The 141,088-nt window shown below is 48.0% G+C and overlaps 8 protein-coding genes and 2 pseudogenes across 12 annotated transcripts in view; 6 read left to right on the top strand and 4 right to left on the bottom strand.

Annotated features, from left to right (window-relative positions):
* Positions 1-9,524: 9,524 nt before the first annotated feature.
* Positions 9,525-13,534, top strand: LOC148834102 (E3 ubiquitin/ISG15 ligase TRIM25-like; annotated as a pseudogene). The gene is made up of 5 exons (XR_016091069.1): positions 9,525-10,100; positions 10,303-10,407; positions 10,746-10,967; positions 11,135-11,279; positions 13,292-13,534. The product of XR_016091069.1 is annotated as an E3 ubiquitin/ISG15 ligase TRIM25-like (transcript).
* Positions 13,535-18,566: 5,032 nt separating this feature from the next.
* On the top strand, positions 18,567-30,134 carry LOC148834103 (E3 ubiquitin-protein ligase TRIM39-like). Its single transcript, XM_088916572.1, has 6 exons — positions 18,567-19,169; positions 19,541-19,636; positions 20,376-20,627; positions 21,199-21,346; positions 22,048-22,074; positions 28,560-30,134. The coding sequence occupies exons 1-6, from the start codon at positions 18,594-18,596 to the stop codon at positions 29,087-29,089; spliced, it is 1,629 nt and encodes a 542-aa protein (XP_088772698.1). The 5' UTR covers positions 18,567-18,593; the 3' UTR covers positions 29,090-30,134.
* A 1,653-nt stretch (positions 30,135-31,787) lies between these two features.
* On the top strand, positions 31,788-45,804 carry LOC148834104 (E3 ubiquitin-protein ligase TRIM21-like). Of its 3 annotated transcripts, none has more exons than XM_088916575.1 (8): positions 31,788-31,977; positions 32,225-32,328; positions 35,737-36,314; positions 36,592-36,687; positions 38,062-38,295; positions 39,099-39,246; positions 39,840-39,866; positions 44,755-45,804. In XM_088916575.1, exons 3-8 carry the CDS (start codon positions 35,739-35,741, stop codon positions 45,297-45,299), a joined length of 1,626 nt encoding a protein of 541 aa, XP_088772701.1. In that variant the 5' UTR covers positions 31,788-31,977; positions 32,225-32,328; positions 35,737-35,738; the 3' UTR covers positions 45,300-45,804. The 3 variants fall into 3 exon arrangements, with proteins under 3 accessions (XP_088772701.1, XP_088772700.1, XP_088772699.1); XM_088916574.1 differs by having other exon boundaries at positions 31,792-31,977; positions 32,225-32,406; XM_088916573.1 differs by lacking the exons at positions 31,788-31,977; positions 32,225-32,328 and adding an exon at positions 35,514-35,627.
* Positions 45,805-58,084: 12,280 nt separating this feature from the next.
* Positions 58,085-72,199, bottom strand: LOC148834105 (uncharacterized). The gene is made up of 4 exons (XM_088917221.1): positions 72,137-72,199; positions 62,072-62,149; positions 60,651-60,985; positions 58,085-59,431 (listed from the first exon to the last, which is right to left on the bottom strand). The coding sequence occupies exons 3-4, from the start codon at positions 60,975-60,977 to the stop codon at positions 58,085-58,087; spliced, it is 1,674 nt and encodes a 557-aa protein (XP_088773347.1). The 5' UTR covers positions 60,978-60,985; positions 62,072-62,149; positions 72,137-72,199.
* Positions 67,585-72,197, bottom strand: LOC148834106 (uncharacterized). The gene is made up of 3 exons (XM_088917219.1): positions 72,137-72,197; positions 70,156-70,496; positions 67,585-69,592 (listed from the first exon to the last, which is right to left on the bottom strand). The coding sequence occupies exons 2-3, from the start codon at positions 70,486-70,488 to the stop codon at positions 68,255-68,257; spliced, it is 1,671 nt and encodes a 556-aa protein (XP_088773345.1). The 5' UTR covers positions 70,489-70,496; positions 72,137-72,197; the 3' UTR covers positions 67,585-68,254.
* Positions 72,200-78,303: 6,104 nt separating the features above from the next.
* On the bottom strand, positions 78,304-81,621 carry LOC148834107 (uncharacterized; annotated as a pseudogene).
* An 8,869-nt stretch (positions 81,622-90,490) lies between these two features.
* Positions 90,491-114,438, top strand: LOC148834108 (uncharacterized). Its single transcript, XM_088915744.1, is given in 31 exon segments — positions 90,491-90,714; positions 92,789-93,972; positions 94,036-94,556; positions 94,559-94,639; positions 94,642-94,808; positions 94,891-95,097; positions 95,373-95,513; positions 95,558-95,799; positions 96,417-96,762; positions 97,287-97,378; positions 97,498-97,843; positions 98,202-98,377; positions 98,580-98,876; positions 98,951-99,092; positions 99,137-99,294; positions 99,379-99,627; positions 99,712-99,925; positions 99,970-100,428; positions 100,538-100,713; positions 100,916-101,177; positions 101,287-101,427; positions 101,537-101,677; positions 101,787-101,927; positions 101,972-102,131; positions 102,134-102,295; positions 102,298-102,468; positions 102,471-102,568; positions 103,219-103,225; positions 106,046-106,146; positions 106,398-106,517; positions 108,241-114,438. Coding segments are annotated over 30 exon segments (8,358 nt in total). The 5' UTR covers positions 90,491-90,714; positions 92,789-92,974; the 3' UTR covers positions 110,083-114,438.
* Positions 114,439-118,327: 3,889 nt separating this feature from the next.
* LOC148834109 (uncharacterized) lies at positions 118,328-120,681 on the top strand. Its single transcript, XM_088916699.1, has 2 exons — positions 118,328-118,657; positions 119,221-120,681. The coding sequence occupies exons 1-2, from the start codon at positions 118,328-118,330 to the stop codon at positions 120,556-120,558; spliced, it is 1,668 nt and encodes a 555-aa protein (XP_088772825.1). The 3' UTR covers positions 120,559-120,681.
* Positions 120,682-124,479: 3,798 nt separating this feature from the next.
* Positions 124,480-135,414, top strand: nop9 (NOP9 nucleolar protein). Of its 2 annotated transcripts, none has more exons than XM_088916693.1 (12): positions 124,480-124,594; positions 126,098-126,415; positions 127,048-127,284; positions 127,509-127,733; positions 127,997-128,104; positions 128,325-128,466; positions 129,050-129,242; positions 129,729-129,869; positions 131,475-131,597; positions 131,872-132,081; positions 134,496-134,601; positions 135,073-135,414. In XM_088916693.1, the coding sequence occupies exons 2-12, from the start codon at positions 126,199-126,201 to the stop codon at positions 135,231-135,233; spliced, it is 1,863 nt and encodes a 620-aa protein (XP_088772819.1). In that variant the 5' UTR covers positions 124,480-124,594; positions 126,098-126,198; the 3' UTR covers positions 135,234-135,414. The 2 variants fall into 2 exon arrangements, with proteins under 2 accessions (XP_088772819.1, XP_088772820.1); XM_088916694.1 differs by having other exon boundaries at positions 124,500-124,594; positions 126,101-126,415.
* Positions 135,415-136,877: 1,463 nt separating this feature from the next.
* The window catches only part of emc9 (ER membrane protein complex subunit 9), a 6,532-nt gene continuing 2,321 nt past the window's right edge, over positions 136,878-141,088 (bottom strand). The window contains exons 3-6 of the mRNA XM_088916734.1: positions 140,597-140,673; positions 139,504-139,573; positions 137,823-137,917; positions 136,878-137,504 (exon numbers count right to left, since the gene is read on the bottom strand). Of these exons, the coding sequence (XP_088772860.1) occupies positions 137,324-137,504; positions 137,823-137,917; positions 139,504-139,573; positions 140,597-140,673 (423 nt within the window). The 3' untranslated portion in view covers positions 136,878-137,323. The remainder of the gene's footprint in view (positions 137,505-137,822; positions 137,918-139,503; positions 139,574-140,596; positions 140,674-141,088) is intronic.

Genomic DNA, 141,088 nt, shown 5'->3' on the forward strand with positions numbered 1-141,088 from the left:
CAGAGATCACCTGATGAATCCGCCAAAATAAATTTGAACTGCAAACCCATTACATCTAACCGATCATGAGTTCATTTCCTCACGAACCGAGAGTCCGTCCTTTGTGAACTGTAGAGGGGACTGACGACCAGCAGGCTGGGAGTTGTAGCCGGGGGGGAGTCCGAGGGACCGTAAGGTAACCAGCAGCTGACCCTGCTCATGAAAATAGACCTGTGTTCGTTTGGAGTGTTCTTTGAAGCTTAGCTGTTAATGGGCTACCACATTAACAGCTTTTTTTTAAAAAAAACGCACAATTGTATCTCGGAATTGTGACTTTAGATCTCAGAATTGTGACTTAAAATCTCGTATTTCCGAGTTCATATCTCACAAGCTTGACATCGCTTCTGGCACCAGCAATAAACGTAGCCGGGCCAGGTTGCTCATCTGGCAAAAGACCGTGTACCTGAAAACGGGGAGATTCCCGTCACTCGCCGGGAGTATGCTTCTGTCTCTGACGCTCTGCCCGAGAGGGGCGGGGCTGTGTAAAGACCGCTAGAGTTTCTTCTTATTTCTCTGATCACTTCTTTCTGGATGGAGTAGATATAAAAGATAAAAATGCAATAAGAATTATATTAGGAACGTGTGCAATTCATATTGTATGCCTTCTGGTGTCTCCTTTTCGAATACAATGTTGAGGAGTATAAACTGGAGATTAGTTTGGACGATTGCTGATATTTATTGTCTTACAAATAAAGTTAAAGAAATTTCATTTCAGATCAGTCATAGATTTTATCCTGTTAAACTGACCACTTTCTAGATTTCAACACGAACGCGATGTGTATTGTGTAATAATGAGGAGGAAACTCTGTTACATTTGTTTGTTGACTGCATATATACAAAACTGGTTTGGATAGATTTGCCAAATGTGATGTTAAAAACTTTAAGGGTAAACGTTAAATTGAAAGATTGTGATGTTTTATATTTTGTTAGACCTGATTTGGATAAAGGATATGTTCTTATTATTTTGACGAAATGCTTAATCCACAAAAGTAAATGGTCTAATACTGTCTAATATGTGATACTGCTCCCTCTCTTCACGCTTTTAAAGTCCAATTCCTTTTTTTAACTTTAAATTCTATTAGAAATTTAAAGAATCAAAAGGCAAGACACAATGGAAATATGTAAAAAATATAAGTTTCAGCTTTTATAATTGTAAATTCCTCTGGGTGTGATGTGTCTATTTCTGTATCTTTTTTTCATATTCTGTCTTTTTTTTGTATTTTTGGTGTTTAAATAAAAACCCTTTTAAAAAGCCCATCGTCCACTATTCCATCTGGGTGTTATGGAAGCCTCACTGGCGGAAATGGGATTCTATAAAAATTAGTGTAACGCAGTGGTTCTCAAACTGTGATATGCGTACCGGCAGTGGTACGTTGAGTGCCGCCAGGTGGTACGCCAAATGACCCTGGAACTGTGTCGTGTGCGCTGAAAAATCAGGACGGGTTTTCATATTTTGTATTTTAATACGTGTCGAATACGCAGCCTACGTGCTACGATAGAGCGTGCGCTAATAGTTCAGTGGACACAAGAGATACTCTGTAATTCTATACCACTCTATAGGAATGTGTGCTACGGACGCAAGTGACCAATTGTATTTTAAAAAAAGCTACTGTATCTCCAGCAAATAGGGAGAAAGGAGAATGTGCGTGATTTTGGAACAATGCCAATGTTGTAAACACAGGAATGCGTAGAAATACGTGCTACGAACGCAGGTAATCTTGTGAGCACAGGAAAGCGTGATAAAAGAAAAATATTTAAGAACTGTTCTAATTTGAGAAAAATACACCGAGCGTCTCTGTGTTTCGCTCCCATGCGCATGAAATAAAAACTTTAAATACGGAAATAAAAACGGAAACGCGGAAAAATGCAAGCTTGCGTACTGCTAAAGCAGGTAAGCTACACTATTTTTGAAGAACCTTATTTCCCGTTGGCAAAAGAGCCGACACGTATTATGTGTGGAGAAAAAGCTGCTAAACAGCTCGACCTGCTGCCCCCCTCCCCCTGAAAGACACAGTCATTCATAGAATTATTGATATGAAGGATTATATCAAAAGTACGCTGACAGAGCGCGTTAAGATGAGCAGATGTTTTTCACTGCAATTAGATGAGTCTGTAGTCGATTTGGCCAATTTGCTCGTTTACGTTAGATACGAGTTTGAGGGCGTGTCCCGTGAGGACTTTCTGTTCTGTAAACCGCTACCAACAGGAACTACAGGAGAGCACATATTTCAGCTTCTGAATGAATTTATCGAAGAGAATGGCATCGACTTGGCATCGAGTTTGTACAGACGGTGCTAGAGCAATGACAAGCCGACATAACGGTGTAGTTGCACGAATTAGAGAGGTTGCTCCAGAAATTAATGTACGCATTACAACATCCACCGTGAGACCTTTGCCGTCAAGAAAATGCCCAACGATTTAATATCTGTTAGACTCTGTTGTGAATTGTATCAAGGCTCGAAAAATTAATTCACATCTGCTTTGCTCGACTAAACAGGCTCACCCCTCTCACTGAAATGGTGCTTTTTTTTATTAGTTGTTGTTAATGTTTTTTTTTTCTGTAAAACACTTTGAGAAGCCACCTTTAAAGGCGCTATATCAGAAACTTTATTATAATATTTATTATATGTATGTGTGAGTGTGTGCATTCGCGCTCATGTTGGTCATTGAGAATTTCTGGGGTTCCTATGAGAAGATGACTTGTAGGTGGTACTTGGATGCTTCGGTTGGATTAGGGGTGGTACTTGGTCCGAAAAGTTTGAGAACCACTGGTGTAATTAATTTGATTTTTATCAGGGCACTGTACAAGACAAGTCTTCAGGCCTATAGATCCTATGATCCTGTACGATTCAAAAATATAGTGTAACAGAGCGGCCAACATGCAGGTTGTACGATCTTGTTGCAGTGTGGTGACGGCACCGCCCTCCCCTGCGCAGAACAGGGCTGCTGGCCGCCGGGGTTAAAGAAAGTGTTCTTTAGCTCAGCTGGCAGGACCTGGGTTCGAGCCAATGCAGTGAGGCCCGAAGTAGGGTGGGAGCGGCGAGGGCACAAGCCCTAGAGCCCGAATCCGTTACAATAAAAGGACAGACCATGAAATGTGGGCTATTTCGAAGTCGCAATTGTGAGATATAAACTCATATTTGAGCGATAAAGTTGTAATTCTGAGATTCTATGTCGCAATTGCGAGATATTAATTCGTAATTACGAGAATAAAGTCGTAATTCTGAGATTTTAAGTCGCAATTGCAAGATATAAACTCAGAATTCTGAGATCCAAAGTCGCAATTTGCGAGATACCATAGCTCGTTTTTTTTTTACTCCCTAGCGGAAACGGGCCTCTATAGGAAGCTGTCTCACATAAAACTGACAAAGTATTTCCCTACAATATACCAGTGTAATGGAGTCACTTAATGCTTACAGTACTCAACTGAACATAAAAAAACTGCACAGTAGAATGTTGATATGATTCTATTGGTTATTCATCATTTTTTTTTTCTCAGAGCAACTAAAATATCACTCTCCTCCACAGTTCACAAAGTACGGACTGAGAGGTTCGCGATGACGACATCACCAACTCGCGAAGTCTCTTAAAGTGACAGAACAGTCATCAACACAGTTCTCCAGCGTGTATGCAACATAACATACAGTACATGAACAATGCAACACAAATAAAACTATTTACATAGAGTGAGTCAGGATTTGGTAAAGGTTCATTTTTTTTTTACTTGGTTACACGGGCAAGATAATAAGATAATTTCAGTTTTTTTCCCCAGGTAGGATAAGAGTTACTTAAATACTTTACATCATCAGTTGTCTGCTGTAATGTCAAAGTTCAATCGGAGTACTTATTCGAATTGCTAAGGGTGGGCATGCAATTTCAAATTTTGAACATGTACTAATTACGTAAATTCTGTTGATTTCTTTATCTATTTCCGATGCGATAGAGCACAGGCAGTAGACCACTTCTGTTATTACGTATTATGTATCTCCTACTGTATTACTTTATATAAAGGTATGAAACTTACACATTCAAGGAGTTCTAGTGTTTTTTGATACTTTATTTTTAATGCAGATTTGAATGAAGGCAATCAAATTCAACATATCAACGTCGAGTCTATTTAATCGATAAATACTGCTTCCTTGTTAACTCATCTTGCAGATCACGTTGAACGTGAAATGCCTGCTGCGCAGCCTGTAATTATTTGCTTGTACATCGCGCTGAATCTTGTGGAGAGACATGTCGATCGCACTGACATCAGAGCCCAATGTTATTACCCATCTCTGGGATAGTTGACAATCCCTTGGAAAAGGAACGGTCCGGCTTCCCGTTGTTCCGATCCTCCGTTGTGTTCTACACGGCCAAATGCCTGAGATCGGAGTGTGGTTTAAAATATAAACCTGAGCTGAGAAAGCCCAAAAATGCTCAAAGTGGTTCTAGACCTAGTTTTCCTTTGCATGTTCAGGGGCCAGTGAGCAGGCAGGGCCGCACAGCATCACAATTCACGGGATCTCGCGCTCTCGTGTGTGGCGCGCGAGAGCAGCATTTCACAAAAACATGGTGGCATTACTGTATTGTCACAAAGTTCATAACGCGGTGCTTAATTTGAAATTTGTAACATGTATCTATGCTGTCAATTGTTTTATTTTGGCACTGACATCTAATGACAGGTCTGTGACATTGGTACTGGAGGTCCCCTTTAACAGCTTCCTGAAAGTAAAGACCCGAGCAAAAAAAAAACAAACCAATTCCGAGCTCATGTTTGTGTTCCGCTGTCATTTTTCATAAGATCACTGGATCCACCAAATTTAAAATTAACATTATTACATCTACTGTATGTCTGCCTTTCACCAGCCAGATTGTGCCTCATGAATGATGTGATTCAGGTCTTTCTTCAGCCTGTCTGCAAGTATTAAGACAACAGCGTCACATCGCAGTTCAGTATTGTCTCCGGTGGTCTAATATTAAACAGGTGGGCAGCTGCGTCAGCGTGCGCAGGCTGCAAAGGAACAAGTCACAGGTTTATTCCTGTGACACCTGAAGAAGGCTCCACGGCCGAAACGTTGTGTTCTCTTTCTTCTTTTTTTCAGCCTGGAATAAACCTAATATGAAACGGTCCTTGTTGGGTTTGGGTGTAAGAGAGATCACTCCGTGTTTTAAGGAGAGGGCATTTCTGTCGTTTGTATAGATTTCTTCAAGATACCAAATAGGAGGTCCATCAACACATCTTGGAAGACGTTGTAAAATACGCTCATCAGGACTTCATTCTCAGGAGATGTATCGTCTTTCAGATGAAAAATGTTTGTCTTGATTTCACTCTGTGTGATCTGTTGGTCACATTGCTATTGAAATGACTCATCCACACATCCAGCGCATATCCTTGTGGAGCCAATGTCTGAATTCTCCTGCCCTGCTGAACACAGGTTTTATAGAAGTCAGCAACTTGAGAAGATATTGCTCTAGGACTGTCCATAATTACACCATTTAACTTACTGATCAATTTAAATTCTAATTTCTTTTTCCAAAATTGTATAAGTAATGAGCATGTTTTTCCTCCTTCTTCCATCTGTTCTCTTCTCAATCTCATAAACACTCCTTCTGCTTTTCCTCCTGATCTCTTCTGGCTGCAGTTGCAGTGGGTTCAGTCTTTCCTTCTCTTCTAGAGTAGGGTTAGTGGCTTGAGGAAGATCAGTTACAGCTTTCATATCGGCATCTTCTCTGTCAAAACAATGGAACTCTTTTTTTTTAATGTATTTGCTTTTAAGTACAACATTTTTAAAGCACTATTTATAACATGTTTTTCAATCAAAGCCTAAATTAAAATAAATAAACATAAAATTAAAACCTAATAAGTCTGCAAACTGCATTTAATGGGAGAAAATGAAAATGTGTTAGTGATACTGAACATCATGAGAAGCTCATGAAAGCACTAATGGATAAATACAGATTTAAATGATTACAATTAGATTTACTGTACAGTATGTTAAACACACGCCACATTAAACAGTTTTACAGAGTAATGCAGTCAGATTATCTGTGTTGGGCATTACCTTGCTTATAACACGGTACGTTCTTGGCAGTACAGCTCAAAACCCCTTGAGCATTCCTAACATAATTGCTCCCCATTGGCCAAATCCCTGCATAAGGAATACAACCCGAGCCCAGGATATAGTGATACTATAGCTTTCCGGATTTTTAACCCTTATTCTCGCCAGTCACTTCTTCTGAGCTCTTATAAGACTGGTTGAAGCAGTCTTATCCAGAAGTCAAATACATTCTTCTAAAAAGCATTAAATGGACGATTGCTGTTGTAGGGAAAAATAACCGGTTCAGGGACGCCAAATATGTAATCATAGTGGCTCTCTGAAGGCACCAGTTCTGTAGGGTTTGGGCATTTACTGAGACAATTATTAATTGTAGCAGTAAATCACAAAGTTGATTCTTTTGATGGCTTTAGAATCCAACCATGCGACATAACTCAAACAACTCACACACACAGGTACTAATACACGAGGATACATTTATTAATACACAGAATATGCATATAAACCTAACAGATCTTATCGAGAGGGTTATCAGAATACAAAAGGTATATATTCAATCAGTTTCGAAGTGTTACACATCTCAAGAGGACATACGTTCAGTATATCATTCATTTAGACCGTTTCGTAAATGAACTTGGTTATAACTTCTACATTAGATACTCAAAACAAGTACATAACTCTTAGGAATTAAATTGATATCAACTGGTTGGGATAACAATTGAATTCTCGAGCAGTAATGCAGTGAAGTTGAATACTCATCCAATCTCTGGGGATTCAGATCTCCTGCGGGCACAAAGAAACAGTTGCAGGCTTGTTGCTGTCCAATCCGCGCTCTCTGGCTCCGTGCCAGGCTGTGCTGTGCGGCTTGCGACGGTGCGCTGCTGATGCTCACTGAAGACCGGCTAGTTAGTGTTGGCTTTAACTAGCACAGTTTGTGCACAGGAGAAAAGATGACTGTGGGTCCCAGCAAGTCAGGAAGAGGACCAGTTCGTTCCTGATGAAGCGCTAGTTCTGAATAGTGATTCAGCTGTCCACAGTTCCGACCTGTTCACGAGGCTTGCTGCTGTTGCTAACCTCGGGTGGATCCTCTGGTTACTCTCTGGCAACCTCCGCTCTAGACTCTTAGAACAAAGGAAAGTTCTGGCACTCGGACACACTGGCCGTTCCGTGGTTGTCCGGGCTGAGTCTCAGGATGGTCAGGAGGCGCGCTGCGAGAATGTCCTGCCCTTGGGAGCCTTCTGCTCCTGGGCCGTCCTGCCCTGGAATTCTCCTTTGAATTCCCTTTAGAACAGTCCACAGAATCCTCTCCAGAATCTTACTGAATCTCTCCTTCTGAATCTCACTGAATCTCCCAGGCTCTCTGTGTTGCCTGTTTTTACCTGGAGGAACTTCAGCTCGTCGATTGGCTGAAAGTTCCATGGGCATCAGAGTCCCACGTGGGTTACTCGGCCCTACCAGTCCCTGATTGGTTGATTAAGGTGAGATATGAGTCACTTAGTCCTGACACTTAGTAATGCAGTCCAGATGTCCAACTGGCACTCCCTAGACAGATAGGCGCCAATGGATGACCATTGATCATGATAGCCAGGCTTAGCTAAGTGCATCCCCCTTTGGGAGCTGTCCTAGGAAACCTTAAATCACCCTGCACTAATGGTCTCTCTGTGGCTGCACCACAGAGATGAACAGAGAAATGGGGCCTCATTTGGGAAGCTCAGAAACACTTAATTCTGCCTTATTATTAAGCCTCGCCGCTACACTGTGTAAGATACATTCAGCAAATTAGATGTCCTTTCAATTCAATCACAGCTTTCTACTTCAACTGTATTTGAGGATTGTACTGTGTTCAGCTACCGTGGTTGGTTAAAACTGAAATTAGTGCTAGGGTTACACCTACTGTGAAACGTGAACTGCTGATAATACTATACCCGCATTTTAAACAGAAATAAAAATATAGTATTAATGCTGTTTGGAGTTTTGGAAATGAAGAATAATTGCTTCCTATTGGTGAAACCACTACATTCAGCTGGAATAAAATTTAAAGATGTGCCTAAAACTTTTATCACACTAACTCTTGTAAGCCCTGAGAAATGCAACCATAACCATGATTAAAGTCAAAGCCTTACAGTAAAAATACGGTTAATTCGTGCTTAATTTTCTATTTAATTTGTTGACTAGCTGGGAGTTATCAGTGCAGGCATCTGGGTGATTTTAATTTTAATTAAGTCTGCGTCATCATCATTGTGGGTTATTTTTGTCTGCATTTTGTTGGCTAAAATGGATAAAGATAGTAAACAAACATTTGATTTTGCAAAATTAATGCAGGTGAACACTCAGTCTTGACATAATATAATTTTAATTTATTGTTTTTTATTTTAACTTTAATTATGTTAAGTAATTTTACTTAATTCAACATACTTTAATTCATTTATTTGTGACTTTAACTAATGACTATCACATTTAGGAAACCACCAATACAATTTATTGATATTTACAAATATCAATAACGTATCAATATATACTAGTGATATCAACTATCAATAAACATTAAAGCCCAATGCAGTAATATGAAAGAAAATGTGGACACATCACTCGCACCTCTCTCTCAACTTCTCAATGTTTAGTCTAAGATATTTACTCTTTATCATCGTCTTTATGGATTAAAATTGATGTATACGAAATTAACTCTGGTGAACAGTGTTGACATTTTATCGTTTTAATTTATTCATTTTTCTTTCACTAAATTGCATCACATGTATATAGGAAACCACTATCACTAACACTTCTCTGCACAATCAGATATCTGCAAGAGCCCAATGCAGAATGGAAGAGGAATTGCAGACACATCACTCACAGAGGAGGCTGAGACAGAACGTGATCAGAGCTCTTGGCTTCTCTCTCTCCTCCTCCTGGGAAAAGGACTCTTGCACAACCACACTTCGCAGCTCTCAGATACATCCTCAGCTCTCAGATACATCTCCAGCTCACAGATACTCAAGATTCAGGGGCTGCGCAGGTTAAAGATGTATACAGATAACTGCCTGAGGTCAATTGTGCACAGCAATGGATTACTGTATAAACAGTAGTATGTGATTTAAGGTTTTTGGGTGATTTAGATAATTGTTCATGGACTCATGTCACTGTGTCTGTTCATACATTTTATAACTTCTCTCATACAGCTCCTGGTGTTGCAAATAAATCGAACCCTCCGTGATGCCACACCAAACTGTGTTGTGGTCTTTTAACACCACTAAAACACCAAAGCTAGCATGTATCAGTGTGATGTCTGTGTGTAGATCTGTAAATACAAACTCTTCTGCTGAGCCTCTGTATGAAGCCTCTGTTCATCCAGGTCAGCTCTGAGATATTTGAGATGTTTGTGTTGTATTGAGAAGGTGCAGATCTTCTCCTCTGATCATCTCTGTTTATGCTTCTCTGTGCTCAGGAATGGCCTCACCCAGCAGTGTCCTGTCTGAAGAGCAGTTCCAGTGCTCTATCTGTCTGGACACATTCACCAGCCCCGTGTCCACTCCATGTGGACACAGCTTCTGTCTGGCCTGTATTAGAGGATACTGGGACAGCAGTGATGTGTGTCAGTGTCCAATGTGTAAGAAGACATTTCCTATAAGACCTGATCTCCGTGTGAACAGAAGTCTGGCAGAAATCACTGAGCAGTTCAAGAGGACCAGAGTCAGCAGTGATGAAGGACTTTGTGCTGAACCTGGAGAAGTGTCCTGTGATTCCTGCACTGGGAGAAAACTCAAGGCTGTGAAATCCTGTCTGATGTGTCAGATGTCATACTGTTCAGCTCACATCCAGCCTCACTATGACCTTGTTAAACTGAAGAAGCACAGACTGATTGAGCCTGTGGAGAGCCTTGAGGACAGGCTGTGTGAGAAGCATGAGAGACTCCTGGAGCTGTTCTGCAGGACTGACCAGACCTGTGTTTGTGTGCTGTGTACTGAGAATGACCACAGGACACACAGCACTGTCCCTTTAGAGCAGGAATGCAGAGAGAAAAAGGTGGGTTTAGGACTGAATATTTTATATAAAACTTTCACAAAGTAGATTTATCACTAGGTTATTGATCATGAGCTGGGATATTACTTCACGAACTGATATTCCTATAGCAAAGCTTCAGTTGTGGTTTTATTTGAATTTCAGTCCAGTGTTTGAGTACCAACAGTAGTGAATTCAGTGTCTCTGTTTCCCTGTTTGTCCACAGACTCAGCTGAGGAAGACTGTGGCAGAGGTACAACAGATGATCCAGGACAGACTGAAGAAGGTAGAAGAGATCAAACAGGCAGTGGAGCTCAGCAAAGTGAGTCCTGTCAATCCTTCTGAGGGGGTACTGCAGGGCTCAGTGCTGGGGTCACTGCTCTCTCCTCCACAGAGAGAGGACACTTAGGAAGACTGGGAAGATAAAAAGAATGAGGAAGATAAAACTGAGTCCAGGTAAAGGAAAAGATACGCTGTGTATCACCCAAGTGTGAGAAGATTACAGTGGTGTGTGGAGTGTATCCCTTCCAAGATGTAAAGTATTTTTGTAATGAGATGATTTATTTACTGTACATGCAATTAATTTATTAGCTGTCTCATTTCAGTGTTACTTTACTCCTTCCTGTTACCTCATGAAGTCTCCTGGTGTCTCCTCACAGCTGTGCACAGAGAGAGATTAAGGACAGTTTACAGTTCTTCACTGCTCTCCAGGTCTCCATTGACAGAAGCTTGGCTGAGCTCATTGAGCTGATAGAGGAGAAGCAGAGAGCAGCAGAGAGGAGGGCTGAAGGGATCATTAAAGAGCTGGAGCAGGAAATCACTGAGCTAAAGAGGAGAAACACTGAGCTGGAGTAGCTCTACCACACTGAGGACCACATCCACTTCCTAAAGGTCAGCACACACTGTAAAGAGCAGATACAGTATCTGCAGAGAGCAGAGAGAGCTCACTGTGTGACTCTTAGTGATCTATACTGGGCTCTAGGTTTCAGACTCACAGGTGACTTATTGCCTTAGAAGGCTGTGACCCCCCATGACTCTGAGTCTCTCCTGCTGTAGAGTTTCCCTCCCTGTGCTCCCCTCCACACCCCAAGGACTGGTCTGACATCACTGTTCACCCTGATCTCTGTCTGGGGGCTGTGAGGAGGGCTGTGTGTCAGCTGGAGGACAGACTCAGAGAGGAAGTGGAGAAAGTGCCTGGAGTCAGTGAGTATTACTGAACACAGCTTGTCTATGAGGTTTAAAACACCTGTATCAGTAAATATCAGTAAATCAATCTACTATGAAGAATCAGGTGTGTCTCTTCTTCTCCATCTGTGTTGAGATCAGGTGTGTGAACAGGTGTGTCTCACTGCTGTCTGTGTTGAGATCAGGTGTGCAGCAGGGTGATCTTGTGTGTCAGGGGTGTGTTCAGCTGGAGAAAGTGCTGTGTGATGCTGCTCCTCCCACAGTGGAGTTTGAACTGCTCTCTGTCCCTGAGCCTCAGCTCTGCCTCAGTGCTTCACAGTCAGAAGCTCTGGAACAGAGAAAGGGCTCAGACTCCTGTGAGGAGGCTGCTCAGTCACTCCTGTCCTTGTCTTTGTACTGGAGACAGTGGGAGGTGTGGAGCTGGACTGTGTGATAACAAGCTGGATGAGCTGTCAGTGTCTCTTACAGACCCACAGCTCCACTGGCCAGACAACACACTCCTGTGTGTTACTGTCCTGCCTGAGAGATCAGCACAGCACTACAGCACACAACACTGCACAACTGGAGACCAGACTCCAGCAGGAATGTGCTCTCAGCTCTCTAACATCTTTCTCTCTGTTTGCAGAGTTTGAGGGGCTTCGCAAACATGCAGGTGAGTCTGTTGTCACTGACAGGAACTTGTCATTTACAAAGGTCACAGCAGGGTCACAGGGGTCAATACAGGCTCTTACTCTAACAGGGGGACATGTTGTAACTCCTGCTTTATACACAGCTGATGTGTTTAATGTTGTGGGAAAAATGTCCCACAGATGGGCTTTGTGCTTATCAGGATTGATAAGGAACTGGACCCCAACACTGTGGCACACTGTGGGGACACCAACACTGACCCATATCTTGGGGTCCCCAATACACAGATTGAAGACCCTATCACTGTGTCAGGACTCCATCATTGTGAAACAGAGGATTGTAATCCTGTTAAACCTGTAAACTAGAATCTACACTGACAACTAGGAGCCTGCAGACACACAAGACACTGAACACAACAGTCTGAGACAGGAGCTCGAAATTCACTACCTGTGAGAGACTAAGAGGAGAGGAAGGACTTGTTAAGGGAGGAAGAGGGTGAAAGGAGAGCAGAGAAGAGGGAGAGAGACAGGATGTCTGTCCCTCTGCTCCTCCAGATAGAGGTGTTACAGTGAAGCAGCCGGTCCCACTGAAGGACACCCACTGCTCTCCAGTCCACACTGGACACAGGCACACAGGCTCAGGTACTGGAGGATCAGCTCTGAAACAGACACCTTTACACAGAGAGCTCTCCAGTCCACACTGGACACAGGCACACAGGCTCAGGTACTGGAGGATCAGCTCTGAAACAGACACCTTTACACAGAGAGCTTTTCAGAACTGTGTTTTGTAACTAGATACAGTACATCAGCAGAAAGCAATTGAACCTTTTTCTCGTGTTTAGAGAAGTAAGAATGTAATTTATCGGTTCTCCAGCGAAATGCAAGCACGAAAGCAACAATTCTCTAAAATAAATGAACATTTCACCTGTCTAAATAAGCGCGTTCATGTTACTGTTTTACTGTGAAAACTCACGAGTCCCTGAGCCCTAAACTCCCCGCAGTCGCTCTTCTGTGACGCAGCGCAGGTGCGACTTCAGGGGCGCCTTCACCCACAAGAGTAAATGGTCTAATACTGCTCCCTCTATTCATGCTTTTAAGGTGGAATTCCTTTTTATTTCAATTCTATTCGAAATTTAAGGAATCAAAAGGCAAGACATACAATGGAATAATGTAAAAAGTTTAATTTTTAGCTTTTTGTAATTCCTCTTGCTGTGAAGTGCGTCTGTTTTCGTATCTTTTTTAATATTTTGTCTCCTTTTTTGTATTTCTGATGTTTAAATCACAACTTAATATAATAAAAGAGCTCAGGGTCCAAACGCTTCCTGTCGGTGCTTCTTTCCCAGTGGCTGAGTGCATGTCTGACGATAATTCACTTTAAAAGAATATTTCCTTCTCCGCCCGCAGTTTGATGACGTTGAATTTCATCGCGTCTGTCCCTGCACAGACGTAGCGACATATTGTGATCGTTCAGGTGGAGCTGCTCGGCTCAAAACAGGCGACGTACAGCAAGGAAAGGTAGGCAATATCGCTGTCGTTTTATTCAAAGCTTTGTACTTTTGTACGAAATACTGTAGCGCCCACATGGGGGCTGTGGCCATGCGCACGCAAGGCAGGCTGGGAACGCTGGCTGAGGGGCGGGACTCAGGGACGGAGACGCCCTCTTCCCTCTTGTGTGTCTGTGCAGGTGCGGTGCAGTGCTGTGTCTCCCCTGTCCCCGTGTGTGGAACCCCCCTCAGCGTCTTTAATAAACGTCCTGCCAACCCGTGCCAGAGCCTCCAGACTGTTTCTTTCCGTCGGCGAACCCCGTGAGCGTTACATGTAAATACTGTACGTCAGATAAGTGGGATTCTCATCGCCTCCTCCTGAAGCCAGACCGTGGACGACAGAGCAAACAAATGGAAAGCAGCCTCCTGGCAGCTGGCACATCGAAGGACCGGGACAGCAGTCTCTCACTGACTGGAGAGCAAGGTAGGACTGCGATAGCTGAGGGGGTACAGCAGCCTGATGAAGCAGAGAGGCCGAAACTGGGGAGCTCTTCAGATCGTTCACGACCGAGGTTCAGACTGAACACGCAGTGGAGGAGACAGTAACCGAAGCAGGGTAAGAGGAAGATTGGGCTCTGCCACAGCAGAACTGAATCGCCAGGCCTTACCGAGAGGGCAGGAGGGCTCTGAAGACGGGGCTCTCGAGTGACAGTAGAAGCCGAGCAATGTAGCTTGCGGTTGGGCATTATTCCAGTCAAACTTCATCGGAAGCCTTTAAAGGCAAAGTGTGCTCCTAGACCTATCACCTGAAGAAGTGAAGGACTATCAGTCTTGGTCGCTTTTGACTCGCGGTTTGGAGGTGCAGAGCCTGCGCTGGTGCTCCAGGAGGAACTCAAACTCCAGGATCACCAGGGGAGAGACAAGGGGTTTAAGCAGGTGAACTCAATCACCTCTTCCGCAGAGCTGAGGCGATCTCCATTAGCTCTTCCACAGAGTGTATCCTCATATTCCCAGAGAAGTGCAGGCAATCTCCGTTACCTCTTCCACAGAGTGTATCCTCATATTCCCAGAGAAGTGCAGGCAATCTCCGTTACCTCTTCCACAGAGCGTATCCTCATATTCCCAGAGAAGTGCAGGCAATCTCCGTTACCTCTTCCACAGAGCGTATCCTCATATTCCCAGAGAAGTGCAGGCAATCTCCGTTACCTCTTCCACAGAGTGTATCCTCATATTCCCAGAGAAGTGCAGGCGATCTCCGTTACCTCTTCCACAGAGTGTATCCTCATATTCCCAGAGAAGTGCAGGCAATCTCCGTTACCTCTTCCACAGAGTGTATCCTCATATTCCCAGAGAAGTGCAGGCAATCTCCGTTACCTCTTCCACAGAGTGTATCCTCATATTCCCAGAGAAGTGCAGGCAATCTCCGTTACCTCTTCCACAGAGTGTATCCTCATATTCCCAGAGAAGTGCAGGCAATCTCCGTTACCTCTTCCACAGAGTGTATCCTCATATTCCCAGAGAAGTGCAGGCAATCTCCGTTACCTCTTCCACAGAGCGTATCCTCATATTCCCAGAGAAGTGCAGGCAATCTCCGTTACCTCTTCCACAGAGCGTATCCTCATATTCCCAGAGAAGTGCAGGCAATCTCCGTTACCTCTTCCACAGAGTGTATCCTCATATTCCCAGAGAAGTGCAGGCAATCTCCGTTACCTCTTCCACAGAGTGTATCCTCATATTCCCAGAGAAGTGCAGGCAATGTCCATTAGCTCTTCCACAGAGTGTATCCTCATATTCCCAGAGAAGTGCAGGCAATCTCCGTTACCTCTTCCACAGAGTGTATCCTCATATTCCCAGAGAAGTGCAGGCAATCTCCGTTACCTCTTCCACAGAGCGTATCCTCATATTCCCAGAGAAGTGCAGGCAATCTCCGTTACCTCTTCCACAGAGTGTATCCTCATATTCCCAGAGAAGTGCAGGCAATCTCCGTTACCTCTTCCACAGAGTGTATCCTCATATTCCCAGAGAAGTGCAGGCAATCTCCGTTACCTCTTCCACAGAGTGTATCCTCATATTCCCAGAGAAGTGCAGGCAATCTCCGTTACCTTTTCCACATAGCTTATCCTTATATTCCCAGAGAAGCGCAGGAAAAGTTAGCGACCCATCGGTTCATTTACAGCCTGACTCCCGACCGATGGGCCGCCCCAGTTGTGTCTAGAAGCAGCGCTCCAGAATGCGTGCGAAGTAGAGGGGGTATTTAGTGACACAGCTCTATCACCAGGGGCCAGTCAGCCCTCCTCTCACCAGTACAAACTCCCATGAGGCCCTGACATGGAGGCTTCAGCTGCCGCCCCGTCAGAACAAGGAAGTGGCCGGGGGTCCATGCTGACTGTAGGCGCACCATGGACTCTCCACCCAGTCTCTCCTGGACCACCAACCCAGCTCTGTGTGCACAACATCCTCACTGCTCCTGAAACCCAGCTGTGTTATCATCCATCTGTCGGTACAGGGGAGGCTGTGACAGGCCTTGCTGGACAGGGGCTCCACCGCCACCATCGTACACCTGGATTCCTTCCTGGATCTCCTTCCTGCAGGCAGACAGCTACAGCCCGCAGGCCTCTTCCAGAGACATTTTCATTGTCGATAACGATGTGGGCGTCGTTAAAAGCATTGTGAAAGTACTCCAAAATGTGTTTCAGTTGTACAGACAGAACATAATTTCTTGCTGTAAAAAAACATCCCCAGGCATACTTTGTTGCTATAAATATGTTCCTAAAAAGGAATAAAAAAGCCATTTGATTCAAATACAGTAGCTTTGGCAAAATCTATGGATACATTGCCCTTGAGCTGTGAAGCTTTTAGATTGTGTTATTAATTAGTACTACAGGTCCTTTATGCAGAACTCTCAACTGTAGGTGCCTTATTGAAAAAAATCATTTAAAAAAATGTTAAAAGGTTTCACAACCAAAAGCAAGGCTTGGAAAGGTCAGAGGACCTGCTTAGTGTGTAAAACACTTACTTGCAGCATTGAAGAAAAATACAAGATGTGAAGGAGGGGTTAACTAAGTCCTTTCTGCATGAGGACTGCACTTCTAAGATACAGGCTGGAAAGGGGGTAAGTATTCCAGATGCCAGCTAGGAAACCCCCCAGGGAAGGTAATCTAACTGATCATTTGGCCAGAGTCTGTAAACTGTCCGAACACCGTGACCTCCCCCCATTACCATAGTAATGAGCTACGTCAGAAGTAGCAGGAAAGGGCTATATAAACTAAAAGTTTGTACCGGCACTTTGAACAATACTTCGGTTTTGCTGTTCCTTGCGGGAACAAGACTATGGTTTTATTGTTGCTGCGGTGTGTCTGACTGGCAGAGGAGGGAAAGGACAGAGGGAATAAAGAGCTCAGGGAGGGAAAGGCTGGACCTGGAGCTGGACTCTCTCTCCTGCAGCTTCAGCTCTGACACTGCAGGCTCCTTCACTACGATAGAGAGCAGAGCTGCTGTGCTGAGGACTGGGACAGGTCTGGACAGCAGGCAGCCTGTTCCTCTGTGCTGGAGGAGTGTGCTGAGGATTTAGGGATGGGAGGAACTGTTGAAGAAAAACTGTAAGTGCTGCTCAAACAGGAAATTGTGTTTGGCGGGAGAATTAACTTTCAGTTTTGTTTCTGATTCAGACTTCAGTTTCCTGAGTGATGTTCTCCCACGTTGAAGCTCCCAGTGACTCTCCCAGTCAGTCCAGTCTGGGGTTTCCTGTACTGCAGAATTCTAGTGTCAGTGCAGGTGTGTCTGTGTACCAGTATCTCCGGGTGAGTTTCTGTTGTTTTTCTGCTCTTGTCTGTAGTTTGTGTGTATCGACTGTGTGAGTAAATGCTGGTATATAATTGTGAGGAAGGGCTGTGTTATTGCTCTGGTCACATGGCCTGTGTGGCCCTGCTTTGTGTAACGTGGTGGTGTATTTGTTGAAAATGTTTATATATGTGCTTTGTGTTTAATGTGTTACCTGTTGTGGATCCACAGACTTGTCTGGTCTTATTATGCTGTGTTAGGTTCAGAACTGCAGCCTCACCCTGTTAAATAAGGTTCACCTGGGGGCTCAGAGTATTTACCCTGGTATAGAGGGGAAAAAGTGAGTGATTTGTTGGTTCTGTTGTAATTGTTGGTGTGTTACTGGTGTAGTTACCCTCCCGTATTCCTTTTTTTAACCAGCAAAATCGAACTAGTTAATCGTTATATTTTGATGTCCTGTATTTTTCTATGACCTGACTGGTCATCCTTTCTGGTGGTCAGGTCACAATAATATTTACTGTGCTATCAGGTTTTCATTTTATGTGCTAAAATGTGACTGATTCTTCGCCTTTCACACTGTGTTTATTTGTATTTATACTTTTAATACAGTAATTTCAAATGTGTTACTGTGATTTTCCTTGTGTGTATTGGTATCATGACAGAAATCAAAGTTAATAATAATTAATAATTGCTTACACTTATATAGCGCTTTTCTGGACACGCCACTCAAAGCACTTTACAGGTAATGGGGACTCCCCTCCACCACCACCAATGTGCAGCCCCACCTGGATGATGCGACGGCAGCCATAGTGCACCAGAACGCTCACCACACATCAGCTATCATTGGGGAGGAGAGCAGAGTAATGTAGCCAATTCTTAGATGGGGATTATCAGGAGGCCATGATTGGTAAGGGCCAATGGGAAATTTGGCCAGGATGCCGGGGTTACACCCCTACTTTTTTCGAGAAACGCCCTGGGATTTTTAATGACCACAGAGAGTCAGGACCTCGGTTTTACGTCTCATCCGGAGGACGGCGCCTGTTTACAGTATAGTGTCCCCGTCACTATACTGGGGCATTAGGACCCACACAGACCACAGGGTGAGCGCTCCCTGCTGGTCCCACTAACACTTCTTCCAGCAGCAACCTTGGTTTTTCCCAGGTCTCCCATCCAGGTACTGACCAGGCTCACACCTGCTTAGCTTCAGTGGGCTGATAGTTGTGAGTTACAGGGTGACATGGCTGCTGGCTACAAAGTTAGTGTGTATCAGTGTGATGTTGTGTGTATATCTGACTGTGTTTTGCTGCAGATACAAACTCGTCTATTGAGTCTCTGTATGAAGCCTCTGTCCCTCCAGATCAGCTCTGTGCTATTTGTATTGTATAGGTAAGGGCTGATCTTCTCCTCTGATCATCTCTGTTTATGCTTCTCTGTGCTCAGGAATGGCCTCATCCAGCAGTGTCCTGTCTGAAGAGCAGTTCCAGTGCTCTATCTGTCTGGACACATTCACCAGCCCTGTGTCCACTCCATGTGGACACAGCTTCTGCCTGGCCTGTATTAGAGGATACTGGGACAGCAGTGATGTGTGTCAGTGTCCAGTGTGTAAGAACACATTTCCTATAAGACCTGATCTCAGTGTGAACAGAAGCCTGGCAGAAATCACTGAGCAGTTCAAGAGGACCAGAGTCAGCAGTGATGAAGGACTTTGTGCTAAACCTGGAGAAGTGTCCTGTGATTCCTGCACTGGGAGAAAACTCAAGGCTGTGAAATCCTGTCTGGTCTGTCTGGCCTCTTACTGTGAGACTCACATCCAGCCTCACTATCAAGGAGCTGCTTTCAGGAGACACAGACTGATTGAGCCTGTGGAGAGCCTTGAGGACAGGCTGTGTCAGAAGCATGAGAGACTCCTGGAGCTGTTCTGCAGGACTGACCAGACCTGTATTTGTCAGTTCTGCTCTGAGTCAGACCACAGGACACACAGCACTGTCCCTTTAGAGCAGGAATGCGGAGTGAAAAAGGTGGGTCTTAGGACTATATATGTAATTTATATTTTTGTACGGTAAATTTATCACTAGGTTATTGATCTGGAGGTGTGATATTACTTCATAAACTGACATTACTTATCAAAGCTTTAGCATATACTGTACCTGGTAATCAACAACACCATCTTCAGAAGAGTCTCCTCCCACAGGAACAGATATGTGCAGTAGTCTGGACAGGGACAAACTTTATGAACTTTAACAAATAGTTTCAGATGTGGTTTTACCTGAAGTTCAGTGTGGGAGTCTGTGATCCAGTTCAGTGTCAGTGTGAGAGTCTGTTGTCCAGCCCAGTGTTTGTGCACCAGCAGCAGTGACTTCACTGTTTCTTTTCCCCTGTTTGTCCACAGACTCAGCTGAGGAAGACTGAGGCAGAGGTACAACAGATGATCCAGGACAGACTGAAGAAGGTGGAGGAGATCAAACAGGCAGTGGAGCTCAGCAAAGTGAGTCCTGTCAATCCTTCTGAGTGGGGTACTGCAGGGCTCAGTGCTGGGGTCACTGCTCTCTCCTCCAGGGGACACTTAGAATGACTGAGGAAGGCTAGTCATGGGCCAGGCTAATCAGAATAAACACCGCCAACAATCTAACACATCTCCCGGCAATAATAATCTAGCTCCTGTCAATTCCTGCAAGTGATGGCATCCGGTTTAATTATCCTGCTCCCCAATCACTACCACACCTGAGAATCCCACAATACTTCAGGGCTCCCTACCTGCTTCACAGCGCTCAGTATTGAGTCAACGAGTGGAGCTCCTTCTCTCTCTTTCTGTCTCTCTCTCTGTCTCTTGTGTCTCCTTGCCGCTCAGTGCTTCTTGTTCTCCTGGCTATCGACCGTTCGGATTCGTCCTGAGGCTTTACAACTTATTGACCCCGCATCTCGGATTCATAGGGTCCAATATCTTTACATTCCCTGGTGTTGAAAAGCCAAAGTCTTAGTACAGTTAACACACACAGAGAGAGAACAGAGAGGAAGATCATGAAAATCCTCCTAATTATCATTATAGTTATCCAGTTAACAGACATGATATTGACTGTATCCCCCAGGTGTGGAGTGACTGATACAGTGTTTCCCTTCCTAGTTGTAAAGCTTTTATTATAAGAGCAATATTTTATTAACTATCACATTTAAATAATATTGCACCCATTCCTGTTACCTCATTAAGTCTGCTGGTGTCTCCTCAGAGCTGTGAACAGAGAGAGATGGAGGACAGTTTACAGGTCTTCACTGCTCTCCAGTGCTGCATTGCTCTCCAGTGCTGCATTGAGAGAAGTCAGGCTGAGTTCATCGAGCTGATTGAGGAGAAGCAGAGAGCAGCAGAGAGGAGGGCTGAAGGGATCATTCACGAGCTGGAGCAGGAAATCACTGAGCTAAAGAGGGGAAACACTGAACTGGAACAGCTCTCCCACACTGAGGACCACATCCACTTCCTAAAGGTCAGCACACACTGTAGAGAGCAGATACAGTATCTACAGAGAGAAGAGAGTCCTACAGGTCAGCACACACTGTAGAGAGCAGATACAGTATCTACAGAGAGAAGAGAGTCCTACAGGTCAGCACACACTGTAGAGAGCAGATACAGTATCTACAGAGAGAAGAGAGTCCTACAGGTCGGCACACACTGTAGAAAGCAGATACAGTATCCACAGAGAGCAGAGAGTACTACAGGTCAGCACACACTGTAGAGAGCAGATACAGTGTCTACAGAGAGAAGAGAGTCCTACAGGTCAGAACACACTGTAGAGAGCAGATACAGTATCTACAGAGAGAAGAGAGTCCTACAGGTCAGCACACACTGTAGAGAGCAGATACAGTATCTACAGAGAGAAGAGAGTCCTACAGGTCAGCACCCACTGTAGAGAGCAGATACAGTATCTACAGAGAGCAGAGAGAGCTCACTGTGTGACTCATAGTGATCTATACTGGGCTCTAGGTTTCAGACTCACAGGTGACTTATTGCCTTAGAAGACTGTGACCCCCCATGACTCTGAGTCTCTTCTGCTGTAGAGTTTCCCCTCCCTGTGCTCCCCTCCACACCCCAAGGACTGGTCTGACATCACTGTTCACCCTGATCTCTGTCTGGGGGCTCTGAGCAAGGCTGTGTGTCAGCTGGAGGACAGACTCATTGAAGAAATGGAGAAAGTACCTGGAGTCAGTGAGTATTACTGTGTGAACACAGCTTGTTTCTGAGGTTCTAAACATCTGTCAATGTCAGTAATCAGGTGTGTCTATTCTTCTTTGTGTTATGAAAAACTGTCTCCATAGCTGTCTGTGTGGAGATCAGATGTGTGAACAGTGTGTCTTCACTGCTGTGTGTGTTGAGATCAGGTGTGTGAACAGGCGTGTCTCACTGCTGTCTGTGTTGAGATCAGGTGTGTGAACAGGTGTGTCTCACTGCTGTCTGTGTTGAGATCTAGTGTGCAGGAGGGTGATCTTGTGTGTCAGGGGTGTGTTCAGCTGGAGAAAGTGCTGTGTGATGCTGCTCCTCCCACAGTGGAGTTTGAACTGCTCTCTGTCCCTGAGCCTCAGCTCTGCCTCAGTGCTTCACAGTCAGAAGCTCTGGAACAGAGAAAGGGCTCAGACTCCTGTGAGGAGGCTGCTCAGTCACTCCTGTCCTTGTCTTTGTACTGGTGGCAGTGGGAGGTGTGGAGCTGGACTGTGTGATAACAAGCTGGATGAGCTGTCAGTGTCTCTTACAGACCCACAGCTCCATTTGCCAGACAACACACTCCAGTGTGTTACTGTCCTGCTTGAGAGATCAACACAGCACTACAACACACAACACTGCACACCTGGAGACCAGACTCCAGCAGGAATGTGCTCTCAGCTCTCTAACATCTTTCTCTCTGTTTGCAGAGTTTGAGAAGCTTCACAAACATGCAGGTGAGTCTGTTGTCACTGACAGGAACGTGTCATTTACAAAGGTCACAGCAGGGTCACAGGGGTCAATACAGGCTCTTACTCTAACAGGGGGACATGTTGTAACTCCTGCTTTATACACAGCTGATGTGTTTAACATTGTGAGCAAAGTTCCTCAGATGGGCTTTGTGCTTATCAGGGAGAACATGACGCGCCACACTATACCCTGAGGAACCCCAATACTGTGTCACTCCATAGCGACCACATGCGTGGCTCCCTAATTTAGCTCATGCTGAAAAGCTTTAGTCTGAGTGAATGGGAACATTTGATTGAAGCATTAGAGAGGTCTGGATTTAACGAAGAGTTAAGTGTTTGAGAACTGTACACTCAAACCCCACAGATAGAATACAGGTAAATGTCAACCTCACAGGCAGCAGAGCTTTAGAAAGGGGGACACGTCAGGGATCCCCACTAACCCCCATCCTGTTCACTTTCTATATCGTACCCATTGCCCGAACAATTAGGCAGGACAAGGGCATAAAGGGAACAATAATAAAATATATATGATTATATCTAGTAGAATATAAGAGAAGAAGCTGCGCTGGAGAGGCTGGCGCAGGGGCAGCACAGCCACTCTTCAGCAGGGAGATCTGCAGGCTCCTGTGTGACTGTGGACTGTGGCTCTGTGCCTGTAGTGGGGAATCGATCAGCCTTCCTAATATGGGCAGAGGAATAAATTTCCATATGTGGTATGATGTTTTGGAGATGTACCACCACTTAAGGCTCAAGTCCTTGCGGCATCACATTGGATGGGTGTAGAATATCAGAAGGAATCAGGGGCAGAGCCAGTCTCATAATAAATAATCTGCTGATTAAAACCTCGTGTACAATATTGTGACAGTATGGAAGATCAGTGAAAGTTCAGGGCTTTGGTCACAAAATGAAAAACTATATCTGCTTGTTTCTGGGCTGCTGTCAGCCCCTCGGTTTCTTCAGAAAACAGCTTGCTGTCTGGTCCTCTCTGTTCCTCTTACTCTGAGGTCCTCTCTGTTCCTCTCTGGTTTCCTGCACAGTCTCTCACACTCCCAGCTACCTCACACTCCGGCTGTTTCAATAGGAAGAAGCTCAGCTGTCAGGTATCAGGACCACAAGGACCCACAGCTGACTCCTCTCAGGCAGAGATTAGAGCCGAGTGTCTCTCAGAAACACCTTCTCCCCATTCCAGTCAGACCCCCCGACACAGAGTCTGAACATTTATAGTATCTTATGTGATAACATCAACTAGAACCTTAAATCAGCTACAGATTAATAGTAAAATACTGTAAATATAAAACAGACATAAGCAAAAATTATTACTGTAACTGGAAACACACACTCAGGACAACAGGAAGACAGAACATGTTCAGTTTTATTTCCTGCAGCTGTTTTAGAGACTGTCTCTCACCCTCCACCCTCTCTTCTCTAGGAGAGATCACTGCCCAGTAGACCTGTCTCCAGACCCACACACTTTACAACACTAGAGCCCTGCAGGGCAGAGCTACAGAGTGCAGGTTCTCACTGGCTCGTGTACAAGTGAAGTCATTCTCTTCACGGGGAACAAGGAGATGAGCCAAATATTCAGTCATGTTCCAGCTTCTCTGACCTTGTTCTCTCAATAATGTTTGATACCCAAGATCACTTGTTCCTGTCTGTCTTCTTACAGTTCTTCTTTATTCTTTCTCACAAGCCATTCATTTGTACCATATAGTAAATTTAGCCCTCTGACTGATCTACCTTCCTGAAACCTTTTACTCCCTCTTGTTAACCTCCTGGTAGCAGCTTAGGAAGGTTACCTATGACCCTTCAGCCATCTGCCCAGTTTCACTGCCAGTGTGAGATATATATATTCCCCTCCACCACAGGACCTGTCTGCCCCTCTATTCCTTTATCCCAGCTTCTCTCTTCCTTCCATCTCTTTGACTTTCTCTCCAGCTCCTGCAGGGCCTGTCCAGCCAGTGGAATTGCTCTGGACTGCGGCTTAGTCCACCTGTCCTGCTTCTCTGTGTGCAGTCAGCTCTGCTCTCTACCAGGGCTTCATGACAAGACACCCAACGAGCAGGGCTCTGACAACTCGTGGGCAGACTGTGGACTCTAGTGGCACTGGACAGATAATAAATCAGAGCTCCACTCGGACTTGAAGGTTCAGGATGGTGGCCTGGAGGTCCTCTAGAGTGAGTTTGTCTCAGAGATCAGAGGCCAGATTTCTTTATCAGTCCTCCTCTCACTCCTGCTGGGAGTCTGACTCTGTACTTCAGCTTATTTATACAGTATTGGCCACTGAGGCTACAAGGTACAGTAACTGCTGGAATCTCCAGGGTGAGCTATTACACCACCTGTAATGAAAGAATAGAGACAGGAGCTTCCAGCCTTCCTGGGGGAAAAAACAGAATATAGTTTTATTATACAGTTTCATGCAAAAGTTTGGGCGCCCCTGGCCAGATTACATGTTTTGTTGATTTTCTAAGAGAAACAAAGTTAACACAACCTCTCCAGCGAACAAACTTAAACTTGACATATTTCTGCAAATATTACACAGTTACTGTTTATTTGCTAAATTTAACAGATTGAAAAAAATAAACCATTAAATGTGGCACGTGCAAAAGTTTGGGCACCCTTCCAGTTGATCCACTAGTGTTATTGTTTTGTAAGGTTGACTCGTTAAATTGACTCGTTAGGCCTTAATCTAAGTCAGGTAATGACAATTTCAGAGCTTCAGAAATGATCTGACTCTTCGAACCTCTCAGGGTGTTGTGTTTACACTCAACAACCATGGCCTCCTCTAAGCAGCTGACCGAGGATCAGAAACTCAAGATACCTGTAACTGACTCTTACAAAGCAGGGGAAGGCTATAAAAAAATATCTAAACGCTTCCTGCTTGCAATTTCCACTCTCTGAAATGTCATTAAGAAATGGAAGTTTAGGGACACTGTTTAAGTCAAGACAAGATCTGGAAAACCAAGAAAAATCTCCAGTAGAACTGCTCTTAGACTGGTCAGGAATGCAAAGTGAAACCCCCATATCACTGCGAAGGACCTGCAGGGAGCTTTAGCTGTCACAGGAGTAGTGGTGCACTGATCTACTTTGCAGCGTTGCTTACACAGACATGATCTGCATGGAAGAGTCATCAGAAGGAAACCTCACCTGCCATCTCATCACAGGAGTCAACGTCTGAAGTATGCAACACAACACTTAGATAAGCCAGAGGGGTTTTGGAACCAAAAGCTGTGGTCTGATGAAGTAATAATTGAACCCTTTGGCTACAATCACCAAAGGCTCGTTTGGAGAAAAAAAGGAGAAGCTTTTGAAGAAAAGAACACCTTGCCAACTTGTCAAGCATGGGGGTGGATCTGTTATGCTTTGGGGTTGTGCGGCAGCCACTGGCACAGAAACTATTGTGCAGGTAGAGAGAAGAATGGATTCTACTAAGTATCAATAAATCCTGGAAGCTCATGTCCCACAGTCAGTGCAGAAACTGAAGCTGAGAAGAGGTTAGATATTACAACAAGACTATGATCCAAAACATACCTCAAAATCAACCATGAACTACTTCAAGAAAGGAAAGATTAAGGTTTTGGAATGGCCTTCACAGTCCCCAGACTTGAATGTTTTTGAAAAGCTGTGGGTAGATCTCAAACATGCAGTGCATGCACGACGACCTAAGAATATCTCTGAACTAGAAGCTTTCTGCAAGGAAGAGTGGGGAAAACTTCCTAAAGCAAGAATAGAAAGACTGTTAGCTGGCTACAAGAAGTGTTTGGAGGCTGTGATTTCTGCCAAAGGGGGTGTTACTAAGTACTGACTGATAGGGTGACCAAACGTTTGCACATCCCACATTTACTGTTTAAATGTTTTTTTTGTAAATTCAGCAAATAAATAGTAACCGTGCATTAAAATTTAAAGAAATATGTCATGTTTGTTCGCTGCAGAGGTTGTGTTAACTTCATTTCACTTAGAAAATCCACAAAACATGTAATTTGGCCAGGGCTGCCCAAACCTTTGCACACAACTGTAATTAGAATATAGTTAGCAGTATTTTAGTGTAGTGATGTGGGGGTTTTAATTTACTGGAACAATTGCAAAACTGAGACTGTTAACTGCAAGACTGTTAGGAATCAATAGAGCATCATCATTTGCAGTCAGATCCAGTCAAGAAGAGACTCGCTGGACTGTTTCTCTTCTGCTGTCGGGTGTCTTATCTGTCAGGGTGAGAGGAGGGTGTTGGGGTGAGAGGAGGGTGTTGGGGGTGTTTATGTGTCAGTAAGGAGTCTGTTTCCTGGGCTGGGGAATTAATCTGAGAGCTGTGTTCACTTCTGAGACAGGCTGCAGTGATCTGGGTTTAAGAACAGGCTCAGTGGTGTGTTTGACTCTGAATAGATCAGTCAGTTCAACATCAGTTCATTAATCACCATCATCAGTGAATGTTGGGGTACTTACCTGAGATTCTGGGGTGTCTTCACAAGTAGGAGGATTAAATGTAGCTTCTGTGTTTCCAGATCAGTGCAGTCTTTTTCTCACTCAGTGTGACACAGTGTCTGAGCTCTAAGAATGTGTAAGAATATAATAGTCCCTTAGAATAGCTGAGGGATATTTAAGTTGGAACTGTTCGGCTGTGGAGCCTTCTTCGGGTGTGAGAACGACAGGGCAGACAGCAAATATGACAAAACACAGGAGAACAAAAGCCGGGAGAGGGGAGGAGGTGGGAGCAGGGGGAGGCAGAGTGGGCACTCAGGTGGTGCGAAGTGAGAGAGGTGAAGTGAAGCCTTGCAAATCAGTAGAGAGGATTGGAAGGAAACAAGTCGGTCATTGAGAAAAGAGGGGAGGTGTGAACCAAGTCTCAGGATAATTTTTGTTTCTGATGTCTTTCTGCTATAGGAGTTCAGAAACCCTTCTTTGAGAACACAGACATGGAGATTAGAGTTGTCGTGGCCGTCAGAGGTGAAATGGGAAACAATGGGCTTGGAGAGATCTTTAATCTTCACAGCCCTGACGTGTTCTTTGAAGCGGTCTCGTTCTGGTTTCCCCAACGTAGATGGCTGGGTATTTTTTGCAGGAGACACAGTAAACGAGATTGCTGGAGGTACAGGATGCCATCTGGGTGATCCAGAATTGTCCTGAGGGGCCCTGATTGAGTGTGGTGTGAGATGTGTATTTGCAGGTGATGCAGCGAGCTCTGCTGCAGGGGAAGGTGCCTGGTGTGGGCAGTGGAGGGAGCTGTGGACAAGAAGGTTATGTACAGTAGATGAGGTGGTCGGCGATGTGAGATGATGGGGCGTTCAGATAAGAGGGCCCCAGTGGAGGGATCATCCTGTAGGCTAGGAAAGGTGATGGTCCTGGAGATAAAGAGTGTGTTGGGGTGGAAGGGAAGCACCAAAGGAATGCGGTTGTTAGGCCGGGGGCTCCTGATCGAGGTGATGGTCCGAGGGCTGTTTTTGGCTCGGATGAGGGCCCTGTCAAGGTATCCTCTGCTGATGAAAAAGGAGTGCAGCTCAGACATGTCAGAGTCAGCAGCCCATGGTCAGTGTAGGAGGGGTATTTACTGGGGCTGTAGGGCTCCTCTTCCTGGACAGGGGTAATATCTTTGGGCTCTTTCTCTTCAGCCCAGCTGGTGTTCATATGGTCCTGGTCAGTAAGTGACCAGTGGTGTGTTTAATTAAAGACTGTCACTGGTCTGTCAATATTTCACTGGTTAAGCAGGGTGAGTGTGGGGTGTTTACCTGTGATATCAGACTCCTCATTCCAGGACAGAGGTGATTAAATATAGAGTATCGGTGCTTCACACTGACAGACTCTCCTGTGGAACAAGTCAGTGATGGACACAGTGTCCTGTTCTACACAGAATAAGTGGGAAAGATCAGGGGAAGATGTTGTCTTGTCAGCTTCAGGGCCAGACTGCAGTGTCCATTCTTGTCCAGTAGAGGGCAACAGGAGCTCTTTGTCCAGAAACACAGTCCGGTGTCTTTTATAAATGTTTAAAACCTGGAAGTCTTAAAGACAATTGAACAGGATCAATAAAACAGTGATTCTGTGCCAAACTGAGGCTTGTGTGCTCCAAGAGAAGAAGACAGGATTCTGGACCTCTAGACCTGCTGTTCTGTGAAAATGATTTTGATGTGTCTTTAATGTCTATGTATTGATAGATAGATTGCACTTGTGCATATGACAATAAACTGAACTCTGAACTCTGACCCACACAGAAGGATTTATTGGTAGCAGTGGGGTCATTGATCCTAGCACATACATAGCATATAAATCACTCCTGCTGCTGATTGAATTGTGTTTCTGTCAGCATGTCCTTTTCAATTTTCCAAAGCCTTATCATTAATGGCCATAAATTAATAGGATGTCAATTCAATTATAATCACTTTACTTTTTTCCTGGGTGGGACAAACACATTTCACAAGTACATTTTGACTTTAATTATCATATAATGACAGGAGACTCTTGTGATGTTTCCTGTTTTATTCCCACAGTTGACGTGACTCTGGAACCTGATACAGCTCACTGTGATCTCTCCCTGTCTGAGGATGGGAAAAGAGTGAGATTGGGACAGAGGAAGAGTCTTCCTGACAATCCACACAGATTTAGTTACTGGGAATGTGTCTTGAGCAGGGAGGGCTTCATCGCAGGGAGACACTACTGGGAGGTGGAGGTGAATAACTGGTGGAGAATAGGAGTGAGCAGAGAGTCGGCAGAGAGGAAAGGAGACTTCAGCTTCTCTCCCCAGGAGGGTTACTGGTGTCTGGACTTTGGCTCTTCTGGTTTCTCTGCTCTCACTGACCCTGTGACCCCACTCCCCCTCAGTCTGCGGCCCAGGAGGCTGGGGGTGTGTGTGGATATTGAGGAGAGGAAGGTCTCCTTTTACACAGTGGAGTCCAGGACTCTCATCTACACCTTCACTGACATGGTCTTCAATCAGGGGGAGAAGATCTATCCCGTCTTCTGGACCCTGGATTTAGGTAAAAACCTTGTCCTGCTGCCTGCTGTCAGCTGTCGAGATTAACCATGACTCATGAACACAGGCTGACTCCTCCCTGCTCTCTGTCTCAGTATAATATTACCAGAGTGCCTGACTGGACTGAGAAATCAGTCTGCATCAGGAGCTGTGGGGTATTTAAACCTGTTCAGTCTCTCCTCTGCAGTCCAGCACTGCGTCACCAGTCCCTGTCCTGCCCAGCCACTAGCCAGCATTTCCCAGCCTTCCTTCTGCTCCCAGTCTGCCTGAATGCCCCTGTATCCTGACTGATCCTGTTCCCTCCCTGTCTGCACCCTGACCCACCTGGACTCTGCTTGGGGAAACAGTATTACCTGGATTAATTAGTCATCCATCACTCAGGAGATACTTTACTGAGAGGGTGGCTTTACATCAAGTAGACTCCCCAACACTCCCACATTGGGGTCACAGTGTCACAGGCAGCACAGCCCCCTACCAGAGCTCCAGCATCAACAGGAGGAGAGCTGTGACCTTCACTGCCTGAAGACACCTGGGAGTCTGGCTGAAGGCCTGTAATTTGAGAGTTAATCTTTTATGAGGAATTATATCAAAAGCCTCTTGAAAATCGATATATTGTACATACTGTACATACAGTATCATATATTCTGTGTATCCATTCCTGTTGTTTGTTTAAAGAATGCTGACAAGTCCTCTTCTTTAGTTTCAATAAAAACTTTCCATCAAGTAGAAGCCAGCATTCTGGGTCAATAACTCACCCAGTGTTGTCATTCATTCCTTCTGGGTCAATAACTCACCCAGCGTTGTCACTGACTCTTCTGTGTCAATAACTCATCCAGTGTTGTCATTCATTCCTTCTGGGTCAATAACTCACCCAGTGTTGTCACCCACTCTTCTGGGTCAATAACTCACCCAGTGTTGTCACCCACTCTTATGGGTGCTCACTATATTAGCAGTTCTTCCCCTATCTTGAGCTTCTAAAAGAGTTGTGTCAATAGTTTATGTATAATATATCCTCACGCTATGAATACAATATGATACCATCAGGTATTCATCTGAGTGCTTTTAGTAACCCAAAACACTTCTGTATCCTCTAAGCTGCTTCTGTTTAATAAAGACCTTTTTCCTTCTGCTCTGATCTGTCAGCTGATTGAATAAGTATTCAGACATGTGAGCTCAATATTTGTATCTTGGGCACCACTGGGCCACTCCAGGTCTCTGTCTTATTATGAAGCCCCTCCAGTGGAGCTCTGGCCTTGTGCTTTGGCTCAGTGTGCTGCTGAAGTGTGAGTTCAGCTCCAGCCTCAAGTCTTTAGGAGACAGAAACAGACTTCAGTCCCATATTTTTGTGTACTTTGCTCCGTCTGGTTTTCCTCCAATCCCACACATTCAGACCAACAGGTTCCAGTCTGGTCTGATCCCACAGCAGCCTTCTCCCCTGCCTGCAGGCTCAGGGAGCTGCTGGGCTGCAGGCTGCCTGCAGGGGCTGGATGTGTCTTTCTTCAGCCCCATACGAGCCCCTGGTGGACCCCCAGGACACTGATACCCACCTCCTCCCCTCCCAGCCACTCCGCTCTGTCAAAAGCACCACAGAGGCCCCCACGACCAGTCTAACCAGTCTAACCAGTTTTTTCCTTGTGTGGCTGCCCAGTGTGGAGGGACAGTGGGGTCTGGGTGCTGACAGGACCTATTTAAAGTGGGGAAACGGGGAGCAGGGGGCTCCCAACAGGGCAAATCTGGGGAGTCAGGAAAGCCCTGGGCAGCACTAATAAACATCTGTTATATCTCAGTTCTTACAACATCAGCAATAGAGAGCAAGAGCTCATCAGGAGTCCATCATTACTGAGGAGCTGTGACATTATAGGAGTTACTGGATCACGGCTGGGGAAGGATGAGCTGGATCAGTACAACACTGGAGACATTTCTTCAGAAAGACACGCTGGACAGAAGGGTGTTGGTTGGGCTGTTTATCCAACCGAACCTGTAACAAGACAGAGGACTGGAGCCAGATGACCCAGGAGTTCACAGCCTATATGGGTCAAACTGGACGATAGGAACTGTAAGAGCTCAACACCAGCTGTGTGTTACAGATCACTGACGCACACAGGGACACACAGAGCTCACTGTAGGAGGACATCAGGAAGGAGACGTGATGTTAATGGGGGATCGCACCCCTCTCATGTAAATGTGAGACATTTCTTGTATTTGTAATTTTATATTAAAAAATATTTTTTAATTATTTAATATGAATAAATACTAATTATTAGATTATATTAACTAAATATTAACTTACTGAAATTTAACATTAATTACTTATATGTAACATATTATTTAAATGTATAATAATATGTATTTAGTTAATTTTAGCTAAATATTAACAATAATAAATATTTAATAAATATGAACTTATGTATGGGGATACAGAAGCTGAGACTGTGTTGGTTTAAACAGCAGGTTACTTGTTATTATTTATTATTTATACAAAACTTCAATGAAACTTCAATGCGACCACACAGCCATCTGCCATCTCTTCATCTGAAGCGAACTCATCTTGTCTGTGAGGCTCCTTTCAGGGAGAGAGGAGCTGCCGTCTCACAGTCTGTGGACAAGGAGAGAGGGGCTCCAGGGTGGTATACTGATATGAGTGTTAATATTCGTATCTCCACAGAAATGTCCTTGAACACAGAGCTGTGAGTCACATGACTACAGCACAACCTGCCGCCACAGCCCAGTTTCCTAGAATCCTCTCCTGCACTCCTCTCTGTGTTTCACTGAGAACAGAAAGTGAAAATATTCCGTTACTCTCATTAACGGTGTGAGAGGTGAGGCGAACAGATCCTTTTTCAAACCTAGTTATTAAGAGGCCTCAGATACTCAAATATTTCTTTCAGAACAAGAGAGAGAGGAGCTCAGAGCAGCAGGAGCAGGTTGTTCAGTCTGTAAGTATCCTGTCTGTCTCCGAGCAGTTAACAGCACAGTGTGCTGCAGGGCTAGCTGCTGTCCTGTACACTCAGACAGTTAGTCACTAAACAGACGACTTATTGTTGTGAATCATAATCTGATGGTGTCAAATGTTTGAGTTTTCTCCTTTTTTTCAATGTATCGACTCTGACGGCAGACAAACAGATAAATAAATATATTTCCTGTCTTTCCTGAAGGTTTCTCTTTCACTTCTGTTTCCTGTAGTTGAACGGCATCTCACTCTGTGAGCAACTTCCGTGAAAACTAGAAATATAAAAGTTTTCTCCACGATCTGGACTGTAATTAACATCCTGTCAGGAAAGAGACAGGTAAGTGTGAACCTGCTGTGAGTGTTGCTGTCCAGGAGGCTGTGTATTTCTGGACCTTGTACTGCAGGTTGAATTCAGGTCAGTAGTAAGTGCTGCTGGACAGAGCAGTGTCACAGTGTTTAACACTGCAGCCTCCCAGCACTGGAGCCCTGAGCCCAGCTCCTGGGCTCTGTCTGTGTGCAGCTTGTACAGTATTTGTCAGGGATGTCTGAAGGGACGAACTGTGGAATGGCATGAGGGTGAGGAAGACCCTATGTGTAGCGGTGAGACGGGGGTTAGCCCGGGCTCAGCTGTTCAGGAGAAGCCCTATAGAAACCTAGGCCCTCAGGTAGCGGACGTGGGGCGACCTGGTGCCAGGAGGGTCTCAGGACATCCGAATCTCAACGCTGAGCGAAGAGCAGAGCAGAAACAGGAAGTAAACAGGCTACACAGCAAGACACACCAGAAATACAAGAATAATCACAGGGACTGGGAACAGGAGAGCAGCAGAGCGCCCTCTAGGTGTACTGGGCGTGACAGTGTTGTTGCCAATGGGGGAACAAACTGGTGAAGTGAAGATAAGGAACTGGCTGAGAGGCTGAGTCAGCTTGTAAGTGATTCTCCAGAATCTACCCGAGCGGCTGGGAGAACTACAGGAACATGAATTCTTTGTTCTCTGGAACAGCTGTAGTGAAAAGAATAATAATCCAGGTACACTTGGTTCAACAAATCTTTCTGATCAATGACAATACACACACTACAGCACACACAACAAAACAGAGGTGCTGCCCTGTTTCCTCTTCATGAAGACATGAGCACCTGCTGGACTGGAGCCCTGGCCCTGTGTGAGGAGGACTGAGCTGAGGTGTGTCTGACTGGCAGAGGAGGGAAAGGACAGAGGGAATAAAGAGCTCAGGGAGGGAAAGGCTGGACCTGGAGCTGGACTCTCTCTCCTGCAGCTTCAGCTCTGACACTGCAGGCTCCTTCACTACAATAGAGAGCAGAGCTGCCGTGCTGAGGACTGGGACAGGTCTGGACAGCAGGCAGCCTGTTCCTCTGTGCTGGAGGAGTGTGCTGAGGATTTAGGGATGGGAGGAAGTGCAGGAAGCTGTGTTTGGCGGGAGAATTAACTCAGTTTTGTTTCTGATTCAGACTTCAGTTTTCAGAGTGCTGTTCTCCCCATTTAAAGCTCTCAGTGACTCTCCCAGTCAGTCCAGTCTGGGGTTTCCTGTACGGCAGTATTCTGTCCTGTCAGATGGTCCCTGGGTGTCACGATTGTAATCCCTCCCCATGAAGGGCGCTCTGGCTCTTTTACATTTGAGTTGATTCTGTGCTCCTGCTCCCTGTTCCAGCCCACCTCAAAAGCCAGACGCTCCCTGTGTTCTGGGCTCTGCACTGGATCACGGACGCCCGGAGGCCCGCCTGTCTCCGTGTCGCCCTCCGTCCGCGGCTCGAGGGCAGAGGCCTCCTATCGGCTCCTGAACCAGCCGAGTCCGGGACCTGGAACCCTTTTATCTCTGCCGTGTTGTCATTTGGATTTCCTGGTTTTTGGGTGATCGGACTTCGCCCTGGTTTTCCCTACGGACTCCCTCTAGATTGTCGCGTGGAGCACGCCCCCCGAGCACCTGAGCACCTTCGTCACGCCCCACGAGCACCTGAGCACGTTCGTCACGCCCCACGAGCACCTGCGCACCTTCGTCACGCCACCCCAGCACCTGAGCACCTTCGTCACACCCCCCGAGAACCTGCGCACCTTCGTCACGCCCCCCAAGCACCTGAGTACCTTTGTCACACCCCCCGAGCACCTGAGCACCTTCATCACGCCCCCCGAGCACCTGAGCACCTTCGTCACGCCCCCCGAGCACCTGAGCACCTTCGTCACGACCCCCGAGCACCTGCGCACCTTCATCACGCCCCCGAGCACCTGAGCACCTTCGTCATGTCCCCAAGCACCTGAGCACCGTCGTCACGCCCCCCCGAGCACCTGAGGACCTTCGTCACGCCATCCCAGCACCTGAGCACCTTCATCACGCCCCCCGAGCACCTGAGCACCTTCGTCACGCCCCCCGAGCACCTGAGCACCTTCGTCACGCCCCCGAGCACCTGAGCACCTTCGTCATGTCCCCGAGCACCTGAGCACCGTCGTCACGCCCCCCCGAGCACCTGAGGACCTTCGTCACGCCCCCCGAGCACCTGAGCACCTTCGTCACTCCCCACGAGCACCTGAGCACCTTCGTCACGCCCCACGAGCACCTGAGCACCTTCGTCATGCCCCCCCGAGCACCTGCGCACCTTTGTCACGCCCCCCCCGAGCACCTGAGCACCTTCGTCACGCCCCCCCGAGCACCTGCGCACCTTCGTCACGCCCCCCGAGCACCTGAGCACCTTCGTCACGCCCCCCCGAGCACCTGAGCACCTTCGTCACGCCCCCCCGAGCACCTGAGCACCTTCGTCACGCCCCCCGAGCACCTGCGCACCTTCGTCACGCCCCCCGAGCACCTGAGCACCTTCGTCACGCCCCCCGAGCACCTGCGCACCTTCGGCACGCCCCCCGAGCACCTGAGCACCTTCGTCACGTCCCCGAGCACCTGCGCACCTTTGTCACGCCCCCCGAGCACCTAAGCACCTTCGTCATGCCCCCCCGAGCACCTGCGCACCTTTGTCACGCCCCCCCCGAGCACCTGCGCACCTTCGTCACGCCCCCCGAGCACCTGAGCACCTTCGTCACGCCCCCCCAGCACCTGGGCACCGTCGTCACGCCCCCCGAGCACCTGAGCACCTTCGGCACGCCCCCCGAGCACCTGAGCACCTTCGGCACGCCCCCCGAGCACCTGAGCACCTTCGTATCGCCCCCCGAGCACCTGAGCACCTTCGTCACGCCCCCCGAGCACCTGAGCACCTTCGGCATGCCCCCCGAGCACCTGAGCACCTTCGGCACGCCCCCCGAGCACCTGAGCACCTTCGTATCGCCCCCCGAGCACCTGAGCACCTTCGTCACGCCCCCCGAGCACCTGCGCACCTTCGTCACGCCCCCCGAGCACCTGAGCACCTTCGTATCGCCCCCCGAGCACCTGAGCACCTTCGTCACGCCCCCCGAGCACCTGAGCACCTTCGTCACTCCCCCGAGCACCTGAGCACCTTCGTCACGCCCCCAGTTCGTCTACCAGCCCAGTTCCTCTTCTCCTCCCCCTGTCTGTTCACTCCCCTCCGGATTTTGTAAAGGGTCCTGAAAAACACACCATAACACTGGGGGCTCAGGGGATTTAGGCTGGCCCAGATGGGAGAGAGAGGAAGTTTTCTTTCTTCTGCTGTGTTGTTTGGTGTGTGACTGGAGTTACTCACCTGTATTACTTTTTGCTGTTTGTGTTGTATTGAGAAGGTGCTGATCTTCTCCTCTGATCGTCTCTGTTTCTGCTTCTCTGTGTTCAGGAATGGCCTCACCCAGCAGTGTCCTGTCCGAAGAGCAGTTCTTGTGCTCTATCTGTCTGGACACATTCACCAGCCCAGTGTCCACTCCATGTGGACACAGCTTCTGCCTGGCCTGTATTGGAGGATACTGGGACAGCAGTGATCTTTGTCAGTGTCCACTGTGTAAGAAGAAATTTCCTATAAGACCTGATCTCAGTGTGAACAGAAGTCTGGCAGAAATCACTGAGCAGTTCAAGAGGACCAGAGTCAGCAGTGATGAAGGACTTTGTGCTAAACCTGGAGAAGTGTCCTGTGATTCCTGCACTGGGAGAAAACTCAAGGCTGTGAAATCCTGTCTGACGTGTCAGATATCATACTGTTCAGCTCACATCCAGCCTCACTATGACCTTGTTAAACTGAAGAAGCACAGACTGATTGAGCCTGTGGAGAGCCTTGAGGACAGGCTGTGTGAGAAGCATGAGAGACTCCTGGAGCTGTTCTGCAGGACTGACCAGACCTGTGTTTGTCAGTTCTGCACTGAGTCAGACCACAGGACACACAGCACTGTCCCTTTAGAGCAGGAATGTGGAGTGAAAAAGGTGGGTTTATGGTTATATACAAATTTAAAATTTAAAATAATTTAAAATTATTGTGAATTAAATTAGTATAATCACTAGAATATGGATCAGTGGCTATGATCAATACGTTCAGAAACTGATGGTATCTTAGCACAACTTCCCTGGTGTAAGAGTCTGTTGTCCAGCCCAGCATCAGTGTGAGAGTCTGTTGACCAGTGTCAGTGTGAGAGTCTGTTGTGCAGTGTTAGTGCACCAGCAGCAGTGACTTCAGTGTCTCTGTTCCCCTGTTTGTCCACAGACTCAGCTGAGGAAGACTGTGGCAGAAGTACAACAGATGATCCAGGAGAGACTGAAGAAGGTGGAGGAGATCAAACAGGCAGTGGAGCTCAGCAAAGTGAGTCCTGTCAATCCTTCTGAGGGGGGTACTGCAGGGCTCAGTGCTGGGGTCACTGCTCTCTGCACAGAGAGAGGACACTTAGGAAGACTGAGTGCAAACACTGTTCCATCCTGTCACGCCCCACACTCTTCCTCACAAACACTGTTGCATTCCCAAACCCACAATCTCATTCCCAACTGAACCTGTCACATTCCCACAGGCACCAGATTCCACAAATTCTCACTCCCGGACCAATTATCCAACCACATCCCTTTCCCTTCAGTATTTAGAGTTCCCTCACACACCAACCCTTGCTCACTGTTGAGAAGCCTCCTGCAGAACTCTCTTGTGTGCCTTTCTAAGCTAAAACTAAAAACACAAACCAGGTCAGAACCAGCAGAGCAGGGAATCAGGAACAGGAAACTAAAACCCTGACAGAGCCAGACGCAGCAGGACCCCGGGCTCTCACGAAACGGGATTCAACGAGAAGCGCCGGGCAATCGCCTGCATCTGGCTTTAAAGGTGGAACTAAGGAGGGGCTGGAATAAGGAACAGGTGTGGGGAATGGGACAGAACGAGGAAGGGCTGGAGCGCCCTTAAGAGGGAGAGCAGCAATTGTGACAGTATGCAGGAATACAGGGATGAAGACAGGGGGGCATATCCAAAGTGTGCGGATGGAGGATGGAGGATGGAGGATGGAGGATGGAGGATGGAGGATGGAGGATGGAGGATGGAGGATGGAGGATGGAGGATGGAGGATGGAGGATGGAGGATGGAGGATGGAGGATGGAGGATACTACAAGAGGCTTCTCAATAGTGAGCATGGAAAGGTGTGTGAGGGGAGTTTAAATGCTGAAAGGAAAGGGGTGTGATTGGATGATTGGTTAGGGAGTGAGAATTTGAGGAATCTGTGCCTGTGAGAATGTGAAGGTTCAATCAGGGATGAGATTGTGAAGCAGTGGTTCTGGGAATGCACCGTCGTCTGCGAGGGAGAGTGTGGGGTGTGACAGTGCGCCTTTCTAAGCCTTTTGATTGATCTCCTGGTACCTAATCTTTGCTCCTGCCTTTTGGATTTCCCTCGTTACCGGACTCATTGCCTCCCTAATTGACCAAGCCCCTGGATTACGTCTTTTGGATGCTGTGGGATTCACGGTTACGCATAAGGATCCTCCTATTCTACCGATCGGTTCCCTGACAGAGAGGACAGTTAGGAAGATAATGAAAGTCATTATCCAGTTAACGGATGAGATATTCTGTCACCCAGGAGTGGAGTGACCCACATAGTGTGTAAAGTGTTTCTCTTCTTTATTGAAGCAATTAATTTGTTCACTCTCACATTTCAATAATATTTCTCTTATTCCTGTTAACTCAAGTCTGCTGGTGTCTCCTCAGAGCTCTGCAGAGAGAGAGATTGAGGACAGTGTGCAGGTCTTCACTGCTCTTCGAAACTCCATTGAGAGGAGCCAGGCTGAGCTCATCGAGCTGATTGAGGAGAAGCAGAGAGCAGCAGAGAGGAGGGCTGAAGGGATCATTAAAGAGCTGGAGCAGGAAATCACTGAGCTAAAGAGGAGAAACACTGAGCTGGAGCAGCTCTCCCACACTGAGGACCACATCCACTTCCTAAAGGTCAGCACACACTGTAGAGAGCAGATACAGAATCTACAGAGAGCAGAGAGTCCTACAGGTCAGCACACACTGTAGAGAGCAGATACAGTATCTACAGAGAGCAGAGAGTCCTACAGGTCAGCACACACTGTAGAGAGCAGATACAGTATCTACAGAGAGCAGAGAGTCCTACAGGTCAGCACACACTGTGGAGAGCAGATACAGTATCTACAGAGAGCAGAGAGTCCTACAGGTCAGCACACACTGTGGAGAGCAGATACAGTATCTACAGAGAGCAGAGAGTCCTACAGGTCAGCACACACTGTGGAGAGCAGATACAGTATCTACAGAGAGCAGAGAGTCCTACAGGTCAGCACACACTGTGGAGAGCAGATACGGTATCTACAGAGAGCAGAGAGTCCTACAGGTCAGCACACACTGTAGAGAGCAGATACGGTATCTACAGAGAGCAGAGAGTCCTACAGGTCAGCACACACTGTAGAGAGCAGATACGGTATCTACAGAGAGCAGAGAGTCCTACAGGTCAGCACACACTGTAGAGAGCAGATACGGTATCTACAGAGAGCAGAGACTCCTACAGGTCAGCACACACTGTAGAGAGCAGATACGGTATCTACAGAGAGCAGAGAGTCCTACAGGTCAGCACACACTGTAGAGAGCAGATATGGTATCTACAGAGAGCAGAGAGAGCTCACTGTGTGACTCTTAGTGATCTATACTGGGCTCTAGGTTTCAGACTCACAGGTGACTTATTGCCTTAGAGGGCTGTGGCCCCCCATGACTCTGAGTCTCTCCTGCTGTAGAGTTTCCCCTCCCTGTGCTCCCCTCCACACCCCAAGGACTGGTCTGACATCACTGTTCACCCTAATCTCTGTCTGGGGGTTGTGAGGAGGGCTGTGTGTCAGCTGGAGGACAGACTCATTGAAGAAATGGAGAAAGTACCTGGAGTCAGTGAGTATTACTGTGTGAACACAGCTTGTCTATGAGGTTCTAAACACCTGTCAATGTCAGTAAATCAATCTTCTATGAAGAATCAAGTGTGTCTCTTCTTCTCCATCTGTGTTATGAACAGGTATGTCTCACTGCTGTCTGTGTTCAGATCTGGTGTGCAGCAGGGTGATCTTGTGTGTCAGGGGTGTGTGCAGCTGGAGAAAGTGCTGTGTGATGCTGCTCCTCCCACAGTGGAGTTTGAACTGCTCTCTGTCCCTGAGCCTCAGCTCTGCCTCAGTGCTTCACAGGCAGAAGCTCTGGAACAGAGAAAGGGCTCAGACTCCTGTGAGGAGGCTGCTCAGTCACTCCTGTCCTTGTCTTTGTACTGGAGGCAGTGGGAGGTGTGGAGCTGGACTGTGTGATAACAAGCTGGATGAGCTGTCAGTGTCTCTTACAGACCCACAGCTCCACTGGCCAGACAGCACACTCCTGTGTGTTACTGTCCTGCCTGAGAGATCAGCACAGCACTACAGCACACAACACTGCACACCTGGAGACCAGACTCCAGCAGGAATGTGCTCTCAGCTCTCTAACATCTTTCTCTCTGTTTCCAGAGTTTGAGAGGCTTCGCAAACATGCAGGTGAGTCTGTTGTCACTGACAGGAACTTGTCATTTACAAAGGTCACAGCAGAGTCACAGGGGTCAAAACAGGCTCTTCCTCTAACAGGGGGAGATGTTGTAACTCCTGCTTTATACACAGCTGATGTGTTTAATGTTGTGAGCAAAGTCCCTCAGATGGGCTTTGTGCTTATCAGGACTGATGAGGAATTGGACCCCAACACTGTGGCACACTGTGGGGACACCAACACTGACCCATGTCTTGGGTCCCCAATACACAGATTGAAGACCCCATTGCTGTGTCAGGCCTGCAGTTCTTTATTCCGTCACTGTGAAACAGAGAATTTTGATCCTGTTAAACCTGTAAACTAGAATCTACACTCACAACTAGGAGCCTGCAGACACACAAGACACTGAACACAACAGTCTGAGACAGGAGCTCGAAATTCACTACTGTGAGAGACTAAGAGGAGAGGAAGGACTTGTTAAGGGAGGAAGAGGGTGAAATGAGAGCAGAGAAGAGGGAGACAGGATGTCCGGCCCTCTGCTCCTCCAGATAGAGGTGTTACAGTGAAGCAGCCGGTCCCACTGAAGGACACCCACTGCTCTCCAGTCCACACTGGACACAGGCACACAGGCTCAGGCAATGGAGGATGAGCTCTGGAACAGACACCTTTACACAGAGAGTGGTGGGAGACTGGAACAAGCTGTCTAGAGTGTCTGCCCCAGTCCTTCTGGTGGGCGGCAGTGAGCTGTGTAGCAGGTGTCAGATTGAAGCAGTTACCCATCACTCTGGGGCTGTACTGGAGTCTCCCAGTCTTATAGATCCCTAAACACTGGCACACCTCCCTGAAGACAGCTGACCCTGAGCTCCTCCCCTGGTCAGTATGCAGCTCCTCTTGTGAACATGCAGCAGGGTGTGTGGTTTCTCTCAGCACAGCTGAGGTCCTGAATCAAGAACAGACACCATCACTGCTGGCATCTGTGTCTGGGATGAATGGGCTCTCTGGGTCCAGCTGGGCCAACACTGGAGACTCTGCAAGGACAGCTCTTGTTGTTCAAAAGGACATTGACAGTCTTCACCGCAGAGGGAAGATGCTGCTTTGTATGTGAGAAATATAAGGAGTTCAGCAATATCAGCAAACTAGGGGACAAACCAGCAGTAGAAGGAGGCCGGTCCAATGAAACTCCTCACATCCTGAACTGACCGGGGGGCTGGCCAGGAGTTTACTGTGGCTCCTCTTCAGGGGCTGTGGAGACACTTCTGGCTCAGAAGCTCCCAGGAAACCAGTTTCTTGCTGTAGGAGATTCATGTCTTCAGTGAGTCTAGAGACCTGTCCACCTCATGAGGTCCCTGACCTTTCTTCACTTGTCCAGGACCTGGAGAATGAGGGTCATCCAGGCACACCGGGCACTCTGACCTGGGCACGCCACTGAGCTCCCTTCCCATCAGCAGCTCAGAGCTGGCTGGGCAGGGCACAGTCCAGAAGGCTGGAGTGTGTGTTGCCACAGCCCTGACCTCTGGAGAAGGCAGTCTCTGGCCTGACCTCTGGGCACCTCAACTTGCCGGTAGCTGCTGTACAGGTCCAGAGAGCTGAACCAGCGCTACCCTGAGACATAATCCAGCACCTCGTCAGTGTGGGTCAGGGGACAAGAGTCCTTCTTGGCGATGTTGTTGAGTCCCTGTAGTCTGTACAGACCAGCAGTGAAGCGTCCTTCTGCAGGGGGAGATCAGGGCCTGTCAGAGGGCTCGATCTCCCCTGCTGCAGTCAGACCCCGGACTGCTTCCTCTGCCTCGGCTCTCTTGAGGATGGCCAGGCGGGGGGAGGGATGCAGATGGGTCTTGCTTCACCAGTGTCGATGGTGCACTGAGCTTCGTTTGTACGAGTACAGTCTTCCTCTCTTCCAGCAAACACATCTGCAAACTCTCATAGCAGAGTCCTTGGTTGTCCCTGCTCTGCCTCACTCAGTCCCTCTTTGCTGCGCTGAGAAAGCTCCTCCACCATTTTGTCTGATTTTGTTGTGGTCTTGAAGGCCGAGCCCCTGTCCTCAGTTTCAGGATGCTGCTCCCTCGCACCGTGGGTCAGTGTCTCCTGGCTCAGGGAGAGTCTCTGGGCTCCCTGCTGTATCTCCATGGTAACTCTCGGCTGCTCTGGAGCTGTTGCACTGGTACCCAGGAGGAGGTTTAGCCCCTCGCTGCTATTAGCTTGAGGGCCACTCGGCATTTCCTGCTGGCACTGCTCTCGAGACGCACGGTTCTGCACAGAGGAGTTCAGTAGCAGTGACTCCATCCTCTCTCCTGGCCATCCAGGGAAAGCTCTCTTCACTGGTCTGCAGCAGCACTGCCAGGTTCTCTCCTTCTGTAGTCTGTCTGAGCCAGGCGCTGCCTGTAGGAGTTATACTGTACCTGACCATTGTGATCTTCAGCATGAACACACACCTGCAGACTCACACAGCTGAGCCTTGAAGAGCAGGGTCACCCACACATGGCTCAACAAACACAAACAGTGAAAACAGTGAGATCTGGTGGGAAATTCATTATTAGTCCAGCAAACTGATGTCGAGACGAGTAAGGAAAGTTATTGAGGTTAAATCATTCTGTGCAGTAATATCCACAGATGTCCTTCCATCAGCTCTTACAGCCATTCCTGCAGACTGCCTTCATCTAGAACTGACACAAATCATCACTTTTAAAAAGATGGAGATTTCAGTATTTTTATTTCTTTAACCTTTACATTTGACTACACAAGTTAAATATCTGTACCCCCAATTTCTGAATATCCCTGCTTTCCATTAAGAAATACAATTGTAGAGACTCATCACAACAAATAAATAACAAATCTGTTCAATTCACACCCAGATGTGACAAAACACATTTAAGACTTTCAAACTATTTAAATATTTTCTTAATTTCAGTTCTCTTCACTCCCAGGGATATCTGAAAAAACACTGTCGCATACAAAATATTTTACATACAGCTACTAATAAAGATGTACAATAGATTTCATTGTTAATAAATTACTTGTATTAATAGACATTAAATACATTAATAGATACAATAAAATTAGTTTTTAATAAATTATTCTTATGAATAAACACATCAATAAGGTTCATTATTAATAAATGTGGTTTAACTGGAAAGCAGTCTTAGTTAAACATTACAATCCTTTTCTGAGCGACGGACACATGACTTCGTGCCGTAGTGCCGGTGTTGTTTCCCCTCTATTCTCCTGTGATCCAGAGCTCCGCCTGTCCCACACGGAGCTGTCTCCCCATGTGAAGAGGCGCTGGGAGTCAGTCCTGTACTCCAGTCACCTCTAGAGGGCAGCAGCTCTCACTCTGGGCTCGTTGCAGTGGAGAGCAGCTTCAGCTCGGAGCTGCGGACTGATTTCAGCGGCCAAGTTCGTTGCTCTTGGTCTGAAGTTGGCGCGCTGGTTTAACACGGAGCTGTGTGCTGACCAGGGGCTGAGCTCCAGTTAGTGCGCTGGGTCACTTCGTTACAACTGACCCACAGTGTCTGTTTTTCAGGTTTCCATACGTATTACACTGATTTGTGTGTAACGAACAAGAAAGAAAGACACACACAAGCTTTGTCTGTTCTCTCTCGGGTTCCCCTGTCTTGTGTAAAGACAACTTCAGCCTTAATTCAGGTGACAGAGTTAAATACACTGACAGACAGCTCTTAACACACACAAACAACAGATCCTTTTTACTCAATTCAATTCAAGGTGCTTTATTAGTATGACCAATGGGTACAATAAGGGTTACCAAAGCAGATAAAAATAATGAAATTCACATGACACAAAACAAAAAATCAAAGTAAAATTAAATCTACAGACATATTACAAACATTTACAACAAAGACATCTTATAAAATATTGACATATACTGTAGACAGAAGGAGCATTATTGGGAGACAGACTCACTGTTCCTCAGACTGTGACAGGAGATCACATACTGGGCTGCCAGTTCACCTGAGTTCCTTCCTCCCTCTCCCAGTAGGATTGGGACCCGTCCAAGACAGTGTAGGATGAGACAAGCGTGCAGTTACTGCCTGTGTGACTCAGGGCCCTGTTATTGTTAATGAAGTGGCAGCAATTTCAGCTTCTAAGAATTTTGTCTTAACGAGACTTTTACAATCTAACTGATAGAGAGGAACCAGAATAACCATGAAAAGACAGTTTGCTTATTTTTCTTCTTGAGAAATAATGTATCCATCAGTATAGAGATGCCCTCAGCCGTGTGATCTGCACACAGTGGATCATCAGGTCTCCTTCAGATTTAAAGACACTTTCTCCCACAGGAGCCAGACTCTCGCAGTGTGAGAGCTCTGCACACGCTCACAGCTCATCTCAGCTGGGCTGGGCCTGTCTGTCCTGACCAACCCAGGAGACCCCATTTCAACAGGTCCGCCTGCCCAGTCTCTCCAGTCACATCAGAACACATCCAGAGCATCTGGACCGGTTCTGTCCACACTGTAATGTCCACTTCACTCTGGCCACACAATACTGACACTTTCTGAAGTGTTTTCTTTATTTTTACCTGCTGCACACAAACAAGCGCCAGTGACTGCAGACGAGTTCAACCCAAACCAGTGATGTGAACCTGTGACTGCAGGCATCACGTGCCAACTGCGACAGAACAGTGGAAAAGAGGACAACGGGTTTTGTGTAATTAATTAATCCATCGCTCAGTTTTATCTTTGTCACTGAATGCCCTGGGTGTCTCAGGACAGGCAGGCCCAGTCCAGCTGAAATCAGCAGACTGAACAGAACTGTAGTTTACTGCAGTGAGGTTCCTGCTGGAGTGAATCCTGATACACACTCTAGACACCTGCATCTGTACTTTCATCTGAGAGAGGAGTGAGATACAGATCATTTCATCCTGTCTGTCTGCTCTCTGATCCACAGCTGATGTGACTCTGGACCCCAATACAGCAGCTCCATGGCTCATCCTGTCTGAGGATGGGAAACAAGTGAGAGATGGAGACACACGACAGGATCTCCCTGACAATCCAGAGAGATTTGATACTGCTGTCTGTGTCCTGGGAAAGGATGGGATCACCTCAGGGAGACACTACTGGGAGGTGGAGGTGGGGGAGAAGACTGAGTGGGATTTAGGAGTCGCCAGAGAGTCCATCAACAGGAAGGAGAACAAACCACTGAGCCCTGAGGATGGTTACTGGACTGTGTGGCTGAGGAATGGGAATGAGTACGAGGCTCTTGATGACTCCTCAGTCCTCCTCCCCCTGAGCCAGAAGCCCCAGAAGGTGGGGGTGTATGTGGACTATGAGGGGGGACAGGTCTCCTTTTACAATGTGGACAACAGGTCTCATATCTATACCTTCACTGCCTCCTTCACTGAGAAACTCTTTCCATACTTCAGCCCTGGTCTTCATCAGGGAGGTACAAACTCAGCCCCACTGATCATCTGTCCTGTCAGTCACACAGACTGAATCAGCACATTGTCTGATTCTCTCTCCTGGAATGTAAATCATTTAGTCTTTTTCATTTGAAATTGTTCTTCTGTTTCTTCGGTGTTGTTTTCTCCACCCACTGCTGGGCATGTCCACATCTGCTCTCAACGCTACTCGTTCAGTCACCAGAAACAACATCACCTGTGGGAGGGGCTCTCTTGGAAAATGAAATTATTACTCGCTTGTGTCAAACTGATCTACTTTCTACTTTCAGTCCATGTCATTGCTCTATTCTATTAGCTCTGCATTAATCATGTCTTTCAGTAAATCAGTAAAATTGAGTCACAGGTGTTTTCTTTATCTCTCACCTGTAAATTCTCCAGATTCATGGCTGACTAGCTGGGTCACCATCAGACACAGACTAACACGTCAGCTGAATGCCAGTCGCTTTCTACATGATGGACATTGCTGCTTCACTGTCATGGCCTGGACTCAGATAGAACTATTTCTGTATTAAATAAACTCTGTCATTCTGAATATTTGACATTTGGTCTTCGTCTTCATCTTCATCATGATTTAACGTCAGCAGCTATATCACCCTGAAACTCACCCCTGTCAGCCCCCTGAAGCTCAGCAGGTGTGAGCCTGGTCAGGTCCTGGATGGGAGACTCCTGGGAGAGGTGTTAGTGGAGCCAGTAGGGGGAGCTCATCCTGTGGTCTCTGTAGGCCAGTATAGTGCCCCTAATGCCTATAAATAGGTGCTTATCCTATGTTCTGTGTAGGGCCTAATACCTAATGCCCCAGTATAGTGATGGGGACACTAGACTGTAAAAACTGTTTTATCTGAAAGACTGACTTTCAGATCAGGAGTAAAACTGAGTTCCTGACTCTCTGTGGTCATTAAAAACCCCAGGGTGTTTCTTGAAGAGAGTAGGGGTCCTTCCTTTATCAATCATGGCCTCCTAATAACCCCCCTCTCTGAACTGGCTTCGTCACTCTGCTCTCCTCCCCACTGAGACTGAGAGCTGGTGTGTGTGAGCAGACTGGAGCAACATCCAGGTGGGGCTGCACACTGGGGGGGGGGGGGATGGGGGGTGGTGGAGGGGATCCCCATTACCTGTCAAGAGCTTTGAGTGGAGTGTCCAGAAATGTGCTGTATAACTCTAAGAAATTATGATGATGATGTAGATTCCTGTCATGAATGTGCTTGTGACTTTTGTCATCTATCACAGTGTGGAGAATCCCAGACTCTCTTTGCAGGCTGATCAGATGTCCAGACCCTGTGATTGGAGGAAGACAGAAAACAGCACAAACACTTGTATTCTGTCCACTTTGTAACTTTGTAACATTTGTGTCAATTTCAAGGCACCTGTCCTGTCCAGGCACTGTAACAGGCGCCTGGTCTGTCTGTCAGTGTCCATCTGTCTGTGGTCACTTGGCCACCCTACTGGGCTGCTTGTTCCAGAAACCTGCTGCTCTCGGTGTTGAGAGGATTGTCCAGCCCTGGTGCTGGAGGTCATGTCTGTCATCTGAGCTCAGTTAACAATGACCTGCAGCTGCTCTTTACTTCCTGAACTGAGTCAGAACAATCAGAACACCAGCAAACACACTGACCAGCCCCTCCAGGACCAGGACTGGACAGCCCTGCTGCAGACACACTGACCCCTCCAGGACCAGGACTGGACAGCCCTGTTGCAGACATACTGACCAGCCCCTCCAGGACCAGAACTGGACAGCCCTGCTGCAGACACACTGACCAGTTCTCCAGGACCAGGACTGGACAGCCCTGCTGCAGACACACTGACCAGTTCTCCAGGACCAGGACTGGACAGCCCTGCTGCAGACACACTGAGCCCTCCAGGACCAGGACTGGACAGTCCTCCTTCAGACACACTGACTACTTCTCCAGGACTAGCACTGGACAGCCCTGCTACAGACACACTGAGCCCTCCAGGACCAGGACTGGACAGCCCTGCTGCAGACACACTGAGTGACCCCTCCAGGACCAGCACTGGACAGCCCTGCTGCAGACACACTGACTGACCCCTCCAGGACCAGGACTGGACAGTCCTCCTTCAGACACACTGACTACTTCTCCAGGACTAGCACTGGACAGCCCTGCTGCAGACACACTGAGCCCTCCAGGACCAGGACTGGACAGCCTGCTGCAGACACACTGAGTGACCCCTCCAGGACCAGCACTGGACAGCCCTGCTGCAGACACACTGACTGACCCCTCCAGGACCAGCACTGGACAGCCCTGCTGCAGACACACTGACCCCTCCAGGACCAGCACTGGACAGTCCTGCTGCAGACACACTGACCAGTTCTCCAGGGCCAGGACTGGACAGCCCTGCTGCAGACACACTGACCAGTTCTGGACTGGGAGTGGACAGGCTCACAGACACACTGACCAGTTCTGGACTGGGAGTGGACAGGCTCACAGACACACTGACCAGTTCTGGACCGGGAGTGGACAGGCTCACAGACACACTGAGCTGCAGGACAGCAGTGCTGTAAAGTGCCTCCTGTTATCAGCCCTCAGTGCTCTTGATAAAGTCATTTCCATGTCACTCAGGTTGTCTGTGAAACAGCAGCTTCAGCAGAGCTGGTAGCTCTAGCAGCTGAGAAACACAATAAACACAAAACATAATATTGTTACAATTGAGGCATTTAAAAATGGTGAATAACAGGAATTGATCGAGCGGTTTAGTTAACAAGTAAAATAATTGATCATAACCCCCAAGTTGTAAGTGATTTGTCTAGAACTGGGTTTCTTATCCTGGGGGGTCCTGACCTCATTGGGGGGAACAATAGGCAGCAGAGACAGAATCAAGTAAAGGTTAACACACACACTCGGGTGATAAACAGGACACGTAGCAGATTGAGGGTGTTTACACACCAATGGGCAGTAACAGAGGGAACCAGTTCGCTGTTGTACACACCTGCAGGGTTCAGACTGTTTCCACCAGCAGGGTGACTCAGTGGACCCAGCGAGGGCGCTACATTCATTCCTATCGGTGGGCCGGGACTGTGTTTATATTCGTAGCGCTTTCTTCTTCTGCGCAAGGTCGTCGTGATGAGCCCAGCAGTGGAGCGGTTTTAATAGGTGAGACTGGAGGACTGAGAGCTGAAGATAATGTGCAGAAACGCACAGCAGAAAACAATGAGAAAACCTGACGAACAGTCCCCAGAGCAGGGATTCACACCGTGCGGTTTGTGGCGAAGTCTTGGCTCAGGAAAGCCTCAGGCCCTCCAGACTGCTGCGCCACCTGCAGACCAGACACTCAGCCTTGCAGTCCAAACCTGTTGAGAGTTTTGAACGAAAGCTACAGGAGCTGAGAGGCCAACAATCTGCCCTCCAAAGAGCTGTGAACTGTGAGCCAGAAGCCTCTTCAGTGTCTTTCCTCATAGCTAACTGGACTGCCCAAACTGGGAAGCCACACGTTAGGTGGGACTTTTTCCCTACTGTGCGCTAAGGAAACGGTTTCACTCCTGTGTGGGAAAGTGCTGCAGAGCAGCTGGCAGTGATACCAGTGTCATTGATACCAGTGTCAATGATACCAGTGTCAATGACCCCGTGTCTGACCACATTGGGCGTATGGCAAGAGACGTGGAAGAGCAGGTGATCGCCAAGATAAGATCTAGTGTGTAGTTTTCTTTACAACTTGACGAGACCACTGGTGTCTCTGGAGATGCACACCTGCTTGTTTACACCAGACTTGTTGAAGAGGGAGAATTTAAACAAAGCTTTTAGTAAAGAGCATTTAAAGCGCTTAAAACAAAGTGCTTTTTTTACTACGTGAAATATTTTTAATCTTAAAAACCGGTCGCACTCTCAAAAAGGTTAAGAACCGCTGCTCTAGAATATATTCCAGAACAGTCAGAATAGTCGCTGTCGAGAACAGTTGTTGGAATAGACAGAGACACATGAATTCTTTGTTCTCTGGCACAGCTTCCTTGAAAAAAGTAATAATTCGTGCACACTGGATTAAACAAATATTTAGTCATTTAAAATTTTAATTATTTTTAGTTTAAATCATCTCTCTGCAAATCTGGATCATAATAAATGATACCGAGGTGTAACGAACAGTTCTTTCCGGACCCTATGCGGACGACACAGTCCGACAGAGTGGGGGAACACTGGGGAAACGTCATGCAGGAAAACGGGGCTGAAGACAGGGGGGGTGTCCAAGGTGCGCTGGTGCACGGGGGAGGTGTGGCCGAGGCGAACGATCCGAGAGAGTAGTCCTTAGGGAATATCCAAAACGCAAGGGTAAGTCCAAAACCAGGAGATCCATCAGAAGAGGGAATTAAAACCACGAAGGCCGGGTCAGAACCGGCGGACGGGGAACAGGAACGGGAACAGAGATTAAAACCTTAACGGGACCAGGCGCTTCCAGGTCCCGGACTCGCACGATATGGAAATCAGATGCAGAGCCCGGATGAGCGTCAGCGCCTGGCTTTTAAGGTGGGCTGGGAATAGGGAACAGGTGCAGAGAATAAAGTCTAAGTGAAAGGGCTGGAGCACCCTTAAGGAGGGGGGACTAATATCGTGACACGAGGTATATACTGTATGACCCAAGAAACCCAAGATCCCCAGAAACACAGAAGTTTCAGGGTTCAGATACTGAGCTCCAGTCAGGTTTGGTCTGGATGATCATGAAGTCGGGGCTCTCGCCTGGCGTGAGATCAAGCCCCAACTCCTCTCCTGTGGTCTGACCTTCTTTCTCTTCTGTGAATTTACTAACTTATGTACAAGCATTTCATAAACTTAATATTTCAATCCAAACCTGAATCCACAAGCTGAGGACGTCTAAGAAAAGCTGCAGTAAGTGTCAGCAATGTCTGAAGTGAAGTGCATGTGATGCTGTAAGCTGATTGAATAAGTATTCAGACATGTGAGCTCAATATTTGTATCTTGGGCACCACTGGGCCACTCCAGGCCTCTGTCTTATTATGAAGCCCCTCCAGTGGAGCTCTGGCCTTGTGCTTTGGCTCAGTGTGCTGCTGAAGTGTGAGTTCAGCTCCAGCCTCAAGTCTTTAGGAGACAGAAACACACTTCAGTCCCATATTTGTGTGTACTTTGCTCCGTCTGGTTTTCCTCCAATCCCACACATTCAGACCAATAGGTTCCAGTCTGGTCTGATCCCACAGCAGCCTTCTCCCCTGCCTGCAGGCTCAGGGAGCTGCTGGGCTGCAGGCTGCCTGCAGTGGCTGGATGTGTCCTGTTGTCTTCAGGATCCCCTCCTGCATCCCTGTCCACACTCACTGGTGTCAGAAAAGACTGCACAGTCCTCCTCTTCCTCTTCTGCTCTTCTCTTGACTCTTCTCCCCAACTCCTTCCTCTCTGGACACTTGAGGATTCAATCCAGTTCACTCTGTGTCTCCCACTTCTCTCTCCTCACGTTTCCACTGCATCTCCACTCTTCACTCTCACTCTTCACTGAGCACCAGATCTTCACTGGCTGTCCCAGCTGACCGGGTGCAGCCTGTGTGTGAGCAGCTCTCATGTCCCTGACATGGCAGCGCAGGTCTGCTGGCTCCTCTCCCCTCGTGCTGAGAGAGCTCCTGTCTGTGCGGATGGGAGACCAGGGGCCTGTGGACTCAGCCTGTGCTCCCTGTCTCTCTCAGCTGTGGGGAGACGATACGCCGCTGCCTCACTCCTGCAGCAGCAGAGCCTCAGCTCAGTCCTGCTTGAACAGCCCCTCTGCTCCCTGCAGCACACTGGGAGCCTTTCATGGGCCTGAGAAATGAGCGACCACACAGCCATCTGCCCAGAATCCAAGCTGTATCTCCTCAAGCAGCCCTGGATTTCTGACTCCCACAGGCCTGGAAGACAGACCAGCCCTCTAGCAAAAACACTCCTGTTCCTTCCTGCTGGAGCCCAGATGGACACAGAAACCTTTGCTCTTCCCAGTGGATGAATCAGCCCAGAGGAGCAGGGTATCCTGACAGCTCCTCTCCCTCACTTCAAATACCTCTTGAAGTAAGAGACAAGATGTAAAAAGGGTTAACTTAAGTCAGTTCTGCCTGAAAATTAGACTTCTAAGCAACAGGGGTTTATGGCAGGAAAGGGGGTTAACTGATAAGGATTCCAGATGCGAGCTAGGAACCCCCTGGGGGCGTAATCTTAAACTGACCATTTGGCCAGGGTCTCTTTACTGGCCAAATACCATGACCCCCCTCTTTACCATAACACCGAATGACGTCCGAAGCAGCAATCAAGGACTATATAACCTAAAAGTTTGTACCGGCACATGGAACAATACTTCGGTTTTGTTGTTTCTTGCGGGAAACAAGACTTCGGCTTTATTGCTCCTTGCATGCAATAAACTTATCTGTTTTACTTCATCTCGGGATCCAGAACCTTATTCTTTCTGTTACAACAGCAGTAATATCCACAGATGTCCTTCCATCAGCTCTTACAGCCATTCCTGCAGACTGCCTTCATCTAGAACTGACACAAATCATCACTTTTAAAAAGATGGCGATTACAGTATTTTTATTTCTTTAACCTTTACATTTAAACTACATAACTTTAATATCTGTTCCCCCAATTTCTGAATATCCCTGCTTTCCCTTAAGAAATACAATTGTAGAGACTCATCACAACAAATAAATAACAAATCTGCTCAAATCACACCCAGATGTGACAAAACACATTTAAGGCTCACACTAAATATTTTCTTAATTTCAGTTCTCTTCACTTCCTGAGATATCTGAAAAAACACTGTCGCATACAAAATATTTTACACACAGCTACCAATAAAGATGTACAATAAATTTCATTGTTAATAAATTACTTGTATTAATCAACATTAAATACATTAATAGATACAATAAACATAGTTTTTAATAAATTATTCTTATGAATAAACACATCAATAAGGTTCATTATTAATAAATGTGATTTAACTGGAAAGCAGTTCTAGTTAAACATTACAATCCTTTTCTGAGTGACGGACACATGACTTCCTGCCGTAGTGCCGGTGTTGTTTCCCCTCTATTCTCCTGTGATCCAGAGCTCCGCCTGTCCCACACTGAGCTGTCTCCCCATGTGAAGAGGCGCTGGGAGTCAGTCCTGTACTCCAGTCACCTCTAGAGGGCAGCAGCTCTCACTCTGGGCTCGTTGCAGTGGAGAGCAGCTTCAGCTCGGAGCTGCGGACTGATTTCAGCGGCCAAGTTCGTTGCTCTTGGTCTGAAGTTGGCGCGCTGGTTTAACACGGAGCTGTGTGCTGACCAGGGGCTGAGCTCCAGTTAGTGCGCTGGGTCACTTCGTTACAACTGACCCACAGTGTCTGTTTTTCAGGTTTCCATACGTATTACACTGATTTGTGTGTAACGAACAAGAAAAAAAGACACACAAGCTTTGTCTGTTCTCTCTCGGGTTCCCCTGTCTTGTCTAAAGACAACTTCAGCCTTAATTCAGGTGACAGAGTTAAATACACTGACAGACAGCTCTTAACACACACAAACAACAGATCCTTTTTATTACTGTCCTCAGCAGCGCAGGAGGAGACAAGCTTGCAGTTACTGCCTGTGTGACTCAGGGTCCTGTTATTGTTAATGAAGTGGCAGCAATTTCAGCTTCTAAGAATTTTGTCTTAATGAGACTTTTACAATCTAACTGATAGAGAGGAACCAGAATAACCATGAAAAGACAGTTTGATCATTTTTCTTCTTGAGAAATAATGTATCCATCAGTATAGAGATGCCCTCAGCCGTGTGATCTGCACACAGTGGATCATCAGGTCTCCTTCAGATTTAAAGACACTTTCTCCCACAGGAGCCAGACTCTCGCAGTGTGAGAGCTCTGCACACGCTCACAGCTCATCTCAGCCGGGCTGGGCCTGTCTGTCCTGACCAACCCAGGAGACCCCATTTCCACAGGTCCTCTTCTGTTCCACCTGTAGTGTGCTCTCTGAAGGCACCAGTTCTGTAGGGTTTGGGCATTTACTGGGACAATTATTAATTGTAGCAGTAAATCACAAAATTGATTCTTTTGATGGCTTTAGAATCCAACCATGCGATATAACTCAAACAACGCACACACACAGGTACTAATACACGAGGATACATTTATTAATACATAGAATATGCATATAAACCTAACAGATCTTATCGGGAGGGTTATCAGAATACAAAAGGTATATATTCAGTCAGTTACAAAGAGTTACATATATCAAGAGGACATACGTTCAGTATATCATTCATTTAGACCATTTCGTAAATGAACTTGGTTATAACTTCTACATTACATACTCAAAACAAGTACATAACTCTTAGGAATTAAATTGATATCAACTGGTTGGGATAACAATTGAATTCTCGAGCAGTAATGCAGTGAAGTTGAATACTCATCCAATCTCTGGGGATTCAGATCTCCTGCGGGCACAAAGAAACAGTTGCAGGCTTGTTGCTGTCCAATCCGCGCTCTCTGGCTCGGTGCCAGGCTGTGCTGTGCGGTTTGCAACGGTGCGCTGCAGATGCTCACTGACTGGCTAGTTAGTGTTGGCTTTAACTAGCAAAGTTTGCGCACAGGAGAAAAGATGACTGTGGGTCCCAGCAAGTCAGGAAGAGGACCGGTTCGTTCCTGATGAAGAGCTAGTTCTGAATAATGATTCAGCTGTCCACAGTTCCGACCTGTTCATGAGGCTTGCTGCTGGTGCTAACCTCGGGTGGATCCTCTGGTTGCTCTCTGGCAACCTCCGCTCTAGACTCTTAGAACAAAGGAAAGTTCTGGCACTCGGACACACTGGCCGTTCCGTGGTTGTCCGGGCTGAGTCTCAGGATGGTCAGGAGGCGCGCTGCGAGAATGTCCTGCCCTTGGGAGCCTTCTGCTCCTGGGCCGTCCTGCCCTGGAATTCTCCTTTGAATTCCCTTTAGAAAAGTCCACAGAATTCTCTTGAATCCTCTCAGGCTCTTTGTGTTGCCTGTTCTTACCTGGAGGAACTTCAGCTTGTTCATTGGCTGAAAGTTCCATGGGCATCAGAGTCCCACGTGGGTTACTCGGCCCTGCCAGTCCCTGATTGGTTGATCAAGGTGAGATATGAGTCACTTACTCCTGACACTTAGGAATGCAGTCCAGATGTCCATCTGGCACTCCCTAGACAGATAGGCGCCAATGGATGACCATTGATCATGATAGCCAGGCTTAGCTAAGTGCATCCCCATCTGGGAGCTGTCCCTTATCAAAAGAAAACATCTTTAAATCATCCCGCATGAATAGTTTCTCTGTGGCTGGACCACAGAGATGAACAGAGATGAGGCCTCATTTGGGAAAGCACCAAAACACTTAATTCTGCCTTATTAATAAGCCTCACCGCTACACACCTTATAAGCCAGATGCAGACGTCATCCGGCGCTTCTCATTGATTTTCGCATCGGGAGAGCCCGGGTCCTGCTGCGTCTGGGCCCGTTATGTTTTTAACCCTCAGTTCCTGAGTCCCCTCCCTTCGCCGGTCCCGACCCGGTTCATGGTTTTAACCCCCGGATGGATCGCCTGGTTAAGGACTCTTGCTTTTGTGTTGGATTCCCCGTTTGGACTTGACATGGATTGTTTGCCTCGGCCACACCTCTCCGGATCTCCCCAGCACTCCCCGGACACGCCCCCCGTCTCCAGCCCCTTCTCCTGCATGACCATTTTTCCCCTTGTGTCCTCACAATCCTGGATCGTGTCGTCCGCGGAGGGCCCGGAAAGAACCGGATCGTGACACTTTAGGGATGATAACAAGCGTGATAACTGTGCGCCTGTGTCCCATGACAACGGTACTTCTACGTTACTCCCAGTGGAACGTAGAACAAGTTCCCTCTTGTTTCAATTCTGGGTCAAGCATAAGAAGGTTACAAGGGGGCTGTCTAGTTGCCGAGTCTCTATAAGTGAATCTAAACTCGGGGGATGTGAAGTTCTGAAAGCTAAAGCAGCACGCATAAGAGCTAATTCCCTTAAGAAATAAGACATTTAAATATCTCCATCTGTTCACTCCTACATTTTATGCCACTCTCGGCTTTTCTTTTCAGACAAGACTCTGCTGTCACCAACTGCTCATGTGGAGATAGCAAAGCTGAAGCCCAAACTCCACCTAAATCGAGTCAAGCTGTAATGATGGAAGATATCATCAGGGACCTTAAAGCCGACAAGGAGTTTCTACAAAACGCAGTTCAGTAGCAGTTTGTTCTGGAGTTTTGTAATGCCTTACAATTGCGGTGTGTTTTTCATCCAGGGATGATGAAACATTCATGTTTCTGTTTCTACCCGGTATTTTGGATTTCATTTTCTCAGCTGAGTTGAACGCTTTGCGTTAAAAGTAAAGGCTACCGTTGTGGGACGTTTCTACATGGGGATACTACAGATCCTTTAACTTTATTCCTGTAAGACTGCCTGCTCTGAATGTGGTTTCTACCTTGTGCGTACGAGTTGACAAAACGTCCAGCGCACTGAATTCCATTTATTCGGTAAACTGTGATTTATCTCAGTAAGAGGTCATTAAGTGACCTGCCATTGCAGATCACTGGATACTTTTCTGAAATGCCACATATACTGTATGTCTGAAAACGTACAACAGGGGACCGAATTGAGCTAGACTCAAATGTAAAAAAGTCCGATTTCAATGGGTAGGCAGCTTGCTCTAGTATATCACTAAAATTTGTACATACCATCTGACAAGCGTACCTCTTACTTCCACTGCTCTCGCGGGTTCATCGACAGTCAATACTGAAACTTCATTCAGAGCAGCTCCTCGGTCGAAGTACGGACAGCAGTGAGCTATCGTTCACGCTGTCCGATCCGTCAGATGACATGGAGAGGGGAAAAGAAACATTAGTCAAGGAGCTGTCAGCCCACAAAAGAGAAGCAAGGGAAAGTGAGTTATAAGATGCACATGTAATATTTACACTCATCCTGTTTGTCTGGCAGCACATTGATCTGCTATGTGTAATGCAAGTGTTAAAATGGTTAATTGGGTGAAGTTAGCACTACTTGTGCCTTTTTTGTTTTTAACACACTCTCTGCACTAGTCTTTCGGAAAAAGCGGCGATGGGACCCCCATCGCCCCAACAGCATCTACCGCGCTTGTGTTCCGCGGCCCCTGAAGTTTTTTTCCGCCTCCGAAAAAAAGCGCCGAGGACACAGAAACGCGGGCGTTGCCGTGCCGCTATTTATCCTGAGAAAATTGACCCAACGCAACAAAATGGAAAACGTTTCCCGACAGGCTGAGGCTGCAGTGAGAGTTACAGTAAGTCGAAGGTTGTAATCGGGACAGCACCAGCTGCAGCAATGAACAGGACATTTAGTCAACCTACAGTAATAATTGTATTAACATTTTAATTGCGTTGGTACATAAAAATAGCCACTGGGCTTGGGTAAAAAAATCCCGAGTTTCTTTTTTCTGATTGTACCTTCATTTCCAGTGCCTGCTAAGGCATTTGGATTGTTTAAAAATATGTATACAGCAATGTTTTATGAGGGTGCACATTAATTTATTTATTAATTGTATTAATTATTAGTGTATGTTTATTAAACAAATTATGTTTAATAAGTAATCAATCTGCAATAAAATATTCTATTTACATTCTCCAAACTGTTCATTAAGAAACCATTAGTGTCAAGTGACTGTAGATGAATGTCTCTTTCGTGATTATTAAATAGCTATCAATGTGCGCAACGGGGAAGTGATACAGTTAACATTGTTATCTTTATGTTCTGTTTGGTTTTTGATTTCTTTGGAAATGTTTGTACATTTGGTGCATTTCTCATAAACTAGCCATTTGGTTAAAGAAAAATAAATCATTTTTTTTAATTGCTTTTGGAAAAATTGTGTGGTAAAGTAATGAATTTGTTCATTAATTCAATGGAAACTTTTTTTTTATTCAGTTACAGCAATTTTCATGCAATACCTAGTTGTTTCAGCTACTTTAATATCATAATATTGTAAGTCACAGACATTTAATGTATTTTAAAGTCTTCATACTGTACATGTTTAGTTTTTGTGTTATGTTTCAATAAAACATTGACCTTATTGGAAATGTGCCATTTTGTGGTTTGATATGAAACCTGAATCCTCTGTCTTGATTTTAGTTACAGTAAACCTGCTATGTAGCTGTGATGTACCTGTGGCAGTGTTGACAGCACTGGAATGAGGGTTTACGACAATGCTATGCTAGCTGAGTCCTATACAGTGCAAGAAACTAAGGACATTGCTGGAACGCACAACCTGTCTAGTGGAGTGGGTGAGGTAATGTTATTCCATCAAAGGCTCTTTCAAAAATTCTGGCAAAGATCCCATTTTCAGAAACAATTATTAGTGTAATAACCTCACACAGAGAGAGTGTGTGTTACTGTAGACAGAATTGTGTCAGTGCAGTAACCTCACACAGAGAGAGAGAGTGTGTGTTACTGTAGACAGAATTGTGTCAGTGCAGTAACCTCACACACACAGAGAGAGAGAGTGTGTGTTACTGTAGACAGAATTGTGTCAGTGCAGTAACCTCACACACACAGAGAGAGAGAGTGTGTTACTGTAGACAGAATTGTGTCAGTGTAATAACCTCACACACACAGAGAGAGAGAGTGTGTTACTGTAGACAGAATTGTGTCAGTGCAGTAACCTCACACACAGAGAGAGATCCCATTTTCAGAAACAATTATTAGTGTAATAACCTCACACAGAGAGAGAGTGTGTTACTGTGGACAGAATTGTGTCAGTGCAGTAACCTCACACAGAGACTGAGAGTGTTACAGTAGACAGTTGTGTGTCCCACTGGTGTATGTTTTCTCAGAGCACAGTCACACAAAATCTCCCCCCCCATGAGAACAGCTCTTGTCAACAATATTTCCAATTGGAATGAGGGTCATCTGTGTAACACCATCGGTAACCGTAACCATGATCGTCACAGTAGTGTGTTGGGGAGCAGCAGTATTCCCAGTTGTTGCTGTAATCAGTGTAGCACCAGTAATAGTCTTTACCATACTTGGCACACTGTTGATCGGGGCGACATGGGGTTCTGTTGACAGTAACAGTGGAGTACTGAGGGGAACAGGGGACATCTCCATAACCATTCCAACACTGATAGTATGAGTCTTTCAGAGAGCACTCACTAACACAACAGTATTCATAATTTTTCTCATCTGTAGTTGTGTAGCACCAGGAGTAACTATAGTCCTTATATCCACACTGATCAGACGCTGTGCAGAGATAACCACTGGCTGTGATAGTCTTGCTGGTGCCCTGGATGTCTCTGGTCAGAGAGCATGTTGCACCTCCTCCATCAGACTGGGCCACCTCCCTGTACACAGCACTGGGGGCAGTGAGCACACAAGCCAGTTTGTCTTCCCTGTACAGTGGGGACATAGTGTTGAACCATTCCGCCAAACTCTCAAAATGATGGTCGTAGCCTTCACTTCGGAGGAGAAGATTTTGTTTCTTCAAGTGCTCGCTCTGCATGATCTCTTGTGTGTCCTTGTCAAGCTTGGCCCTCTTGCTCTCTGGGACCATTAGGGAATAATCATCTGTGATCTGGGCTTTAAAAGAATCAATGACTGCAGCCTTTATCAAACTCAATATACGATCCCTGTTTTTGGAATCACCACAGCACTCATCAGCGAAGAGCTGGATAGTTTCATATTTTCCATACAGATCTCGGAGTCTACCATTCAGTTCTGCCACTGACAAGGTCTCCAGCTGTGATTCCTCTTGATTTTCACCCAGAAAAGCAAACGAAAATGTTCTGTTCTTATCTGCATGGTCACAGCACACAGCTGTCCAGACGTGACTGGGCACAGACACTCTGTCGTAGTCCCGGGTCCTGTCTCCCTCCTCGTCTTCAGCTTGATCAGGGATTTTCCTGTTCTGGCTCGGAACTGTGCCGGTGATCAGGTATGAGTCACCTCCAATATCGTTGCACTCTTTCTGCAGCTGATCCTTCAGCGCCTTCTCCAGTTTGTACCAGCGCACCCTGATGAAGCAGGGGTCCATGGGAGCAGCGTTGGTGAGGGTGAAGGTGGCCGTACGGCCCTGGTCGCACTGAAAACGAAAGGGGTTCAAGTGGCCGCGGTCGTAGGACGTGTCCTGGTAGTCTTCGTTGATGGCTTGGGTCGATTTGAGATCAGCGATGCTCAAGCCTGACCTCGCCTCGGTTGTCATCTGCGGCACTTTGTCCAAGCTGAAAACCTGGGGGAAGGAAGGATTATGGGAAATTGAATGGGGAATCAAAGTTAAAGAAAGAGAGATGTGACAATCGTCTGGATCCCCAAATTGATGACACAATGAAGAGTTGATTTTAGGACAACAGCAGACTGTGATGGAGTCTCAGGTGAGAGGATGAACCGAATTGATCTAACGCTTCATCAACCGTTGCATCAAGTCAGCACTTGGATGTTTGTACAGTATGTTTCATATCTATACATGGCAAGGAGAAAGTAAAGAAAGTAGGGAGACTATAAGTGGCTCTGTGGTAAAGGTGAGGCTGGAGACTAAAGGACTGGTTTGATCCCCTGCCAACAGCAGTGGACTCATACCCTGAAAGAGTCAGATCATGTCATGAAGTAGTTCAAGTGGGGAGATGTGCATGGGCTTCAAGGGAACAGGTAAATGTTTATTCCGTGCTGAAAGGAGAAGAAAAGAAACAAAGCATTTTGGAGTCTTCTTCTTCGGGTGTGAGGGACAGAGGAAACCAGCAACAGAATAAGCATGGGAGAACAAAAGCCCAGAGTTGAGAGGAGGCAGGAGCAGGAGATAAGCAGAGTCAACACTCAAGATTATTATTAATAATTATAATAATTGCTTACACTTATATAGCGCTTTTCTGGACACTCGACTCAAAGCTCTTTACAGGTAATGGGGATCCCCTCCACCACCACCAGTGTGCAGCCCCACCTGATGCTCCAGTCTGCTCACACACACCAGCTCTCAGTGGGGAGGAAAGCAGAGTGATGAAGACAGATCAGAGAGGGGGGTTATCAGGAGGCCATGACTGGTAAAGTCTCTTTTCGAGAAACACCCTGGGATTTTTAATGACCACAGAGAGTCAGGACCTCCATTTTGAGTCTCATCTGTAGGATGGCGCCGTTTAACAGTACAGTATCCCCGTCACTATACTGGGGCATTAGGACCCACATAGACCGCAGGGTGAGTACCCTCCACTGGCCCCACTAACACCTCTCACAAGAGTCTCCCATCCAGGTACTGACCAGGATCACACCTGCTGAGCTTCAGTGGGCTGACAGGTGTGAATTGATTAAGATTAAAGGGCTGGTTTGATCCCAACAGCAGGCGACTCTTCCCTGAGAGAGTTAGATCATGTCATGTTCTGTATCCACACCTCATCCCCTCCACAAACCCTGAACAAGGACCTCCAATGCTCGGCTCTACATTAACTGCCCCAGGTTACCTGCGGCTCCACAAACCAGGTCTGCCTGCGGGTCGGCTGGGTGCGGCAGGACTTCGTGTCGAGTCTGTAGGCGGACCAGAGGGGTATCCTGCTCCCCGTGTCGTACTTGGTGGCGAAGTAAATGTTGTAGTAATTCTGGCAGATATCCCTGTCTGTGTCAGATGTGAACCACTTGGGAGTCGTCTCACGGTAGAAGAACTCCTTGCAGTTGCTGAAGCCCGGATCCACCATGGACCCAGCCCGGTCCGGCCGGGCACAGAGACAGACCAGGGCGAGGAGGAGGCTGGAGGGGGACATGCTGGTGGCGGCGCCTCTGTCTCTCTGCATGAGGACCGCTGGAAGAGCAGGACACAGATCAGAGCGACGGGTGGCTGTGTGTCCTGGTGATCCCTACCACTGTCACCCTTCTGAACCTGCTGAAGAGAAGACCTGCGAATCCCCTGTGAGCCAGATCATGAACCGCCAGCGAGGGGAAAGTTACTGTTCAACCTAATCCAGTGCAGTGGCTGTCCACGTTCATAGTGTGAGGAAGAAGTGGGGAGAAAGTCATCTGAGAAGCTCATCAGCTGCAGTGAGCTATGAGAAATGACTTACTGTATAACTGTTAAATCATTGCTCCCCAACCACGTATCAACTGAGCAAAACAATCCCTTACACAAGCAACTTATTACTGTAATAGATTACTTTCATGAGTAACCGTCCCCACACTGGGTAGAGCACAATAAATCAGATCAGAGGATACTGATAGTGAAAACATGCAGTGATATCAGGCCTCTGTACAAGATAATAATTCACAAAGATAATTCATGTACGTCAGTATTACAGCACACTAATGCTGAGGGACTCCTATCAGTATTAAAGAATATTAACAGTGTAACAGTATATTAATGTGAGGTATTCATGTCAGAGTTACAGTATACTAACAGTATTACAGTATACTAATGTGAGATATTCATGTTAGTGTTACAGTATATTAACAGTATTACAGTATATTAATGTGAGGTATTCATGTCAGTGTTACAGTACAGTAAAAGTATTCCAGTATATTAATGTGAGGTATTCATGTCAGAGTTACAGTGTATTAACAGTATTACAGTATATTAATGTGAGGTATTCATATCAGTATTACAGTGTATTAACAGTTTTACAGTATATTAATGTGAGGTATTCATGTCAGTGTTACAGTGTATTAACAGTATTACAGTATATTAATGTGAGGTATTCGTGTAATTGTTACAGTATATTAACAGCATAAATAATTAATTATTTAAATAATTTTTAATTAGTTATTCATTTCAGTACAATGATACATTTATACTAGGTATTTGTGTCAGAATTAAAGTATATTGCGGTATTCATGTCATGACAGGACATTAATAAGACATATTGATTAGCTTATATTGGTGATAAAATTGTCTTACCTCTTTCCTCCTGAGTTTCTCTTTCCCACAGTGGAATTCAAACAGCTTTCTCTTACAGGTCACTTGTTCCAAAGCTCTCTGGAAGTGAATGTGAAGAAGGAGAGAGAGTAGACCTCATTCAACTCCCACCCCAGACACAGAAAGTTCCACAGACAGTCCCCCAGACAATACAGATTGACACTGATTTCCCAGAACCCAACTGTTTATGTTCATCTTTGTGTTGCAACAGTGGCCTGTGTGAGGGTGCTGATTCTTGCACAACACACAATACATGGATGAACTTGACTTTCTTTTCCCCGTGTGTCAGCAAAATGTGTAAAATGGACTCGCAGTGCACCCAGAATACCTGACACTCTCCATTGTTATAACATCTGTATGTTTTCTGGAACGATCTCGGTACAGAAGGTGCCTACATACAGTTTGTTCACAGTCACTGTACCAACACCAGATTGTCCTGACAGTAAGTGTGATATTTTATCACAGGCGTGTGGGTGAATACAGAGCCCTTGTGACATTCAAGGCAGAAGAACTCAGCCGCACGAGCTGATTAAACCAGAATCATGAGTAGAAACTGTATTAAAAACGTGTGTGAACGTGTGTACACATCGGTCCCCCAGGGATCCAGTTAGTGCGTAATTACGCATCGATGTAAAAACCGGAGATTTAAAAAAGGAGAATCAGCTCACTGATACTTTTGTGTGGAGGCTGTGAACATTTTCACAAGTTGTGGTCTTTAAGGTGCATTTGGTTTGAAGGCTTTCTGTGTAACACAATGCGTGCTCAGGCAGGCGCCTTTGCTGCATTAAGTCAGCCCTGCACCATCGGGGGCTTGAACCCAGGACTCCTGCATCGCTCAGCAGGGACCCAGCCCAGTGAGCCAAAGAGAGATCTCTCTACAGCCCAGTAGCTGTAGTCCTGCTATCACAGGGAAGGGCGGTGACGTCACCTGCTCTGGTAAGCCGGCTCTTACACAGTACCTGTCGGCCGTAAGCGTTACAATATGAACAAAAGAATATTCGAGCATGGTCAAAAAATGGCTTCAAAACGACATAGTGAAGGCAGTGAAAACAGTCACAATGCGCTTTGTACACACAGCACGTGTTTTCGTAACTCTAGGAGGTTTCGTGAAAAAGCTACAGGCGTGTAGGAATCATTTTCGAACTTCAAGCTGACTTTACCCCAGTGTGGGCACCGCAGTGTTATATCTCAATCGCCTGCTAATTCGTTTTACACCACGGGAAGACAGGAGAATGTGATTGTACTGTAGCTGGATTCTAAGATTCTAAGATGATCATGAGGAAGTGTATTGCATGTCTAATGGTCTAACAAAACCTGCAGCATGCTTAAGAGTTGTTAAACCGGTTTTTATTGTTCGGCACAGCCAGCCGGCCCGGACCACACAGACACCAGCACACCTGCTAGAGCGCCACAATCCACACTCCACCACATCACAGATCAGTCCCAGTGTGTGAGATATTGCTGTTTGATCTTTGATCTGAGCTTTAATAGAGGGCTTATCTCTATTGATATAACTATCGAGCGGTATTAAATGCAACTTTTTTGTATTAATGACACTTTTCTAAAATGTATTTTAAAAATAAAAACGATTACACTCTACTCTTTCCACGTTTGATCCCAGGAGGAAGTAGTACACGCTCCTGCTTTGTTTGACGATGGTATGAAGAATAAATCTAAATAGTGAGAACGCTAGCTTAAAGTGATTTAAGGGACTTAGAATGCAAAGATAACGATTTACATTGCATTGTCAGATGGCGAATCAATAAAGGCATTTAATTAAACGCGCGTTTGCGATTTTAATCAAAATGGGGAAAATGGGGTTAGACCATTAGACATGCAATACACTTCCTCCTGATCGCCTTAGAATCGCTGAGTAAGCTGCAAGTTTTTTTATACAGAGCATTCAGAAATACAATCGAGGGTAGTTTCGTGGTGTATGTCTAGATGAAACTTTTCTAAAATGTATCACAAAATTAAAGACGATTAAAATCTGTAATCTGTCATCTTTCCACGTGTAATGTCATTAGAAAGTACAATAAGTTCCTGCTTTGTCTAACGATGGTATCAAAGAAAAACCCTGTGCTTAAACATAATGAAGGGACTTAGGAGTCAAAGAAAATGATTTACGTTGTTTAATTTTAAACACTACGTTATGAACGCAGATGCAGTTGGTGCTTTACAGCCATTGTGCGATACTGAGCTCCGCGCTTCCTCCTTCCCGCCGTCACCCCCCCCCCCCTGACACAGCGCAGTGGGCGGCACGCTGTTTTCAGAGCCTCTGGGGGAAAAAGACCTGCTGATCTGTCCTGCATACCAGGAAGACAACAGAATATGATTTTTTCTATTTGAAACGTGTGTTGTTTTTATGAAATTCGTGTATTTTAAACGTTTAATTAAACCTAATTAAACAGCGTATACAGAGATTCTAAGCTGATCACGAGGATGAAAAATGACCCGTTTTTCGCGCATAAAAAGTGGTTATTAACTATCGAAACCTGTTTTTATAGCTTTTAAAGTCGTGCAATGTCTAAGCAGGAACACGTCATTATATCTCGTTTTTTATTTCTTTTTTAAGAATTAAAAAAATCGTTTGCCCAGCCTAATTTTAAAGACCTCTACTTGTGAAACTTTTCGCAGCCTGTACATAAAACTATATACACAATACTGCTGACAGCAGGAAAATTCCCAGTCTTTACTCAGCAGCTCATTAAAAACAGCACCCATGGTGTTCAAACCGATTTTTTTCCACAGAAGACTGACACAGCTTCGCGCTGTGAATGTGTTTTTCTAAGAAAACATTTGTCAGTGCGGGGAAGGTGGACTGTCTTTCATTGGAAGACTCGTCAATTCTACTTTGAAAATACCTGTGAAACCGGTTTGTTTACAAACAATGTAAACACAGAGACTTAGTCTTTGTGGAGTGAAATTCGACACAGCCAGCACTCCCGCAGAGAGAGAGAGAGAAAGAGAGAGAGAGAGATGCAAAAACAACATGTTGTGATATTTAGAAATATAAAAAATTTCAATATAATGCCAATAATATTTCCTATTTTAGTTTTTCAAAGAAATGTTTATTTGTTAAATGAAAACCCATGGTAACACCTGGGTTTAAACACATGACCTCCACATTATAAGCCAGTCACTTAAGCTATCACACCACCAAGACAAGTTGTATGACAGCCACTGAAACAGCCATACACATACTGTATCAATGGAAAGTCTTATACTACTGTTTGTGCAACAGTACGTGAATATAGTTATACTGTTATTATATTTTATAGATACGCGAATCCATATTATATTCCCTATTAATCCAATTCTAAAAATATGCTTTTGTTTAATCCGATAACGAGCGTATTTGCCGAAAAGGTTAAAACGATCAATTTTCACAAAGTATATAAACGTACAGTAACATGGTCAGAAGGAGCACGTACAAACGTTTCAAAATAACCACATGTAAGACTTTGATTCTTAAAATGTTTAGGGAGAAATGGAATACTGGTGTGTATTTTTTCTTTAAAATACCAATACCAGCAATATACATGTTTATGTTCCTAAATTAATATCGTTTATGACCTTCAGATCCGTTATGATCCTATTCTTTTTGTGCTCAGCTACTAAAATTTCCCTTTAGTGGTAAAATTCCATATAAATATTAAATACTAATTAAAATGTGCACAGTAAAGAGATTAAACGATTGAATCTTTTCACTACCGACCAGTGCACCACAAGTGCCCCTGTCAGTCATTTTGGCCAGCCAATCACGTACCGCGGTACGCCACGGTGGTTTGTGGGTAGATGCGTGCCGCACAGGTTTGTACTGCGAACTTTGAATGGCTGCATCTGTATAGAGCTTTTCTGGACACTCCACTCAAAGCTCTTTACAGGTAATGGGGATCCCCTCCACCAGCACCAGCTTGCAGCCCCAACTGGATGATGTGATGGCAGCCGTAGTGCACCAGTACACTCCCCACACACCAGCATTCAATGGGGAGGACAACAGAGTGATGAAGCCAGTTCAGATTGGGGGGTTATTAGGAGGCCATGACTGGTAAAGGCCAAAGGGAAATTTGGCCAGGACACCAGGGTTACACCCTTACTCTCTTCAAGAAACACCCTGGGATTTTTAATGACCACAGAGACTCAGGACCTTGGTTTTACATCTCATCCAAAGGACGGCGCCATTTAACGGTATAGTATCCCTGTCACTATACTGGGGCATTAAGACCCACGTAGACCACATAGGCCCCACTAACACCTCTTCCAGCAGCAACCTTGGTTTCTCCCAGGAGCCTCCCCTCCACGTACTGACCAGACTCACACCTGCTGAGCTTCAGTGGGCTGCCAGATGTGAATTGATTAAGATTAAAGGGCTGGTTTGATCCCAACAGCGGGCGACTCTTCCCTGAGAGAGTTAGATCATGTCATGTTCTGTATCCACACCTCATCCCCTCCACAAACCCTGAACAAGACCCTACCTGCGGCTACATGTGTCGAGTCTGTAGGCGGACCAGAGGAGTATCCTGCTCCCCGTGTCGTACTTGGTGGGAAGTATGAAGTGAAGCCACTAAGCGACTGGCAGATATCCCTGTATTCCTGCTGGTCACACAAGTTATGGCTATTCATATAAACAGAGATGTGTTTCAGGATATCCAAATACAGGCTAGAGAGATAAGTGTTCCCAATTAGCTGATGACACAACGCTATTTTTAAGAAACCGTGCAGAGATTGAGAAGGCAATTAAGTGTATAAAGGTTTTTTCCTCTGTTTCTGGTCCTTCTCTAAATTAAAAAAAAAAAGTGAACTGATGGCTCTTGGGAATTGTGATGTCTCATCCATATGTAATATTCCTGTTAAAGATGTAGTTGAATATCTTGGTACTAAGATTTCCAAAAATCCAAAAATTAGAAATGATTTAAACTTCTTTCCAATTATGCATTCATTTGAGAAAAAACTTGACTTATGGTTGTTAAGAGACCCTTCTTTAAATGGTCAAATACTTTTATCTAAATCTGAGGGCTTATCTAGATTCGTTTATGCTTCACTGGTTCTGGATATACCACCTTCAATTATTAGGAAAATTGACTCTAAACTTTTCAAATTTATCTGGAGGAATAAACCCCATTATCTCTAATTGGGCAGGTTTGTGGCCAACCTGCCACTAGAGGACATAATTGTCCTTTAATCGATACAGTGGCTGAATATTAGTAAGTTAATTAGTTAATAAATGAAGGTTTTAATGGGCTCTTTCCTGCATGGTTATGATCAGTTTTGTTTGTGATGTACAGGTAACAGGTCTGACACAGTTGGTACTTAGGATTGCAATGATTAATGGTGGTTTTCACCACTTAAAGAATAAAGAATAGAAACTCCTGCACTGTGCTTCTGGGTTCGTAACGTGCTCGTGCCCCTCAGCCCCCTGTCACAGAGTGGAAATACATGAGTGGACATGTACATATCTTATAGGAAGACAACAGAGCTTGGCATCAGCAAGGAACAGGATTTATTGAGAGGCAAACTACAAGGGTCCCCGCCACCCCACATGAAAAGTACAGAATCACTCCAAGGAAACAGGTACACAGCTGACAGTCACTGGTGGAAAACACAATGTATATGAAATCGTTAAACTAGAGGTCATTGGAGAAGCCATTTCTGAGAATGTCCGGCCACCATGCACACATTTGTTAATATTACGATCAGTCCAGCTGGGGTGTCGGTTCTTTTTGTTTTCTGTATGAAGAATCATCTCAATTCACTGTTAGAGAGTTATTGAAGTAACCTCACGCAGACAGGAAGAGTGTTACTATAGACAGAATTGTGTTAGTGTATTAATCTTACACAAAGAGTAAATATGACTGTAGACAGAATTCTTAGTGCATTAATCTCACACAAAGAGTAAATTTGACTGTAGACAGAATTGTGTTAGTGCATTAATCTCACACAGAGAGTAAATATGACTGCAGACAGAATTGTGTGAGTGCATTAATCTCACACACAGAGTAAATATGACTGCAGACAGAATTGTGTTAGTGCATTAATCTCACACAAAGAGTAAATTTGACTGTATGTGTCAGTGCAGTAACTTCACACACAGAGAGAGAGAGTGTGTTACTGTGGACAGAATTGTGTCAGTGCAGTAACCTCTCCCTCCATTAGAAAAGCTTGTCAACAATATTGCCAATTGGAATGACGGTCATCTGTGTAACACCATCGGTAACCGTAACCATGATTGTCACAGTAGTGTGTTGGGGAGCAGCAGAATTCCCAGTTGTTGTTGTAATCAGTGTAGCACCAGTAATAGTCTTTACCATACTTGGCACACTGTTGATCGGGGCGACATGGGGTTCCCTTGGCAGTAACAGCGGAGTACTGAGGGGAACAGGCGACATATCCATAACCATTCCAACACTGATAGTATGAGTCTTTCAGAGAGCACTCTCTAACACAACAGTAATCATAACCTTGCTTTGTGTTGCACCAGGAGTAACTATTGTTCTTATATCCACACTGATCAGACGCTGTGCAGGGAAAGCCACTGGCTGTGATAGTCTTGCTGGTGCCCTGGATGTCTGTGGTCAGAGAGCATGTTGCACCTCCTCCATCAGACTGGGCCACCTCCCTATACACAGCACTGGGGGCAGTGAGCACACAAGCCAGTTTGTCTTCCCTGTACAGTGTGGACATAGTGTTGAACCATTCCCTCAAATTGTCAAAACGATAGTAGTATCCCTCACTAAGGAGGAGAAGATTTTGTTCCTTCAAGTGCTTGCTCTGCATGATCCCTTGTTTGTCCTTGTCAAGCTTGGCCCTCTTGCTCTCTCGGATGATTTGGGAATCATCATCTGTGATCTGGGCTTTAAAAGAATCAAGCACTTTACTCCTGACTGATGCCAGTATATTTCCACTTTTTTCAGAATCGCCATTGCAGTCATCAGCGAAGAGTTTGATACTTTTGGATCTTCCATACAGACCTGGGAGTCTGAGATTCAGCTCTGCCACTGACAAGGTCTCCAGCTGTGATTCCTCTTGATTTTCACCCAGAAAAGCAAACGAAAATTGTTGTTCCTGCTCTGCATGGTCACAGCACACAGCTGTCCAGACGTGACTGGGCACAGACACTCTGTCGTAGTCCCGGGTCCTGTCTCCCTCCTCGTCTTCATGTTGAACAGGGATTTTCCTGTTCTGGTTCGGAACTGTGCCGGTGATCAGGTATGAGTCACCTTCAATATCGTTGCACTCTTTCTGCAGCTGATCCTTCAGCGCCTTCTCCAGTTTGTACCAGCGCACCCTGATGAAGCAGGGGTCCATGGGAGCAGCGTTGGTGAGGGTGAAGGTGGCCGTACGGCCCTGGTCGCACTGAAAAAGAAAGGGGTTCAAGTGGCCGCGGTCGTAGGACGTGTCCTGGTAGTCTTCGTTGATGGCTTGGGTCGATTTGAGATCAGCGATGCTCAAGTCTGAATTCGCTTCGCTTGTCATCGGTGGCTCTTTGTCCAAGCTGAAAACCTGGGGGAGGAAGAGTTATGAGAAACAAAACTTATAACATAACATAACATTTGTCTTTAGTAAAGGAAACAGGGATGGGACAATCTTTCAAAGCCCTGAAGGAACGAGACAAGGACAAGTTGATTTTAGGACAGCAGCCGACTGAGATGGAGACTTGGGAGAGAGGGTGGACCAAATTAATCTACTGCTTCATCAGCAGTTGCATCAGGTCAGCAATATCACTTCCTGCTAAAGGACGTGACTGAGTGTGCCACAAGATCTGGTGCCTCTTCTTCACGATAAAAGAAACAAGTGGACGCTCTCTGATCTGCATCTTGTTTAGGGACCTGAGGAGAACTGTCTTGCAGCGTTAGATGTGGTATTATAAAGATTCGCTCAGTAGTGTTTTAGGAATCTGGACTTGTGCGTATTATATCTATCAGAAGCAAGAGGAAAGTCAAGAGACAGTAAGTGGCTCTGTTGTACAGGTAAGGCCAGACAACTGCAGGGCTGGTTTGATCCCTTGTACGCTATCTTATCCCTTCCAGAAATCCTGCGCAACTACACTAGCTGCCCCAGATTACCTGCGGCTCCACAAACCAGGTCTGCCTGCGGGCCGGCTGGGTGCGGCAGGACTTCGTGTTGAGTTTGTAGGCGGACCAGAGTGGAATCCTGCTCCCCGTGTCGTACTTGGTGGCGAAGTATGAATTGAAGCCGTCAAGCGACTGACAGATATCCCTGTCTGTGTCAGATGTGAACCACTCGGGAGTCGTCTTATGGTAGAAGAACTCCTTGCAGTTGCTGAAGCCCGGATCCACCTTGGACCCGGCCTGGTCCAGTCGGGCACAGAGACAGACCAGGGCGAGGAGGAGGCTGGAGGGGGACATGCTGGTGGCGGCGCCTCTGTCTCTCTGCATGAGGACCGCTGGAAGAGCAGGACACAGATCAGAGCGACGGGTGCCTGTGTGTCCTGGTGATCCCTACCACTGTCACCCTTCTGAACCTGCTGAAGAGAAGACCTGCGAATCCCCTGTGAGCCAGATCATGAACCGCCAGCGAGGGGAAAGTTACTGTTCAACCTAATCCAGTGCAGTGGCTGTCCACGTTCATAGTGTGAGGAAGCAGTGGCGAGAAAGTCATCTGAGAAGCTCATCAGCTGCAGTGAGCAATGAGAAATGACTTACTGTATAACTGTTAAATCATTACTCCCCAACCACGTATTAATAAAGCAACTTATTACTGTAATAGATTACCTTCATGAGTAACCGTCCCCACACTGGGTAGAGCACAATATATCAGATCAGAGGATACTGATAGTGAAAACATGCAGTGATACCAGGCCTCTGTACAAGATAATAATTCAGAAAGATAATTCATGTACGTCAGTATTACAGCACACTAATGTTGAGGGATTCCTATCAGTATTACAGAATATAAACAGTATTACAGTATACTAATGTGAGGTATTCATGTCAGAGTTACAGTACAGTAACAGTATTACAGTATATTAATGAAAGGTATTCATGTCAGAGTTACAGTATATTAACAGTGTTACAGTATATTAATGTGAGTTATTCATGTCAGAGTTACAGTATATTAATGTGGGGTATTCCTGTCAGTATTACAGTATATTACCAGTATTACAGTATATTAATGTGAGATATTCCTATCAGTGTTACAGTATAAACGTTTTAGGTTTCCCAAATGTAAATCCGATACAAACATTCCTTTGTTCCATGATCCATTAAAGCTGTCAACGCAAATGTCAAAGATAAGCACAATTTTGACTCTTACAACCCACTTGAGTGCAATATGTTTTGTGATGTGTTATTAATGTTACATGTTGTTATGTGTTATACTGTACATGTGCAATAGAATGATGTACAATGTTTTTCTTTTTTTTGTAATACTAAAATGTTTTTCTTCTCCCTTTTTGTTTTGGAATTCTATTCTATTTAAATGTACATGAGTGCTGGGTGTCCATAAGCATTTTCCCTCAGGGGACAATACAAATTTCATCTTAACTTATTAATGTGAGGTATTCATGTCAGAGTTACAGTATACTAATATGAGGTATTCATGTGAGTGTTACAGTACAGTAACAGTATTACAATATACTAATGTGAGGTATTCATGTGAGTGTTACAGTACTGTAACAGTATTACAGTATATTAATGTGAGGTATTCATGTGAGTGTTACAGTGTATTGACAGTATTACAGTATATTAATGTGAGGTATTCATGTCAGTGTTACAGTACAGTAACAGTATTACAGTATATTAATGTGAGGTATTCATGTCAGTATTACAGTATATTGATGTGAGATATTATTTTTACTGTTACAGTATATTAACAGAATTACAGTATATTAATGTGAGGTATTCATGTAAGTGTTACAGTATATTACCAGCATAAAAAAAATAATGTGAGTTACTTGTGTCTGTACAATGATACATTTATACTAGGTATTTGTGTCAGAATTAAAGTATATTGCGGTATTCATGTCATGACAGGACATTAATAAGACATATTGATTAGCTTATATTGGTGATAAAATTGTCTTACCTCTATCCTCCTGAGTTTCTCTTTCCCACAGTGGAATTCGAACAGCTTTCTCTTACAGGTCACTTGTTCCAAAGCTCTCTGAAAGTGAATGTGAAGGAGGAGAGAGAGCAGACCTGATTCAACTCCCACCCCAGACACAGAAAGTTCCACAGAAAGTCCCCCAGACAATACAGATTGACACTGATTTCCCAGAACCCAACTGTTTATGTTCACTGCCCTGCGTGAGGGTGCCAATTCTTGCACAACACACAATACTTGGACAAACCTGGCTTATTTTTCCTGTGTGTCAGCAAAATGTGTAAAATGGACTCACAGTGCACACAGAATACTTGACACACTCCATTGTTATAACATCTGTATGTTTTCTGGAACGATCTCGGTACAGAAGGTGCCTACATACAGTTTGTTCACAGTCACTGTACCAACAGCAGATTGTCCTGACAGTAATTCTGATATTTTATCACAGGCGTGTGGGTGAATACAGAGCCCTTGTGACATTCAAGGCAGAAGAACTCAGCCGCATGAGCTGATTAAACTGGAAACATGAGTAGAAACTGTATTCAAAAAAATTCTGCAATTTCCCTCACGGGGTCAATAAAGTATCTATCTATTAGAAAGGCTTCTTCTCCAGCTCCTATTCGGAATAACTGACCTCTACACTGAGGCCACTGGAATAGTGACAAATATGGCTGAGCTGTGCAAACATTTCTGAGCTGTGCAAACATTGTCATGGTCCCAGCTGTGTGATTAAAGATTAAAAAAGGTCAAAGACACTGTGATAATATTAACTTAACCTTCATTAAGCGTGTTTTACAGATATTGATATTGCAGTCTTCATTTATTTTAGAATTCAGTCACTAAAATTACAGTGTGTATTTAGATACTTTTACTTCACACCTAATAAGTCTGTCACCCTGTGGGCAGGACACAAGAACTCAGCATGATCACATACAGATACTCTCATCACAGGCCTCTTCCCCTTCCTTCATCAAGATCTGTGCTGGGCTGCTCCAGAGAGGCCTTGTCTGGAGGAGTAAGACTCAAGGAGGTGATCTTGATTGAACCTAGAGTATTCTTGGAATTTTCTCACTGGGAGTGAGAGGAGTAACAGATTTTTCATGGAGAATCCTGGCAGGAATCTTCTCGTTTGCCAGTGAACGATCCCTCCATCCATCTTGAAACACCTTTATCCAGTAAAGGGTTTGCAGGCACCACTCCTGGCAGGCAACAGGCACAAGGCAGGGTACACCCTGGGAGGGATGCCAGTCCACCACAGGGCAGGGGCAGACACAGACACACACATTCACCAGGGTCAATTTTCCCAGAAGCCAATTAACCCACCAGTAAGTCTTTGGACTGTGGAGTACAGTGGAGCACCTAGAGGAAACTCACATGAACACAGGATGAACATACAAACTCCACACAGACAGCACACAAGGACCGGAACTGACCCAGGGCTCCAGCGCTGTGAGGCAGCAATGCCCACCACTGTGCCACAATGGCACCCACCTAATTAGTGATAGGCCTTCCATTAACATTGCAAGTATTACAGTATATTAATGTGAGGTATTCATGTAAGTGTTACAGTATATTACCAGCTTAATAAAATTCATGTGAGTTATTTGTGTCCGTACAATGATACATTTATACGAGGTATTTGTGTCAGAATTAAAGTATACTGCGGTCATAACAGGACATTAATAAGACGTATTGATTAGCTTAAATTGGTGATAAAATTGTCTTACCTCTATCCTCCTGAGTTTCTCTTTCCCACAGTGGAATTCGAACAGCTTTCTCTTACAGGTCACTTGTTCCAAAGCTCTCTGGAAGTGAATGTGAAGGAGGAGAGAGAGTAGACCTGATTCAACTCCCCACCCCAGACACAGAAAGTTCCACAGAAAGTCCCCCAGATAATACAGATTGACACTGATTTCCCAGAACCCAACTGTTTATGTTCACTGCCCTGCGTGAGGGTGCCAATTCTTGCACAACACACAATACTTGGACAAACCTGGCTTATTTTTCCTGTGTATCACCAAAATGTGTAAAATGGACTCGCAGTGCACACAGAATACTTGACACTCTCCATTGTTATAACATCTGTATGTTTTCTGTAACAATCTTGGTACAGAAGGTGCCTACATACAGTTTGTTCACAGTCACTGTACCAACACCAGATTGTCCTGACAGTAATTCTGATATTTTATCACAGGCGTGTGGGTGAATACAGAGCCCTTGCGACATTCAAGGCAGAACAACTCAGCCGCATGAACTGATTAAACTGGAAACATGAGTAGAAATTGTATTCAAAAAAATTCTGCAATTTCCCTCACGGGGTCAATAAAGTATCTATCTATTAGAAAGGCTTCTTCTCCAGCTCCTATTCGGAATAACTGACCTCTACACTGAGGCCACTGGAATAGTGACAAATATGGCTGAGCTGTGCAAACATTTCTGAGCTGTGCAAACATTGTCATGGTCCCAGCTGTGTGACTAAAGATTAAAAAAGGTCAAAGACACTGTGATAATATTAACTTAACCTTCATTAAGCGTGTTTTGCAGATATTGATATTGCAGTCTTCATTTATTTTAGAATTCAGTCACTAAAACTACAGTGTGTATTTAGATACTTTTACTTCACACCTAATAAGTCTGTCACCCTGTGGGCAGGACACAAGAACTCAGCATGATCACATACAGATACTCTCATCACAGGCCTCTTCCCCTTCCTTCATCAAGATCTGTGCTGGGCTGCTCCAGAGAGGCCTTGTCTGGAGGAGTAAGACTCAAGGAGGTGATCTTGATTGAACCTAGAGTATTCTTGGAATTTTCTCACTGGGAGTGAGAGGAGTAACAGATTTTTCATGGAGAATCCTGGCAGGAATCTTCTCGTTTGCCAGTGAACGATCCCTCCATCCATCTTGGAACACCTTTATCCAGTAAAGGGTTTGCAGGCACCACTCCTGGCAGGCAACAGGCACAAGGCGGGGTACACCCTGGGAGGGATGCCAGTCCACCACAGGGCAGGGGCAGACACAGACACACACATTCATCAGGGTCAATTTTCCCAGAAGCCAATTAACCCACCAGTAAGTCTTTGGACTGTGGAGTACAGTGGAGCACCTAGAGGAAACTCACATGAACACAGGATGAACATACAAACTCCACACAGACAGCACACAAGGACCGGAACTGACCCAGGGCCCCAGTGCTGTGAGGCAGCAATGCCCACCACTGTGCCACAATGGCACCCACCTAATTAGTGATAGGCCTTCCATTAACATTGCAAGTAATACAGTATATTAATGTGAGGTATTCATGTAAGAGTTACAGTATATTAACAGCAAAAAAAAATTAATGTGAGTTATTTGTGTCCGTAGAATGATACATTTATACGAGGTATTTGTGTCAGAATCAAAGTATACTGCGGTCATAACAGGACATTAATAAGACGTGTTGATGAGCTTAAATTGGTGATAAAAGTGTCTTACCTCTTTCCTCCTGAGTTTCTCTTTCCCACAGTGGAATTCGAACAGCTTTCTCTTACAGGTCACTTGTTCCAAAGCTCTCTGGAAGTGAATGTGAAGGAGGAGAGAGAGTAAACCTGATTCAACTCCCACCCCAGACACAGAAAGTTCCACAGATGATACAGCAGTATTTTGACACTGATTTCCCAGAACCCAACTGTTTATGTTCACTGCCCTGCGTGAGGGTGCCAATTCTTGCACAACACACAATACTTGGACAAACCTGACTTTTTTTTCCTGTGTGTCAGCAAAATGTGTAAAATGGACTCGCAGTGCACACAGAATACCTGACACACTCCATTGTTATAACATCTGTATGTTTTCTGTAACAATCTTGGTAATGAAGGTGCCTACATACAGTTTGTTCACAGTCACTGTACCAACACCAGATTGTCCTGACAGTAAGGAGTAAGGAGTAAGACCCAAGGAGGTGATCTTGATTGAACCTAGAGTATTCTTGGAATTTTCTCACTGGGAATGAGAGGAGTAACAGATTTTTCATGGAGAATCCTGGCAGGAATCTTCTCGTTTTCCAGTGAACGATCCCTCCATCCATCTTGGAACACCTTTATCCAGTAAAGGGTTTGCAGGCACCACTCCTGGCAGGCAACAGGCACAAGGCGGGGTACACCCTGGGAGGGATGCCAATCCACCACAGGGCAGGGGCAGGCACAGACATACACATTCACCAGGGTCAATTTTCCCAGAAGCCAATTAACCCACCAGTAAGTCTTTGGACTGTTGAGTACAGTGGAGCACCTAGAGGAAACTCACATGAACACAGGATGAACATACAAACTCCACACAGACAGCACACAAGGACCGGAACTGACCCAGGGCCCCAGCGCTGTGAGGCAGCAATGCCCACCACTGTGCCACAATGGCACCCACCTAATTAGTGATAGGCCTTCCATTAACATTGCAAGTAAACCAGTCAGTGAAAGACCCTGTCAGGGATGAAGACAAGGCTAAGAAACCAGCTGAACAAACCTTTTCTTCTCCCGGCAAAGGTGACAGCAATCAGAGCTGAGAATAAATGCCAGCAGGACTGTAATCCCCAAATGGTCTGCTTTCTTTCCCTCACATGAATAAAAACTTATGTACACCCATGTGACATTACTGCTAATGGAACGTCTTTTAAAAATATTACAGAAACGCAAAAAACAAAGTTCTAGATTTGAGCCAAACATTTTATTTCTTGGAACAATGCACAGAAGAAAAGGAAATATAGCCCCAGTTGTACCCCACCTCTCCCAGCCCATCATCCCCACCATCAAGGTGACCCCCCTATTGTTGGTACCCAACAATAGTGGTACCCCAGACAATTGGAGGAGTCCAAGCCCCTCTGTTCAGCCGCAGAAGGAGGAGATACAGAGATACAAGGAAAGCAGAAGGGTTTTATTCTAACTCCTGCCCAAATCCACCACCACAGTGTCCCTGCACCCCCACCCCCACACAGCTGGTCCGGAAACAACACCGTGTGCAGTTCACTGAGGTAACAGCCCACCAGAAAGCCCATACTTACCACTTCTACTGTAAAAAGAGCTTCGTCTTTATTACAGCAACTTTGTCAAGCTGGACTCTTCTTCTTCTCCAGCCTCCACTGATTCCTCTGCGGGTCACATCTGACACAGCTTGAGATCAAAGGTCAGGGAAGGCAGGTCATTGAATGCAGGTTGAGCCTCAGGCCTGGCTCAGCAGCTCTCCTCCTGCTTCTGTGCCGAAGGAAAGCGCAGCAGGCGAAGAAGGTACAGGAACGTACAGGAACGTACGGCAAAGGCAGATCTCCAGATCTCTGATCCTAAAAACTAGGGAAAGGGAATGTCCGAAATTGTGACCATTCTTGTTGTCTCAGTAAAGCTTCAACCAGCATCTCCATACCTAATGGGAGCAATAAAGAGGGCAGCTCACTAACTTTGATTTTGGTTGCTTGAGGTGTTTCTGGTTGCGAGTTTCAATTTCTGCTTGAATGAAGTCTTTCCGAGAGAAAGATTTAAGTAGCAGATAGATGGGTAGAATCAGACAAAATCTGGGGCAGAGTCTGTCCATTAGCCACAGCTGTCCTGGCTAATGAACGCCTAACGACAAGCCGCAGCTGTGGGGGCCCTGAAAGACACACTCAGCACCTCCCCGGAGGGACGAGCAGACCCCCGCAAGGGGAGGATCTTCCAGTGACAGGCCCACAGGGGACTCTCCAGCGGGGAGAGAGCGTCAAGGCCGTTGGTTTTTTGTTTTCATTTTCTTTTCTTTTCAGCCTGTCCCGCGGTGTATCGCCACGGGGGCAGGCTGACCTTTTCTCCCCCTGTCCTGCCATGAACCTTTGGGTTGATAGGGTAAGACCAGCCTGGGCGCTTCTAAGCCTCATGAAATAGGGGCGGTCCAGTCTGCATCTGTCTTTTTCCTTTTAAATTGTTTTTTCCCCTTTCTTGTGTTTTTTTTTTTGGTTTCTGCTAGCCTCACGCTGGTACCTCCGCCCCCTCAGGAGGGGCATTGACTTTTACTGGCGTTCGCCGCGGCTCCTCCCCCTCTCACACTGCGACACCGCCAAGCGCCTGCGGACAAGTTCCAACATAGACTTACAGCAGCGTGATCTACACTAGCGCTCTGGACGCACCAGGGGAAACTGTGAAGTGTCTTCCACTAGTGGTTTCTCTGGTGCTTTTTCAAGCTGCTTGACTGGCTAAAACTCTTCCCGCACTGGCTGCAGCTGAACGGCTTCTCACCAGTGTGGACTCGCCGGTGCTCTTTCAAGTGGACGGCACAACTGAAGCTCTTCCCAGACTGTGGGCAGCTGTAGGGCCTCTCCCCTGTGTGAACTCACTGGTGCCGCCTGGGGTCATTCGAGTAAACAAAGCTCTTCCCACACTGACCGCAGTCATAGGGCCGCTCCCCCGTGTGGATCCGCTCATGGTCCTTCAAGATCCTGGAATGGCCGAAGCTCTTCCCACACAACCCGCAGGTGTACAGCTTCTTCAAGCTGCTCGAGCAGCCGGAGCTCCGCCCGCACTCACCACGGGAGAAGGGCCGCTCGCCGATGTGGGTCCACTGGTGCTCTCTCAAGGTGCAGCTGAAGCTCCTGCCGCACAGGCTGCAGCCGCAGGGCCGCTCGCCCGTGTGGGTCTGCCGGTGCTTCTTCAAATTGCTTACGTGCGAAAAGCTCTTCTGGCACTGACTGCAGCTGAACGGTCTCTCCCCTGTGTCAATCTGCTGGTGCTCCGTCAGACTGCTGGAGCGAGTGAACCTCTTCCCGCACTGACTGCAACTGAATGGTCTCTCACTGTGTGAATCTGCTGGTGCTTCTTCAGGCTGCTGGAGCGAGTGAACCTCTTCCCGCACTGACTGCAGCTGAACGGTCGCTCCCCTGTGTCAATCTGCTGGTGCTTCTTCAAGCTGCGGGAGCGAGTGAACCTCTTCCCGCACTGACTGCAGCTGAACGGTCTCTCCCCGTGTGAATCTGCTGGTGCTTCTTCAGGCTGCTGGAGCGAGTGAACCTCTTCCCGCACTGACTGCAGCTGAACGGTCTCTCCCCCGTGTGAATCTGCTGGTGCTTCTTCAGGCTGCTGGAGCGAGTGAACCTCTTCCCGCACTGACTGCAGCTGAACGGTCTCTCCCTGTGTGAATCTGCTGGTGCTCCGTCAGGCTGCTGGAGCGAGTGAACCTCTTCCCGCACTGACTGCAGCTGAACGGTCTCTCCCCTGTGTGAATCTGCTGGTGCTCCGTCAGGCTGCTGGAGCGAGTGAACCTCTTCCCGCACTGACTGCAGCTGAACGGTCTCTCCCCCGTGTGAATCCGCTGGTGCTTCTTCAGGCTGCTGGAGCGAGTGAACCTCTTCCCGCAGTGGCTGCAGCTGAACGGTCTCTCCCCCGTGTGAATCTGCTGGTGCTTCTTCAGGCTGCTGGAGCGAGTGAACCTCTTCCCGCACTGACTGCAGCTGAACGGTCTCTCCCCCGTGTGAATCTGCTGGTGCTTCTTCAGACTGCTGGAGCGAGTGAACCTCTTCCCGCACTGACTGCAACTGAACGGTCTCTCCCCCGTGTGAATCTGCTGGTGCTTCTTCAGACTGCTGGAGCGAGTGAACCTCTTCCCGCACTGACTGCAACTGAACGGTTTCTCCCCCGTGTGAATCTGCTGGTGCTTCTTCAGGCTGCTGGAGCGAGTGAACCTCTTCCCACACTGACTGCAGCTGAACGGTCTCTCCCCCGTGTGAATCTGCTGGTGCTTCTTCAGGCTGCTGGAGCGAGTGAACCTCTTCCCGCACTGACTGCAGCTGAACGGTCTCTCCCCTGTGTGAATCTGCTGGTGCTTCTTCAGGCTGCTGGAGCAAGTGAACCTCTTCCCGCACTGACTGCAGTTGAACGATCTCTCCCTGTGTGAATCTGCTGGTGCTCCGTCAGGCTGCTGGAGCGATTGAACCTCTTCCCACAGTGGCTGCAGATTAACGGTCGCTCCCCTGTGTGAATCTGCTGGTGCTTCTTCAGGCTGCTGGAGCGAGTGAACCTCTTCCCGCACTGACTGCAGCTGAATGGTCGCTCCCCTGTGTGAATCTGCTGGTGCTTCTTCAGGCTGCTGGAGCGAGTGAACCTCTTCCCGCACTGACTGCAGCTGAATGGTCGCTCCCCTGTGTGAATCTGCTGGTGCTTCTTCAGGCTGCTGGAGCGAGTGAACCTCTTCCCGCACTGACTGCAGCTGAACGGTCTCTCCCCTGTGTGAATCTGCTGGTGCTTCTTCAGGCTGCTGGAGCGAGTGAACCTCTTCCCGCACTGACTGCAGCTGAACGGTCTCTCCCCCGTGTGAATCTGCTGGTGCTTCTTCAGGCTGCTGGAGGGAGTGAACCTCTTCCCGCACTGACTGCAGCTGAACGGTCTCTCCCCCGTGTGAATCTGCTGGTGCTTCTTCAGGCTGCTGGAGCGAGTGAACCTCTTCCCGCACTGACTGCAGCTGAACGGTCGCTCCCCTGTGTGAATCTGCTGGTGCTTCTTCAGGCTGCTGGAGCGAGTGAACCTCTTCCCGCACTGACTGCAGCTGAATGGTCGCTCCCCTGTGTGAATCTGCTGGTGCTTCTTCAGGCTGCTGGAGCGAGTGAACCTCTTCCCGCACTGACTGCAGCTGAATGGTCGCTCCCCTGTGTGAATCTGCTGGTGCTTCTTCAGGCTGCTGGAGCGAGTGAACCTCTTCCCGCACTGACTGCAGCTGAATGGTCGCTCCCCTGTGTGAATCTGCTGGTGCTTCTTCAGGCTGCTGGAGCGAGTGAACCTCTTCCCGCACTGACTGCAGCTGAACGGTCTCTCCCTGTGTGAATCTGCTGGTGCTTCTTCAGGCTGCTCGAGCGAGTGAACCTCTTCCCGCACTGACTGCAGCTGAACGGTCTCTCCCTGTGTGAATCTGCTGGTGCTCCGTCAGGCTGCTGGAGCGAGTGAACCTCTTCCCGCAGTGGCTGCAGCTGAACGGTCGCTCCCCTGTGTGAATCTGCTGGTGCTTCTTCAGGCTGCTCGAGCGAGTGAACTTCCCGCACTGACTGCAGCTGAATGGCTTTTTGAACAGGTGGATCTGCTGGTGCTCTTTGAAATCCCCAGGCTGGTGAAAACTCTTCCTGCACTGACTGCAGCGACAGACCTGAGTGAAGACACTGATGGGCTTTTACGTGACTCGAGCAGCTGAAGCTCTTCCCCGCACTGACTGCAGACATAAGGCCTCTCGCCGGTGTGAATCCGCTGAGGCACCGATAAGCTGCTCAGCTGATGAAACGTCTTCCCCGCACTGACCGCAGACGTAAGGTCTCTCGCCTGTGTGAATCTGCTGGTGATTTTTTAAGACGCTTAAGCAACCGAAACTCTTCTCACACTGACTGCAGCTGTAGGGCCGCTCAGTGGTGTGAATCCGTGGGTGTTTTTTTAAGTCACACAAATGACTGAACCTCTTCCCACACTGACTGCAGCCAAATGGCCTCTCATTCCGCATATTAATCGTCACCGAGTCGGTCTTCCTCCCTCTCAGGCCCTGCTGCAGCTCGGTCTCCTCTTTAATATACAATTTCTTGTATTAGCAATTTGTTTTTCAAAGATCCCTACTCGTTTGAGAAAATGAAACAAACACCCTACAGGAAAACTAAGCTTTTACTCGAAGGCGTCCTTTGCTTTTAGAATAAATATTTGAGGCTAATGTTGTCATTTCAGATCTGTGAATTTGTCAGTCCCCGCATCACAGTCAGGTTCAGTAAATCTTTTCTCAAGTCAAAAAGACGCTCATCTTCCCTTCCAAGGAAATCAATCGGGTCCAAAGAGCACCCTGTTTTATCTGTTTTATATTTCAGTCCGGGTGACTCCAGCCCGGAGCTCGTCCTCACTTACAGGCCCCTGTCCCTCTCAGCTCCTCTGTGATCCGGGACAGACCCGGACCCCACCGCCGCTGACCCCAGGAGGAGCCACCTGTCCCCGGTCTGCTCCTGCCGCCGACTCCTTCTTCAGCAGCCGGGACCTCAGCGCTTCAGTCTCCTGCTTCACTCGGGCTGTTTCCACCTCCAGACGTGCAAATCCGCCGCTGGCAAGCCGTGTGATTTCAAGCTCTGCCGATCTGCTCAGAAATGCCTCTGTAAGGCGGGCCAGTCGGTTCTGCAAAGCGACACCAGAATCGGACCCTAGAAGAGATCTGCAACTTCGCCCCTCTGAAAAGAACCTGTACAGCTGTCGCGAGCTGGGTTCGTAAATTAGAGACAGACTCCGACATCCCGATTCTTTCCGACGAAATTCTGGTAGGACAGTGATCCGTCCCTGAAGCTGTGTCGTTGTCCTGAGCTTGCACCTTCGTCGCGCAGGTGACGTCATACTGCCTTGTCGCAGCGGCAACTCAGGTCACCGACCACTCAGCTGTGTGATTGCAGTTGTTTTTTTGTCTTTTTTTATGCTTAACAGAATAACAAAAATTACAATACAAACAAGAGTACATATAACAGTTCAAGACAAAAAGATCGTCAGGGGTACATATTACTACATAAATTCAAGTTATGAAAAAAGATTAAGCAAATTAAACAAAAATAATGTTTCATATTTTTGCACTTCCAAATAGTCTGCAAATACCCCCTTACATCCATTTTAAAATGCTCAAACAAAGGGGTCTTCCCAGACCACCTCATTTTATGTATATCAGTGGTTCTCAAACTGTGGTACGCGTACCAGCAGTGGTACGTGGAGGGCCACCATATGACCCTGGAACTGTGTTGTGTGCGCTGAAAAATCAGGACGGGTTTTCATATTTTCTATTTTAATACGTGTCGAATACGCAGCCTACGTGCTACGATAGAGCGTGCGCTAATACTTCAGTGGACACAGAGCTACTATGTAATTCTATACCACTCTACAGGAATGCATGCTACGGACGCAAGTGACCAATTGTATTAAAAAAAAGCTACTGTATCTCCAGCAAATAGGGAGGTAGGAGAATGTGCATGATTTTGGAACAATGCCAATGTTGTAAACACAGGAATGCATAGAAATACGTGCTACGAACGCTGGTAATCTTGTGAGCACAGGAAAGCGTGATAGATAACAGAAAAATATTTAAGAACTGTTCTAAGTTAATTTGAGAAAAAAACACTGAGCGTCTCTGTGTTTCGCTCCCATGCGCATGAAATAAAAACTTAAAATAAAAACGGAAACACGGAAAAATGCAAGCTTGCGGATTGCTAAAGCAGGTAAGCCACACTATTTTTGAAGAACCTTATTTCCCGTTGGCAAAAGAGCTGACATGTATTATATGTGGAGAAAAAGCTGCTGAACAGCTCGACCTGCTGCCCCCCCTGAAAGACACAGTCACTCATAGAATTATTGAAATGAAGGATTATATCAAAAGTACACTGATAGAGCGCGTTAAGATGAGCAGATGTTTTTCACTGCAATTAGATGAGTCTTTAGTCGATTTGGCCAATTTGCTCGTTTACGTTAGATACGAGTTTGAGGGCGTGTCCCGTGAGGACTTTCTGTTCTGTAAACCGCTACCAACAGGAACTACAGGAGAGCACATATTTCAGCTTCTGAATGAATTTATCGAAGAGAATGGCCTCGACTGGATAAAATGCGTCTGAGTTTGTACAGACGGTGCTAGAGCGATGACAAGCCGACATAACGGTGTAGTTGCATGAATTAGAGAGGTTGCTCCAGAAAATAATGTACGCATTACAACATCCACCGCGAGACCTTTGCCGTCCAGAAAATGCCCGACGATTTAAAATCTGTTAGACTCTGTTGTGAATTGTATCAAGGCTCGAAAAATTAATTCACCTCTGCTTTGCTCAACTAAACAGGCTCACCCCCCTCTCTGAAATTGTGCTTTTTTATTATTTTTATTTGTTGTTGCTACTGTTTTTTTCTGTAAAACGGTTTGAGAAGCCACCTTTAAAGGCGCTATATCAAATAAAGTTTATTATTATAATATTTATTATATGTATGTGTGAGTATGTGCACGTACACTCATGTTGGTCATTGAGAATTTATGGGGCTCCTATGAGATGATGACTTGTAGTTGGTACTTGGATGCTTTGGTTGGATTAGGGGTGGAACTTGGTCCAAAAAGTTTGAGAACCACTGATGTATATAATAACGTGCCATTATAATAATTAAATTTATTACAAACGAAATTTTAATATTGTTTTCGATGGGGCTGAAACTTAACATAACATCTTTTTCATCAAAACAAATATCAATATTGGTTTCTTTTTTAATATAAGTTTGCAACTTAGTCCAGAAACTTTTTACCCTGGGACATCACCAAAACAAATGCTGAATAGTTTTAGGGCTATTGTCACAAAAAACACATTTGTCATCTATATTAATTTTAAAACGCTGGGCAACAGGAGTCTTAACTGGGTAAATTCGATGAATTATTTTGTATGAAACCTCCTTAACCTTATCGGTTATACAATATTTACTGGGCATCATCCAAATATTTTTCCAGTCAATGCGTTTTCCAAATGAGGAATTCCAATATATTGTTACCGCAAGTAAATTATCATTTTTCAATAGGGATCTCAAAAATTGTTTATTACAGCCAAAACTCAAAATGTCTTTTCCTTGTAGTCTAATGTGAGCTGTAAATTCTTCCAACGTTTCTACGTTCTATTAACAAACTCAGTGTAACTATATATTTCACCATCAGCATTGATTAATTGTTTAATCCAAATTATACCATTCTTGACCCAATTTTCAAAAAATAAGGTTTTATTTCTAACTTTTATATATCCATTGTTCCAATTAGTAAATGTATGAGGGAAAAAGTTATGTTTATACATAAGTGACCACGTTAGAAGTACTTGTTTATGAAAACTAGCAAATTTCAAGGGGATTTCTCCAATGTCAAAGTTACACTTAAGTAAAAACTCTAGACCCCCTACTTCTTGAAATATCAGATTGGGGATTATATGCCATATACTTTGCTTATTTTTAAAATAGTTTTGTATCCATTTAATCTTAAAAATAGCATTAGATGTCCTAAAATCCAAAGCATTTAAGCCCCCTTCTGCCTGTGGACGACAGATAATCTCTTTTTTAAGATAAGGAGGTTTATTCCTCCAGATAAATTTGAAAAGTTTAGAGTCAATTTTCCTAATAATTGAAGGTGGAACATTGAGAACCAGTGAAGCATAAACTAATCTAGATAAGCCCTCAGATTTAGATAAAAGTATTCAACCATTTAAAGAAAGGTCTCTTAACAACCATAAGTCAAGTTTTTTCTCAAATGAATGCATTATTGGAGAAAAGTTTAGATCATTTCTAATTTTGGGATTTTTGGAAATCTTAGTACCAAGATATTCAACTACATCTTTAACAGGAATATTACATATGGATGAGACATCACAATTCCCAAGAGCCATCAGTTCACATTTTTTTAAATTTAGAGAAAGACCAGAAACAGAGGAAAAAACCTTTATACACTTAATTGCCTTCTCAATCTCTGCATGGTTTCTTAAAAATAGCGTTGTGTCATCAGCTAATTGGGAGCACTTTATCTCTCTATCCTGTATTTGAATACCCTGAAACACATCTCTTTTTATATGAATAGCCATAACTTGTGTGACCAGCAGGAATAAAAATGGGCTTATGGGACATCCTTGTCGAATTCCCTTACCAATTCTAAATCTATGAGAGGTTCCATGAGCCAATTTAAGAGCTGTTACCTTGATTGTACAAAGTTCTAACTACCTTCTGAAAATACTCACCAAAGCCAAAAAAAATGAGATTTTCAAAAATAAAAGATTGTTCAATTGTGTCAAAAGCCTTATAAAAGTCCACAAATAGAATAAAGCTATATTAATTCAATAAGTTCACCATGGTCTACAAGGTCCAACACCAATCGAATATTGTTACATATGTCTTCCTTTCATGAAACCCGACTGTGACTCATCAATAATTAAGTCAAGGCCTGTTTTCAGTCTCTCTGCAAAAACAGAAGCAAGAATCTTTCCATCATTATTAATCAAAGTGATAGGTCGCCAATTGTCTGTCAGCAAATGATCTTCATCTGGTTTTGGAATTATGGTTATTAAGCCCTGAGTCATCGAGGTTGGTAAAACTCCCTTGTCAATTGACTCCTTAAACACCAGAAGAAGAAATTCAGCCAACCGTCTCGAAAGGTCTTATAAAATCCAGTGGTAAGGCCATCATTACCCGGAGATTTGTTAACCTTGAGCTTACTAATAACTTTCTTAATTTCAAAGATGGATACCTCTTTATCACAGATGGCTTTAAACCCTTCGTCTATAGTTTTAAAGTCTTCTTTTAATGAGTTCAGAAAATGGAGCTTTTCTACACATTTTATCTGTAGAACATGCCTTACTAGTGTATAACTTACCATCAAAATCTGATACAGTTCTCGAAATTTCTACAGGATTTTGAGTTTCACAGCCATCTATGTTAAGTTTACTAAGTGATGTATAATCTCCATTCTTTTTTTTCCAAATTATAAAAGTATTTTGAGTTTTTTTCACCTTCCTCCAGCCATCGTCTTATGGATCTAACAAAAGCTCCTTTTGCTTTTTCTATGTATAGTTCATCCAGCTCAGCTTGCAGTCCAACTAATTGACAAGCATCTGCTTGATTAGTATTGCTGTCATCAGTAAGATCACAAAGTGCCTTAATAACTTCCTCTTCCTTTTAATATTTTATTAGAACGTCCAGCTTCTTTACTTTTTTTTATGGCAATTAATCTTATCTTATACTTTATAAATTCCCATTTTTGGCTATATGAATTTGTTAATTGAGCTCACCTCCAATATGTTTGTACAATGTCCTTAATTTTCATTTTAAAGCTGTCATTTTCCAAAATCCTATTATTGAGTTTTGCGTGATTGCAAAGTAAAAGTATTTTAACCTTCATCCAAGAACTACATTGTTTCAACATAAAAGACCCCCCCCCCCCAGACCTCAACCTTACTCTTGGTAACCGCGAAGTTTAAAAAGGTTACGAGGGAGAGGTCACGAAGGAGCAATGAGAAGTACATTATTCCTTGTACCAGTTATGGTTTAATGTAATTCATATAACGTTCAGAAGAATAACTCATACAGGTGACTATGCTACAGGACAAATGCACTATTGACAAAGCAGTTTGAATCAACAAATCTAACACAATAAAACCTTCAGTTCTGGTTGGATTTACTGAAGCAGATTCGGGAGGACTGAAACGTCTCTGGTGATTACGTGGAAGAAACATTAGATAAGATTTTGCCTTCTCAAAATAATAGAAGTATATATCTTTCACCATATCTTTTGTAACGCATACGGCCACCAATGAGTGTGTAAGAGCCGGTTTACCGGAGTGGTGACGTCACCGCCCTTCCCTGTGATAGCAGGGCCCACAGCCGCTGGGCTGGGGGGGGAGATCTCTCTTTAGCTCAACAGGCTGGGTCCCTGTTGAGTGACGCCGGAGGCCCGGGCCGACCTGATGCGGCAGCAGGCGTGGGCGCCCACGTGAACCCCGTAGCGTTACACTTTTAATTTGGTGCATTTACGTGGTTTCTATCTGATTCATTGCAACAGCATTTACTGAACCCCAACAGATCTTCAACAATTCTGGTTTCCTTATATCGTCTTGGAACTTTGACGACAGATGACAGATGATCAGCCCTTCCCCCCTTGGCAGATCAGATCACAACCTTGCCCTGTTTACACCACTGTACGAGCCTATTGTCCAGCGCCAACCTGCGACCATGAGGACTGTGAGGAGATGGTCTCAGGAGGCTATGGAGGATCTGCGTGTTGCTTTGGAGGCCACCGACTGGGATGTGCTGTGCGAGCCACATGGGGACGACATAGACAGCATGGTGGACTGTGTCACTGACTACATTAACGTCTGCATTGACAACACCATCCCCACCAAAGACGTACACTGCTTTCCCAATAACAAACCCTGGATCACCAGCGACCTGAAGGCTCTTCTGAATGACAAGAAGAGAGCCTTTAGGAGGGGGGGCAGGGAGGAGGTTAGGCGTGTACAAAGGGAACTAAAGCAGAAGTTAAAGAAGAGCAAGGACGCCTACGAGAGGTAGAGGACAAGCTGCAAAGGAATAGGGTGAGGGACCTATGGAGCAGTATGAGAGAGATCACTGGCGTCAAACAGACTGGGGGTGTAACTGAGGGGAACCTGGAGATGGCCAACGGGCTGAACCAGTCCTTTAATAGGTTTGATTCGGGGCCCTCTGTGGTTCAACACCCATCCCCCCACAGCCACACGCTCCCTAAGCCCTCACAGCTGCGACTGCCCAACACCTCCTCCATCCCCCCACAAACATGGCCGCCTACAGCTACAACCCCCGACAGCTACTCACCCCCCATCCCCCACAGCTGCCACTCTCCAACACCTCCGCCATTAACACCTGCAGCCCTGACAGCACTATGAGCACCACCCCCCTGGCCAGGCTGACCATCACAGCTGACCAGGTGAAAAAGGAGCTGAAGAGGCTGCACCAGGGTAAGGCCACAGGACCAGACAACGTCTGTCCCAGAGTTCTGAGGGCCTGTGCTGATCAGCTGAGCGGAGTGCTCCAGCGACTGTTCAACCTGAGCCTGGGCTTGGAGAGAGTCCCGGTGCTCTGGAAGACATCATGCCTGGTTCCGGTACCAAAGAAAGGGTGCCCCTCTGTCCTCAACGACTACAGACCAGTTGCACTTACTTCTCACGTCATGAAGACACTTGAGAGGCTGGTCTTATCCCACCTGAGACCCCTGGTCAGCTCATCACTGGACACCCTACAGTTCGCCTACCAGCCCAGTGTTGGTGTGGAGGATGCGATCATCTACATGCTGCAAAGGGCCTACTCACACCTGGACAGGGCTGGCAACACTGTAAGGATCATGTTTTTCGACTTCTCCAGTACCTTCAATACCATCCAGCCCTTACTTCTAAGGAGGAAGCTGGAGGAGATGCAAGTCAATGCCTCCATGACCTCGTGGATCACTGACTACCTGACAGGCAGACCACAGTCCGTGAGACTTCAGAACTGTGTGTCTGAACAGGTAGTGAGTAACACAGGGGCTCCTCAGGGGACAGTTCTTTCTCCATTCTTCTTCACCCTCTATACTTCGGACTTTAAGTACAACTCAAAGTCATGCCACCTGCAGAAGTTCTCAGATGACTCTGCAATTGTGGGATGTATCACGGGTGAGCAGGAGGAGGAGTACAGAGGACTGGTCAGCAGCTTTGTGGAGTGGTGTGGGGTGAACCACTTGGAACTGAATGTCACAAAGACAAAGGAACTGGTGGTAGATTTCAGGAGGAAAAAGGTCAAACCTACTCCTGTCTACATCCATGGGAGTGGCGTGGAGATGGTGGACTCGTACAAGTACCTGGGAGTGCACATCGACGATAGACTGGAATGGTCTAAGAACATCGAGGCCATCTATAAGAAGGGACAGAGCCGACTCTACTTCTTGAGGAGGCTCAAGTCCTTCAATGTGTGTAGTAAGATGCTACACATGTTCTATCAGTCGGTGGTAGCGAGTGTCATTTTCTACGCAGTGGTGTGCTGGGGCTCTGGGATTAGAGCAGGGGATTCTAACAGGCTGAACAAGCTCATCAGGAGAGCAAGCTCTGTCATTGGGTCTGACCTGGACCCCCTGGAGGTAGTGGCTGAGAGGAGAATGGTGTCCAAACTAGAGGCCATCATGGACAACGTCTCCCATCCCCTCTATGACAGGCTTGTAGAAATGAAGAGCACGTTCAGCGATAGACTGATTCATCTGCGGTGCGACAGGGAGCGCTACAGGAGGTCATTCTTGCCGTCTGCCATAAGACTGTACAACGCATCCACCTTGCGTCTGGCAGAGGCAACATTGACAGGGACCTGTTTCTGGACTGAACGCATCTACACATCAACTGCTACATCTGTTCTCTTTCTTTTTTGTGCAATATATGCCAGGGACCCGTGCAATATATTTATATCTATATTTATATCTATATCTATATTTACATCTATATTTATATTCATATGTGTGATAGGATTTTTCTGCGTACTGTTCTGTTCTAGTTTGTTCTCTGTGTGTTCTGGACTGTGAGTAACTCTTTTAGTGCACTTCTCACTGTACTGATTGTATTGTATGTATGGTACTGTTATTATTATTGTATCATTCGTTACACTGTGGCTGTGTTGTCTGTGTTAAACTGCTGTTGCACTGCAACGGGATCAATAAAGTATCTATCTATGACGGGGGGGCACTTTTATTCTGAAATAGCGCAGCTCCCTGGTCTCGAACGGTGTGGGGGGGGGGGGGTGAGCAGTGCCTGCCCAGCATGACGTCACACGCGCGACAGGAGCCGCAGTTCGGCGACACAGCTGCACGGAGAGATGTGTCTCATGCCAGACTCGCTTCTCGCCGATGGCGAGTCAGTGTTCCCGTGATTTTTAAACCCTTCTCCCGATAGCCGTGAAGCAGGAGAGTGAAGCGCCGAGGTCCCGGCTGCTGGAGAAGGAGTCGGCGGCAGGAGCAGACCGGGGACAGGCGGGGGTCGGCGGCGGTGGGGTCCGGGTCTGTCCCGGATCACAGAGGAGCTGAGAGGGACAGGGGCCGGTAAGTGAGGACGAGCTCCGGGCTGGAGTCACCCGGACTGAAATACTGTCAGATAAACCCCTCCGGGTCCTGTCCGCTTTGCTCATGGGGCCGGATTGATTTCCTTGGAAGGGGAGATGAGGACTCTTGTGTTTTTCACTTGAGAAACGATTTACTGAATCTGACTGCAACGCAGGGCTGACACATTCACAGGAACTGACACATTACAAGAACACCGCTTTTCCAAACGCAATGTTGTCAGGTTTCAACTGACGGTTCCCAACAGTACTGGAGTCCCCACGCGTAATAATTAGAGATTGCGGTGTTTCTTTTGGTGCTGGTAACAAGCGTGTAAAATAGACCAAGGACCGTCATCGTGTACAGTATAAGTAGATTTGTAACTAGTCGCATTTGTCTTCAAACCTAATCTTTTCCACAAGCGTGGCACCTGGAAACCTTAGTCAACAACAGCTCGGCAACCGTAGTTTATCACCTGCGTTCAAACTCGCACAGTTTACAGTATTACTGTGTGAGTAATGTTATTTTGTTAGGTTCATTATTGGTTTGACTTCAACTAAAACCCCCGAGCTACATCAGGTGATAAAACCATTATTGATTGTAAGGGATTACTACAACATCCACAAAATAATATATACATTTTATTTTATATTTCCATTAATTGATATATATGCAATATATTTTAAAGAAGTAACCTGAAATTCCAGGCACACATTAGAAGTTCAGTTGAAATTTATTTGGAATCAGAATAATTTGATTTGAATTACACCCATCTGTCCATCTTCGAACCACCCCTCCCAACCCAGCATCACAGGGGAGCTGGAGTCTATCCCAGCAAGCACCGGGTGCGAGGCAGGGTACAGCTTGAAGGGGACACCCGTCCAGCGCACAGCGCACAGCGCACAGACAGATAGACAGACAGACACACCCACCCACCAGGGCCAGTTCTCCAAGAAGCCAATTAACCAGCAGGATGTCTCTGGACTGTGGGAGGAAACTGGTCCACCCAGAGGAAATCCCATGAACACAGGGAGAACATGCAAACTCCACACAGACAGCACCGCTGCCACTGAACCCAGGGCCCAGGGCTGTGAGGAGGCAATGCTGACCACTACACCACCATTGTTGTATATGTTTTTTGAGAGACAGGGACTTCGTTATATATGTTTTCATTGGAAAAATAATGTCAGCTGTAGTTAAGATACATCCACATGCTCTTAACGCAGATTAATACAATGAGAGCTTTTTGATTTTTAAGACTGACTCTGCCAGTAGGTTTGTGTGATTAATCCTTTTATGCACAAAACTTTAATAATAAAGTGTCTGTGCTAAAGCTCCCATGAACTGCATTTCCCGCTAGCCTGTTGTCTTTGTGTGTCATCTCATCTTGCAGTTTCAACCGTATGCATATGCCCTAGACAAGGTAAAATACCAAACTGTGATATTTTGTGGTTTTGCTACTTAATGTACCACTGCTGTGGGATTGTCCTGATTCAGTGTAGTAGAACGTGTGTGTATGTGGAGTAGTGTTACTTCTGATTTGTCTTGTACTTTTTCCATAGACTCTTGCAAAATGCAAAAAAGGCACAGCTTTCCTCGGCTGAATTCTTTGTAAAGTTTTCTCTGGGTGTTTCACATTAAATAATGCTTTTTCACAAACTACACTTCTTCCCTGGTTGAAGAAGGAAAACTCAGTTGTCTATTAAGCTTTCTAAACGAGTCAGTATGTGTGAGAAAGTAAATGAATGAGTATGTATGATGGAGTACTGTGTATGCATGCATATAACTGAGGGAGTATGTGTTTGAGTGTATATATGAGGAGGACATTTTGAGGGAATATTGTGAGGCAGTATATATACCATAAAAGCTTTTTTCAATAATTATTTCTCTGACTGTTTGTGCTCAGACTGTGTAAGAATGACCTCATTGTCACTATCTCATATTTTTAACATACATCCCTATTTTGTGTTTATCCTAGTCCAGTGCTTGTTGTGTGTGCTGCAGGGCTGGTCAGAGGCTCTCAGCTGAGTCTCCCAGTGCAGCTCAGTGCTCTTCTCTTGTCCTGTCTTCTGTCCAGGGGCTGGAGGAGCCCTCAGTCTCCCTGGCGCTGGGGAAAGTGCTCCTGTGGGGCAGCTGCACTGGGAGGAGGAGAGGGGCTGTGCTGGGATACAGGGGGCACAGCTCACTGCTCCTGAAGGCCCCGAGCAGCTCGCTGAGCAGACAGAGGCAGGAGGAGCTCAGTGGACTGGAGTCTGAGCACAAGATGGAGTCGGGGGCTGTCAGTGATTCCCACAGTCTCAGTCTGCCAGGACCTGGCTGTAGTACAGAGTGTCTTCATCTGAACACTGCAGAGAGGCTCAGTGGGCCAGAGTCTGCCACTGAACAGGGATATAAAGAAGAGGAGCTGAATGAGCTTGATTCTGGTGGTGTTACAGGACAAGACTGTAAGCCTTTGCTGATTCACAGTACAGAGCAGCACACTGAACTGCAGTCTGTTCCTGCTGGGAATGAGCTCCATGGGTCTTGTATTGGATCCCTCTACATAAAACCAGAACCTGATGGTCTGGATTGTGTCCATATTAAAGAGGAGACCGAGCTGAAGTCTATACACAGTGGAGAGAACACAGCTGAGTTCGATCACACCCAGCAGGGACAGAGCAGGGGACGGTTTGCGGGAGAGGAGCAGCAACAGCATCATAGGGTTAAAAAGACCGATGCTCAGCAGTTCCCAGTTCTGCGTCCTTGTTTAGTGAGGTTGCAGAGACTACCACTACAGCAGCAGCAGCAGAACACAACCCCCAGCACCCTCACCCCAGTGTCTGTGACTGAGGACACTGCTGAGGCCAGTTCAGGAGCTGACAGTCAAGACAGCCTCACAGCAGCCCAGCGCACCCACACAGAGGAGAGACTCTTGAGCTGTAATCAGTGTGGAGGGAGCTGTAGTCTCTCCAACAGTTCGCCAAACCGCCAGCAGACTCACGCAGGCGAGAGACCGTTCAAATGCGTCCACTGTGGAAAGACGTTCCTTTTCCCGAGCAGCTTAAAAGTTCACCTGCGGATCCACACGGGCGAGCGGCCCTACGGCTGCGGCGACTGCGGCAGGAGCTTCATTCAGCTCTGCAACCTGAGGAAGCACCAGCGCATCCACACCGGGGAGAGGCCCTACGGCTGCGGCGACTGCGGCAGGAGCTTCGCCTGCTCCAGCAGCCTGCGGCGGCACCAGCGGACCCACCCGGGGGGGAGACCCGCCGGCCCCCGTCAGTGCAGGAGGGGCCGGGGCCAGACGGGCGACGGCGCGGCCGGGGGGCCGTGGGCGGGTCACAGCTGCCCCCAGTGCGGCAGGACCTTCAGCTTCTCCAGCAGCCTGAGGCGGCACCAGCAGAGCCACACGGGCGAGAAGCCCTTCAGCTGCGACGAGTGCGGCAGGAGCTTCAGCCGCCGGAGCAGCCTCAATGCGCACCAGAACATCCACACGGGGAAGAGGCCCTTCGGCTGCGACGAGTGCGGCAGGAGGTTCAGCTGCTCGGGCAGCCTGAAGAAGCACCGCAGGACCCACACCGGCGAGCGGCCCTACGTCTGCGGTCAGTGCGGGAAGAGCTTCAGCTGCTCCAGCAGCCTGCGGCGGCACCAGCAGAGCCACATGGGGGAGCGGCCCTTCAGCTGTGACGAGTGCGGCAGGAGCTTCAGCTGCTCAAGCAACCTGAAGGCGCACTAGCACAGCCACATGGGGGAGCGGCCCTTCGGCTGCGCCCAGTGCGGCAGGAGCTTCGCTCAGCTCATCACCCTGAAGAAGCACCAGCAGGTTCACACAGGGGACAGACCCTGCAGCTGCGCCCAGTGTGGAAGAGCTTCGCTCAGCACATCACCCTGAAGAAGCACCAGCAGGTTCACACAGGGGACAGACCCTACAGCTGCGCCCAGTGTGGAAGAGCTTCACTCAGCTCATCACCCTGAAGAAGCACCAGCAGGTTCACGCAGGGGACAGACCCTGTAGCTGCGACGAGTGCGGCAGGAGCTTTGCTCAGCTCATCACCCTGAAGAAGCACCAGCAGGTTCACACAGGGGACAGACCCTGCAGCTGCGCCCAGTGTGGAAGAGCTTCGCTCAGCTCATCACCCTGAAGAAGCACCAGCAGGTTCACACAGGGGACTGACCCTACAGCTGCGCCCAGTGTGGAAGAGCTTCACTCAGCTCATCACCCTGAAGAAGCACCAGCAGGTTCACGCAGGGGACAGACCCTGTAGCTGCGACGAGTGCGGCAGGAGCTTTGCTCAGCTCATCACCCTGAAGAAGCACCAGCAGGTTCACGCAGGGGACAGACCCTGTAGCTGCGACGAGTGCGGCAGGAGCTTCGCTCAGCTCATCACCCTGAAGAAGCACCAGCAGGTTCACGCAGGGGACAGACCCTGCAGCTGCGCCCAGTGTGGAAGAGCTTCACTCAGCTCATCGCCCTGAAGAAGCACCAGCAGGTTCACGCAGGGGACAGACCCTGCAGCTGCGCCCAGTGTGGAAGAGCTTCGCTCAGCTCATCGCCCTGAAGAAGCACCAGCAGGTTCACGCAGGGGACAGACCCTGCAGCTGCGCCCAGTGTGGAAGAGCTTCGCTCAGCTCATCACCCTGAAGAAGCACCAGCAGGTTCACACAGGGGACCGACCCTACAGCTGCGCCCAGTGTGGAAGAGCTTCGCTCAGCTCATCACCCTGAAGAAGCACCAGCAGGTTCACACAGGGGACCGACCCTACAGCTGCGCCCAGTGCGGCAGGAGCTTCGCTCAGCTCATCACCCTGAAGAAGCACCAGCAGGTTCACACAGGGGACAGACCCTGCAGCTGCGCCCAGTGTGGAAGAGCTTCGCTCAGCTCATCACCCTGAAGAAGCACCAGCAGGTTCACACAGGGGACAGACCCTACAGCTGCGCCCAGTGCGGCAGGAGCTTTGCTCAGCTCATCACCCTGAAGAAGCACCAGCAGGTTCACGCAGGGGACAGACCCTGTAGCTGCGACGAGTGCGGCAGGAGCTTCGCTCAGCTCATCACCCTGAAGAAGCACCAGCAGGTTCACGCAGGGGACAGACCCTGCAGCTGCGCCCAGTGTGGAAGAGCTTCACTCAGCTCATCGCCCTGAAGAAGCACCAGCAGGTTCACGCAGGGGACAGACCCTGCAGCTGCGCCCAGTGTGGAAGAGCTTCGCTCAGCTCATCGCCCTGAAGAAGCACCAGCAGGTTCACGCAGGGGACAGACCCTGCAGCTGCGCCCAGTGTGGAAGAGCTTCACTCAGCTCATCACCCTGAAGAAGCACCAGCAGGTTCACACAGGGGACAGACCCTGCAGCTGCGCCCAGTGCGGAAGAGCTTTGCTCAGCTCTTCACCCTGAAGAAGCACCAGCAGGTTCACGCAGGGGACAGACCCTGCAGCTGCGCCCAGTGTGGAAGAGCTTCGCTCAGCTCATCACCCTGAAGAAGCACCAGCAGGTTCACATAGGGGACCGACCCTACAGCTGCGCCCAGTGTGGAAGAGCTTCGCTCAGCTCATCACCCTGAAGAAGCACCAGCAGGTTCACGCAGGGGACAGACCCTACAGCTGCGCCCAGTGCGGAAGAGCTTCGCTCAGCTCATCACCCTGAAGAAGCACCAGCAGGTTCACGCAGGGGACAGACCCTGCAGCTGCGCCCAGTGTGGAAGAGCTTCACTCAGCTCATCGCCCTGAAGAAGCACCAGCAGGTTCACGCAGGGGACAGACCCTGCAGCTGCGCCCAGTGCGGAAGAGCTTCGCTCAGCTCATCACCCTGAAGAAGCACCAGCAGGTTCACGCAGGGGACAGACCCTGCAGCTGCGCCCAGTGTGGAAGAGCTTCGCTCAGCTCATCACCCTGAAGAAGCACCAGCAGGTTCACACAGGGGACAGACCCTACAGCTGCGCCCAGTGCGGCAGGAGCTTTGCTCAGCTCATCACCCTGAAGAAGCACCAGCAGGTTCACGCAGGGGACAGACCCTGTAGCTGCGACGAGTGCGGCAGGAGCTTCGCTCAGCTCATCACCCTGAAGAAGCACCAGCAGGTTCACGCAGGGGACAGACCCTGCAGCTGCGCCCAGTGTGGAAGAGCTTCACTCAGCTCATCGCCCTGAAGAAGCACCAGCAGGTTCACGCAGGGGACAGACCCTGCAGCTGCGCCCAGTGTGGAAGAGCTTCGCTCAGCTCATCGCCCTGAAGAAGCACCAGCAGGTTCACGCAGGGGACAGACCCTGCAGCTGCGCCCAGTGTGGAAGAGCTTCGCTCAGCTCATCACCCTGAAGAAGCACCAGCAGGTTCACATAGGGGACCGACCCTACAGCTGCGCCCAGTGTGGAAGAGCTTCGCTCAGCTCATCACCCTGAAGAAGCACCAGCAGGTTCACACAGGGGACCGACCCTACAGCTGCGCCCAGTGCGGAAGAGCTTCGCTCAGCTCATCACCCTGAAGAAGCACCAGCAGGTTCACGCAGGGGACAGACCCTGCAGCTGCGCCCAGTGTGGAAGAGCTTCACTCAGCTCATCACCCTGAAGAAGCACCAGCAGGTTCACATAGGGGACCGACCCTACAGCTGCGCCCAGTGTGGAAGAGCTTCGCTCAGCTCATCACCCTGAAGAAGCACCAGCAGGTTCACACAGGGGACCGACCCTACAGCTGCGCCCAGTGCGGAAGAGCTTCGCTCAGCTCATCACCCTGAAGAAGCACCAGCAGGTTCACGCAGGGGACAGACCCTGCAGCTGCGCCCAGTGTGGAAGAGCTTCGCTCAGCTCATCACCCTGAAGAAGCACCAGCAGGTTCACGCAGGGGACAGACCCTGCAGCTGCGCCCAGTGCGGAAGAGCTTCGCTCAGCTCATCACCCTGAAGAAGCACCAGCAGGTTCACGCAGGGGACAGACCCTGCAGCTGCGCCCAGTGTGGAAGAGCTTCGCTCAGCTCATCACCCTGAAGAAGCACCAGCAGGTTCACACAGGGGACAGACCCTACAGCTGCGCCCAGTGCGGCAGGAGCTTTGCTCAGCTCATCACCCTGAAGAAGCACCAGCAGGTTCACGCAGGGGACAGACCCTGTAGCTGCGACGAGTGCGGCAGGAGCTTCGCTCAGCTCATCACCCTGAAGAAGCACCAGCAGGTTCACGCAGGGGACAGACCCTGCAGCTGCGCCCAGTGTGGAAGAGCTTCACTCAGCTCATCGCCCTGAAGAAGCACCAGCAGGTTCACGCAGGGGACAGACCCTGCAGCTGCGCCCAGTGTGGAAGAGCTTCGCTCAGCTCATCGCCCTGAAGAAGCACCAGCAGGTTCACGCAGGGGACAGACCCTGCAGCTGCGCCCAGTGTGGAAGAGCTTCACTCAGCTCATCACCCTGAAGAAGCACCAGCAGGTTCACACAGGGGACAGACCCTGCAGCTGCGCCCAGTGCGGAAGAGCTTTGCTCAGCTCTTCACCCTGAAGAAGCACCAGCAGGTTCACGCAGGGGACAGACCCTGCAGCTGCGCCCAGTGTGGAAGAGCTTCGCTCAGCTCATCACCCTGAAGAAGCACCAGCAGGTTCACACAGGGGAAAGACCCTACAGCTGCGCCCAGTGCGGGAAGAGCTTCGCTCAGCTCATCACCCTGAAGAAGCACCAGCAGGTTCACACAGGGGACCGACCCTGCAGCTGCGCCCAGTGTGGAAGAGCTTCGCTCAGCTCATCACCCTGAAGAAGCACCAGCAGGTTCACACAGGGGACCGACCCTACAGCTGCGCCCAGTGCGGAAGAGCTTCGCTCAGCTCATCACCCTGAAGAAGCACCAGCAGGTTCACGCAGGGGACAGACCCTGCAGCTGCGCCCAGTGTGGAAGAGCTTCACTCAGCTCATCGCCCTGAAGAAGCACCAGCAGGTTCACGCAGGGGACAGACCCTGCAGCTGCGCCCAGTGCGGAAGAGCTTCGCTCAGCTCATCACCCTGAAGAAGCACCAGCAGGTTCACGCAGGGGACAGACCCTGCAGCTGCGCCCAGTGTGGAAGAGCTTCGCTCAGCTCATCACCCTGAAGAAGCACCAGCAGGTTCACACAGGGGACAGACCCTACAGCTGCGCCCAGTGCGGCAGGAGCTTTGCTCAGCTCATCACCCTGAAGAAGCACCAGCAGGTTCACGCAGGGGACAGACCCTACAGCTGCGCCCAGTGTGGAAGAGCTTCGCTCAGCTCATCACCCTGAAGAAGCACCAGCAGGTTCACGCAGGGGACCGACCCTGCAGCTGCGCCCAGTGCGGCAGGAGCTTCGCTCAGCTCATCACCCTGAAGAAGCACCAGCAGGTTCACGCAGGGGACAGACCCTGCAGCTGCGACGAGTGCGGCAGGAGCTTCGCTCAGCTCATCACCCTGAAGAAGCACCAGCAGGTTCACGCAGGGGACAGACCCTGCAGCTGCGCCCAGTGTGGAAGAGCTTCACTCAGCTCATCGCCCTGAAGAAGCACCAGCAGGTTCACACAGGGGACAGACCCTGCAGCTGCGCCCAGTGCGGGAAGAGCTTCGCTCAGCTCATCACCCTGAAGAAGCACCAGCAGGTTCACGCAGGGGACAGACCCTACAGCTGCGCCCAGTGTGGAAGAGCTTTGCTCAGCTCATCACCCTGAAGAAGCACCAGCAGGTTCACGCAGGGGACAGACCCTGCAGCTGCGCCCAGTGTGGAAGAGCTTCGCTCAGCTCATCACCCTGAAGAAGCACCAGCAGGTTCACGCAGGGGACAGACCCTACAGCTGCGCCCAGTGTGGAAGAGCTTCGCTCAGCTCATCACCCTGAAGAAGCACCAGCAGGTTCACACAGGGGACAGACCCTGCAGCTGCGCCCAGTGCGGCAGGAGCTTCGCTCAGCTCATCACCCTGAAGAAGCACCAGCAGGTTCACGCAGGGGACAGACCCTGCAGCTGCGCCCAGTGCGGAAGAGCTTCGCTCAGCTCATCACCCTGAAGAAGCACCAGCAGGTTCACGCAGGGGACTGACCCTGCAGCTGCGCCCAGTGTGGAAGAGCTTCGCTCAGCTCATCACCCTGAAGAAGCACCAGCAGGTTCACACAGGGGACAGACCCTGCAGCTGCGCCCAGTGTGGAAGAGCTTCGCTCAGCTCATCACCCTGAAGAAGCACCAGCAGGTTCACACAGGGGACAGACCCTACAGCTGCGCCCAGTGCGGGAAGAGCTTCGCTCAGCTCATCACCCTGAAGAAGCACCAGCAGGTTCACGCAGGGGACAGACCCTACAGCTGCGCCCAGTGTGGAAGAGCTTCGCTCAGCTCATCACCCTGAAGAAGCACCAGCAGGTTCACGCAGGGGACAGACCCTACAGCTGCGCCCAGTGCGGGAAGAGCTTCGCTCAGCTCATCACCCTGAAGAAGCACCAGCAGGTTCACGCAGGGGACAGACCCTACAGCTGCGCCCAGTGCGGGAAGAGCTTCGCTCAGCTCATCACCCTGAAGAAGCACCAGCAGGTTCACACAGGGGACAGACCCTGCAGCTGCGCCCAGTGCGGCAGGAGCTTCGCTCAGCTCATCACCCTGAAGAAGCACCAGCAGGTTCACGCAGGGGACAGACCCTACAGCTGCACCCAGTGCGGGAAGAGCTTCGCTCAGCTCATCACCCTGAAGAAGCACCAGCAGGTTCACGCAGGGGACAGACCCTACAGCTGCGCCCAGTGCGGGAAGAGCTTCGCTCAGCTCATCACCCTGAAGAAGCACCAGCAGGTTCACGCAGGGGACAGACCCTGCAGCTGCGCCCAGTGTGGAAGAGCTTCGCTCAGCTCATCACCCTGAAGAAGCACCAGCAGGTTCACACAGGGGAAAGACCCTACAGCTGCGCCCAGTGCGGAAGAGCTTCGCTCAGCTCATCACCCTGAAGAAGCACCAGCAGGTTCACGCAGGGGACAGACCCTGCAGCTGCGCCCAGTGCGGGAAGAGCTTCGCTCAGCTCATCACCCTGAAGAAGCACCAGCAGGTTCACGCAGGGGACAGACCCTGCAGCTGCGCCCAGTGTGGAAGAGCTTCGCTCAGCTCATCACCCTGAAGAAGCACCAGCAGGTTGACACAGGGGACAGACCCTGCAGCTGCGCCCAGTGTGGAAGAGCTTCGCTCAGCTCATCACCCTGAAGAAGCACCAGCAGGTTCACACAGGGGAAAGACCCTACAGCTGCGCCCAGTGTGGAAGAGCTTCGCTCAGCTCATCACCCTGAAGAAGCACCAGCAGGTTCACACAGGGGACCGACCCTACAGCTGCGCCCAGTGCGGAAGAGCTTCGCTCAGCTCATCACCCTGAAGAAGCACCAGCAGGTTCACGCAGGGGACAGACCCTACAGCTGCGCCCAGTGTGGAAGAGCTTCGCTCAGCTCATCACCCTGAAGAAGCACCAGCAGGTTCACGCAGGGGACAGACCCTGCAGCTGCGACGAGTGCGGCAGGAGCTTCGCTCAGCTCATCACCCTGAAGAAGCACCAGCAGGTTCACGCAGGGGACAGACCCTGCAGCTGCGCCCAGTGTGGAAGAGCTTCGCTCAGCTCATCACCCTGAAGAAGCACCAGCAGGTTCACGCAGGGGACAGACCCTACAGCTGCACCCAGTGTGGAAGAGCTTCGCTCAGGTCATCACCCTGAAGAAGCACCAGCAGGTTCACGCAGGGGACAGACCCTGCAGCTGCGCCCAGTGCGGGAAGAGCTTCGCTCAGCTCATCACCCTGAAGAAGCACCAGCAGGTTCACGCAGGGGACAGACCCTGCAGCTGCGCCCAGTGTGGAAGAGCTTCGCTCAGCTCATCACCCTGAAGAAGCACCAGCAGGTTCACGCAGGGGACAGACCCTACAGCTGTGCCCAGTGTGGAAGAGCTTCGCTCAGCTCATCACCCTGAAGAAGCACCAGCAGGTTCACACAGGGGACAGACCCTGCAGCTGCGCCCAGTGCGGCAGGAGCTTCGCTCAGCTCATCACCCTGAAGAAGCACCAGCAGGTTCACGCAGGGGACAGACCCTGCAGCTGCGCCCAGTGCGGAAGAGCTTCGCTCAGCTCATCACCCTGAAGAAGCACCAGCAGGTTCACGCAGGGGACTGACCCTGCAGCTGCGCCCAGTGTGGAAGAGCTTCGCTCAGCTCATCACCCTGAAGAAGCACCAGCAGGTTCACACAGGGGACAGACCCTACAGCTGCGCCCAGTGCGGGAAGAGCTTCGCTCAGCTCATCACCCTGAAGAAGCACCAGCAGGTTCACGCAGGGGACAGACCCTACAGCTGCGCCCAGTGTGGAAGAGCTTCGCTCAGCTCATCACCCTGAAGAAGCACCAGCAGGTTCACGCAGGGGACAGACCCTGCAGCTGCGCCCAGTGCGGGAAGAGCTTCGCTCAGCTCATCACCCTGAAGAAGCACCAGCAGGTTCACGCAGGGGACAGACCCTGCAGCTGCGCCCAGTGTGGAAGAGCTTCGCTCAGCTCATCACCCTGAAGAAGCACCAGCAGGTTCACACAGGGGAAAGACCCTACAGCTGCGCCCAGTGCGGGAAGAGCTTCGCTCAGCTCATCACCCTGAAGAAGCACCAGCAGGTTCACGCAGGGGACAGACCCTGCAGCTGCGCCCAGTGTGGAAGAGCTTCGCTCAGCTCATCTCCCTGAAGAAGCACCAGCAGGTTCACGCAGGGGACAGACCCTGCAGCTGCGCCCAGTGCGGCAGGAGCTTCGCTCAGCTCATCACCCTGAAGAAGCACCAGCAGGTTCACGCAGGGGACAGACCCTGCAGCTGCGCCCAGTGTGGAAGAGCTTCGCTCAGCTCATCACCCTGAAGAAGCACCAGCAGGTTCACGCAGGGGACAGACCCTGCAGCTGCGCCCAGTGCGGAAAGAGCTTTAGACATGTAAAATGATTCACGCGGGCGAGCGGCCGCTCAGCTGCATGTAGCAGGCTCGGAGCGCCAGCGTAGATCCAAGTCACCGTGTGTTTGCCACAGACCTGTTCTAGCACCACGATCCTACATGCTCTCCTGCCAGACTTACACACTTCCCCAGGATCAACACGTGTCCGATTCCAGCTTGCATCCAAAAAGAACTGGAATTTGTCCATTTGGAATCGATGTCCACCATCCTCCCTCTTGTCTGTCCAATAAGGGACGAGGCTGCTTGCTGGAGCTGTATTGAGACGGATCATTACGGACAGCATTTAAAAGATTTTCCCAGGCTGAGATCAGGAAAGTCTTTTCTGATGTCTTTTCCTGCTGCTTGCTGGTATGAGTCAGAATCTCCATCACTGACAGCCAACAATTCCACTTACAGAAGCAGCATAAACGCTGACAGGCCCTACAGTAGATTTTCCTGAACTTTGCTCAGAATTGTTTCCTAAAATATAAACAAAACCCAATTTGTGTTTCAGTCTTGTTTTTTAATCCTTCTATATTTTAGAAGAGGTTGAGTAGGGAGCCACATCAGTGTCTGAGCTGTGCAGGAACCAAGAGAGATACCATCTCTGATCTTAAATCTTAAATCTCTCCTTTTTTTCCCTGTTTCTCAGCATGGAAGTAATCTGTACTTCTTCCTATGTCAATAAAATGTTTTTATCTTAATCATGGTTAAAGATGTATAATATAGTAGCAATATATTAGTGGTAATACATATGTTAATTGCTTTTGGTGTTACCTTAGTGAACTGCACGCTTAGTGCGGTTTCTACACAGCTTTCAGCAGGATATGGGACACTATAGTAGTGGATCTGGGTGGGATTTATTCACATTTTATACCTTCTGAACATGAACTATGCAGTCTGTGTAGATCTGGTTACTTTTTTCTGAATTGTTTACAAAAAACAGTGCAATTTTGTTTGTCATTTTTAACATTAAATGGTTTAACAAGATCGTTTACAAAAAACTTCACAGTGCCGTTAATGTGTTTTTATGCATTAAGGATAGAAATGTCGAGCACTACTGTTTTGTGATTGGCTCGTGGAAGTTAGGTGAGCCAATCAGAATCTGATGTGTACACATTGCTCTTCCTGGTGAACCCATGTGTTCGCACTGACTTTGTGCAGTAGCCTTGTCATCGGTCCTGTGGTGAAGAAGAGCTTTACTTGACATTGTGTCATAGAAAATAACATGACAAATATTATGTACAATAATATTGTCACCACTGATGCTGCATCCACATTTGGTTCGTCACTGAAATGTAGCTACTCTTCAAATTTTTCACACTGCGTCTGTACCGATTGTGACATCGTGCACAGAGAATACACACAATCGAGCCCGTGGAGGAAGGTCAGGAAATCTGCCACTCTTCTGATGCCCAACCTGGGACTGTATTGATTTTTTCAAAACAAACGCTTAATTCATCAATCAGTGCATTCATATAACAGACAAGGTAAGGTAAAAAAAAAAGGTTTTAGTCATTTGAAATGTCAAAATCATGGAGTTTCGAAACATTTCCATTCTAATGAACCTTCATTCTTCCATTTTCTAAGTGCTTCTTCCAATTCAAGGTTGTGGGAGAGCTGGAGCCTATTGCGGCAAGGAACGGGAGTAAGGCAGGATACAGCCTGGGTGGGACACCAGTCCATCTGATGAACCTTTTGTTGGGAATATTACAATTTCACAATCTGGTTGGAAAAAAAACCATTAGATGAAGTTTAACAATGCAGTCTGTATATAGGTGCACAAGATTTATATTAACAGTACTGCTGACACAAATGTAGTCCCTGCACGTGACTGAAATAATTATTTGACTTGCTTATGTATGAAGAATGTTTGTGTGAATCTTTATTCATCAATGGAAATAAAAGCTGCTGTAATAGGATGCCTCTTCAGACTCAATCCTGAAGCTGCTGCTCTCGTTCGTTTAGCGTTTAATTACAATTGAGTATTGCATTATTAGATCAGGTAGGTGGCCGTGTCAGTTAACTATCGCATTATTGGTTACATAGACGTACCTGGTTATTTTAACATAAATGCTGTTCTCACATTAAAAATGAAATTGCCAGGAACATTCACTTATATACTGACCCGAGAGAGAAAAAGTAATAATTAGGGCCTAGATGTTAACTTACTGATCAGACTAATTGAAATGTCCTGATCCAGAGCCCCTGCACTTCGTGCTAAGTAGAACCACAGCAATGCTGAGCCTCAGCACTGCACTGAGCACACGTACAGCCTGGTTTCAGCATGTTTTTTTCATTGCAGTTGAGCTCAGAGCTGCGGGTGATCTCCAGATGGTCCTGCATTAACTAGTCCGCAAGTCAATGCACCCCGTGTGCTAAATTTGTTCCGTCGTTGTAACTGACCCCTTGTGATGGAACCTCTAGTTACGAAGGCTTGATTACCATCACTAATACACATCGCCACCTAGTGGCACACCAGAGTTGGTCCTCCACTCTGTATTACAATGTACCTCTATTATTATGCTAAGGTGGCATGATAATGTATTTGAATCATTACATACTGTCCATCGTCTGTGAGTACCTCTTTTGCTATATTTAAAAGTTTGAATTAATTTGCTTATAGAGTGTAACGCATACGTCCACCAACGAGCGTGTAAGAGCGGTGACGTCACCGACCTTCCCTGTGATAGCAGGGCCCACAGCTACTGGGCTGTAGAGAGATCTCTCTTTAGCTCACCGGGCTGGGTCCCTGCAGAGTGACGCGGGAGTCCCGGGTTCAAGCGGGGCCAACCTAATGCAGCAAGGGCGCCCACCTGAACCCTGTTGCATTACATTGGTGTCAGAGTGGGGTGGGATAGTCCTTTGCTGGGGATGGCGAGTTAAGCGGGGGAGAGTGTAACGCATATGGCCATCAGGGTGTGTAAGAGCCGGTTTACCAGAGCAGGTGACGTCACCGCCCTTCCCTGTGATAGCAGGACTACAGCTACTGGGCTGGGGGGGGAGATCTCGCTTTAGCTCAACAGGCTGGGTCCCTGTTGAGTGACGCCGGAGGCCCGGGTTCGAGCCCCCGACAGTGGGGGGCCGACCTGATGCAGGCAGCAGGCGAGGGCGCCCAAGTGAACCCCGTAGCGTTACAATACTCTAACATATCCTTATAAAAATGTTTATTAACCTATTATAATCCGGACATAATACTAAGGAGAACAAGGATTACGCACCCCTCCATTGTGAATTTACACCTCCCGACGGCTGTAGGGCTGACTCAGGAATTCCTTCAGCCTGGCTGCGATCTCACTCGGTAAACTCTCCTACTTCCAGAAACACCGTCGTCTTTGTCGGTAATGTTGCTCTGTCTTTGCCTGTGCTGCACTGCTGTACTGGACTGTGGCCTAAAACAAATTCTCCGCGGGGGACAATAAAGCTCAAACTGAGCACTGGCGGCGCAACTCGCGGGCGTTTCCACCCGTTCTCGCTAGGTGGCGCCAGGCGGTGGACGGAGGACTCTAGCCGGGGACAGACGCTCTTGTCTGTCGGCCGGCGCTCTTTGGTTGTTTTGAACCGGCCGCAGCTCCAGGAAGTACGTCCTGAGAGGAGCTGTCGGCGTTTTATTGAACATTAAATAAGAAAAGAAAAGTGAACAGAAAAAAAAGCATAACTATTTTTGCCAGACACCATCTGAAGACAGCAAGTCATCGTTTTACATACGACAATTGTACTTTTTTTGCACGTTTTGATGGACTTTTAAATATTGCATTTCCACCGCCAAGAGAGCTCTGGGTTAGGGGGGCAGAGGGTGCAGACGCCGCATTTGGACGGCTGACCCGTTAGCCGAGTCGTGGACGGTGTGGGCTGGTGTGCGCCGGGGTCCCGGCTGCTGGAGAAGGAGTCGGCGGCGGTGGGGTCCGGGTCTGTCCCGGATCACAGAGGAGCCGAGAGGGACAGGGGCCGGTAAGTGAGGACGAGCTGCGGGCTGGAGTCACCCGGACTGAAATACCGGCCCTCCTGTCGGATAGCGCTCGTGTATTTTAGCGGTTGGCCGCACCTGGAGCAGGGTCGACACGTTCTCCGACCTGAAATTGCAGGATTAGCCGCGAGATGTTACTTGTTTCCGAGCAAAACTCGATGGATTGCAGCCCGCGGTAGCGCTGTGTCAGGGATGCGGGATCACAGCTTTCTGGCGTGGGAGAGGAGAGTCCGCCTGTGAGCTCCAGTCATTACTCCGTCAATATAAAGAACCCACCCCCCGGCTGTTGTATTACAATGATGTGTGTAGATATAAAGGCCCCGTAGCTGAACAGTGTGTAGTGCTGGGTTTTTCAGTGGCTGTATTGACTCTATTTCCAATATTTCCCACATCAGATGATCAAAACACGTTCTATAACAAACCCTGGCTACGTTTATTAAAAAAGGAACACACGATACTATCTTATCTATGTTTGAAAGCTCCCTTAATGTCTACACAATATATTTGAAAGTAATCTGAAGTCCCAGTGTCTCAATGTAATTTTCAGTTTCGATTCATAGCAATCAGACAATTAAAAAGAAACATTGTCATATATGAACATTGAAACTCTGCATGCTTTGTGGAAAATCTGACATAAAATCTGGTAAATACAGTTAATTTCTTTTCTTTTTGTTTTTTAAAAGTAATTTTAAGTTTCATAGTAAAACAGAGCATTTGTGTTAAATGTATGGGGAGTTGTATGAAATACATTTGAAAAGAGCCTTCTTTATAGTGAAATGTTTGTGATGAGGCTCATGTGAACTGAGTTTACCCCTCGGTCTTGTGACGTTGTGAGTCAGGTTGTGTTGAGGTTGAAGTTGTGGATGCAGATTTGAACCACAATTTGTGAACATCAAGAAGACAGTTTTTCTTGCAGTTTTATATTTAGCTTTTTCCAAAGACCTTCGCAAAACACAAACACTCAAAGCTCTCAGCTAAATTCCTATAGGTTGGAAAGACAAGCTACAGAGAAAGTCAGTTTTACATTACCCAGGAGAGCTACAGGCACTGGAGCACCTGCAGCTTGAGCTGTAGTTCAGTTCCTGAGCTGTGATGTGTTTCACACCCATCCCGAGCTCAGGACCTGATCCAGCTGTGGTGAAAATGAAGCAGAAACAATGAAATAACTGGCGTCTCTGTGAGAGAGAGAAAACAGCTCTCGTTCTGCTGCCTTGGTGATTGATTGTAAGTTTCCAACATCCTGCATATCCTCTCTCAGCTGGGAAAGTTCAGAAAGCTTCTAATTCTTCATCTTCACCCAAGAGTTATTTTCTGGATTGTTTTCAGAACTGTGATGTTAGGACTTAGACGAGCAATACTGAATGTCAGAAGACTTCATTAAGAAATAGCATCTTTGCACATGTTACTATCTTATATTTTTAAGACCTGTTTATATTTTGTGTATAATATGTATTGAATTATTTTGATTTGTTAACTTAAATTATTTTTGGTGGTATTTTAATTATTTGATTATTGTTTATGATTTTACATTATTTTTAGTTCACAGTACTTAATTTCAGAAGATAATTTAGTTATAGTCTCATTTTTAGCAGCTCCAGTGTCTCCTGTGTTTCATTCTTGTTCCATTGCTGGAGGGCTGGTCAGAGGCTCTCAGCTGAGTCTCCCAGTGCAGCTCAGTGCTCTTCTCTTGTCCTGTCTTCTGTCCAGGGGCTGGAGGAGCCTTCAGTCTCCCTGGCGCTGGGGAAAGTGCTCCTGTGGGGCAGCTGCACTGGGAGGAGGAGAGGGGCTGTGCTGGGATACAGGGGGCACAGCTCACTGCTCCTGAAGGCCCCGAGCAGCTCGCTGAGCAGACAGAGGCAGGAGGAGCTCAGTGGACTGGAGTCTGAGCACAAGATGGAGTCGGGGGCTGTCAGTGATTCCCACAGTCTCAGTCTGCCAGGACCTGGCTGTAGTACAGAGTGTCTTCATCTGAACACTGCAGAGAGGCTCAGTGGGCCAGAGTCTGCCACTGAACAGGGATATAAAGAAGAGGAGCTGAATGAGCTTGATTCTGGTGGTGTTACAGGACAAGACTGTAAGCCTTTGCTGATTCACAGTACAGAGCGGCACACTGAACTGCAGTCTGTTCCTGCTGGGAATGAGCTCCATGGGTCTTGTATTGGATCCCTCTACATAAAACCAGAACCTGATGGTCTGGATTGTGTCCATATTAAAGAGGAGACCGAGCTGAAGTCTATACACAGTGGAGAGAACACAGCTGAGTTCGATCACACCCAGCAGGGACAGAGCAGGGGAGGGTTTGCAGGAGAGGAGCAGCAACAGCATCATAGGATTAAAAAGACCGATGCTCAGCAGTTCCCAGTTCTGCGTCCTTGTTTAGTGAGGTTGCAGAGACTACCGCTACAGCAGCAGCAGCAGGACACAACCCCCAGCACCCTCACCCCAGTGTCTGTGACTGAGGACACTGCTGAGGCCAGTTCAGGAGCTGACAGTCAAGACAGCCTCACAGCAGCCCAGCGCACCCATACAGAGGAGAGACTCTTGAGCTGTAATCAGTGTGGAGGGAGCTGTAGTCTCTCCAACAATTCGCCAAACCGCCAGCAGACTCACGCAGGCGAGAGACCGTTTAAATGCGTCCACTGTGGAAAGACGTTCATTTGTTCGAGCAGCTTAAAAAAGCACCTGCGGATCCACACGGGCGAGCGGCCCTACAGCTGCGGCGACTGCGGCAGGAGCTTCATTCAGCTCTGCAACCTGAGGAAGCACCAGCGCATCCACACCGGGGAGAGGCCCTACGGCTGTGGCGACTGCGGCAGGAGCTTCGCCTGCTCCAGCAGCCTGCGGCGGCACCAGCGGACCCACCCGGGGGGGAGACCCGCCGGCCCCCGTCAGTGCAGGAGGGGCCGGGGCCAGACGGGCGACGGCGCGGCCGGGGGGCCGTGGGCGGGTCACAGCTGCCCCCAGTGCGGCAGGACCTTCAGCTGCTCCAGCCACCTGAGGCGGCACCAGCAGAGCCACACGGGCGAGAAGCCCTTCAGCTGTGACGAGTGCGGCAGGAGCTTCAGCCGCCCGAGCAGCTTGAAGGCGCACCAGCACGTCCACACGGGGGAGCGGCCCTTCGGCTGCAACGAGTGCGGCAGGAGCTTTAGCTACTCGGGCGACCTGAAGAAGCACCGCAGGACCCACACCGGCGAGCGGCCCTACGTCTGCAGTCAGTGCGGGAAGAGCTTCAGCTGCTCCAGCACCCTGAAGAAGCACGAGCAGACCCACACGGGCCGGAGGCCCTGCACCTGCCCCCAGTGCGGGAAGAGCTTCAGCCGCTCGGGCTTGAGGATTCACCTGCGCGCGCACACCGGGGAGCGGCCCTACAGCTGCGCCCAGTGCGGGAAGAGCTTCGCTCAGCTCATCACCCTGAAGAAGCACCAGCAGGTTCACACAGGGGACAGACCCTACAGCTGCGACGAGTGCGGGAAGAGCTTTAGACATGTAAGCGGTTTACGAGGGCACCGGCGGATTCACACGGGCGAGCGGCCACTCAGCTGCACCTAGTGGGCTCGGAGCGCCAGTGTAGATCCATGTCACCGTGTGTTTGCCACAGACCTGTTCTAGCACCACGATCCTACATGCTCTCCTGACAGACTTACACACTTCCCCAGGATCGACGTTTGTTTTTCCTCCGATTCCAGCTCGCATCCAAAAAGAACTGGAATTTGTCCTTTTGGAATCAATGTCTTGTCTAATAAGGCATGAGACTGCTTGCTGGAGCTTTGAGACAGATCATTACGGAGAGAATTCAAAAGATATTGCCAGACTGAGATCAGGAAAATCTTTTCTGATGCCTTTTCCTGCTACTTGTTCGTATGAGTCAGAAACTCCATCACCAACAGCCCTCAAGTCCACTTTCAGAAGCAGCATTGAAGCTAACAAACACTAAAAACACTAGATAGATACTTTATTAATCCCCTGAGGGAAATTGCAGTGCAACAGCAGCCAAGCACAGTCAACACAGTACAGTGTAATGTAATAATACAATAATACAACAGTACAATACAGTAAGCACAGTCAGTGAGAAGTGCAAAAAAATGTAGTATAGAGAATTGCACACAATACAGAACATACAAAAACAAACCAGAGTGTACAGCACACAAGAAGATGTATTGCACAGTATAAATATATTGCACATTATCCACAAGCATATATTGCACACCAGTTGTAAACAGAAAACCAGCTGTAAACAGAGGATTCAGGTTTAGTCCCAAAACAGGTCAGTGTTGCCCTCCCCAGACACACAGTGGACGAGTTGTACAGTCTTATGGCAGAAGGCGTGCTCTTCATTTCTACAAGCCTGTCATAGAGGGGATGGGAGATGTTGTCCATGATGGTCATTAATTTGGACACCATTCTCTTCTCAGCCACTACCTCCAGGGGGTCCAGGGCAGACCCAATGGCAGAGCTTGCTCTTTGATGAGCTTGTTCAACCTGTTGGCATCCCCTGCTCTAGTCCCAGAGCCCCAGCACACCACTGCATTGAAATTAGCACTCGCTACAACAGACTGATAGAACATATGTAGAATCTTACTACATAAGTTAAAGGACTTGAGCCTCCTCAAGAAGTAAAGTTGGCTCTGACCCTTCATGTAGATGGCCTCAGTGTTCTTAGTCCATTCCAGTCTATCGTCGATGTGCACTCCCAGGTACTTGTATGAATCAACTATCTCCATGCCACTCCCATGGATGCAGACAGAAGTAGGTTGGACCCTCTTCCTCCTGAAGTCTACCACCAACTCCTTAGTCTTTGCCATGTTTCCCCACACCACTCCACAAAGCTGTTAATCTGTACTCTGCCTCCTGCCCACCTTCAATACATCCCACAATTGCAGAGTCGTCTGACTATGTCTGCAGGTGGCATGACTTTGAGTTGTACTTAAAGTCCAAAGTATAGAAGGTGAAGAGGATCGGAGAAAGAACTGTCCCCTGAGGAGACCCTGTGTTACTCACTACCTGTTCAGACACACAGTTCTGAAGTCTCACAGACTGTGGTCTGCCTGTCAGGTAGTCAGTGATCCATGAGATCATGGAGGCGCCCACTTGCATCTCCTCCAGCTTCCTGCCTAGCAGTTAGGGCTGGATAGTATTGAAAGCACTGGAGAAGTTGGAAAACATAATCCACACGGTGCTGCCAGCCTTGTCCAGGTGGGAGTAGGCCCTTTGCAGCATGTAGATGATTGCGTCTTCCATACCAACATTCCAGTCCAGTGTCCAGTGATGAACTAACCAGGGGTCTCAGGTGGGCCAAGAGCACCCTCTTCAGTGTCTTCATGACGTGAGAAGTCAGCGCAACTGGTCTGTAGTCATTGAGGACAGAGGGGCGCCCTTTCTTTGGTACCGGGACCAGGCATGATGTCTTCCAGAGACTCTCTCCAAGCGCAGATTCAGGTTGAACGGTCGCTGGAGCACTCAGCTGATCAGCACAAACCCTCAAAACCCGGGGACAGACATTATCTGGTCCTGTGGCCTTAGCCTGGTGAAGCCTCCTCAATTCCCTCTTCACCTGGTCAGCCTGGCCAGGGGGATGGTGCTCATAGCGCTGTCAGGGCTGCAGGTGTTAATGGCGGAGGTGTTGGAGAGTGGCAGCTGTGGGGGATGGGGGGGTGAGTAGCTGTCGGGGGTCGTAGCTGTAGGCGGCCATGTTTGTGGGGGAATTGAGGAGGTGTTGGGCAGTCGCAGCTGTGAGGGCTTAGGGAGCGTGTGGCTGTGGGGGGATGGGTGTTGAACCACAGAGGGCCCCGAATCAAACCTATTAAAGGACTGGTTCAGCCCGTTGGCCATCTCCAGGTTCCCCTCAGTTACACCCCCAGTCTGTTTGACGCCAGTGATCTCTCTCATACTGCTCTATACGTCCCTCACCCTATTCCTTTGCAGCTTGTCCTCTACCTCTCGTAGGCGTCCTTGCTCTTCCTTAACTTCTGCTTTAGTTCCCTTTGTACACGCCTAACCTCCTCCCTGCCCCCCCTCCTAAAGGTTCTCTTCTTGTCATTCAGAAGAGCCTTCAGGTCGCTGGTGATCCAGGGTTTGTTATTGGAAAAGCAGTGTACGTCTTTGGTGGGGATGGTGTTGTCAATGCAGACGTTAATGTAGTCAGTGACACAGTCCACCATACTGTCTGTGTCGTCCCCATGTGGCTCGCACAGCACATCCCAGTCGGTAGCCTCCAAAGCAACACGCAGATCCTCCATAGCCTTCTGAGACCATCTCCTCACAGTCCTAATGGTCGCAGGTTGGCGCTGGACAATAGGCTCTTATAGTGGTGTAAACAGGGCAAGGTTGTGATCTGATCTGCCAAAGGGAGGAAGGGCAGTGGAGCTTTAAGCATCCTTAACATTAGCATTTAGTAAGTCCAGTGTTTTATTTTTCCTGGTTGGGCACTTAAACTGGTGGAAAGTGGGCAGAGTGGTGGAAAGAGAAACGTGATTAAAGTCCCCTGAAATAGCCATGAAAGCGCTAGGGTGTTGCATTTGTAGCCTGGCTGTGACTGTGTTTGACATCATACGCTGCCTCTGTGTTTGGCGTAGGCGAAATGTAAACAATAACATTTACTTACAATAATAAGTTCAATGCCCGGGCTACAGAAGTGCTCCTTAACATGAATATGTCCAGGATTACACCATCTGTTGTTAACAAGCACCGCGAGACCCACTCCTTTCCTCTTAATTCTCTCGGTGGTGTTTCTGTCCCTCCGCATTGTCTGAAAGCCACCGATGGTAACGTTCGAGTCCGGAATATGTTCTTGCAGCCACGTCTCGGTGAAACACATGATACTGAATTCTCTATACTCCCTCTGACTCCTCACCAACGCCCCCTGCTCGTCCATCTTGTTTGCAAGGGACCTCACGTTTCCCATAATGATCGAAGGAAGATGGGGCTCAAATCTCCTTCTCTTCGCCCTTCGCGTTGCACCGGCCCTGCAGCCTCGGCGTTGACTCCTCAACTCCTCCAGAACTGATGGCTTCTCCCCGGTGAGTGGAGTCGGACGCACTAGCACGATCGGCTGGTCACATGTGTAAACAGTGCCTCTGTAGCTGTCGGCATAGCAACCCGAAGTAAACAGTGGTCCGAGTAACAGAAAAAACAAGCAGTATCTAGGCTCCTTAATATCCATCATATTGTGATTGAAAAGCTAATTGCCAGCAATAAAATAAGAAAGAAAAACACTAACACTAACTACAACAGAAACGAAAGACAACAGAAAGACACAGAGCTGCTGTAACAGGCTGCCACTAGCACAGCGCCATCTTGGGAGAGAATCCAAACACTACTCTACAAACACTACAATGGATTTTCCTGAACTTTGCTCAAAATTATTTCTAAAATATAAACAAAACCCAAATTTCATTTTAATGTTGTTGTTTTCATCCTTCTATATTTAAGAAGAGGTTGAGTAGGGAGCCACATCAGTGTCTGAGCTGTGCAGGAACCAAGAGAGATACCATCTCTGATCTTAAATCTTAAATCTCTCTTAAAATGCTTTTTTTCCCCTGTTTCTCAGCATGGAAGTAATCTATACTTCTTTCTATGTAAATGAAATGTTTTTATCTTAATCATGGTAAAAGATGTATAATATAGTAGCAATATATTAGTGGTAATACATATGTTAATTGCTTTTGGTGTTACCTTAGTGAACTGCACGCTTAGTGCGGTTTCTACACAGCTTTCAGCAGGATATGGGACACTATAGCGGTGGATCTGGGTGGAATTTATCCACATTTTATACCTTCTGAACATGAACTATGCAGTCTGTGTAGATCTGGTTACTTTTTTCTGAATTGTTTACAAAAAACAAAGTGCAATTTTGTTTGTCATTTGTAACATTTTTGAAAATCATTAAATGGTTTAACAAGATCGTTTACAATAACTTCACAGTGCCGTTAATGTGTTTTTATGCATTAAGGATAGAAATGTTGAGCACTACTGTTTTGTGATTGGCTCATGGAAGTTAGGTGAGCCAATCAGAATCCGATGTGTACACATTGCTCTTCCTGGTTAACCCATGTGTCCGCACTGACTATGTGGAATAGCCTTGTCATCAGTCCTTTGGTAAAGAAGTGCTTTACTTGACATTGTCACAGAAAATAACATAACAAATAGTAAAATAAAATTATCACCACTGGTGCTGCCTCCACGTTTGGTTCATCACTAAAGGTAGGTACTTTTAAAATTTTCACACTGCGTCTGTACCGATTGTGACATCATGCACAGAGAATACACACAATCGAGCCCGTGGAGGAAGGTCAGGAAATCTGCCACTATTCTGATGCCCAACCACGGACCGTATTGATTTTTAAAACCAGGGCTTAATTCATCAGTCAGTGCATTGATATAGCAGACGAGGTAATGTGAAAGATGGACGGCCGGAAGCCCGCCTACCAGCGAGTCCAGGAGTGGCTCAACGGCACAGGCTTCACAATGGCGTCCTGACCATCTGGGTCCGGGGCTGGGAGCGCCTGGCCCCGTTACCCCCCTTTAAATCCCCCGACTCTATTCTGGATTTCCCTACGGACCCCCTTTGGACTTTCGCCTGGACCACGCCCCCCCGAGCACCAGCGCACCGTCGACACGCCCCCCTGTTCGTCTACCAGCCCAGCTCCTAGTCCTCTCTCCCCCGTGTTTGTCTCAATCCCTTCCAGATTCTGCCTTCTGCATAGGGTCCTGAAAAACGCTTCGTCACAGATATTGGATGACCGGGCAGATATCGCAAGTCCGGATTTGGGTGCAAAGAAACCAAAGTATGTTCTATGTCTCATAGAATGGAAAAGGTTGTTCCGAAAATCAACAATACATCTGGTTAAAAATCAATGAGCGGACAACTGCCAAACTGTTAAGAATTAATGGGGGAAGGGATTAAAAAAGCTCTTGAAGCCATTCTGAAGAATGTAAAGAATAGGGTATATAACTAATCAAAACTGATCAGTTTTGACGATTCCACACAAAGATGAAGGGATGTCCCTCAATATCGGAAGATATTACTAACACAAAAGAGTGTGAATTAGAGGATGACAATTATTTATTAAAACTCGTTATGGTGTATGTAGTTGCAACAAGATGTTTGGAAATGATGTCACTGTTAGAGGACCTCCTGAACTGGGAAGATTGTCAGCCACACTGTGGTCTCATGAGGAACAGAGACACCCAGATATATGGGACTCTGTTATAATCAGCAACCCCACACCCTCTGGATGCAGGTGACAATGTGTGGATAGTGTTGTGGAGAAATGAAGAAACTCCACATTCATTTCATGATACAGTACTGTGCCTGCCGGAGTGAGAGAGGCTGAGGACAGTGCAGTATGTCCATACTCACACAATACCTGAACAAAACAGATGTGGAGGAGGTGGGACTGATACACAAAGCACAAAGCAAGATGATGGAGATTTCTAATTGCACACAATACAACTGACATCCGCAATAGCACCAACGTGTGTATCCAAGATCATACCGATTATATATTTGTGATGGAAATGTCCAAATTACTTTTTCTCAAGATGGCTAAAACTGTAACTGCTCCATGTAGATTACTAAGGTGTTCCTTTTGTACAACTTTAAAAAGTGTTCACAAAACTGTGACTGGGGCCCTAGCTCCTGACCTGTCTTCGCAGAGTTGTGAAGAGACACCTGCTGTTGTACGTGACACCACACAAATAGCAGAAAGGCGGGACAGCAGCATCACGATAGCCACTGGAACAAAAGGAGAATGCGGACTCTTAAACCCCCGTTCATGGGAATAACAAGCCTGGGCTCAGACCGTAAAACCACCTGTACCACTGCCGCACTTCAGGGCACTGAGGGAAATACACCCCATGTGTGTCTCCTTCAGTGTTCTGCAGAAGTGGACATTTTGCGTTGCAATTTAATTAATCTCGAACCTTAACGGGCTGTGCTGTGATACTCCTTGCATCCCTACAGTATCGGCAGCTGAAGGAAGGGGAAGAGAGCTGTGATGAGATTATCTGTAAGTGATCTGGCTGAGTGCTTGTGTCCTGTCAAACAGGGTGACAGACTCATTGGCAGGGTTTAAAGAATGCCTAATGATCTAAATGTAGACTGAGTTAGTTCAATTGTGAGTTACAATAGTGCACATTGAATAGATAAAGAGATTAATGAAGGTGAACTTAAAGTTGCTTATTACTGTGTGTCCCTAACCTTTTTTATCTTTCAACACACAGCTGGGATACATGAAAAAAATAACCCTGACAATGTTTGCACAGCTCAGACATGTTCGTCATTATTCCAGTGGCCTCGGTACAGACATCAGGAATTCCGAATAGGAGCTGGAGAAGAAGCCTTTCTAATACAGTTTCTAGTCTTGGTTCCAGTTTAATCACCTCATGCGGCTGAGTTCTTCTGCCTTGAATGTCACAAGGGCTCAGTATTCACCCACACGCCTGTGATAAAATATCACACTTACTGTCAGGACAATCTGGTGTTGGTACAGTAACTGTGAACAAACTGTATGTAGGCACCTTCTGTACCAAGATTGTGACAGAAAACATACAGATGTTATAACAATGGAGTGTGTCAGGTATTCTGGGTGCACTGCGAGTCCATTTTACACATTTTGCTGACACAGATAAAAAGCCAACTTTGTCTAAGTACTATATATTGTGCAAGAATTACCACCCTCACACACACACCCAGTGCATAATGACAGATCATCAGGATGGACCCCCACCACCCTCGGACACGCACACGCACGCACCCAGTGCACAATGACAGATCATCAAAAAGAACCACAACCACCCTCATAAACACACACACCCAGTGCAAAATGACACATGCAGCAGCCCAGTGTCGAAACACAAAAATGCACGTGAACAATTGTGTTCTGAAACATCAGTGTCAAAATATTGCCGTATCAACTGTGGGACTTTCTGGGTATTTGGGGAGGGGGGGTGGAACAGTTATAATCAGCTCTGCTCTCTCTCTCTTCACTTTCTCTCCAAGAGAGCTTTGGAACAAGTGTAAGAAAAAATATTAAATAGTTAGAAATTCCCCACAAGAAAGAGAATTCAGGAGTAAACAGGTAAGACAGTTTTATCAATATCATTACAATAATCAACCGATCATTTATATACTGTAATACTGTTACTGTACTGTAAAACTAACATGAATACCTCACATTAATATACTGTAATACAGTTAATATATAGTAACTCTGACATGAATACCTCACATTAATATACTGTAATACAGTTAATATTCTTTAATACTGATATAATGTTGAGTCCCTCAGCATTAGTGTGCTGTAATACTGACGTACATGAATTATCTTTGTGAATTATTATCTTGTACAGAGGCCTGATATCACTGCATGTTTTCACTATCAGTATCCTCTGATCTGATTTATTGTGCTCTAACCGTGGGGACGGTTACTCATGAAGGTAATCTATTACAGTAATAAGTTGCTTCTGTAAGGGATTGTTTTGCTCAGTTGATACGTGGTTGGGGAGTAATGATTTTAACAGTTATACAGTAAGTCATTTCTCATAGCTCACTGCAGCTGATGAGCTTCTCAGATGACTTTCTCGCCACTGCTTCCTCACACTATGAACGTGGACAGCCACTGCACTGGATTAGGTTGAACAGTAACTTTCCCCTCGCTAGCGGTTCATGATCTGGCTCACAGGGGATTCGCAGGTCTTCTCTTTAGCAGGTTCAGAAGGGTGACAGTGGTAGGGATCACCAGGACACACAGCGACCCGTCGATCTGATCTGTGTCCTGCTCTTCCAGCGGTCCTCATGCAGAGAGACAGAGGCGCCGCCACCAGCATGTCCCCCTCCAGCCTCCTCCTAGCCCTGGTCTGTCTCTGTGCCCGGCTGGACCAGGCCGGGTCAACGGTGGATCCAGGCTTCAGCGACTGCAAGGAGTTCTTCTACCATAAGACGACTCCCGAGTGGTTCACATCTGACACAGACAGGGATATCTGCCAGAAGCACTACAACATTTTCTACTTCGCCACCAAGTACGACACAGGGAGCAGGATTCCACTCTGGTCCGCCTACAAACTCAACACGAAGTCCTGCAGCACCCAGCCGACCCGCAGACAGACCTGGTTTGTGGAGCCGCAGGTAACCTGGGGCAGCTAGTGTAGTTGCGCAGGATTTCTGGAAGGGATGAGATAGCGTACAAGGGATCAAACCAGCCCTGCAGTTGTCTGGCCTTACCTGTACAACAGAGCCACTTACTGTCTCTTTACTTTCCTCTTGTTTCTGATAGATATAAAACGCATAAATCCAGATTCCTAAAACACTACTGAGCGAATCTTTATAATACCACATCTAACGCTGCAAGACAGTTCTCCTCAGGTGCCTAAACAAGATGCAGATCAGAGAGCGTCCACTTGTTTCTTTTATCGTGAAGAAGAGGCACCAGATCTTGTGGCACACTCAGTCACGTCCTTTAGCAGGAAGTGATATTGCTGACCTGATGCAACTGCTGATGAAGCAGTAGATTAATTTGGTCCACCCTCTCTCCCAAGTCTCCATCTCAGTCGGCTGTTGTCCTAAAATCAACTTGTCCTTGTCTCGTTCCTTCAGGGCTTTGAATGATTGTCCCATCCCTGTTTCCTTTACTAAAGACAAATGTTATGTTATGTTATAAGTTTTGTTTCTCATAACTCTTCCTCCCCCAGGTTTTCAGCTTGGACAAAGAGCCACCGATGACAAGCGAAGCGAATTCAGACTTGAGCATCGCTGATCTCAAATCGACCCAAGCCATCAACGAAGACTACCAGGACACGTCCTACGACCGCGGCCACTTGAACCCCTTTCGTTTCCAGTGCGACCAGGGCCGTACGGCCACCTTCACCCTCACCAACGCTGCTCCCATGGACCCCTGCTTCATCAGGGTGCGCTGGTACAAACTGGAGAAGGCGCTGAAGGATCAGCTGCAGAAAGAGTGCAACGATATTGGAGGTGACTCATACCTGATCACCGGCACAGTTCCGAGCCAGAACAGGAAAATCCCTGATCAAGCTGAAGACGAGGAGGGAGACAGGACCCGGGACTACGACAGAGTGTCTGTGCCCAGTCACGTCTGGACAGCTGTGTGCTGTGACCATGCAGAGCAGGAACAACAATTTTCGTTTGCTTTTCTGGGTAAAAATCAAGAGGAATCACAGCTGGAGACCTTGTCAGTGGCAGAGCTGAATCTCAGACTCCCAGGTCTGTATGGAAGATCCAAAAGTATCAAACTCTTCGCTGATGACTGCAATGGCGATTCTGTAAAAAGTGGAAATATACTGGCATCAGTCAGGAGTAAAGTGCTTGATTCTTTTAAAGCCCAGATCACAGATGATGATTCCCAAATGGTCCCAGAGAGCAAGAGGGCCAAGCTTGACAAGGACACACAAGAGTTCATGCAGAGCAAGCACTTGAAGGAACAAAATCTTATCCTCCTTAGTGAGGGATACTACTATCATTTTGACAGTTTGGCGGAATGGTTCAACACTATGTCCCCACTGTACAGGGAAGACAAACTGGCTTGTGTGCTCACTGCCCCCAGTGCTGTGTACAGGGAGGTGGCACAGTCTGATGGAGGAGGTGCAACATGCTCTCTGACCAGAGACATCCAGGGCACCAGCAAGACTATCACAGCCAGTGGTTATCTCTGCACAGCGTCTGATCAGTGTGGATATAAGGGCTATAGTTACTCCTGGTGCAACACAAATCAAGGTTATTATTACTGTTGTGTTGGTGAGTGCTCTCTGAAAGACTCATACTATCAGTGCTGGAATGGTTATAAAGATGTCCCCTGTTCCCCTCAGTACTCCACTGTTACTGTCAAGGGAACCCCATGTCGCCCCGATCAACAGTGTGCCAAGTATGGTAAAGACTATTACTGGTGCTACACTAATTACAAGAACAACTGGGAATACTGCTGCTCCCCAACACACTACTGTGACGATCATGGTAATGATTACCGCTGGTGTTACACAGATGACCCTCATTCCAAAAACCAAAAATGTTAACAAGCTTTTCTAATGGAGGGAGAGGTTACTGCACTGACACAATTCTGTCTGCAGTAACACTCAGTCTCTGTGTTTGAGGTTACAGCACTGACACAATTCTGTCTACAGTAACACTCTCTCTCTCTGTGTGAGGTTAATGCACTAACACAATTCTGTCTACAGTAACACACTCTCTCTCTCTGTGTGAGATTAATGCACTAACACAATTCTGTCTACAGTCAAATTTACTCTTTGTGTGAGATTAATGCACTAACACAATTCTGTCTTATTAACACACTTCCTGTCTGCGTGAGGTTACTTCATTAACTCACTAACAGTGAATTGAGATGATTCTTCATACAGAAAATAAAAAGAACCGACACCCCAGCTGGACTGATCGTAATATCAACAAATGTGTGCATGGTGGCCGGACATTCTCAGAAATGGCTTCTCCAATGACCTCTAGTTTAACAATTTCATATACATTGTGTTTTCCACCAGTGACTGTCAGCTGTGTACCTGTTTCCTTGGAGTGATTCTGTACTTTTCATGTGGGGTGGCGGGGAGCCTTGTAGTTTGCCTCTCAATAAATCCTGTTCCTTGCTGATGCCAAACTCTGTTGTCTTCCTATAAGATATGTACATGTCCACTCATGTATTTCCACTCTGTGACAGGGGGCTGAGGGGCACGAGCACGTTACGAACCCAGAAGCACAGTGCAGGAGTTTTTATTCTTTATTCTTTAAGTGGTGAAAACCACCATTAATCATTGCAATCCTAAGTACCAACTGTGTCAGACCCTTTACATCACAAACAAAACTGATCATAACCATGCAGGAAAGAGCCCATTAAAACCTTCATTTATTAACTAATTAACTTACTAATATTCAGCCACTGTATCAATTAAAGGCCAATTATGTCCTCTAGTGGCAGGTTGGCCACAAACCTGCCCAATTAGAGAGCGCCAGTAATCATTTATTCTTTCCTGGCCAATCAAGAGTCCCCATTGATCATTTATTATCATCATGATATGATATGACCAATCAGGAATCAGTATTTCTTACTCTCACCTTTCCAGTCAGGAATAAACACTTCTTACTCTCACCTGACCAATCAGGAATCAGTATTTCTTACTCTCATCTGTCCAGTCAGGAATCAGTATTTCTTACTCTCACCTGTCCATCAGGAATCAGTATTTCTTACTCTCACCTGTCCAGTCAGGAATCAGTATTTCTTACTCTCACCTGACCAATCAGGAATCAGTATTCCTTACTCTCACCTGTCCATCTGGAATCAGTATTTCTTACTCTCACCTGTCCAGTCAGGAATCAGTATTTCTTACCCTCACCTGTCCAGTCAGGAATGGCGGACTGTGCCTGTGTATTGTGGCACCTGGGGACTGGGGGGGTCGGCAAGATGGCGGCCGTGTCAGACGTATTTTTGCAGTTGCTGAAAATCCTGGGGTCTTACTTCCCAATATATTGGTGAAGAGAGAAGTTCTTGTTTGGAATCGTACACTATGTACACTATCCACAGTATACTAACTTCGTTGATGTGTGAGTGTTTTACTTTATTTCCCAACATTATACGTCTTAACTTGGATAACTTGCTGAGATGACATGTCCTGAATTAACCTTGGATTAATTCTTCCTGCTTCAGGATGGAGACCCCCGCCGGTGAAAGCCCTGGTGCAAATCAAGCGAAAGGAGAAGATACAACATACATCCGGTACAGCGGCCGTCAGGAGGGCAGGAGCACTCTGCAACGGGTCCGAGCCGCAGAGCCAGGGCGTCCCCCGCGTCAGACAGCCACCGATATCAAGCGACCCGTAGCCGGAGCAGCGGCCCGGAACCTACTCTACTGACTCCGACCCCGATACTCCCGCAGACCCCGCACGAAGGAAAGGACAGAGGGGCCGCCTCTGCTGGAGCTGCGGAACGACATCGGGGTGCTCCTCTCCTCTGCAGGATAATCGACGAGGGAGCAGATCGTCCGGGGGGCTTGATTAGACAGAGCTCGACGAGTATCGACATGTAGCGCTCTCGGGTTCACGTGGGTATGCGCCCTTGCCGCTGCCGCCTCAGGTCGGCCCCCCCACCGCTGGGGACTCGAACCCAGGCCTCGGCCGTCACTCAACAGGGAACCAGCCAGCTGAGCTAAAGGGAGATCTCCCCTCAGCCCAGCGGCTAGGGACCCTGCTATTCACTGGTGGCCGTATGCCGTGGGCGTTACAATATTCTGTATCGAACAGCAGACAAGACAATAGACAGAAATACAATAACTATAAGTGTAAACAACAGTAGGGTGCCAGTGCAAAACTGTCAAAAACTGTGCAAGTACATGGCATTTCCATAGGCGAGCTACCTTAACAGCACCTGTGGTTCTGTCAAATCCACTGGGAAAAACTTGTCCAGTTTTTAACTTTTGCGACACTCTATCCACCCTTGAGAAGAACTGACCAAATACGTCCGCTTTTTTTATGTCTGCGTTGAAGGGGTTGCTGCATTTTATTGTGTGACTGAAAGAGGAGCTAGAAATCCTCCACTGAAATCCCAGGTGAGAAACACAGACCTCAGCCCGCGAGAAACAGCGCCGCCTCGGAAGTCTAATCCCGCGTAACAGTTGAACAGCGCTCCTCTTCCCCCATTTTTATACAAACAGTATTTATCACACACACACAAATACAACGGGAAAAAAATGTCACCGCTCTGTTTGCAAGATATTACAACTTTTGTTAGAATGACGCAGAAAATCATTTACCGTCACAAAGTGTAAAGAGGTCTTATTGGAGGCGGAGGGAGCTACAAAGTAACTGAGCACTGTACGTAGTGGGAAGGACAAATGAACAGAGCCGAGAGAAAAGGACTTGTTTCTGTTATCTGACGATAGATTTTTGGAAATGACCATTTGTATCCACCCGGTTACAAGACACGCTCATTAAATAAGGGCTTGCAAACACAGGAAGACAAACACGTTTACTGGGGAAAGGTGTCAGGGAACTCAGGGAAGAGAGGACCGACATGCCGGCGACGGGAGGGGTAGTTTCAGACTTGTCTCCACGGCCTCCTCCGGCTCCCCCTGTCTGGACGTGGCCAGTTTGGACTGGTCGTCTCCCACAATACGGTCCGTGCTTTGAGCACCCCGTTTCTGTGGGACAGCTCCTGTGAAACCGAGCTCCAGCACCCAGGTGCAGGTGCTGGGGTCCCCCTCCCCGCGTTTGCGCCGTCAGGAAACGCCCCTGGGCGAAAGCCCACCTTGACCCCGTTAAGTCGGAGCGCCCGCTCGGCGGGACAGAAAAGCGCATGCGGCGCTCTCTGGGTGTGAGCAGGAGTAGGATGATCTGTGTGTCTTTTTGTCGGGCTGAAAGGGAATCTTCGGCGCATTTATGTGTTAGGTGCATGTCTGTGAAGGTGTTTTGGACGGACTTTCAGAGTTTTGTTTGTAGGCAGTTTAAGGTGCTTTTTAGATTTAAGGATTTTGATATTTTATTGTACCGTTTGATAGAAAATTTGGAAAAGGGGCATTGATTTATAGTAAATGTACAAGTCATTCTGGGTAAATTTCACATTCATAAATCAAAATGGCCTAATAATACCCCCTTTTTAGTACTTTTTAGGGTGGAGTTGAAACTATTTTTTTTAAATGAAAAATGGTAAAGTGAGGATAACATTTGATTTTATTTTTTAAAAAATACAATTTGATCACATAATTTATTTCATTACCTCTGGCGGTTAATTATTTTTTTCTGTTTGTGTTTTTTCTCTTGTACCTGTTTCTGAGCCCCTGTTTGTATTTGTATGTGTAAGTATTTATAAATTCTTGACACGTTTAATAAAACAGTTCTAAAAAAAGACAGAACAGCGCCCTCCTTCTTTCCGCACGGAAGTCGTCATCAACCGGCGTCGGTCTCGCCCCGAGGGCAAAAGGGGACGAGTTCCGTTCCGTATAACAACGTCATCGCAGCGAGCCGACTCCGCTGCTGTCCATGTGAGTTGGGAATGTGATTTTGTGGTTTTCATCGGGCTCAGGATTTGGAGATTTATGTGTGCCGTAGTGAGGTATGTAGAGTATAAACTAGCACCAACATTTCGGTGTCCGCTCCGTAAAACGTCGGTTGAACTGGTGAGAAAAACGTGAAGTTGAAGAACTAACATGAAAGTTCATTTTAGTGAACTTTCTGATTCCGACTCCTTTCTGCATCGTGTGCTTTTAACACAGCGGCTCCTCCTGTTTATATGTGCCCCCCTACTGTAGTATTACTTCACTACGCTTCTACGCTACGTTAAAAATGAAAATCCAGGACATCATTCAGCTTTGTGAATAGTTTATTTCAGTTTTTCAGTAGTTCAAACCTGAATGAGTTTTCAAAACACACATGGGTTTAACGCATCTCGTGTCGTTCATCTAGAAGAGGTCCATTTGTGCGATACAAACATGACCAACACTGTCTCGCCCAAAGAGTTTTTCCCACCGTTTCCCGTTAGCAAATCAGGATAAAATGTTGATGTTTGCTACTTAATCAAACCTCCTCACCCGTAACAAGTATCTTGTCAAGTGAAAAACACAGCGAGACCCACTCTTGCCTTGGTCGTAATGTGTCGTGTGAAAACATGTAATCGGAGATCAGTCGTGAAGTAAAACTGCACATCGGAACTCAAGAATAACCGAAGTATGATGATTGATCATCTTTATGAACTTGTACACTACTGTAGGTGGAAATGCAGGAAAAAAAACTAAAAAGAGTTCATCCAGATATAATCAGTAGTATATATGAGAGGTGTACTCACATGTATATTTGTCGCCAGTAACTATATCACCCTGCAGCTCACACCCGGCAGCCCACTGGAGCTCAGCAGGTGTGAGCCTGGCCAGTACCTGAGAGGGAGACCTCCTGGGAAAAACTAAGGCTGCTGCTGGGAGTGGTGTTAGTGGGGCCAGCAGGGGGCGCTCACCCTGCGGTCCATGTGGGTCCTAATGCCCCAGTATAGTGATGGGGACACTATGCTGTAAATAAGCGCCGTCCTTCAGATGAGACGTAAAACCGAGGTCCTGACTCTCTATGGTCATTAAAAATCCTAGGGTGTTTCTCGAAAAGAGTAGGGGTGTAACCCCAGTGTCCTGGCCAAATTTCCGATTGGCCCTTACCAGTCATGGCCTCCTAATAATCCCCCTCTATGAATTGGCTACATTACTCTGCTCTCCTCCCCACTGAGAGCTGGTGTGTGTGAGCGGACTGGAGCATCAACCAGGTGGGGCTGCACACTGGTGCTGGTGGAGGGGATCCCCAATACCTGTCAAGAGCTTTGAGTAGAGTGTCCAGAAAAGAGCTATAGAAGAGTAAGAAGTGATTATTATAATAATAAAGAGGCAAGCTGCTGTGGTCTCTAACGGTTGGAGTGACAGGGTCTGTAGGGCAGACTGTGATGTTTAAAGAGAGGGTGAACGCTGACCAGCAGACAGGGGATTATAACACAGTAATGACCGCAGGGGAACTCGCAGACTCCATACCAGCTCAGAAACCCAGCCCAGTGGGTGACCAGTTCCTCTTGGTGGTTCTCCAGCAGGAAGAGGTCCTGAAGACTCGGAGGCAGGAAGGGCTGGGGGCCAGTCCGGCGGGATTGATCAGGTGATTGATCAGGCGATTGATCAGGCGTGGAGAGACATGGAGCCGGCGAGGGGCACAGCGGCGCAGAACGAGGGACAGAGCCGGAGAAGGAAGGACGGGAAAGGAGGGAAGGGGAAGATGAGGCCGGAGGGCAGAGGGGGAGACGGAGGGAAGCCGGAGCGAAGATGGAAACGACTGGACGCCATGAGTGTGGGGTATTTCCGCAGAGTGAGCGCCAGACTGGAGGAGGAGTTCAGCACTGAGGAGGAGAGAGGTCAGTACATTAACACTGACTGGACACTCCAGTACATGAACACTGCACTGAGAGAGAGGGGTTCATACAGACACACTGACTGGACACTCCAGTACATTAACACTGCACTGAGAGAGAGGGGTTCATACAGACACACTGACTGGACACTCCAGTACATTAACACTGCACTGAGAGAGAGGGGTTCATACAGACACACTGACTGGACACTCCAGTACATTAACACTGCACTGACAGAGAGGGGTTAATACAGACACACTGACTGGACACTCCAGTACATTAACACTGCACTGAGAGAGAGGGGTTCATACAGACACACTGACTGGACACTCCAGTACATTAACACTGCACTGACAGAGAGGGGTTAATACAGACACACTGACTGGACACTCCAGTACATTAACACTGCACTGAGAGAGAGGGGTTCATACAGACACACTGACTGGACACTCCAGTACATTAACACTGCACTGAGAGAGAGGGGTTCATACAGACACACTGACTGACTGGACACTCCAGTACATTAACACTGCACTGAGAAATGTTATTGTTTGTTACAAAGCTCTCTCTAACTGTCTTGTCCTCATATTTCTCTGACCCATCCCTCTCGCTCTTGTTCTCTCTTCCTTCTCCAGACATGTTTGTGGAGAATGTCCTGTCAGAGGTCAGAGGACAGGCTGTCTCTGTGGCCACTGATATCACCGGCAGCGTGGCTCTCCAGAAGCTCCTCCCCCTGGCTAGCCCCGCCCAGGTGGGCGGCGTCCTCACTGAGCTGGGCGGAGACTCGGGGGCACAGTTCCAGGCTGTGTCATGTGACCGCTGTGGCGCACATATCGTAGAGACCGCTCTGCGGCAGACACACAGACTGCGAGGTGAGAGGTTGGACGCTGGGAGAGACAGAGACAGATAACCATACAGTTCAGTACTGACAGAAACAGACAGACTGAGAGTCGCACAGACACGAGAATCACAATGAGTATTCATAGGTCTGCTCGTGGACAGAGTGACAGGTTAGCGCCACATGAAGCACACAATTAATACATAACGCTAAAAATGGTTGTATGTTTCTGCTGACCTGTGGTTTCTCCATGGACAGTGGAGGATCCAGAAGCTACCACAGAGAACAGGAGTGAGGCAGACGGGCAGGCAGACGGCGAGGAGGATCATGGGATGCTGGAGAAGCAAGTGCTGGCACTGAGTCGCGCAGTGGTGGACAACGTAATGGAGTTCGCCCAGGACGCACACGGCACCTTCGTTGTTCGGAGGCTGGCCGAGACGCTGGGGGGCAGGCTGACGCAGGGCCGACCGGACCGACAGACAGGTGAGGGGTCAGAGGTCACACTGTGAGCAGAGCCAGTTCTGCTGTTTGTGCATGACGCTTTGACACTGATCAAATATACATAGAGCTTGTCTGCTGCAGTTGAAGCATTTCTTTCCTTTGGGTATTAGCACAGTCACGCATGTCAAATGTACCGCCTGCATTAAATAAATGGTGGTCTTTAGCTAAACTCTTGGAGCCTGAGGACGCTGCTCTCAGGACGACAGTCGGTCGGGTCTCTGATGGTGTTCTCTGGAAACCTGCAGGTCGGAAACCTAGAGATTTCAGCACCCAGGTCATCGACTTCCAAGTCCCACCATCATTTGAAGAGGCTCTTGACAGGTTGTCAGACTGCCTGCTGGACAATATCAATGGTGAGGCTGACCACACTCTCTCTCAGTGCAGTGTTAATGTACTGGAGTGTCCAGTCAGTGTGTCTGTATTAACCCCTCTCTCTCAGTGCAGTTTTAATGTACTAGAGTGTCCAGTCAGTCAGTGTGTCTGTATTAACCCCTCTCTCTCAGTGCAGTTTTAATGTACTGGAGTGTCCAGTCAGTCAGTGTATATGTATTAACCCCTCTCTTTGTCTTGTAGTGTTTGTCACTCACTCTCTGGCCTGTCCGGTGCTCCAGACAGTTCTCACTGTCTCTCAGAAGAAGAGGCCAGAGCTCTGCCAGCGCCTCACAGAGGGCATCATGGGATACTTGGCGTCTCTCAGCGCTGCCCCTGGGACGAGGTGGGTGCTCCATCCCTCTCCTCCGGAACCGCATCAGTTGGGATGATTGTGTCCGACTCCCTTAGTCGAACTGGACGGATTGTGTGCCCAGATACAGATGTGTCCGGGTCAACACCAGGAAGAACATCTGGATGTTGGATTGAGTGATGTTCTTCATTATGCACTTGTTTGAGCACAAAAATGGAAGGCCAGTCTTTGTCAGGAATACTGGGAGAAACCGTGAGGTCCTGATTAAACCCAGGACTGTGTGGACATAGTGAGAACGTAACAGAGTGCTTACTGACGCAGAACAAGGGGCAGGCTGTGGCACCGCTGGTGAGAGACGGCACAGCGCCCCCTGCTGGTTGATACAGCTGGCAGCTCAGAGCAGTACGTTACAGCAGCTGTGTTTCTTTTTGTTCATGCATTACATATAGCTATATATATATATAGATCAATATATCCAGATGAGTTAACGTCACGATATAGAAAGCTGTGCATCGTCACACTGGTTTGTGATGTAGCAGCTGAATTGTTCATGAGATCTGTGATGACTTCAGTCAACGCTCATGCGCTGATAATTGTCTGATTGACTCTTTCCCAGCCCCCTCCTGGTCTTCCTGAAGGACCAGACCTCCAGTCGCCTCCTCGAAATGCTCATAGCCGCATGTGGCAAGCCCTTGCTCCGCGACCTCTACAGAAACCACTTCCGGGGTCATTTGGTCTCCCTGGCACTTCACCCAATCGCCAACTTCCCTGTGCAGAGACTGACAGCTGCTGCCGCCAAACACAAGCTGGTATAACAGTTTTGTCAGTCAGTGTGTCTGTATGAACCCCTCTCTCTCAGTGCAGTGTTAATGTACTGGAGTGTCCAGTCAGTGTGTCTGTATTAACCCCTCTCTCTCAGTGCAGTGTTAATGTACTGGAGTGTCCAGTCAGTGTGTCTGTATTAACCCCTCTCTCTCAGTGCAGTGTTAATGTACTGGAGTGTCCAGTCAGTGTGTCTGTATGAACCCCTCTCTCTCAGTGCAGTGTTAATGTACTGGAGTGTCCAGTCAGTGTGTCTGTATGAACCCCTCTCTCTCAGTGCAGTGTTAATGTACTGGAGTGTCCAGTCAGTCAGTGTGTCTGTATTAACCCCTCTCTCTCAGTGCAGTGTCAATGTACTGGAGTGTCCAGTCAGTCAGTGTGTCTGTATGAACCCCTCTCTCTCAGTGCAGTGTTAATGTACTGGAGTGTCCAGTCAGTGTGTCTGTATTAACCCCTCTCTTTCTCTCTCTCAGTTCCTGAAGATCTTTGATGAGCTCTCTGAGGGTCTAGAAGCTATCCTGGCGACCGGTCACATGGGTGTGATTGTCCAGTTAGCAGAGAGCTGCTCTCAGCAGGAGGAGAGACAAGCTCAGTGTACTCAGGCACTCCTGGAGGTAGGTCAGACCCCGACCAGACAGCGAGATGTAGTATAATTTATCTTCAGTAGTCACGCTTTCCATTACAATGTGGATGGGACAGTCAAGTAAACTCTGAATTGATAGTAAATCTGAAAAGTCATGATCAGATTTTGGGCTTTGAACAGCTCGAGCCCCAGGGTCCCAAAGCCAGAGGTTCGAACCCAAGTCAGGCCGTGAGCCGACGGCACTGAGCAGTGCCCTGGGGCAGCACACGATCAGATGAGCGCTGTTGGGACTGGGCTGTGGTTCACTAGCTTGAGGGGTTGTGGTGATGTCATCACGAGAAGCGTCTCTTCTCCAGCGGCACTAGAGCGGTGATGTCATCGGGAGACGCAGGGTTGTGGTGATGTCATCGGGAGACACGAGGTTGTGGTCATGTCGTTGGGAGAAGCATCTCTTCTCCAGTGGCACTAACAGGCCGCTCATCCGTGACAGGGACTGGAACTAGAGCGGTCACTCGTGTAGACTTTGACCTCTGACCTCTTCATTGGGTCACCAGTGGGAGGGGCTACGGCGGGTGGGCTCGTCTGTGGCTCTGAGGGGCCGCACTGATTTAGCCCAACCCTGGCCAGATAAACCCACTTTCTTTACACCTGTGACGCAGAACGATCACCAAGGGTGACGCGCTGCTATGTCTGGACGTGAAATCGAAACAATGCACTCTGGGTAGTCCGTTATCCCGGCCTCCCGCTCCGGGATTTGTGTGCAGCCCGGCTCTTTAAACGGACTCTTACTCCAGGGCATCCTGCGCCACGCCACCCCAGTGTCTGCCGGGAGCAGCCCTCTTGACCACGGATCTCAGCCCCGCCTTTAATGAGTGACTTTCTACCAGACACCTCTGTGAGGGTTTGACTGTGGTATTACTGTCAAACTGTTCTGTTTAGAAGAGAACAGCCTTTCCGGTCTCCAGGGAAACAGTTTGAAAAGGCTAATTCATGGAGTTGTTTAAATTGAGAGTTCAATTGAGCACCGGAGAGCCCTGCCGGGCTGAACCCCAGCGGATACTGGGGTCACCGGGTGGAGAGCCCCTCCAGACTGAACCCCAGCGGATACTGGGGTCACCGGGTGGAGAGCCCCTCCAGAGTGAACCCCAGCAGATACTGGGGTCACCGGGTGGAGAGCCCCTCCAGACTGAACCCCAGCGGATACTGGGGTCACCGGGTGGAGAGCCCCGCTGGGCTGAACCCCAGCGGATACTGGGGTCACCGGGTGGAGAGCCCCTCCAGACTGAACCCCAGCGGATACTGGGGTCACCGGGTGGAGAGCCCCTCCAGACTGAACCCCAGCGGATACTGGGGTCACCGGGTGGAGAGCCCCTCCAGACTGAACTCCAGCGGATACTGGGGTCACCGGGTGGAGAGCCCCTCCAGACTGAACCCCAGCGGATACTGGGGTCACCGGGTGGAGAGCACCTCCAGACTGAACTCTTTCTTCTCTAATGAAGCGGCCGCTTGCATCAAAGACCTGCACTGCAACGGGCTGGAATCTGCGCTGTTGGTCAAGCCCTGCAGCACGCAGACAGACAGGGGTGCAGCTCCTGACTGACTGCGGTTACACTGTCGTCTCCCCCCCCCACCCCAGGCATTTCACTGCTGGGACCCCCCCTCGAGACGAACTTCCTGTGCACCCCTCCTTCTCTCCCTGCTGGCTTATGAAGTGTACTACCACACTGACAGCCCAGGGGGCGACACTGAGACATCCCAGGTACAATTTCTCTCACTATCTGTTGAGTCAGTGTGTGTCTCTCTCTCTCTCTCTCTCTCTCTCAGTGCAGTGTTAATGTACTGGAGTGTCCAGTCAGTCAGTGTGTCTGTATGAACCCCTCTCTCTCAGTGCAGTGTTAATGTACTGGAGTGTCCAGTCAGTCAGTGTGTCTGTATGAACCCCTCTCTCTCAGTGCAGTGTTAATGTACTGGAGTGTCCAGTCAGTCAGTGTGTCTGTATTAACCCTTCTCCATTTCCCTCTCTCTCTCCACAGCGCCCCCTGTCTGAGATCTGCTATCACGGCTCTCTCCTCGTACAGTCGCTGCTCAGGTTCTCCGATTGCTCCGTTGTCAAGACCAGTCTGAATTCCCTCCCCGCGAGTGACCTCCTGACCCTGGCCACTGACCCCTCGGGGAGCCACGTGCTGGAGGCCCACCTCAGGTCCCTGAACAAGGGGAAGAACAAATTCCTGAAGAAGCTGCAGGTCAGTGGCAGGTCGTGTTCGGACGGAGAGGCAGGCTGCTGCTGGTCCAGCAGGTGGCGCTCCTCCCCCCGTCTCTGAACTTGCGGTGCGGTACCTCAGAGTGAACACAGGGGGCGCTGTGCTGCAGGGGGTATTAATCTGGGGTCCTGGTCAAGAGTGAGGATTAAATGTCTCATAAGAGTAGGGATTTAGTGTTCAGTCTGGTCATTCTCAGACATGACACACCTGTGTGGTGAATGTTTCTAAAGAAATGACTTTTCTTATTTGTTTGTTTGGAGAATCGGTCCCTCCCTGTTTGAAACTGCCAGCTGTTAGTTAGGTTTGCTCTGTGCTATAGCCCCCAGTGCCAGAGGGGAGAGAGTGTTGAGCTGCGCACTCTGGTCCCTCACACACCCTCCTGCAAGATCTGCTTGTCCTGATTGGAGAAGCAGGGTGTCTCTCACTGACAGAGTGAGCCCTGATTGGAGCAGCAGTGTATCTCACTGCCAGAGTGAGCCCTGATTGGAGGAGCAGGGTGTCTCTCACTGACAGAGTGAGCCCTGATTGGAGGAGCAGGGTGTCTCTCACTGCCAGAGTGAGCCCTGATTGGAGGAGCAGTGTGTCTCTCACTGACAGAGTGAGCCCTGATTGGAGGAGCAGTGTGTCTCACTGACAGAGTGAGCCCTGATTGGAGGAGCAGGGTGTCTCTCACTGCCAGAGTGAGCCCTGATTGGAGGAGCAGTGTGTCTCTCACTGCCAGAGTGAGCCCTGATTGGAGGAGCAGTGTGTCTCACTGACAGAGTGAGCCCTGATTGGAGGAGCAGGGTGTCTGTCACTGACAGAGTGAGCCCTGATTGGAGGAGCAGGGTGTCTCTCACTGCCAGAGTGAGCCCTGATTGGAGGAGCAGTGTGTCTCTCACTGACAGAGTGAGCCCTGATTGGAGGAGCAGTGTGTCTCACTGCCAGAGTGAGCCCTGATTGGAGCAGCAGTGTATCTCACTGCCAGAGTGAGCCCTGATTGGAGGAGCAGGGTGTCTCTCACTGACAGAGTGAGCCCTGATTGGAGGAGCAGGGTGTCTCTCACTGCCAGAGTGAGCCCTGATTGGAGGAGCAGTGTGTCTCTCACTGACAGAGTGAGCCCTGATTGGAGGAGCAGTGTGTCTCACTGACAGAGTGAGCCCTGATTGGAGGAGCAGGGTGTCTCTCACTGCCAGAGTGAGCCCTGATTGGAGGAGCAGTGTGTCTCTCACTGCCAGAGTGAGCCCTGATTGGAGGAGCAGTGTGTCTCACTGACAGAGTGAGCCCTGATTGGAGGAGCAGGGTGTCTGTCACTGACAGAGTGAGCCCTGATTGGAGGAGCAGGGTGTCTCTCACTGCCAGAGTGAGCCCTGATTGGAGGAGCAGTGTGTCTCTCACTGACAGAGTGAGCCCTGATTGGAGGAGCAGTGTGTCTCACTGCCAGAGTGAGCCCTGATTGGAGCAGCAGTGTATCTCACTGCCAGAGTGAGCCCTGATTGGAGGAGCAGGGTGTCTCTCACTGACAGAGTGAGCCCTGATTGGAGGAGCAGGGTGTCTCTCACTGCCAGAGTGAGCCCTGATTGGAGGAGCAGTGTGTCTCTCACTGACAGAGTGAGCCCTGATTGGAGGAGCAGTGTGTCTCATTGACAGAGTGAGCCCTGATTGGAGGAGCAGTGTGTCTCACTGACAGAGTGAGCCCTGATTGGAGGAGCAGGGTGTCTCACTGACAGAGTGAGCCCTGATTGGAGGAGCAGTGTGTCTCACTGACAGAGTGAGCCCTGATTGGAGGAGCACTGTGTCTCTCACTGACAAGAGTGAGCCCTGATTGGAGGAGCAGGGTGTCTCTCACTGCCAGAGTGAGCCCTGATTGGAGGAGCAGGGTGTCTGTCACTGCCAGAGTGAGCCCTGATTGGAGGAGCAGTGTGTCTCACTGACAGAGTGAGCCCTGATTGGAGGAGCAGTGTGTCTCACTGAGAGAGTGAGCCCTGATTGGAGGAGCAGTGTGTCTCACTGACAGAGTGAGCCCTGATTGGAGGAGCAGTGTGTCTCACTGACAGAGTGAGCCCTGATTGGAGGAGCAGTGTGTCTCACTGACAGAGTGAGCCCTGATTGGAGGAGCAGTGTGTCTCTCACTGACAGAGTGAACCCTGATTGGAGGAGCAGGGTGTCTCTCACTGACAGAGTGAGCCCTGATTGGAGGAGCAGGGTGTCTCTCACTGGTAGCAGTACAGGATTCCTGCTGCCCTGGGCAGATACAGGGCAGCTGTACTGTAGAACAAAAAGCCAAGGAAGGTTTTCAAACCCACAGAATCCCTGGAGCACCTGACCAGTTCTTCCACTCAGCCCCAGTGGGCTAGTGCCGGATCTGTCTCCCTCTGTCCACAGTCTGTGTCATACCCTCTGTGTTCCTGTCACAGGGTCACTTGGTCAAGATTGCGTGTTCAAAGCATGGCAGCCGTTTTCTGGAGAGTGTGTGGAATAACAGCCAGCTCAAACACAAGAGGGAGATTGCACAGGAGCTGGGTGAGTCTCTCAGTGCAGTGTTAATGTACTGGAGTGTCCAGTCAGTGTGTCTGTATTAACCCGTATTAACCCCTCTCTCTCAGTGCAGTGTTAATGTACTGGAGTGTCCAGTCAGTCAGTGTGTCTGTATTAACCCCTCTCTCTCAGTGCAGTGTTAATGTACTGGAGTGTCCAGTCAGTGTGTCTGTATTAACCCGTATTAACCCCTCTCTCTCAGTGCAGTGTTAATGTACTGGAGTGTCCAGTCAGTCAGTGTGTCTGTATTAACCCCTCTCTCTCAGTGCAGTGTTAATGTACTGGAGTGTCCAGTCAGTGTGTCTGTATGAACCCCTCTCTCTCAGTGCAGTGTTAATGTACTGGAGTGTCCAGTCAGTCAGTGTGTCTGTATTAACCCCTCTCTCTCAGTGCAGTGTTAATGTACTGGAGTGTCCAGTCAGTCCGTGTGTCTATATTTACCCCTCTCTCTATCAGTTCCCAGTGAGGCAGTGCTCCGAGCTGATCAGTTTGGGCGTCATGTCTGTCGAAACTTTGCTCTGCCTCACTTCCTGAAGAGGCGGAGCCAGTGGGAGGAGCTCCAGGGTGCCCAGTCGAAGAAGAGGAAGATGTTCAGTGATATTCTGGAGGGAGTGTGAGAGAGAAGAGGAGGAGGAGAGAAGACAGTGATATTGTGTCCAAACGTCCTTACCTCCCCCAATTGTCAGGGTCTAATCAATCTGAGCGATTTGTATTCTTCTCTAAAACATTTTTGTATGCATCTCTAAAACACTTTATGTACACAAAGTAAAGACCATTATTAAATGGTATAAATGTTGAGCCCTTGATATTTTTTCAGAGAAGGTAAATGATTGTCATGTCTTTGAAGAGCAGCTCTTGTTTTGGAGATGTCTGTGGTCTCTTTTTTTCAAAATGAAACTGTGTTCCTGCGGGCGTGGCTATGAACCACAGAAGAGCAGCACCGTCTTGCCCTGCACTGTATCAGTTAGCAAGACGTCCGATTAGCCTGTGCACAGGAGTGACTCTGTCATTAGTCCTGGATATACAGTGTACTGAACCCTGGAGGACTGTCCAGTCCTGGTCATGGAGGGGTCAGTCAGTGTGGCTGCAGCAGGGCTCTCCAGTTCTGGTCCTGGAGAGGTCAGTCACTGTGTCTGCAGCAGGGCTGTCCAGTGCTGGTCCTGGAGGGGTCAGTCAGTGTGTCTGCAGCGGGGCTGTCCAGTCCTGGTCCTGGAGGGGTCAGTCAGTGTGTCTGCAGCGGGGCTGTCCAGTCCTGGTCCTGGAGGGGTCAGTCAGTGTGTCTGCAGCGGGGCTGTCCAGTCCTGGTCCTGGAGAGGTCAGTGTGTCTGCAGCGGGGCTGTCCAGTCCTGGTCCTGGAGACGTCAGTGTGTCTGTAGGGGTGTCCAGTCCTGGTCCTGGAGAGGTCAGTGTGTCTGCAGCAGGGCTGTCCAGTCCTGGTCCTGGAGGGGTCAGTCAGTGTGTCTGCAGCTGGGCTGTCCAGTCCTGGTCCTGGAGAGGTCAGTGTGTCTGCAGCGGGGCTGTCCAGTCCTGGTCCTGGAGAGGTCAGTGTGTCTGTAGGGGTGTCCAGTCCTGGTCCTGGAGAGGTCAGTGTGTCTGCAGCAGGGCTGTCCAGTCCTGGTCATGGAGGGGTCAGTCAGTGTGTCTGCAGCGGGGCTGTCCAGTCCTGGTCCTGGAGGGGTCAGTCAGTGTGTCTGCAGTAGGGCTGTCCAGTCCTGGTCTTGGAGGGGTCAGCCTGTCCACAGCAAGGTTGTCATCATCTGCTCCTGGAGTGTGTCTGTATTGGGACTGTCCAACCCTGTTCCTGGAGGTGGGGGGTCACAGTGTCTGGTGCAGGTGTCCCTCGTCCCTTTGTATCTAGTCCCAGCACCCTGAATCAGCTCCTTACTGGAGTAACTGGACAAGGGACACAACTCCTTTGCTTTAGAGAGAAAACCCCCTCCAGGAGCGGGACTGGACGGCCCCTGGCCTCACCCTCCGCAGGAGCCCGCTGGCTTTCCCCTCTCTCTCTCTGGGGCTGGCGCACTGACCGCTGGTGGCCTGGGACAGAGGTGAGCTCCCTGCACCCTCGCCCCCCAGCCTGCAGGGGGGTGTCTGGGGCAGCGCACGTGCTCAGGGAGACAGGAACAGGATTTAAACCCCCTCTTCTGTCACCGTGGGAAGCGACTGTAAGACTCGGAGAACCGGATGACGTGACGCGGGCCGGTCAGATTAATCATATCCTCCACACTCCGCCGGCCTTCCAGCAGCTCACACCAGGTGTTGAATCGCTTTGCTTTATTATCGTCTTGAAACAGGACATTCACAAAGCATCTCTACAGCCCACACCCCCAATTTCCCACATTCCCAACACCTCCCCCACTGTGCCCTGACCTCCTCCCTCCTGGCACAAGAGAACTCTGCCCCACCCCCAGACACAGATTCTCCACCTGCTCGCCCTCCCACCCCGTCTCTCTCTGTTTGGGGGCGTTAATTGGCGGAGGAGGCCGAACAGCAGGCTGTAGCCCCCCCCCCCCCCCGCCACCGTGGGAAAAGCCCAGCTCGCGAGGGGCGTGCAGAGCGCAGAACTCGGGCTGTGAACTCTGACCCCTGACCCCGCCCTGCCAAGAGAACCCGCTGGCCTCTCTTGGGGGGGGGAGCGGAGGAGGAGGGAACCCGCTGCTTCTGCGCCCCAGCAGGGCGCTTCATCGCCCCCAGACTCCCGCCCTGCTCAGAGGCCGGCGCCGGCCGGCGCGCGGAGCTCGGCGATCCTGGCGTTGAGCTCCGGGTTGGTCCAGTCGCGGCGCAGGTCGTCCAGGTGGCTGTCGAAGTCCACCAGCAGCGCCTGGGCCCTGTCCGCCCGCAGCTCCTCGGCGACGGCGCGCGTCTGCTCCCACTGCCGCAGCATGATCCTGGGACACACACACACACACCGGATTCAGGGACTGGCCCGACAGCTGGAGGAGAGAATCCCAGGGCCCCAGCGTTTCCTCCTTCCACTTCCAGCTCAGATTTTTAACGAGCCTCAGCCACCGAACCGGTAACGAACAGCCTCTCTTAACGGTCTTGACAGGAAACACCGATTCACTGATTAAACCGCAGCACTGTTCATCCGGACAGATCCCACAGCCCTTTGCACACACCCGCGACCACCAGAGGGCGCTCCCTCACGGACGATTGCGGCACACACTCCAGCCCATCATCAGTGGGGGCGGAGAGAGCTCACTCACTGGTGCTTGTCCTTCAGCGTCCAGCGCGCGTCTCTCTTCTCGTAGACCACGATGGGGGGCGCGCCGTACTCCGCCGACACCTTCGAGTTCTCCACCTGCCGAGCACACACCGCCACAGCCCGTGAGCGAGCCGCGCACCCCACCCCCTCCCCTGGGAAGTGTCCCCGGCTGCACAATAAGATTGGTGTTATTCCCCACTCTTCTATAGCACTTTCTGGACACTCCCCTCAAAAGCTCTTTACAGGTGATGGGGATCCCCTCCACCACCAGCACCAGTGTGCAGCCCCACCTGGATGATGCTCCAGTCTGCTCACACACACCAGCTCTCAGTGGGGAGGAGAGCAGAGTGATGAGGCCAGTTCAGAGAGGGGGGTGATCAGGAAGCCATGACTGGTTAAGGCCAGGAGGAACTTTGGGCAGCATGCTGGGGTAACACCCCTACTCTCCTAATACCCTGCTCTTCTATAGCGCTTTTCTGGACACTCGACTCAAAGCTCTTTACAGGTGATGGGGATCCCCTCCACCACCAGCACCAGTGTGCAGCCCCACCTGGATGATGCTCCAGTCTGCTCACACACACCAGCTCTCAGTGGGGAGGAGAGCAGAGTGATGAGGCCAGTTCAGAGAGGGGGGTGATCAGGAGGCCATGACTGGTAAAGGCCAGGGGGAAATTTGGTTGACCTTGGTCCTTGGTTTTACGGCCGATTTGAAGGACAGTGCCTTTTGACAGTATAGTGTCACTATACTGAGGCATTAGGACCCACACAGACCGCAGGGTGAGCGCCCCCTGCTGGCCCCACTCACACCTCTTCCAGCAGCAGCCTTGGTTTTTCCCGGGAGGTCTCCCATCCAGGTACTGGCCAGGCTCACACCTGCTGAGCTCCAGTGGGCTGCCAGCTGTGAGCTACAGGGTGTTACAGCTGGCCCTGTCTGTGTGTATGTTCATTTCACCTTCGCTAAACTCCTTCAAATCCAGACTCAAAACCCTCTTCTTCAGAAGAGCCTTTACTGAACTGGTTCCATTCTTCACCCCTCTGCTCTTCTTAGTACCACCACCCACGGTCTCCTCTGTGTGTTGTCATTGTGTCTTATCTTGTGTATTCTCCTTATTTATTGTTGTTGTCATCCTGTAAAGCACTTTGAGAAGCCACCTTTAAAGGCGCTACATAAAATACAGTTTATTATTGTTATTTAAAACCAACAACAGGAGATGCTACTTTACACAAAGGGTGATAAGAGTGTTTAATAAGCTTCTCGGCCATGCTACTGAAGCCGATACTCCGGTTTCTCTCCGAGACACTCAGATCAATTGGCTACAATCTACCAAAGAGATCATAAGAGCAAATCACACAACAAAGGCCGAGTAAGACAGGACAGGCTAGCTCTCCGTCTCAGAGGAGCCCACAGAGTCTCAGATACACAATGAAACTGGCTCTGGAAAGTCTGGCTCAGAAAACCTTCTCTTCTTCTTACTATAGTCAATGACCTCAGTAAACTCTGAGGAATTTACTAAAAACAACGGCAAATACCTACAGAGAGCCAGTACTTGATATTGGGGTGATACTTGGTTTCCTTTGACTGTACGTATTAACCACAGACACAGGACTCCAGTCTGTACACAGTGGTTCTGGGCAGTGAATTGCAACACTGGACACAGTGAAGGTATACAAGAGTCTCTCACCATCACAAGGACAGCACTGCTACACTGTTCCGCAATCTTATCAGCAATCTTCACAGCACAAGGGGTAGGACTGAGAGAGAGAGAGGGGTTAATACAGACACACTGACTGACTGGACACTCCAGTACATTAACACTGCACTGAGAGAGAGGGGTTAATACAGACACACTGACTGACTAGACACTCCAGTACATTAACACTGCACTGAGAGAGAGGGGTTAATACAGACACACTGACTGACTGGACACTCCAGTACATTAACACTGCACTGAGAGAGAGGGGTTCATACAGACACACTGACTGGACACTCCAGTACATTAACACTGCACTGAGAGAGAGGGGTTAATACAGACACACTGACTGACTGGACACTCCAGTACATTAACACTGCACTGAGAGAGAGGGGTTCATACAGACACACTGACTGACTGGACACTCCAGTACATTAACACTGCACTGAGAGAGAGGGGTTAATACAGACACACTGACTGGACACTCCAGTACATTAACACTGCACTGAGAGAGAGGGGTTCATACAGACACACTGACTGGACACTCCAGTACATTAACACTACACTGAGAGAGAGGGGTTAATACAGGCACACTGACTGGACACTCCAGTACATTAACACTGCACTGAGAGAGAGGGGTTCATACAGACACACTGACTGACTGGACACTCCAGTACATTAACACTGCACTGAGAGAGAGGGGTTCATACAGACACACTGACTGACTGGACACTCCAGTACATTAACACTGCACTGAGAGAGAGGGGTTCATACAGACACACTGACTGACTGGACACTCCAGTACATTAACACTGCACTGAGAGAGAGGGGTTCATACAGACACACTGACTGGACACTCCAGTACATTAACACTGCACTGAGAGAGAGGGGTTAATACAGACACACTGACTGGACACTCCAGTACATTAACACTGCACTGAGAGAGAGGGGTTCATACAGACACACTGACTGACTGGACACTCCAGTACATTAACACTGCACTGAGAGAGAGGGGTTCATACAGACACACTGACTGGACACAGTGAGACAACGTGCAATTGTGTTTACTATATTTCTTCATTACCTGTTGTCAGATACACTCGCGTTGGCCTGGTAGTATCCCACGATTCTCTGCTGATTCTGGGCACACCAAACATCAACCTTAATTACAATTGAAACAAAAAAAATATGTTTTAATATTAATAACCTCAATAATGGTAATACTCTGATGAAACATCAGGAGTAATCAAGCTCACAGTACACTCAATCTTCTGTCTGTGGTGATCTGAGTGTGTACATTCGGTAACATAGACATTATTACCAATTCACTCAACACCCTGAGAGAGAAGACTGATTGGGACTTTTTAAATTGACTGCCTGATCTATACTTCACCCGTGTTGAGGTCTTCATGGTGTAAGTTCAGGGTGAGTTTTGAGCCTGGACTGAGGGCTGTCTCAGGATCTGCTCTGTCAGCTGTACCCACTCAGTAAGCACAGGGTCTCGAAGTGGACGCAGTCAGGCTGCAGGCAGGACTGAGGGAGAGTGAGGTAGAGTCTCTCCCACCTGTGTCTGCAG

The sequence above is a fragment of the Atractosteus spatula genome, chromosome 5, assembly GCF_055471065.1.
Source record: "Atractosteus spatula isolate fAtrSpa1 chromosome 5, fAtrSpa1.hap1, whole genome shotgun sequence".
Classification (NCBI taxonomy): Eukaryota; Metazoa; Chordata; class Actinopteri; order Semionotiformes; family Lepisosteidae; genus Atractosteus; species Atractosteus spatula.

Bases quoted from the DNA above. Each gene is read 5' to 3' on its own strand.
- LOC148834105 (XM_088917221.1), bottom strand. From the start codon at position 60,977: ATGCAGAGAGACAGAGGCGCCGCCACCAGCATGTCCCCCTCCAGCCTC. The intron at 59,432-60,650 runs GTAACCTGGGGC...TCCTTCCCCCAG, and splicing joins CCTGGTTTGTGGAGCCGCAG to GTTTTCAGCTTGGACAAAGT.
- LOC148834104 (XM_088916573.1), top strand. From the start codon at position 35,585: ATGGGAGAGAGAGGAAGTTTTCTTTCTTCTGCTGTGTTGTTTG. The intron at 35,628-35,736 runs GTGTGTGACTGG...CTCTGTGTTCAG, and splicing joins TTCTTCTGCTGTGTTGTTTG to GAATGGCCTCACCCAGCAGT. The intron at 36,315-36,591 runs GTGGGTTTATGG...GTTTGTCCACAG, and splicing joins AGGAATGTGGAGTGAAAAAG to ACTCAGCTGAGGAAGACTGT.
- LOC148834106 (XM_088917219.1), bottom strand. From the start codon at position 70,488: ATGCAGAGAGACAGAGGCGCCGCCACCAGCATGTCCCCCTCCAGCCTC. The intron at 69,593-70,155 runs GTAATCTGGGGC...TTCCTCCCCCAG, and splicing joins CCTGGTTTGTGGAGCCGCAG to GTTTTCAGCTTGGACAAAGA.
- nop9 (XM_088916693.1), top strand. From the start codon at position 126,199: ATGGAGCCGGCGAGGGGCACAGCGGCGCAGAACGAGGGACAGAGCCGG. The intron at 127,734-127,996 runs GTGAGGGGTCAG...GGAAACCTGCAG, and splicing joins CCGACCGGACCGACAGACAG to GTCGGAAACCTAGAGATTTC. The intron at 129,870-131,474 runs GTAGGTCAGACC...CCCCCACCCCAG, and splicing joins GTACTCAGGCACTCCTGGAG to GCATTTCACTGCTGGGACCC.
- LOC148834103 (XM_088916572.1), top strand. From the start codon at position 18,594: ATGGCCTCATCCAGCAGTGTCCTGTCTGAAGAGCAGTTCCAGTGCTCT. The intron at 19,170-19,540 runs GTGGGTCTTAGG...GTTTGTCCACAG, and splicing joins AGGAATGCGGAGTGAAAAAG to ACTCAGCTGAGGAAGACTGA. The intron at 20,628-21,198 runs GTCAGCACACAC...CTTCTGCTGTAG, and splicing joins ACCACATCCACTTCCTAAAG to AGTTTCCCCTCCCTGTGCTC.
- LOC148834109 (XM_088916699.1), top strand. From the start codon at position 118,328: ATGCAGAGAGACAGAGGCGCCGCCACCAGCATGTCCCCCTCCAGCCTC. The intron at 118,658-119,220 runs GTAACCTGGGGC...TTCCTCCCCCAG, and splicing joins CCTGGTTTGTGGAGCCGCAG to GTTTTCAGCTTGGACAAAGA.